Source organism: Macrosteles quadrilineatus, unplaced genomic scaffold (assembly GCF_028750875.1).
Source record: "Macrosteles quadrilineatus isolate MER2022 unplaced genomic scaffold, UCM_ALF_1.0 Scaffold_4__1_contigs__length_99947679, whole genome shotgun sequence".
NCBI lineage: Eukaryota > Metazoa > Arthropoda > Insecta > Hemiptera > Cicadellidae > Macrosteles > Macrosteles quadrilineatus.
Genome location: NW_026542597.1, coordinates 58,680,317 through 58,824,495, shown reverse-complemented (window position 1 = coordinate 58,824,495; position 144,179 = coordinate 58,680,317). Strand labels below are relative to the sequence as shown.

The window sequence follows — 144,179 nt, the reverse complement described above, 5'->3', positions numbered from 1 at the left end:
GGGGAAGCCATAGTTAAAAAGTTGAAACTGTTTAAAGAAGGAGTCCAGACTTTATCTCAGTTAAATTAATTAATAACATAAAAAAAACAGTTTATATTCAAGTTATTTTATATTACAGTCAACCTCAAGAGGACTAACTCCAACATTATATTTAAAAAATTAAGTATACACTTTTCTTTTAAACTATTTTAAATTCAGTGCATATTGGACTCATCTTTTGAACAACCTCAAAATTTAATTTTCATTGTTGTGATTTTGTAAGTTTAACACATTAATTATTTGGACACTATTTAATTTATTAATTCTTAGCATTCAAACCAGCACGACACCCTACCCTGAGATATAGCACATCTAAATTTATACTAGGCCCTATTGTAAATTTGAACCTTTATTTAAAACTTATCTTATATTTTATTTTAATTTCAGCCCACACTCCATTGTCAGTCCTTTCATTATAACGTAACGTAACTTAGCCTTTTAAATTTCATTGCATGTTTGTTCATTTGTTTCAATAAAATACCTTTTGTAATTCGTATATCTTTGTTAACTTATTAACTTTAAACATTTATAGAATAGGCCTAGCCTAAAATGAATATTGCAAGGTGAGTTTACACGTTACTTCATTATGTGGAAATCAAGCACTGAATAAATATACATATAATTAGACTACTATACTTGTTAACATAAAATATGAAAATTATTATTTCTCAACCATTTAAATATATAAAAAAACATAAACTATGTGTAAATATTCCCACATCCGACAACGCTTTCATTAACTACAAAAAATCAGACCTATTCAGTTCTGAGAGAAAACCATTAAACAGGCCTTAATGTTAATTTCCTCCATAATATCAATTTTTGTTAAATTATTAATTCCTAAACAAGTGAATCAAAAAAGAAATATTTGAGAAATGAGCAGACCTTGATAATCTTAATGTGGTTTCTGTTCCTTACAGCAGTAAGGATTGATATGAGTTAAAAAAGGGTCAATCCTTTTTACGACTATTTTAAAACTGCTGGTTTATGCAACAGTAGAATGTTAAGCAACTTAGATCGAGTATGAGATGAGATCAGTATAGTTTTGGGATTTAGAAAATCACATTAACTTTGGGATTGATTCTTCAAACTAAATTAATTAATTTGATTGTTTTACCTCAATGTAAAGAACCTCGGTATATAAGGAATATCTAGGATTTGACCATTTTATTTTTCAAGTTCCAAAGATCTCAAATATTAGGAATAAAAAAAATAAGAAAATAATATTTTTAACAAGCAGGTACCCAATAAAACATCAATAACTAATATTCCAAAACCAAACCTTCCCTTTTAACATCTTTCTATTTAACCTCCTTTGTTACTTTCATTTTTAACCTTTGACATTGAGATGAAAAATTTGAGATGTTTTCCATCAGGGCTTAAAAACTCTTTCATCATTTGGGATGACAGAACTACTGAGTTTCCTTTGGAGTCTTGATTGTTTGGCCATATTTTCCGACTGATAGTGTTTTCCAGTACATCAGACTTGAATACTAGTTTGACAAAAATGTCATGTGATGGTTTCCCTATCGGCACCAGCTTAAACGAGAACTCGACACAGTCATAGAGATTATCGACATCAGTATTACTTATCTGAACCCAAAGGTAATGTGTAAATGCTGAAATCAAGATAATACAATTGCAACAAGGATAGGTTACAATAACCATATTATCTTTTTCAGGATAGACATAGAAAAAAGGATGATCTTTGTTTTGGTGAATTCTCAGATCCATCGCAGGCCCTGTCCACTTGCAAAGTGGCCGTAGACATTGTGTAGGTCGCTGACTGCAGAAATGCTGATGGTCATCACTAGGGTTCACAAGAATCGAGCAATTATAAATACATTTTCTAGGAACTACTTCCAATATTTGTTCAAGTACTGTGATTTTTTTGACGTTAGAAAAAGGTTGTCTGCAAGAAGGGCATGTACTCATGATTTGGGGTTGCCCCTGGCAGTAGCAAGTGCCGCAGATCACATGTCCCACAACACACATGACCAGGTCTCCTTGGAAAGATTGGAGGCAAACAGCACATGTCAAGATCTTCAATAGAGATTCTATTGTGCTATTATTGTTTTTCAACTCTTGGGGTTGAAGTTCATCCTGAAAAAGTAAAAATAGAAAATCATACAAATAAAAATTAATTTTAAAAGGTACTTAATGACCACTTATTGAAATGCTTGGGTCATCACAAACCAATCACACGTGTGATTCCTCAACATTACATAGCAGCTGTGTTCTGAACTGGTTTGCTGAGCCACCAGTCAACAACAGAATGAAAAAGTTTCAAACGATTATATAGCGTTTGCTGTGTTTAAACCTTTTTAAAGATTTTTTGCGATGTAGGTATCAGAATTGTAGCATAACATAGCTGTGCAGCTTGGATGTAACATGATAACAGAGATGAGTACCCATTTACTAAATGAGTACCTCTGGCAATTAAGATACCACTTGTCAGAGCATATTTTAAGGGATTTCCACTGGGCGACAGTGGCGCCGGATTTACTGGGGGTCGGGGGTCTGGGGGCTAAACTTCCCCCCCCCCCCCGGAAATTGTTGCATAAATGAAAGTGAAAATCACACATTTCTATGTATCTTTTAATGAGTTTTCGATTATATTTGCTTGTAAGTCCATATAATCTCACTTAATTACCTATGAATTCTAGAACGTTGTAACAGGCCAAGTCTCCCTTCACAACCTCCTGGGCCAAAATCATAGCTCAATACTCTAAAATACATAATGCTATTTTTTAAATTCTGACAAATATAAAATGTGAATCATTACAAGAAATATGAATTCTAGAACGTTTTAACAGGCCAAGGCTCCCTTCACAACCTCCTGGGCCATAATCATAGCTCATCACTCTAAAATATTTACATAATGTTATTTTTAAAATTCTGATACATTTAAAATGTGAATCATTACAAAAAATATGCCGGCTCCACCCAAAGTCACTGGGCGACAAAATCTCAACACTAGGCGACACAATTGTCGCCCAGTTAACATGTTATTTTATGCCCTGCCACTTGTTGAAGCTCTACGAGTTTATTACTCGCATCCTTGGATGTTTTCGTCCAATTTGGCCCAGAGAAACATTTGATTGTAGATGCTACAATCAAATAGTTTTGGTTTGTTTAAACCTCTTGAGAGATTTTGGTGATGGATCCCAAGAGCAAGAGGTTTTTTTGCAGCCTCGCTTTGCTCGTCTTCATTGGTGACATGCTTGTGGTATAGTACAAGAATGAATTGTACTGAAGGCACGAAACAAAGAAACCACTGTCATATACTTAGCTATATACTAATTAACCGCCCATGCTCCGCCAAGGGAATATTGACACATTGACAGTAATAAAAGAAATAATAATTAACAAATACTTTTTATCTTAGTATTTTATTTAGGGGCTGCTTAGTCTTTTAACCCTTTAAGTCCCAATGATGACATTTGGCATCATGATTTGTTTTCAAGTTTCCTGATTCTGTAAAGTCCCAATGATGCCAAATGGTATCAGAATATGAGAGGTGTATTAATGGTCTGAAGGTTGGCAGAACTGGAATCTCAGCTGTGTTCACCAGAATTGTTTGTCAAGAGGAAATTTTCAGCTGTTCAGAGTTTTTGGTGCACTTGCAGTTTCCCACATTTTCATGATTTTTTTAGGTAAGTTATACAATCTTTACAACAATAAATAAAAAATTGGTACTATAAGTCATACTTTTAATAGTATATTTCGTACCTAGGGCCGAAAATGAGGTTTTGCAGGCTCGAGATAGTTTTTAAGTTCGAGACGAAGTCGAGAACTTAAATCGATCGAGAGCTGCAAAACCATTTCGGTCCGTGGTACGAACGCTATTTTTCACCACACTATACCCTATTACCACTATTCATCACTATAATAATGCACACTGATAGTCAACACAACTACAACTTTAAGGTTATGTTAAGAAATAATTTGAGGAATCAGCAAAAATAAAAATAAATAGTTGCTAGGCAACGGTGACAATAACACAATTCTATTGCAATGCTATGGATTTTGATTGTGTATTCAAAATGCATTCATGTTTTAAGTAAGTAAGCGGACAGCTGATTTTGCGGCCCCGGGCTGTAAAAACCTGCTCGGTCCCCAAATTACGATGACAGCTGGCATGGCCAGCAAAACGTAACTTTCAGCCACCAATTAACGTATGTAATACAGCCAAAAACATCATAGTGTGGTGAAAAAATCATTTTTAGCCTGTTTCCAGGACTTTATTTCTAATCCTAACCTAGTCAGGGGCAAAATAAATCATGAGTCCATATGACATCAGTGGGACTCTGTGACATGGAGTGATATGAGAATTCTCATTTATTTATCAAATCAATTAGTGATAAAATGATAAGGATTAAATGATAAAGACTGATAAACAAAACGGTTGAAAAACTTATTTTAGCCCTATGTCTGTTTTATTCATTTAGTTTTCTTCTTTTAAACATATACTATACATATTATAATAAATATAAATACTGGTGTCAGAGCATTTTTCTACGCTTTTACTATTTGATTATTATCAATTATTATTTTATGTATCCAGTACTTTTTCATTGTTTTTTTATACATAGGCCTAGTTAATAATTTTTTGAATTTATTTATTTGTAGGCCATGGACGACCAAAGAATTAGCAGATCTGAAATAGACCGCCTACTGCGAGGTGACCTATCAGACATCGAAGAGCTTGCGGATGAGGAGGGAATTTGTAGAAGAAGATGAATTCAACAGAAGAAATTTTACTTTAGAAATAATATTTTATTGTGCCAATAACAGTAATTTTGTGAAAAATTAAATTTGATGTTGTAATGAATTGAATACATTTTTTTCATGATTTCCCTATCTCGATAAGTACCGTAGAGTCCCAATGAGTCCATTTGTACTCATGTTTCTAACTTTTTTATTAAAAACTATTTTTTGTAACTATTGTTATTTTTACAATATTTGAACCTAAAAGAACCCAGAAAACCATAAAAATATTTTTTTTGGCAATTATTTCTATGCTTGGGACGGAAAGGGCATGAAATAGATCTAATGGTTGGACTATATTGCTGTTATTTTGAGCTCAAATGTCCTGGACCTGTTTCCCTCCCTTCCCGTAGCATTTAAGTATTGCAGATACATTAATCTCACTGCCACATACGGTTCCCACGACTTCACCATGACCACTTCCTACAACATGGACCTTTTTCTCTCCATTCCCATATCGTTCTTTGAACGACTCAGTAAAATAGTTATTATAGTAAAATAGAAATTGTCCAGTGGTTGAAAACTCAAACAAAAATATGTATATTTACAGACTTCTCTATTTCCCCCCCCCCCCCCCCCCACTGTATATAAAACATGTGATTGGAATTTGTTTAGATTTTCATTTTTTTGTTACTTTGTCACCAGCATAACAACCCATAAGACCCATGTTAATTTTTTTGAAAATTCAAATTCATTTTTCGTGCTTATTTTTGAGCCTATTTTAATTTATAAAGGGATTCTGCACATCTACAGGTAAATATCTTTCATTTGGTACCAACCGCCTGTAATTCGGTCCAGTAGTATGGTCAGGCTAGCTGTCATAAGTCTTGCAAATGTTTTTTTTAGTATACGAGAGCTCACCCCGTGGTCAAAAACTTGACCAAAAGTATGTATTGTGCAAACTTCTCTATTTTAACCCCACGCTGTAAATAAAACATGCGATTCAAATTTCTTCCATAACCTTCCTTTGGTACCACACGCGTGTAAATCGGTCCAGTAGTATGGTCAGGCTAGCTGTCATAAGCTCTTTAAATTTTGTCCCATGTTAAATCTCCATAAGAAAAGTCTCCATAAGTATTTTTATATAATATGTTCCTAGAGGTCACCCCGTGGTTGAAAACCCAACCAAAAATATGTAATGTACAGACTTCTCTATTTTCCCCACACACTGAAAATAAAACATGTGATTGGAATATGTTCCATTTGTTTTGATTTTCTGTTTATATTTTGTTGTTTTTTCGTCATCACCATTGCAACCCATATTGATTGAAAGTCCCGGAACGGTGTAATATATTTTGTACTATTATAGATAAAGGAAAAACTTAGTAAATCAATTATAGCCATAAATGTCTACTCTTTTAAGCTATTATTACTTTTTATCCCTTAAGGGGGACGGACGGCCCATGAGGAGTCAGACGAAATTCTTAAATGGCAGCATAGGTTGAGTTTAATATAAAATTAAAGGTCTCCGTTAGTAAAACATAATGCCACAAACTCAAACTCAAACGGACAATAGAGAAAAATATGACAGCTGTTAAAAGATTCCTTGAATTTGCAATGCTTATTATACTGTGGGGCGCCCGCTAGAAGTCAGATGAAAATCGTAAACGTGAGCATAGGTTGCTATGCATCACATTAAAGGTCTTTGTTAGTAGAATACAATTCTGCAAATTTTAGCTCAAAATAATTTTTTGGGTAAAAATTGGCAGCTGTTCAAAGATTCAAAATGGCAGATTAGAAATATTTTAACGGCTGCCATATTTGATTTGGTTGTCTGTTTGAGTTTCGGTTCGTGGCATTGTGTTTTACTAAATAAAGCCCTGTACACACCGGAGCGATACTTTATCGCTAGAGTGGCGCGATACTATTCTTAGAATTTTATCTGCGATATTTGGGCGATAATATCGCAGCGAAAACAGGTGCTTCCACACCAGAGCGGGAAAGGGACGCGCGGGAAAGCCAGTACACCTCAGAGGGTGCGGTGGTTGTGAGACTCTCTAGTTGCAAAAGTGTTGTGTTATAGTTAGTGTTTGTATACTGTACTGTGTGTAAACTTAAAACTATGACATGGTCTGATGAAGAAGAAGCTTTTCTGTTAACTAGCCGTGCAATTATAGAAGATGAGAGAGCAAGGAAAATGTGGGTATAAGACATAAATAATGAACGGCTGCGATTTGGCGAGTACCATATACGCTCATGACCCAGTTAAGAAAAGATTAAACAAGATTCTACATATTCTGGAATTAATCAGGAATGTTTTGACGAGATGCTGAGTTTGATTTCTGGCATTATCGAAAAAGTAAAGTACCCACTACCGTGAAGCGAGTGCCGAAGAACGGCTAGCAATCACTTTAAGGTTTTTTTCCCTAGGACGCTAGGCACGAGCCTGGGATTGTTTTTCACATTACTTCAGGCTAAACCTAGGGGTTGCGGCATTACCAGTTAGATAAAATCCATTGGTGACTTGGCGGGGATCCAACCCGGGACCTCAGGGACTGAAGTCCCGCGCTCTAACCACTACGCCAGCTCGCTCCCCAATCACTTTAAGGTAAGACTGGTATGTAGATATATTTTTCAATGAGTTGACGGATCAATTAGCATTCCACCCACCTCCATTACCATTACCATTACCTACCATCTCTCTAGTTCGTCTAGTCTGACTAGCAAAACCTCTACAATATGCTGTGCTATAGCTAATACAATATTGTATGAACTATTAAATAGTAATTTGAATCATCATCAAACCAGTATTAAATACGTTATTCTGTCAGCAATCACCTAACATTGGATTGACAGCGGCACTGGAAAAACTATTGATAATTCAAATCAAATGTTTAAGTGTTAAAATAATTAATAAATCCAAGATGTCTGAATGTTTGGGAATTCTATTGTAAATTCTTCAGAAAAACGTAGTTTAATAACAAATAATGAAGACGAACCCTATTTTAAATTTCTAGTTGCTAAAACGGGATATAAATCATAGTGCATCGGGTATGTATAAACAACTTCAAGTAAATGTTCGGTGATACACGACATGTTGTTGTTGTTTTTACACGTACAGAGAAAAGACAAAACTGAGTAGTTCATCGTTTGGCCACATTGGTATCGCCGCGATACAGCGCTGCAAACAGTGCATGCAGCGTTACCGCGATACTATCGCTACGGTATCGCATTCGCCTCGGTATCGCGTATCGCGGTTCGCTCTGGTGTGTGCGGCTCCATAAGGCTCCATGGTATCGCACGGACCACTGGTATCGCAAGAGAATTTCCAAGAAAAAGTATCGCGCCCGCTCCAGTATCGCACGGAGTATCGCTCTGGTGTGTGCAGGGCCTAAGACCAATATATGATACCAAACTCGACTTATGCTGCTATTTGAGAATTTTGTCTTACTCCTGGTAGCCATCCCCCTTAAGACGTAAACATGCATGTAATAATAGCTTGAAAGAATGTAATAATAACTTGAAAGAGTAGACATTTATGATTATTATTGATATACCAAGTTTTATAACTCAATATACAGGGTGTTCAAAAATGGTGGGGACATATATTACGAATATTACGATTTTTAGTTGTAAAATGGGGCAAACCCACCCAACAACAAAGGTAGTAAGGAAGGAGGTAGTAGGTAGGAAGGTAGTTTTAGCTTCTGCCTTATTCTACTCCATTTTATTTTATAACTAAAAATCGTAATATTTCAGCTATTTCTTATTCGACCTTTTTTAACTTGGTATCGTTTGATAGGGAATTAAAATGAAAAATAAAAGTGTTCTAGACGTTTTTTTCATAAAATCAGCCGTTTTTGAGTAGGCCTAATTTAAGTTTAAAAATTAAAATGGCCGCCATTTTGAAATTTTAAGTTGAATCAAGATGATTTTTTATTATCATGGGTCTCTTCTACCTTAACATACATGCCAAGTTTGATAAAGATCGGTTGAAAAAGTCCAAAGATAAAAATGTTTATGTAAAAAATACAAAATGGCGGATATATAGTTAACGTAGCGATTTTAGAAAAATTATTATACTTCATTTTCTCTTTATTTTGGCCCAAGGTCCCTAGTGATTCCTTCACCAAGGAATCACTAGGTAAAATATGTCCCCACCTTTTTGAACACCCTGTATAAAGGTAAAAAATATTACACTGTTCCAGGACTTTTCAATCACACTGAATAGTACCACAATTTTAAACTTGATTTAGCCTATTTTTTTGTCTAGCAGGCTAACATTTTAGTTTCGCTTAAGAGCTGTAAATAAATTCAGCATGTGACACAAATATGTGAATTGCCACAGTCAATGGGTCCGTCTATTCAACCGGTAACAAAATCGCCGATGTTTTTATATGACAAAAGACATGCTGTTCTTATTATGGCTTTAAACATCCACTGAACAAAAGGCTAATAAAAGATTTCCACAAATTTCACAAGAGTAACAACCTATAGTCTGTATGATTGAACCTGGCTCCTGACCCTCTGTCTGCATGGGATTGGCCCGGGGCTTAGGCCATTGGAAAGTCCCCACCCCCCAGCCCGACGGAATATCAGAAGACAGGTCCCATCCCATCACACAGAGTATAAACAAAAGAAAGATTAAACAGAATGCAGATACATCGTATAAATATTACGAATGTAATTTATAATTTTGTAATTTATATGTATGTGCATTCTTCCTTTGATACAATAAACAATTATTTTTAATTATAACCAAAAGCTACCTTTGTTTCAGTTTTCAATCAAATTAATTTGAGATAAAAACTGGGAGCATTCATTGAATGATTTCAATTTACCACAATTTTTGGGTTCACTTGACTACCTGGGATTACTGTGGACTTTTTTGTACAATTTAGATACAAAAATATTCCAATTTGTGCGTGTCTGGGGCAAAATCGTGAAGACTAAGTTAACATTTAACAGTAGTACAGATTGATGATAGCTTGGACACTAAAACAAAAAATACTAAGGCTGTAGTTACATTTTAGTATTCATGCTGAAGTACCAAAGGCTACAATTTTGTATGGAAATGAGTTCTACTTACCATTTTAAAAATGCTGTATTTGGATGATAGGTTATAAAAACACCTTTATTAAATGAACATTAGAAAAAAATTCAGACTTCTTTGCAATTTATTCTTGACGATCTGATAGTCCCTGCGATTTCTAGCTCAAGTGTTTCTCTTATCATACGACTGCCAATAATCAGTCTTACAACCTACAGTTACCATCAAATTGTCTTCTTAGCTTTGTTTATATAAATACATAATCAATATATATTCACTAATAATATAAAAGTTGAATCCTTTAGCACAAAGTGACAAAATAAATATGTGGCACAGGCACAAATTGTTAATTTGCTAAAACGTTACCTAGTCGTCAACAATTAACATTATATCTCCCATCATCATCCAATAACACAAAAATAAAATTTATATATTATGAAAATTCTTTGTAAACTTTTGAAAATAATATGATTGGGAAAGATCTTTTTTGAAAATTATGTATTATACATGAAACATTAAGAGGTTCATTAACAAACTATAATGAGAAATAATTTATATGGCAAAATAAATTTACTTTTTCGTTTTTTTATCCCCAGAGGCCAAAACCACCATGTGTGTGTGTGTGTTTTTGTACAATTTATATATAATTACAGAGAAAACTGAAGAAAAATTGTAAATTTAAGAATTCCATATTCTTATGGAGAACTAGCTGTTTCCTGCGGGCTTCGACTGTCTTAACTGTCAGGGCAGAGCCCTAGTAGAGTATTAAAATAAAAGATGCCTATGTCCTTTAAGCCTGTGGTTATAATGGCTCTACTCATGAAAAAAATCAGCTCAATTGATTTCGTAGTTTTCACGTTATTATACTCCAAGCATTCATATCTATAATGTTAGTTCCTTCAATCCAAGTCATTGACTTGATCAGTACTGCACTAATATTATTAACACGCTAATCCGTTTCCCAGAAATTTCTTTGGGGGAAAAAAACACAATATTGTTTTATAAAAGTTTTGGGTTGGAAAATAATAAAAGTCATTAAGTTGACGAATTATGCACTTAAAAATTAAATCACACAATACCACTAATTATTTACATAAACATAACTTAACAGTTCTCCATTGAGTACCTATCAGCTTGTTGCTGCTTAGTTCATTTGAATATTGCAGAAACCCCATAACCAACATTTTTTTGCAGTTGTGTGATTTCTGCACCAAATGATGTATTTCAATTTGTACATCATTAATATCTTATGTATATACTAAAAACTGTTTAGTATATATATAAATTGTTCTAATTTAAAATAGTACTTAAAAGCTACCTGTTAACCTGTGTCCATGTAGAGAAATAGACTTCCTAAATGATGTTAAATTAAAGCTAAGTTAAAACCTTTGTTCTAAGACATTTCCTTGACTGTGCCATGCATGTAAACCAGTGTAACGGCAAAAAAGCATTCTTATTCCTATTCTTATTCTTTGCAAAACTTACGACAGCTAGCCTGGCTATACTACTGGACCGAATTACACGTGGTTGATACCAAATGAAAGACATTTTCCTGTAGATGTGCAGAATCCCTTTATAAATTAAAATAGGCTCAAAAATAAGAACAAAAAATGAATTTGAAATTTAAAAAAATTAACATGGTTCTTAAGGGTTGCCATGCTGGTGACAAAATAACAACAAAATTTATATGGAAAATCCAAACAAATTCCAATCACATGTTTTATTTACGGTATGGGGTGAAAATAGAGAAGTCTGTACATTACTTATTTTTTGGTCAAGTTTTCAACCACTGGGCGACTTCTATTTTACAGAAACTATTATACAGAGTCGTTCAAAGAAGGAATTGTCTGTGGCACCCTCCCTGTAGCAGCAAACCTGCAAACCTAAATACTCTTTAAACCATAATCTTAATTAAATAGGAGATAAATTTGACATGTTTAAGAACACATTTAAGTAAAAATCCCATCTGTTGAATTAATAAAAGGCGATCTACCACGTTTACCCTGTAAGTAAAATGATAATAAAGTGATCACTTCCAAGTCAATAAAGTTTATTATAGAACGAGGGACTTACTTATCTATTTTTGTGTAAACCCTTCTGCATCATCTTTCTGTCACTCAAGACAATGAAAAACAGTTACCGGTATATTGTTTTGCAAAGCAAGAAAGATAAATTCTTCCCCTGCGTTGAAATCTATAGATTTGTATGACTTCTTTTGTCCGGTACCTAACTTTGGGCACATTTGGACCTTCTGATTGAAACAAAATTAAATATGTTGATAGAGTACAGAACAGAATTTTAGGATGATTGAACAACAATTTTGCATAATATGTTAGGTCACAAATCGGATAATGTACAACATTTTTGGGTGAGTTGTTTATGGTATTCACGGTTTTAGTTGTCTTATTGAAATCTAGAATTATCTATTGCAATAAATTACTGCAAAAACCTCCTGAATATTTTGTCATTATCATTGAGTAAGATGTCTTGTCTAGGTACCTTTATGTCTAAGACCAGCAAGCCATGACCAATGGTCAAGAACAGTTGGGTCCAGTTTTAAACCATCAAAAAGACACTGATTTTTCTCAGACCTGAACAGGTGCATCATCTCAACTCAACCTTATCTGTGAAATACACATTTATACAAATTGTATTATATCTGTTTAAACACATTTTTACAATTAAACCTAAACTTTGATTTAAGGTAATGAATCATCATTGAAAAACTAGCACTTTATTAGAAGAAGCCAACAAAATCGCTGAATATTTTACAAGTCATGAGTTGTAGGGGTCACCAAGACAGTGGTTTACTGGGACTTCTGGAAGTGTGCGTTGAGAGGACCTTCGTCTGCGTAGCCAGCGATCTCCTGCGGCACGACAGCGCTCTCCTCCACTCCCGTGCATGGGCGACACATACACTCCAGCGGGGCTTTTGTGATCACCTATTAAAACAGCTGGTTTCAACCACAGCACTATGGTATAACATTTTTTGCTTTTATCTTAGATAATGGATTAGCTTTTAGCCTAGACATTCCATCTCCATGTTAAGATTGTCCAAATTAATTGAGCCATTGGCAGAGTACGTTCATGCAAATTAATGATTTATGTAAAACACCAACTAAACCATTATTGAGGACTCTCAAATGAAGTGATTGATTTAGACTTCTCAGGTATTTCAACCATTTTAATCTTTAAAACAGTAACCTGGAAAGTCGAGACTACACAACTATTTTGAAAAGATAGTTACAAAATCCACGTGACATGAGGAAAGGACGCCAAATATGGGGTTTCACTTACCTTCCTAAATTTCCTCTCCCCTGCTTTAGCCTTGGGACAGAAAAGGGACACACTGGCCTCCCTCTCCCCGCTCTCCTGGCAGCACATGCAGGATCTCTCCATCTGCCAGATTTTCGATCCGCTCACCTTTGCAACAACAAGAGAAATGCGGATTAGAGTTGAATCCATCAGTTTTGCACCTACAAGTTCCATATAAAAACATACAAGTGATTGATGTTGCCCCTACAAGTTGTAAATTTTCCAGTGTGGTGACACTCTCCATTGTCGTAGAATAAATACGGGTCATCTATCAATATAGGTTCTTTGGAAAAGGCAAAGACTTCTTTGGTGAAGGTGGGTAGATCTTTACCTATCAACCTTTTCCCGCTCCACTAGACCAGTGAAGTTATATAATATACCTAAAAGTAACTAGTTAGAAATGAAGTGAGTTATTTTAATTACATTTTTCTACAGGGTACCGGTAGTAAAATAGTCCCGGGAGGATTAAATGTTTCAAAAAGTAACAAAAAAAAGCTTCAAAACTTGGTACACAGGGTCTGGACATTAAAATAATGTCAACCCATTATTCAGTGATACACTACCATCTCAGGGGGATGGTCAACATTGATCTTATAAGCTACAGTAAAAATCTTATTATTGTATTGTACGTTCAGCAGTGCGAGGGGCAGGAATTCTCACCCTGCGGTACCGGCACCACTGGTGGGGGGGTGGGAAATGTTGTCCTTATCCAATGCCAACAAACTTGCTTCAATGTGATCTTAGCGACACACAGGGAACGTTGTGTTTGATTGCCGCGTTTTGTGCAAGTGTTGCTTCAACTTTTGGTCCGCTTTGTTTCTGTGTCGGCCATTCTGATCATTTTCGGTGCTTCGTCTTTGTGTCAACTATATTGTGCAAGGTGTTGGCTTAGTACTATTTTGTAATATTAATGATTTGGTTATAGTTTTTATTATTTCCATACAAAATATATTTTTTTACATATTAAAAAAATTTTGAAAACATTTTTGTTACCGTATTGAAATTTTTTAACACTAAAAGACTTTACATAATGGCAGTGGGGGGTTGTAAATATATTTTGTATACAAATATTGATGTTATAAGAACTATTGAATATAAAAATCTATTTCCTGTGTGACTGTGAGCGTATGGGGCTGAAAAATAGTTAGGGGTTGGACGAGGACCGGCATCAGTACCTAAGGACAGGAATTCCCGCCCCAGAAGTGACGTCATCAATTTCAGCCAAAATCGACACTGAGACATGTAGATTTATCATTTTTGATACCCTGACATCCTTTTAAGTTAGTTATCACATTATAATATTTTTGAATTTTAGGGTCGCAATAATCGTAATTAGCACTGAACGTGTTAATGAACCATGGTAAAAAAAACTATTGTAATCTAATTAATAATTAATTGTAATTGTATCTGACACATGAATGTGCTCTAGTAATATTTCAATTAAGAATTTGTCTATTGTCTAATAAAGAAATTTTAATCTGTATATGTTTATTATATTGATCCATGCAAATTTGTCACTCGACTATGTTGAAAAGAATTGACTAGTTAGTAAAAGCTATCAAAAACAGTGTCATAATGAAAATTGAAAAATCATAAATCATTCAAAAGATTGTTTGACAAACTTCTAACATTTATTATTCAAAACCCAGTTGGTGTTATAATTTACAAGTACGTTACCTTTGACTGTTACCAATTATATTCCATAATAACAACTCATAACTGTGGTATTACTTTTTTAGTTACAATTATTATTATCGCTTAAACCTAAATAATTAATAATTAAATACTTATATCGATGCAAATAATCACATTTAAAGTTAAAATAGCGCAGTGAGGTATACTTTCATATGAGCATAAATTAACAATTTTAAATTTTACAATATAAAATGTAGGCCTATCTAAAAATTGAATAAAAAAATATTAATATTGAGTTTGCAAACCAGCTGATGCTAGGATGATGCAATAGCTGCAGCTTTTGCTTGGGCCAACCAGTGACTTCCGATCCTCAGTTGTACTCATTTCACTAAAAACATCTACTGTGTAATACCTTATTCTGTAGCATAAATGGCTTGTTACTTGTGCTCTATTAAGTGGGGATCTTTTCCCAATGGAAGTGAACACAGCAAAAATAAGCTAAAGGTAAATATTTTACTTGAGTCATTTACAATTTTAAAGATATTAATGGCATATAAAATAGTTATGCTATAGTTTGTAAGAATGAAGTTGACAATTTTTATGTACAACAAAATTGGCATTAAATTAGATAATATTTATTTTTAATTGTATCTTGGAGGCAATATTTGCACCAGTGGGGAATAATCCGGGATATAAAAAATATTTTGAAAGAAACCTAGCCGAGAATTTATAAAATACCAGTTTACCTTTGCAACATGAATTTATCTAGAATTTAAAATTAAAAACCCTGTTAAAATAGCTTAAAACATCTATTATAATAATATAGAGTTGTACAGTAGCTGCCTAAGTAATTTTTGTATTCAAATAACAAATATAAAAAACTTTTTAGTCAAACCAAATTTTTTTTAGCTCTGTTTAAAAAAATAACTGGCTCATTTCTGTACAGCTGAGCTTAGTAAAAATCGTCAATTTCTAATCTATCAAAACATATGATTATACAAACAAAATTATCCTTTGTCAAACACATTTTAAGCTCAACAGGAGCACTTCCGGTCCTATAACTTGTTTTATTACGTTACGAGCAGTACTGTTCAGACAGCGGACTTTTAAATAAACTGTCAAATTATACTACGGTACTTAAAAAATGTACTAGAGTATGGAATGACAGTTTATTATTTAGAACCAAGATGATTTGTTTTTAATTTAGACAAATGGCAATTCACTTAGTCGACAGGTTAGCGGCAGCGGGGGTATTTTAAATTCTTTCCGTAAGGGATTTGGATAGCAGGCGATTCCGATAGTTTGAGTTTGTATAAATGGTGTTCTACTGTAGCTCACCTGAAGGTAGCTGCTGCAGCGACCTGTGCAGGCGAAGGAGGGGATGGGCTTGGGCACACAGCCGGGGTACTGCAGTACATGTATCACTGGAGTCACCTGGCAGTCCTCTGACGAGACAGGGGACTGCTTGGGTGAGTCACCCGCCAACACACACACCCACAGCAGGGCTACCAACACTGCAAACAAGCACAAACCTTGCTACACTGTACTCTTAGTTGTTGAAAACCCAATGCTAAATGACATCTGAGTCCATCAATTCTGCTTGAGATTGAACTAACTTTAAGATTTGAAGGCAACACTACAACCAATTGGCTACCCAGACTTATAGTGTATATGATTACATAGCCTCTTATTTAGAAAATGCTCAAAAAGTTGGGAGTGTTTTTGTGAAGCCATAAGCAGGAAAATGAGGGTTGAAGTTGCTGAATCCATAAAAAATTATCAAGCATCCTAAAAATATTTTTAAATTGAGAGAAAAGAATTTATTTATAAAAATAAATACAACTGCCTTAAAAAATAAGGTTGCCAATGACACAGAAACAAATTTACACTTCAAATATTGAAGAATTATAACAGCTATAAGACTGATTAATTTTGATGTTTGCCATATAAATGATTTCTCATTTATTTTTGTATTTTGTGTTTGCACAATTAATTGAAATAGCAATTATAATATGAATGGTATCATTGGTATCACTGATAACTTAATTAAATTGATTTTTTCACTGATAATGTTGTTTTACTTATTATAAGGATAACATTGGCCAGGGAGACATTGGCCACCTCCATATAATATCAGTAGAGGAAAGATTTACTAATCAGCATTAATAATCTAGTTCAACAATATCAAATAAAATACTCAACATAATAATTTTAATTTTAATTTAGGTAACTTAATTAACTGGCAAATGAGATGAGTGCAGTAAACATTTATAATTAGTATATTTTAAACTATAGATTTTAATACAAAGTATATAATGGTTTCGAACAAAAAAATCACACATTTTCCTTAAGATTAGCTTTTGAACTAACCTGTGTCAGTAACTGTGTGAATTAGCCCCATTGCTGTAAATAAAACTATGTATGGAGGAAATTACTAGCAAATCATAATACTGTTTCTGGAATCAGACTTGAAAACATAAAAAACATGGTTTAAATGAAATGAAAGACAGACACGGAGTGGGGACAAATCAGGTCTGAAGTGACTTATATACTTTCAGCCTCATGGGTTTTCCACCCACATACCTCCCACTCTCTCCATTCAAAACATTCTCCACATTTAAACCCCTTTATTTCAATGTATCCTATTTACAGTAATATTTTAACAACTTAAATTTATAAAATAAATAACAATATAAAACAGATATTATTTATCTTCATCTTTTAAAGTTCCGTTCTTAGTTTTAACAAATCATGGGGTTCTCAATATAAAAAGAACACGGTATTTTTAATAAAGTTTTTTTTACTCTTTTATTAATTAAATTGGTTGGAAAACAAAAAAATATAGGTTATATTACCATTGATTCGTTTCAATTAGATAAACTACCATGGTTTTGAAGCCCTTGATCAAAGGCGTGCATAGAGGAACAAGCGAGACCGGACCCCCCCCCCCAGGGCCACAAATATTTTAATATTAAATCCCCAAGATAAAAAGATATGATATTTAGCGCTTTTAGATACCCTAAACCAGCAATATTGAACACATATTTTTCCAAATGTTCCTGGGGGGAGAACCCTCACACCCTATGCCCCCCGGAAAAGCCCTAGTCTACTGCCTGAACCCCCCCCCCCCCCCAGGGCAAAATCTTGAGCATGCCACTGCCCTTGATGGATACATGTTCAAGTTTGTATAGTCATTAAGCACAAGCAACCTTGGAAATTAATATAAATAATTACATGTAAACTTGAAATTTGCCATTGACGTCTTCAAAACCACGGTAGTTTAGCTACGGTACTTGAAACAAATCACTTGGTGATACACACGGTAATTTAACCTATTTATTTTAATAATCAGAGTGATTCAGAGGCAACGCCAAAATGTAATTGGAAAAGTAGATTTGTTAAGTTTTGGTCTTGGTAAAACGTAGTTGGTTGTGTTGGGCAGCTTCGAGTGTCCATGTGAGAAAGCTAGAAACTAAATCATTGTCGGTTTTTTGTATAAAATACCAATTTATCGAACGATTTTCAATATCTCAATCCTAAAATGCAAGGTAAATATAAAAAAGTGTGTTTTACTTATAAAAGAAAGGGGTGTTATATTTACAGTATTTGGCATTGGGGGTCATAAGAGGGAGACTCGCCCTCCCCACTTTTAGGGAGGTGTACATTAATTAATGTAATGTTTATTCATAAACCCAATAACTTCTGTGTAGTTTTTGCTCCTCTACTGCTAAAGGTCAATTGCCGCCACTGTCTATTTTATAAATGATTAATTGATAGTACAGTATTATTTTATTTTATAGACATTAGGACAAGAGTACTACGACCTTCTTATTATCTCTTTAGTTTCATACTTGTGTCTTTGACTATAACTAGTGTCCCTGTTGCTCGAATTTGAGCAATTGTTAAGAATTACAGGCGCTATTTTAAAACGAATAACAGTCATAATTTCTTATGACTAAAAGATTTGATTAAAGATTATGGAAATACTGAAGATGTACGATGTACATAACAGATCGATATGATCAATATTTCTTGTAAATACCTTATAATTTTTCATAAGCTGATCTTGTTTTTAGTGTTTTCAACAAATAGACTTATTCATAGCCGCATTAGGTTGTCCATAATAACGATTATACATTCTAAAAAAACACATTTTTTCTCTTTCTTCTCCTTGGTGGTGTTCTATGACTTTCCTATGTTTCCATAGTTTGCAAATCGGCTCTTTCAATGATTACTAAGAAATACAGCACAGTGTTAATTCAGTTTTCTTTTTAGTCTATCAATTTATCCAGGCTCTCTCGCTTTTTTCCATTGTAATATTTACGCTAAACCAAATTCAAATAGTAAATCTATAAGTATAAAAGAGGATGTTTGTATATATATTTGTTTGTTTGTTTGTTTGTTTGGCAGTGATAAACTCAGACACCGCTGAACCGATTGCCACGAAACTTGGTACATATGTGTAGAATGTCATGGAATAGGTTTATACACCATCAATTTCGTGATCCGTCCAATCGGCTCCGCCCCAGTGGCTCTGGAGTTTCCCATGTTAACCTTATGAGAAATGGAATTAATGAATCTTAACAGCTGTTTCAATTAAACAAGTTGGTTCTGTTCTATGATGTTAAATAGCATTAAAGTTACAAGGATTACCAACAGGGTGCAGCACTATTACTTCTTTTACATTTATGACAACAGCTAATTTGCAACCAAAAGGTGAGTGAGCGTAGCGAACGAACTTCAACCTGGAGGTGAGTTAGCGTAGCGAACGAGCTAACCTGAAAGCAAGTGAGCGCAGCGAACGAGCTCCAACCTAAAGGTGAGTGAGCGTAGCGAACGAGCTCCAACCTAAAGGTGAGTGAGCGTAGCGAACGAACTTCAACCAGGACGTGATTGAGCCATGCGAACGAGATCATCTTGAAAATTAAGAAGTTAAATGAGGCAAAGCCCGCGGGATTATAAATAGTCAAAGGCAAGACAACGTCTGCCGGGTTCAGCTAGTATTTCATTTAAACCAAGTCAGTAAATGTTTGTAGCAAACTGTTAAATTAGCAAACTTATTGACTGTTTACAATTAACATGTGTTATTCTCCTCACTTTTAATTTCTGACAACAGCTGGAGTTTCATAACAATTTTTGTTTCCCATGTTAATCTTATGGATAAATAAGAAACTTTAAAAGGGCCCTGGCCTCACTCTCTAAAGATTTCCCTAAAAAGAAAGTTTCCTGCACAATTTCACGTTACGCTCTTTCCAATGACACCAAAAACATGTCAATCGGTTCAGTAGTTTCGGAGGAGTAATTGTATAAAAAAACCTGCTTGCGTATTAAATAAGTATAGATAGATAAAAATCAATTGAATGAGAAAAAATGATAGTAAAATTATAAAACCAAATCACCAGTATTATTGTTAAAATGGTGTGAAGGTGACTAAAATAGTGGAATGTCTTGTTGGGGAAACGGGAAAGTAGTCGAGTAGGTCCATACCGGTATAGTTTTCTGTACTGTAGTTCAGTATTATGGTATTACAAGAATACAATGCTCATAAATGAAAACATTTATTGTGCACAAACTTGCTGCAGGACTGAGTTTGAGTTTGAAGCTTCTTATTGAGTTAAATTTTGATAAACAAGAATGTAAAGAGATCAGAGTGTGGAGCTAAGTAGTTATGTCTGTTATGTTGGCTCCCTGAAGAGAAACCTGCTGAGTTACCACAATAACACTTTCAGAGACAAAATAAGCAATGCATTGAATGATGTACACTGTAAACTAATAAAATATTGTATTTGCAGGTTTATTAGTTCTTATAATGGCTCTCAAATTGGTTGAATAATCAGATCTGCTAGTTTATAGTAATTTATACAAGACCTCTTTTATACTTATAGATTAATATTAAACATCTCAGTTTGAATATAGGTATTTGTAAAACTCTTGGTCAACGATATTTCAAAATAGATTTTAAATAAATGCTTAAAATTTACCAAATAATCACGGTTTATAAATAAATAAAATATTGTATGAATTATTTTCCAAATCAAAATACCTTGCTATGATACATTTTTATGGAACAAATATCCAACACATTATAATATTTTAAAGATGGCATATTAGTTTAATGATACCGGTACATATTTAAGGATCTTTGTCGCAGATTAGACATTTTTAAGTCTGTTTCATCCGGTACATCTAGAGAACGTTTTGTTGTTTACTACGTACAGGCCCACGGTTTGCATGTGTTGTGCTATGGGCCCGAGAGAAAATTGCACCCTCTCCACCTACATTGTGAGGAATTTTCTCTTTCTTGCGCCCATAACAAATCTAAAAACCTCTTGAGCGCCTGGTCCCAGAACAACCGGGCCCATTTATATTTGTTGCTACAGTATTTGTTTTATTTGATTTATTTACTTTATTTATTGTCGGAAAACCCCTTTTACAGATAACAAAGCAATGAAAATATGAAATTCATCAACTAGGCTATACTGAAATAAATTGACAAACAGTTGGACATAAAAAATAATAGAAAAGTGAAAAAGCCAGAACCGAATAATTCAACAACAACAACAAAATATAAATTAACAAATCAATTACCAGTAGCCAGCCACAATAATATACAGTTACATAAAAACTATGAAAAGCTGAAAGTACAATGAATAACAATAATAAAGCAGAGAAATTGTAATACTCAGACTAAACAAAAACAAAAGAAAAAAACAATAAAGCCACTGTAAAGTCCAGGGGCTTGGTATAGAAAAGCAGGTCAACATGCAGACATGATCCTCTTGTTTCATTCTCGCATTGGTAAAATATTTTAGGAATGGTTGAGCAAAGGAAGTCGCCCTCAGTGGCGGCGACAGCAGGCCTGCGGGGCCCGCGGCACAGGGGGGCCCGCGGCACAGGGGGGCCCGCGGCACAGGGGGGCCCGCAATTTAGGCGGGGCCACGAGTCTTGGCCGGAATTTTTTGGGAAATTTTACTGGGACAACGACCAAGGCCCACAACGGTGTGAGGGGCTCTGCCACAAGGGCCAATTTCCTCTAAGCCTTTTTAAAAAGCATTAAAAAAACCAATAATTTAGTATATTAAAGTGTTTTTGTACGTTTATTGGTAACAGAGAAAATTTAAAATTCCCATGTTACTCTTAAGGAGAATGTTGTAAAATGTTGTAGTTTGCTTGTTTATGGATATATTTTGATAAAACTGGTAATTTTTTTCATTTTATACTAAGCTATTAATATTTTAATAAAAAAACATACTCAAACTCCATTAGTTTCCCTGTAGCAGCAAACCTAGGTACTTGCTAAACCTAATGTTATTTAAATAGATTTAATTGGAAATCAATTCAGGCGGATGGAAATTCGCTTAGTCGGCAGTTTTGCTGCGGCGGGGGTATTTTACGATCAAATCGGCAAATAAACCTAGGAGGCTAGGACACTAGCCAATAAATAGTTCAATTCTTTCATTGATACTACTATTAGGAGACTGTGTGGGGGGAAATATGTGCACTCGAGTCTGAACAAAAAAATATCTCTGAGATGGATGAATAGATTTCGTTGAAGCAAAAGTAAAATATAAGCTAGTTTAAATTAATTTTACTTGGTAACAATAAACAAATTTCTATTTACCAGACAAATTTATATAATTGAAAAATCATTAAAGTACAGGTTTTTAAGAAACTCTTCACAAACACTCTGAAGTTTTAAATGTAATTATAAACAAACCATAAAACTAATCTTTCTGAAACTCTTATGGTTTATTCGTAGGTTTATTGTTATCATACATTTTCAAAATTTTATTGTATTCACAATAGTTTATATGCTGCTGTTAATTGTTTAAACGTATGCTAAAATCATTAATAAGACGCTACAAACTTCGTTCAAAATACCATTGTGTATGTCGTGACACAAGAAATGACAGTGATATGTCAGATTTATAATGCGGACAAAGATGTTTTTTTAAACAGATTTATATTCGTAAACAAAATTTTCTCTCTCGACTGCGGCAGGGCCTCATTTTTGTACGATATTTAATTCCCAGCCGGCCGGGAGTGTGCGCGACACTGCAAAGTTACCGATGTATATCTGATGGCTACCACGTCGACATTTCTACATTGACATTTTTCTGTTTAAAAAAAATAAAAGCTTTATGTCCTTGAGGATCACGCTCACGAGATTATAAGGTTACAATTTTGCCGTGCCGTGATCGCGGATGTGGACGAGAATATTTCTCCGCGGGTGGCGATGACGATGTCTCTGCGGCCGCAGGAAATGTTCAATGGTTCAATATTTTGCCGCTATTGCGGAAGACGATAATGATGTCCACATGACCCCAGGAAACTTTCAGGATCAGAGCGGAGCCCAGTGAACAAACCTGCTGGGCCCACGGGCTCTTATCGCCGCCACTGAATTGTGGTGGAAGTTGATTATCCTTGCACTGAATACCGGACTGTTGGACTGTTCTGGTCACATACTGTTCCGGGGTATTGTCTAGAACCCCTTTTGTATACCTAGTATGATCAGGCATCTATAATACCCCCGCCGCAGCAAACCTGCAGACTAAGCGAATTTCCATTTGACTGATTGGATTTACACTGAACTGTCTACTTAAAAATATAGCATTTATTCCCGATTTAAATAGAATTAGTTTAACAAGTACTTAGGTTTGCTGCATCAGGGAGGGTAAAACTGTTTTTTTTTTTTGTAAAATGTTAATAGTTAGTAAGAAATAAAAACATTTTCCAAATTTGATCGAAATATGTTCATAAACAAGCAAACTACAACAGTTTACTCATTCTCCATAAGAATAACATGGGAATTTTAAATTTACAATTTTTTGGAATTTTCTCCGTAACCATTAGGCGCATAATAACGCTTCAATATACTAAATTATTTGTTTTTTTAAGCTCTAAAAAATGGTTTGGAAATAAATTGCTAAATTTTGTGTTTTTTGGGTCAAAAATGAGAAAAACCTATTTTTACCCCATAAAACCCCCCGTAAACACCCGTTCCCATGGTCCGATCATGCTGGATTGCGAACTCGTTCGAATAAACGTAGGTTTACACGTTTGTACCAAATTTCATCAAAATCGGATCATTTTTGCTCGAGTTATCGTGCTGACGGACACATATATATCTATATAAATAAAATTAGAGTTTTGTCTGTACATTGCTTAGAATAATGAACTTTTTGGTTATTTTTACATTTCATAGGTCAGAGAAACCGAATCAAACCTTATCTCAATTTCTGTCTGTCTGTCTGTCTGTCTGTCTGTCTGTCTATCTGTCATTCTCTTGGTAACGCTAAAATACGCACTTTATTACAACTACTCCTCAATAACTATAGCACTGTCCCGCCTGAAACTTATTTTCCAAATACTATACATATATGAGATGGTTTTAGACGTATTTCATCGAATATGAGACAGTTAGATATTTAACAGTAAACCCTTGAAAATCAAGTTTTTGTCGATTTTTGACGTGGAATTTCTGGAAGCCCATGTTAACCTTATGAGAAATGAAATTATTGAATCTTAACAGCTGTTTCAATTAAACAAGTTGGTTCTGTTCTGTGATGTTCAATAGCATTAAAGTTACAAGGATTACCAACAGGGTGCAGCACTAGCACTATTATTTCTTTTACATTTATGACAACAGCTAATTTGCAACCTGGAGGCGAGTGAGCGTAGCGAACGAGCTAACCTGAAGGCAAGTGAGCGTAGCGAACGAGCTAACCTGAAGGAAAGTGAGCGCAGCGAACGAGCTCCAACATACAGGTGAGTGAGCGTAGCGAACGAACTTCAACCAGGACGTGATTGAGCCATGCAAACGAGATCAGATAGTAAAAATAAAAGTAAGCCTACCGTTATAGGATCGACCGGCAGACACAGAGGTAATTTAACCTTTTATTGATTGTCATACCGATCCGGAACAACAAAAAACAACATAAAATGAAGCTATGTATAATAGTTTGGCCAGCATATCTTAAAATATGCAAACCAACTGCTGTTCGTTATATAAGAAGGTTTCAACTGAATATTATAAGATCCCCGTGCGTAGAACGGGTACACAGCTAGTATATATATATATATATATATAAATATATATATATATATATATATATATATATGAATTTGAGCCGTAATAGAAACTCTAGACTCTAGAGGTGCCTCGAAGTCTCTGAACCTAACTGGACGTAATCAGCTGACGGTCCCAACGATAAATTAATTATTTTGAAACAGATCAAATGCTTTGTTCTCGTTTTTAAAACTAGGTGGCGTTCGCAGAGGCATCCACAAAATTGAGCGGAGTCATCAAGGGTTCATATTATATTGATTTTGTCATACTGAAGTAAAAACAGTAGTTTTTAATGCATGCGTTGCGGGTCTAAAGTAGCATTTCTAATATTTAGGGAGTAAAAATAGTTTTTATCCTCTATGGAGTAAAAATAAGCTGTTGTCAACTCAGTTGTAAATTTCGATTGTAAACGATTGCATGTATAGAAAATATGTATCGATTCGTGCTTCGCAATTATTTTAACATACAGTCTACAGTCACTTCCCGTAGCATTTTAGCATTGCAGATACATTAATCCATTCCCAAACTCAACACTGCTCACCTACACCCTACGTCGTTTTCCTCCCTTCCCATAGAATTTTAGGAATGCAGACACCTTAATCTAATCGTCATAAACAGTTTCCACACTCCAGACTGCTCGCCTTTACTACTTCCATCACCACTTCCTATGTCGCGGACCTGTTTTCCTCCTTTCACATAGAATATAAGGAATGCAGATACCTTAATCTAATCGTCATAAACAGTTTCCACACTCCAGACTGCTCGCCTTTACTACTTCCTTCACCACTCCCTACGTCGCGGACCTGTTTTCCTCCCTTCCCATAGAATTTAGGAATGCAGATACCTTAATCTAATTTTCATAAACAGTCTCCACACTCCAGACTGCTCATCTTAACTACTTCCTTCACCACTTGATACGTCGCGGACCTGTTTCCTTCCCTTCCAATAGCATTTTAGGATTGCAGATACCGTAATCTAATCGTCATACAAAGTTTCCACACTCCAGACTGCTTGCCTTTACTACTTCCTTCACCACTCCTACGTCGCGGACCGTGTTTCCCTCCCTTCCCATAGAATATAAGGAATGCAGATACCTTAATCTAATCGTCATAAACAGTTTCCACACTCCAGACTGCTCGCCTTTACTACTTCCTTCACCACTTCCTACGTCGCGGACCTGCTTTCCTCCCTTTCCATAGAATTTTAGGAATGCAGATACCTTAATCTAATCGTCATAAACAGTTTCCACACTCCAGACTGCTCACCTTTACTACTTCCTTAACCACTTCATACGTCACGGACCCCAAGCTAGTGTCGTCATTTGATTATATTTATGATCCATACCGTTTCTGTTCTTATATCTGTGGAATAATGCTATCAGCTATTTCTTTATCTACTGCATTCAAAAGTCCACAGCTGATCACATGTCTTTGTTTATGTGTCAAATACTGCTTCCATAAGGATTACATTGAAACTTTGAGACCCAGTGGGGCGGATTCCTGAGAGACTTTTTTAATGCCATATAGATGTTGGCACTCACCGATATGGTCTTTATCACCATGCAAAATTTGAAAACGATTGATTCAGCCGTCTAGGAGGAGTTTGCGTATTACGAAATGCATAAGAGTCGACGTATAAGAGCTTCGCTCGCTTCGCTCGCTCCGCTCAACTATGTTTAAGAAACAATAAATAAAACTATGCCATTACAAAACTATAGCTTCAAATACACAAACACTATCTGGTTTTATTGACAAAAAGTAAAGAACAAATCGTTCTTTTTTAGAAGGTGCCACGGAGTACACTACTTAAAAAGGCATTATTTGTAATTTCCAAAGAAAACTGGAGTTTGAGCCCCTATAGAGTCTGTCTCGTGGACAGAATATGAGTCGGTTGGCATGACAGGGACCACTTATGAAGTCAAACAGGTCAAAGCCCGCGGGTAATAATAAAAAAAAAAACATTAAAGACGCTTTAGATTTTACAATGCGTTGAGAGGTCTACGTGCAAAGTCAATATCTCCATAAAATACCTATACATTCGTATGGTTGCCATTTTAAAGTAAAGTATTAAATTATCAATATCATAAATCAATATATATATATATCAAAATCATATATATATGACCACTTTTCATATATAAACCACTTTTCAAAATGCTGAATGTTTTTACTGTTTTCAATCAGTTCACCTACAATTGCCTTCTGCACGTCAAAGGAAATTTGAACTCTCATGAAACAAGGGGTGACATGCACGACCATAATGTCCGAAGTGCCCATAAATTAAATACAGATCGCTACAGACTAACTATGACGAGAGACAGTTTCCCTGCCATAGCTGTCAGGATGTACAATGCTCTGCCTGGTAAAATAACAGAACTTGACACAAAAGCGTTCACAAATAAAATTAAACAATTTTTATTGGAGAACCCTTTCTACTCAACTACGGAGTTCTTCAAGTATGCTGGCGCGATGAACTATAGCTGTCCACCACCACCACACAGTTTTAAATGTATATATATATATATAAATTAGTTTTTATTTTTTTCTTTGACGCTATCCATCCAGCCTAGGCTGGTCATCGATGAAGAGGAGGTAATTCAGGTAATATATATACATCCAGCTTATATAGTATAGCTTCATTAAAACTTGTAGTGGCCGTTAGTCTGCTCAGAACACTTCATATGATGGCGATGAAGAAGACGAAGAGAGAAGAGAAGCAGAAGCGAAGCGAGAGAGAGAGACAGAGAGAGAGAGAGAGAGAGACAGGACGACAGGACGAGACGACGTAAATTCATAAAAATGTTAAAGCGCACGGCGCAAGGGCCAACGGTGTTACGGTAGTGTAAAGTAAAATGGTGTAATGGTTCCCTTCTTGAATGCATGTATAATTTTGGCTGAGAGTTGAATTGTTCAGTGACAAAAGTGCTATTATTCGATTTATCGATGTCTTAGGTGAAACAGGCGTGATCAGCATTTTATGGTTTGTAAATTGTTAGCCATGTCAAAGTCAACAGTGATTTTAAATGGTGAAAATACGAGTGAAGTGAAAGATTATACCACTGACGCGAACGTCAACATGGGCGCTGCTATCAACGATAATAATTCCTGTACCAAACATATAGAATCTTTAAATTCAAAAGACACTAAGTCAGGAGTTATACCATACCCTTGTGATTTTGACCATATTTACGCCAGTAACATGAGTGAAAATGAAAATTTTTCTGAGAAGAATTCTGAATTCGCTAATCTAAAGGAACTACTTTTGTTGCACCTGGACCTTATCCAACGACAATCTGAACAGCTACTTACCAAAGAAAAACTGATTTCTGCGTTAAAGCAAGAAAACGACACGGTAGGCTTACATTATTTAAAAAAATAGCTTTAAACATTGCGACAGTTGTTGGCTTTATAGTACCGGTAACCTAGGCCTAGTTAATCCCGTGAAATGTTTTTCTGGTAGGCCCTAGACCTAGCCTTGGTAATTTCTTCAAAGTTTGAATTTAGGCTAACTTGCTGTCACAAAAAAAGGGGGAGTTTCAAATTAGTTAATGTTTTATGCCAATTAATTAGCCAGCATATTGTACTAGGCCTATAGGGATGAGCATCAATTGTCAATGTTTTTCAAGTTAAGTTAGGCCTACATCGATGATAGGTTAGGTACCAATGTTTTTGGCCAAGTATCTTAGGCCTAACTTAAATATTTTGCCTATCGATGTTTTCCATTACTGGAGGGTATGGAAAGCAGACGAGAATTGAAAAGAAATTGAAAAACATCGATGTTTTGATCCCAAAAACATCGATGTTTTCGCCCCAATGTTATGGTAACTTAGCCTACATCGATGGTTGACGCCGGATGTTACCCTGTACCCAACCTAATCTATCTGTTTTAAGTAGGCCTACACTGGTCAATTTAAAATAGTCTTAAGTTAGGCTGCACTTTACTTGACGTCCTACACTCATTCTATTGGTTTTTTCGATTCGATATTTTCATTCGATTCTTTCATTCGATATATCGTTTTGTTACTTAGGTTAGGTTAACCTTACCTAACTAACCAAACGATATATCGAATGAAGCAATCGATATATCGATTGATATTTTCATTCGAATGAGTGTAGGACGTCAAGTAAAGTGCAGCCTTAAGTTAAGTTAAGGTATAGTTTCTTAACTGTGTTAACTTATGTAAATATCGATTGTAACTATCGATAACTTATTTTTAACTAGGCTAGGCCCAAGTTAGGCCTATAAGCTATGCTAGGCCTATCAATTAGGGCCTTTACAATTAAACTGTCATAACTTAAACGTCTGCACTTTACTTTACGTCTTACACTAGGCTAATTAGAATGAAACAACCGAATGAAGCAATAGATATTTTCATTCGTTTGTTTCATTCGAATGAGTGTGCACGTAAAGTAAAGTGCAGCCTCATACTTAACACGTTCGCTGCGGCACGTCAAATAGCGGGCGTATCCCCAGTGCGGCGCAGCCCTCAGCGTCGAGTAAACCCGATTGCTGCGTGTGATTGGCCTTTTCAATTTTGGTCTGACGAATAGCAAATAACGTGAGGGGATGTCCTGCTTTACAACGAGAGTCGATGTAGTTCGCTAAACACTCACAGATAGCAGCACTGCTTGGAACGTAGCCGGTCCCATTGGAATCGTATTGCCAAATGGAGGGAAAATGACGGGACAAAAAGAAGACTTTTGAGATTGCCAGACGGGGATTTTACGGGGAAATTTACTACCAACCTACACCACAACAAAATGAAAGTCACATACTACACGCTAACGTCGTATAGGTCCGCTTTCGGCCGACGCTAGAGCAAAAACGAAGATATACAAAAAGCATTACCGAGCGTTCCCGATGGGGTACGGACGCACCGTACGGGGGCCAAGCGCCGTACCCGATCGGGAACGGCCGCACTCTACGTGTTAAACAAACTTGCTGATAATGAAAAAATCAAATAGGTTTACTAGGCTAACTTAATCGAATCGATAATTAGTTTCAATTGATATTAGCATAAGTTAGCCCAGTTAGTTAAGAAACTGACCAGTGCAGGCCTAGAACAGATTGATCAGGTTGGGTAAGTACAGGGTAACATCGGCGTCAACCATCGATGTACTTACCAACATTGCACCAACTTACAGTGTTGCGAAAACCGATGGTTTTGGGACCAAAACACCAATGTTTTTAAATTTTTTTTAAGTCGTCTGTTTTTTGTACTCCCCAGTAATGGAAATATCGATATCTCAATAGGCCTACTTGGCCAAAAACATTTGTACCTAACCGGGTACACTTCCATAAAGTAAGTTATCTGTTGGCACAAACAACCGCATGAGTAATTTTGATTATTCGATTGTTTAATTCAATATATCGTTTGGTTCGTTAGGTTAACCTTACCTAACTAACCAAACGATATATTGATCAATATTTTCATTCGGTTGTTTGTGCCAACGGATATGGAAGTGTAGGCCTACCCACCTAACCTACCTTCGATGTATGGGTAACTTAACTTGAAAATAACCAAACATTGATAGGAAAAATCAACAGTCAATGCTCATCCCTAGTACAGTTCTATAGAGAACCTGTGGTATATTATCGGTTTTTCATCAATTTTGATTCGGTTTGATAGCCTAGGGGCCTATGTAAGTTAGGCCCTAAGGTAAGTTAAGTTATTAGGCCTACGGTACTTACTTATCGTTTCTAAACATAAACAAATGACGTTGTTGGCCCGAATCCTATACTAATAACATTGAACATATGTTTTGGCAGTTCCATTTAAGCAATGCTAAATAATGTTTATTTGCGGGCCAAAAACGTCATTTGTTGATGTTTATGATCCATACCGGTATTTTTCTAGTAGGTTTTACCTATGCTGATACTAAGTAGGCCTAGGCCTAGTTGAGTTTACCTTAAGATACAAAAGTAGGCTACAGTTAGGGGTCTCAATCCCGGTATCCCGGCTGATTTTTGATACCTAGAAATCCCGGGATTGGTGACTATTAATCCCGGGATTAACGGGATTGAAAGACCTATGTTTAAGATTATATTTATTTTTTGTGAATTTGGGGACTTTTACTTGTAACGGAAAATAAATAAAAATACGTCCAATAACACTTGAAACACATATACTCTTTATTTCTAGGAGGATAGGCCTAAGTAGGCCTAATGATCTATTTTGATTGGAAAATTAAATTATCATTAAACTTAATAGGCGAATGAATGTAAATAAGCCTATATGTTTCAGTTTTTGGACGATTTGGATTTACTTTCTGTAAATGTTAAATTACCTACATTATTTATTTAACTTAATTACAGTAGGCCTAGGCCTATAAGTTATTTTGAGTTCTACTTCTGACATTAAACATAAACAACGCAATTCGTGTAGGTTAAACCTAACTTACGAACTTAGGTTAGGATAGGTTAGTTTAGGTTAAGTTTGGTTAGGTTAGGTTAGTTTAGGTTAGCTTACTTACAATACTAACCTAACCTTACCTAACCTAACCTAAACCAACCAAACCTATTCTAACTTAAACTAACCTAACCTAAACTAACTTATCCTAACCTAACCTAACCTAAGTTCCTAAGTTATCAGTTTATTAGTTATTTTCGTTATTAGTTTATCAATAACATGAGTATTGTAAGTAAACTAACCTAACCTAACCAAACTTAACCTAACCTAACCTAACCTAAACTAACCTATCCTAACCTAACATAACCTAATCTAACATAACCAAATCTAAACCTAAGTTAGGTTATGTTAGGTTAGTTAACCTGTCCGGTGGTGTTTTACTTAAAAGTGATAATAAAAACTACATATTCTTGTTCAGCATGAAATTCCGCACAATTTGAGTACCCACAACATGGGTTTTGAGTAAAAAAAAATTCCCCGTTTTCCCGTTTTTCGGTGATATTTTACTTAATAGTGGTCCGATCGTAATAAAATTTACATATTCTTGTTCAGGAGGAAATTCCGCATAATTTGAGTACCCACACCATGGGTTTTGAACAAAAAATATTTTTCCCGTTTTTCCCATTATCCGGGAAAACGGCACGTTTCCGAAAAAACGACAATCATTTTTGAAATCAGCGTAAAATTTCGATCATTTTGAAAAAAAAAAATTTTTAATTTCGTGTGAGGTCCGGAGGTCGATATAATTACCAATATAACTATAAATACACCATTATAATTGTATTATTACTTAAGATCGCTTATATTTAGGGTATATAACTTTATCTTCGTATTCGGTTAAATTAGTGTGGTGATTACATTTCTTAATATCCTAAATTAAGTTTTTCATCACGCTACATTTAAGCAGATGGTGTATTGTTTTACAGTATCTTTATTGTTTTATTGCTGTCAGTCAAAATAACATTTTTATGCTAATACCTACTCGTGATTCTTCCCATTTTATCTTTTTATCTTAGCTATCTTTAATCAATCTATTAGTGTGACGTATAGGCTACGTGTGAGTGCGGTTGCTCGTGATTTTGAACTGTTGCACTAATAACGGTACTTTCCTGTTAAAGGGAACATTCATTATTATCGATTATTTTTTTCTCGATATATTGATATTTTTGTTTACCGATCCATTACATATTGACAACTGATATTGTTTGGGCTAAAATAGTCTATTGGATTAAGAAATGAAACTGTTCTAAGCTAACCTAACATAACAAACCAAACTTGCTGTACTATTTAAAAATTCCTTTTGATAACAGTAAAGGCAAGTTAAACATGGAATGTTACACAGCAAGTTTGGTTAGTTATGTTGGGTTATTTTTTTAGAACTGTTTCATTTCATTATTGTTTGTTGATACTGAACAATATTTATCGTAGTTGTCAGCTGATATGTTTCAATTTGTTAATATTGATATATCGAGAAAAAATAATCGATAATAATGAATGTTCCCTTTAACAGGAAAGTACCCTAATAACTTATTTAGGGGTGTTTTGTGAATAATTATCAGTTTGATTTGGTGGCATCTCATGTCATTGACCTTAAATAAATATGCCTACCTACTTTTTTTCAGTTAAAACAACGTTTGGAGCGGATGGATAGAAGAGTCACTCTTCAAAAGCACAAGGAACTATCAGAAGTGTTAACATCTTCCACTAACGGTAGTACCTCATTGCAAGAAATAGAAATGCCGGTGGGTCTGGACACTAGTGCACAAGTGAATATAGTGGAAACACCAACATGCACTACCCATGTGCAACCGAATGAGGAAGTGCTATTGCCAGTAACCAACAGTGTTCAGGAGACAAACAGTGTTGTGCGAAGACGGCGAAGGGACGATAAGATGAGTGCTAGCAGTAGTGTTTTAAGCACCAGTGGACTTAAAAGAAGAAATAGAAGTTTATCTTGGACTTCATCTGTAAATAGCACTGAAGTTATGCCTTCAGCCAAAGTGAATGGTGGGAAACTAGTAAAGCGGGAGAGGCACCACAGGAGAGAAAGGATGAGGAAGAAGCGTTCAAAAAAAGGTACTGTACCAAATAAATATATTTTTGATACAGTCGGATTGAGATTACATGTCTCTTTTATGGATTAGAAGCTGAGTGGTCATAAAGCTCGCTCCACATTTATAAAAAGTTGGTTTGGTACTGAGAGAGTTTTTTTTTTTTTTTTTTGTAATAGGTGGAGCTTGAAACTGGACCCAACCTTTCTTGATTCTAATTAATGGTTGTTGTAAACAAATTTGCTAATTTTAGTTGAATTCGTGGATTATAAGAGGCATAACATAAGTTACTTGAACTTGAACATTTTGGGTCCCTCCCAATTAATTATAGTTAAGCCCAATAGGCTATTTTCTGTTTTAAGTCAAATGTAACTTGGGCTTCTTTAATAGGCCTACTGATAAAATTCTATCCTCTAATAAATATAAAGGCTTAGAACAATTTCCGGTCGGATTGATAAGGTTAAGATTTTTCCTTCTATGTTTAAATGTTAAGTTAGTTAGGTAGGCCTACTCTTAAAATGAAAGCATAGGCCTACATTCGATATGACTATCAAAAGCAAGGTTAAGTAGTCATAAATTGATACCATCGGGGGAAAAAAACCAACAAAATAAAGATACTAGATTGAGCAACAAAGTTGAATGGACTTAGCCTATATTATAGGCTAAACACTGTTTATTCGTAGTTGCTTATTACGGACGTTTTTTCAGACTCCACTGACAAGAAAGATGACAATATTTTGACAACAGAAACACCCTACTACACTCCAGTTGGTGACGCTAACAATATATGGAACCTGGACGAAGTACCTGTCAGTGGATGTGTTCTTGAGGTTAGTTTGTATGGTAAAGTGTGTTATTGAGATATGCTATTCATCAATGTGACAGCAAAATAGCATAGGCTAGACAAATTTCAATTGCAAGTAATGATATCGGTTGTTGCTTTGATTATGGGAAATTACCATAGATGTTCTATGATCACGAGAAACTATCACAGAATTGCCGCGTTTCTGTAAATCTACCATTTCTGCGATTGCAAGTAATGATCTCAGACGTTGCTGTGATCACGGGTGTTCAATGATTACAGAAAATCATCAGTTTTTCCGTGGTAGAGAGAGGTGATCACGGATGTCTGGCATTGCAAGAAATTAACACGGGTATTGCTGTGATAGCGGAAAATCATCACGGACGGTGCCCTAATTGGAGGAAATCATTACACATTTTTCTGCGATTTGAAGATATGATCACCGATGTGGATGCTATCGCGGAAAATTATCATGGAATTCACCGTGATTCTGTGTAATGCTTGTTGATGTTGTTATTTGTAATGCATTGTCATTCTAGCGTTAAAGCTAGGACGTCTTCTCGCTAGGGTCGCAGCCACCGTCCAGTACAAGTTGCAGCCGAGCTTTTACCTTCACACATGGTGGCTGCCACCAAGTGGTGTTATCACTCAAAAAGTGCTCTGTTTTGTGTGGTAATAACTTAAACTCGCCTGAATTTAATGTGAATGTGATTTTGTTTGCAGGTTCCTAGTTGGAGAGTTAAAGTTTTTACCAGCTGTTACACTATGGAAGGGACTGAAAATCTCTCAGATGATGTTTTTGACAGGAGACATTCCAGATTAGAAATTGATGAAAGGCGGAGAAAAAGGTAATTGCAAGTGGTTGCTTTCATTAGAACGGTGGTTTGTGATTGTTTTAGTTGTATGAAAATAAAAATAATGTTATATAAATGTGTGAATGTTCTTAGGTGATAGGTTGCTTAGTAAATATTCTTAAAAATCAAAACTTGGTGTTCAAATAATGTTCAGGAAAGCAATTAATTGAAATATAGTTTAGTTTATATAAGAATAATGGTCATGAAACACATATATGTATAAAATGTATTTATTGTATTACTCAAAAACTTGCAAAACAAAAGTGTACACAGTTAACATGCACAGAGTGCTATATCAAGGTGTAAATTTACTTTTTTTGTTAATTATTTTTTGAAGAGTGAATAACGAGAATGTTTTATTGCAGATGGGACGTGCAGCGGATCCGTGAGCAAAGGCAGTTGGAGAAGCTTCGCCAACGAAGCATGAAGCGGAGAGACGGAGACAGTGATACAGAGGAGGTGGAGTCTCTCTGGCCCTTTCCGGACCAAGCGCAGTACCTTCACGTCTCAGACACTTTGCCTGTAGCCGCCTTTGGATGCCCAATCACCAAGTTTAATCCTATGTAAGTCTCCCATCATGATTACATTTATAAAAAAAGTAGACTCTATTACCATTTTGTGTCGTCATCGCTTCAGCCATTTTCTAGACACTTGACCTCAGTCTCGCTTGAACTAAAGTGCAGACATGTCCGTTGTGATTTCTTACCCTCTATTTCTACTAGTAAGGGCCTATTGTTTTTCCCAGATTATTTTATTCTTGTTTTGAGTTGTGGTTTAGCTTTGGTATTCTACAGGTGTGGCTGGGTTTATGTACTAATCTGATTTGACAATAGGAAGTTCATATAATTTGAACTTAACTGTGACTCCATTGAATCAAATACTGGATAAGGTGCGACTTTTCCAACTTTTGGTTCTAAAGTAAATTTTTAAAGATTTTCTTTGCCTAGGTATTACACTATTTCTTCTTCAATAAACGTTCCATACCTTAAGTGTCATCACCATATAAAGGAATGTTTTTAACCCATTGGGGAAGGAATTAATCCGCTACCTGCAGCACCCTCTGGCGGCAATTAATTTTACCGAATTTGTACACTTTTACTCTAACTGCTATAGAAAGAAAACCTTAGGTAATAAATTAATAATTCTTTCACCATTTTGTTCACAGTAAAATTGTCTACAGAAAAGTGTTAATTGGATAGTCAAAGTTGTAAACTAAAAAAATATATATATATAAAGATTATAAAAATAAAAATTTTAAAAACAATATTTTGAAAGTAAACTTGATATACAAATACCAAAATTAATCCAGACACCAAATAACACTACTATTATAAAGGTCGATCGATTCCCTACGTAGAAAAATCAAAAGTTGTGTACTTTTATAAGTAACAACATTTTTTAAAATTGTTTGTTTACCTTACCGCAGCTGATTTTTGGTGATATGTGGTTTCCATGGCAACACAAAATTGTTTGTTATTCGCTAAAATAAATGAGTAAATACGCAAATCAAGAAGCAAGATATTTATAAACATTATAATAGTAAGAAGAAACAAAAAGGGCGAAAAATAATAATAACTAAATAAAAAATGGCGCTGCCTAGCGGTGACACGAGCGGCTCTCGTAAGTCGGCCTCTGGGCCTGCAGCGGCCGTACGAGTAACGCTCGTAAGTCGGCGCCAATGGGTTAATGCCACAGTATAGACCAACACAACATTTTAATCTTTGCCCAGTTAGGTTATTTTAACATTAGGACATTCCTTTTCTAATAGGAAGGAGTGTAGCAACTTGTATTTGTATTGATTGCACAAAATAAAAATCTTCAAATAGGCTACAGTCATTATGGCTGGCGAGAAACTTGCTTTACATTAGTTATTACTTGTCCTAAGGAGTGAATGTGAAATTGAAATACTATATCGGTATTTTACAGTATTGTAAAGGAACAGTATGGTATCAAATTGATAGGGGTAGTCAAGCTTAATGGCTTCTTTAATAAAATATCAACTGAGTTATATTCTCATTTTGTATTTTCACTAGGCCTATAATACTGATTGCAGCAAAAGGGATTGTCACCTTATTAGGCATGGTAATCAGTTTAGTTAAGTTCGTTTCCGGTGTTGGTAGCAACATCTCATTGTTGATCCAAAACTATATTTTTTTCTCTTTTTTCAGTGACTCGGAGTTCACGTTGCCGTGGGTAAATGGCAGAGATTTTGGCCGTAGCAGGTCATCTTATGTATCACGCAAGAAGAGATGAATATTAGGTAATGATCTATGCTAACTCAAATCACCTCAAATCTCAATTCCTAATGACTTTCCTATCATCAATTTATTTTGCTTGGATTTTTCTACGAGTTTTCTTGTAAGATAAAGCTTATTACAGGGTTTAGTCGCAGGAATATTTAAAGCAATAGGTTAAGTAGACAAGCCTAAAACATCCGTTGTTTTGATTTACAGTTAGTTGGTTTGAAGTATTTGTTAAACATTTCTGTCTTTCTACTTGATTGAGAGCAAGGGTTGTCTTATGTTGAAAGTGTGTGAGTTTACTGACTTATTATCAGCTCACTAATAATGTATACGTTTTCCTCTAATTTGACAATTGTTGAGAATATCAGAACATTATTGTGTGTAGAGTCTTTTTGCTATATAGTCCTAGATTGTGGGTTGTAAAGCGCTAAGTAAAATTTAAATCATAACATTTGGTTGCATAAAACCAATTTTTGTTACTATATTTCAAAGAAAAATAATTCAGGAAGAATTGGTGCTTGGACAAAAATATAAAGAAAGCATTGAGATTTCAAATATGTGTTTACCTGTAGGGACATTAATGTCGCCAATGAAAATCTTCCATTTAAATGATGACATTTTCAGCCCTCAGAGGACAAAATTTTAAAAATGGAGGTGATTGGATCGTTAATTGGTTCTAGAGGAACATCAAAATTGTGAACTATTGGAAACAATATGATTTGGACAGATCCTTTTTAAAAATTATCATACATGAAACATTAAAACGTTCATTGACTATAATGAGGAATAATTTATATGCCAAACTTCAAAATTAATCAGTCTTGTTGTTATAATCATTTAATAAATTTTTTAGTGTATATTTTTCTGTGTAACATTATTTTTTTTAAGGCAGGCGTGTTTATTTTTATAAATAAATTCTGGACTCTATTCAATATTCCAGCTTAGCAACCTCTTGGTCAGTCAAGTATAGAAAATAAATATTTTTTTCCTTTAGGTTCATAAATGATACACTGTAAATGGTGGTATCATCTTAATTTCTACCTGGTGTTAGTAGGGCTAAGAAATGGAATTCAAGTGTAACCGTTGGATTAGTTTAGAATAAATTGTGAATAATTTTTCTTTTATGTTTCAGGGTTTGTTGATGTTATGTACAAGATGAGGACTTTCACGTTAATATTACCTTTTTTCTATGAGAGCTGTATTTTTGTTGCGCCCACACTATAGACCAGACTCAGTAAAGTAGACATTCAATGGCTTGTTAGTGCATCTTGTTCATTTTCCTACTCCTCATCGGTATTAATTGTAAATACTAAATACTATAGTATCTTTGACCTTGTGAATTTGTACTGTTAACATAGTTGCAAATTATTTATATTTTTAACTGTTGTCATTTAATAATTCATTAAAGTAGGCTGAAAAAATACATTCTTGATTTGGTCTTCCTTCCCACTTTGTTTGATGGTTTCTGTATCTGCCTCGTTTATATTAAACTTAATATTAATTATAACGGCTAGTTATACATTTTATGAATTTTATTCTAAGAACAACGATTGAATGATGTTTGAAATATTAATATAATGAATCGTTCAAACTAATAGCAAACTTAAGAAAGCACATTGATAACCGATTTCAAGGAGCCCATCATGTCACAACAAACACAAAAACTTGACAATCTACTGAAAAATCTGCATTTTCTACCATTCTTTACCATTAACAGCATTTTTGACCAAATTGGATTTTGGTACAAATACGTCTTCCATGCAAGTTAGCCTGCGACTCCATCAAAAGTCCTCAAGAACTAGGCCATATTGTGTAGTGTGTTACATCATAAAACACAAATATTTTAAAATAAATTTATTTATTTAATGGTTCAACATTTGTAAGGCTTAAATACTTAAACTTTCTAAAAAATTTTTCTAACATAATAGGCAGCAACTAAAACTATGCAAGTGTCCCTAACAAAAGTATATTGTTGCAACTCTTCTGTGTTAAGTGGTTTGATTCTCTTTTATGATTGCTTACCAAGGAAAGTAATCAAAAGAGTTGCTGAGTCCATGTCTCATTGAAATAAAGTAAAAGAGACACAAAACTGCTCAGGTGCTGCTGCTTAATGTGTAATGCAAATCAAAAGAAAAAATTGAGGCAGTGAAACGTCATGATTCCGACTCCAGCTGGTGGGGGGGGGGGGGGGGTGTATGAGAGTATGTTGGAAACTACCGTTTAAGAGTCTAGGCAAGAGGAAATTTTGGTGTCCATAGAGCGTTGCATGAGTGGACAATGTGCCTTTGCTGTACAGACAAAAAACGTGTGTATTATGCGTTTTGCATATTACAAAAAAGTAGATGTGGTTTGTGCCCAGCACGCTTACCGAGTTCAGTCTACGGGCTTGGGCTCCCCTTCCTTCAAGAAAAGCTAACCTCCTTTGTGCATTAGCAAATAACTTTAAAGCCACTTAATAAAGTACTATAGTTAAGGTAAACATTAATTTCCACTTGAAGATTTATGTTATAAAAATTATCTCTTTTTTTTATTCCCAGTCAGTGAATAAGAAGGGCTTTTAAGAATTGGATAAATGCTCTCCACATACCTGACTTTTGCAAAAGCTGTAATGGTAATAAGATCAATAAGAATTTGGCTACAGGTTGTGGCCTCTGCCTCTCAGAAGCTGAGTTCAAACAATACTTAAAAATGGTCGGAGCCGATATTCCTCTTAGAAGTCTTCATGGGAGGTCCAGGGACGGGAACCAGTGCAGGCAATGTCCTGTATCTGAGAAATTTATTCTTGAAACTCTTGCCCATGTCCTTAGAAAGTGCCCATTTACCCTAGTGGTCCCAAAGGAAGTCCATGAAGAAAAAGTAAATATTTATAAGAAAACTATCCCCTATTATTCGGAAAAATATAAAATATCAAAATTTGAAGTATATGGACTACTCATTGGATCAAGAGGAACCATTCCTAAGCAAGTCGAGAAATTTTGGAAGAAATTCAATTTGGAAAATCAAGTGCTATATTTAATATTTTTAACAGCCTTAAAATTTTCTATTAACATTATAAGAAACCATCTATATAACAATAATCATAATTAGGTTTAAACAAACTTGTAAAATTTCATGTCATGCAGAACAAACTTGTTCTACAGCAGACTACAATGTCTACCCTAGTAAGATTTCAATAGAAAAAAAAAATTGAATTTACATATTGTGAGAATAGTGATTATGGATACATATTTTCTTTTTAAAATAGTTTTATTCTGGAAAGAATAAAACTTAAAATATAATTTTAACTTAAAATATAACTTAATGACACAGTTCCCATATCATTAAGTTTTTAAATGGAAATGTGAGCTGGTCAAGTATAAAACTCTCAATGTCAGAATCAATTGTTTCACTATGGCCTGCGGTTCTGGTGTTCAGACTTGGTTATTAGCTGCTTAAAAAAAAATGATGCAATTTTAAGAGAACGTCTGGGAGGGGGAGTGTTCTTTATTTTGAAAGTTTGAGAACATTGAAGGGAGGAGCAAGGATATAGTGAAACAGTACCTTAATATGCTTTTGGAAACTCTGAAAGGCTCCAACCCTCTTGTATAAGGATCCAGGCTGGCTATATTGCACCTATATCTTTTAACCTTAAATAGATGTTATACGACTCAGGAGCGTCCATCCAAGGGGGGAAGCCACCCCCATCTTCTTTGAACAGTGTAAAAGTTTGGGATTTGAAGGTATGATTTGGGAAGTTTAAACTATCGACTTGAAGGTTTATATTCAAACCAAGCAGACATCTACCCTACCCTTATTTATATACTAATAATTAAAGTAAGAAAGTGTTAGAAATTTCATATTTTTTTAATAACTATGGTACAGCACTAGTCTTTCACGCTATGGTAGTATGTGTAGTACACACAGTAATTCAAGGATTTTAAAGAAATTTCTTTCTGAGCTACACGTAGAGAGCCTCAACTTCTGAGTGTTTATTAATAAAATTGATTTTAAGAGGCTGTAAACTTATGTATTACTAGCTGTAACCGCGGGCTTCGCCCCGTTTAACTTCATAAGTATTTGCATGGCTCATTCACGTCCTGGTTGAGGTTCGTTCGCTACGCTCACTCACCTTTAGGTTGGAGCTCGTTCGCTGCGCTCACTTGCCTTCAGGTTAGCTCGTTCGCTACGCTAACTCGCCTCCAGGTTGAAGTTCGTTCGCTACCCTAACTCGCCTCCAGGTTGAAGTTCGTTCGCTACGCTAACTCGCCTCCAGGTTGAAGTTCGTTCGCTACGCTCACTCACCTTTTGGTTGGAAATTAGCTGTTGTCATGAATTAAAAAATAATAATAGTGCTGCACCCTGTTGGTAATCCTTGTAACTTTTATGCTATTGAACATCATAGAACAGAACCAACTTGTTTAATTGAAACAGCTGTTAAGATTAATTAATTCCTTTTAAATATGAAAAATCATAAGATTAACATGGGGAACTACAGCGCCACTGGGGCGGAGCCCGAAAGGGTTTTTGAGATAAGAATATGCTAAGAATATGATAAGAATATGCATCATGCCAAATTTCAGCCCAATCCGTCCAGTAGTTTATGCGTGATTGAGCAACAAACACACACACAAACATACACACAAACTCACAAACTTTCAGATTTATAATATTAGTAAGATTGATAAGTAGGCCTCTACAGTGTAAACAAAACACTAAACATTTTTGTTGATACACTTCAGAAACAAAAAATAGGATTGGCTAATGTGAGATAAATCTTATTAATTTCTTGTTATTAGTGTATGTCAGCCATCAAGAGATTTTAATGGTCAAATAGCCTTCTTACTGTTAGTAAGTAGTTGGTAATTAGAGTAAAATTAATAGGTGGGAAAATCAAGCAATATAGTTGGGAAATCCAATCCATGTAATACACTTAGCAAATTTGTGTGATAAGCCGACAGCTGCAATGGTGGTAATACTTAAATAATTTTGATACTATTATTCTGTTTTGGCATCAAGTTGTTAAATTGTTTTTCTGGTTGTTGGAGAGGATACTGGTATTTGAATATAGATTAATAAATTACTGTGTTATCATAACTAGCTGTTATATGACTAATTAATATTTCCCCTTAAATTGTTCAACTAATACAATTTTCTGAAACAAGTTAAAGAATTTTAACTAAAAAGAATATATTTGCATTATTATTATTATTATTATAAGCAGGTGTATTATTATTATAAAAAGTTGAACATTTTGAGTTAGATAATTATTCTGCTCCACGGGGAATTCCTACAGATCTCCAAAGGATGTGCTATGGATATGATCAGAAAACTTATTAATTTTTATAAATCATTGGTAATGTTATTTTTAATTCAAAATTATATTGAAATCCTTTTTAATTACGTTTCTCAAGCACTTGTCAATTGAAAAAATTCATAAAAAATGCTATAAAATATGTTTTAATGTGGCCTACCAAGAATATCCATAGGAAGTCTGAAGGGAATCCCCAAAAAAAATGCATTTGTTTGTGGGATATATGTGCAATATCCTAGAGAGATCCTAGGGACATTCTCATCCTGGAATATGTGGGAACTGGTCAGGATCTGGGAATATCCTGTGCTGTGGGATGTTAAATTTGTCACCAGTTTTTAAAATCAAAATAATCGTAGTTGATGTGAGCCACCGACAGATTGTATTGATCTAAATTGGCGATTTCTGTTGAATATACAATATTTTTTACCAATAATTAAAATTAATAGAATTACTTATTGGAAGCTATATCAACTGTTATGACCCATCAACTTGGCCAGTTTGACGGCCCAAAATATTCCCAGACCAATTATTATCCATATTCCATGTCAGCTGGGGAGGTTTTAGCGAATTTCCCTATAGGGAAGTAGCTATTACCGTAGGTCTCATGGTAAGACCTAGGCCCATCAGGACCGATTTACTTTTCCATTTTGATGTCCCCAAAGGCCAAAAAAACCATTCGTTTAAATTTTTATATATGTATTTATATATCTATAAATATATATATATGTGTGTGTCCATCCGCACGATAACTTGAGTAATTTTTGTCCGATTTTGATAAAATTTGGGATGAAGGTGTAAGGCGGGATAAACTTGAATGAGTTCGCGAACCAGCATGACCGGACTATGGGAACGGGGTTTTATGGGGTAAAAATAGGTTTTTCCCATTTTTGACCTAAAAAACATAAACTTTAGCAATTTCTTTCCAAACCATTTTGTAGAGCTTAAAAAAACAAATAATTTAGTATATTGAAGTGTTATTATGCGCCTAATGGTTATACAAAGAAAATTCAAAAAAAATTTAAATTTTAAATTCCCATGTTATTCTTATGGAGAACAAGTAAACTGTTGTAGTTTGCTTGTTTATGAACACATTTTGATCAAATTTGGAAAATGTTTTTATTTCTTACTAACCATTAACATTTTACAAAAAAAAAAACCAGTTTTACCCTCCCTGATGCAGCAAACCTAAGTACTTGTTAAACTAATTCTATTTAAATTGGAAATATGTTATATTTTTAAGTAGACATTTTATTGTAAATCCAATCAGGCAAATGGAAATTCGCTTAGTCTGCAGGTTTGCTGCTGCGGGGGTATTTGCTATACCCTCAGGAAATCCTGTCTTTAGGCCTCAAGTAGTTGAATTGTTTTTCTGGTACTTGGATAGGATATTAGTATTTGAATATAGATTATTTAATTACCGTTAGATTAGTACTGTTATGATTGATTCTTATATAACTAATTAAATTTTCCCCTATAACTATTAAAAATTTTCTCAAAGTTAAAGAATATTGTTAAAAAAATGGAATTATTATAATTATTATGTTAAGCTGGTGTTCCCCACTGTATCTAGTAACACAACATCTTCTGACTACATATTTATTATAGATCCAAATTTTTACAACATTTGTCTTATATTCTGCTGCCATAACATTGTACTTTTAAACTAGGTGTACAATGCAGTTGTCTGCTTGCAATATTGAGCGGAGCCAGCATATTCAATATCAATGATTTTTTTGCATTTTAAATAGAATGCCTATTTGCAGAGGTATCCAAAGTCAATCAAAAGTCAGGATTAAGTGAATGAATCGTCTACTTGCAGGAACCGTATTCTATGTTTCATCTGGTTCTCATAAATTAAATGTCTACTTGCAGTATCCAATGCCAATGATATATTTGGTTCGCATAAATGGAATGCCTATTTACAGATTCTAAAGTCAATAGTACGTATGGTTCACGTAGACGGATTGTTTACTTGTAGTATCCAAACCCAATGGTACATGTAAATGAATAGTCTACTTGCAGTATCCTCAATAAATCAATGGTCCATTTATTTTGTTCACATAAATAAAATGCCTAATTGCAGTATCCGAAGTCAATGGTAGGCTTAGGCCTACTTCTGCTTCACTTATATGGGATGTCTATGTGCAGTATTCAAAGTCAATGATACGTCGGGTTCAAGTCAACGAATTGTGTTATATTTGGTTCACATTAGTGGAATTCCTATTTGTAGACTGCAAATAGGAATTGAACATGTTCCAATCAGATAGATATTCAAAGTCTACATTAATTGCACGTCTTGCTCACATAAAATGCTGTAAGTTATTTACAGATTCCAAACGCAATATGGTGCATCAGCCTAATTCCGGCAACCCTTATTATTGGTTTAAGTCCTGTGGTCCGAATATTACCATTTCAGATTTATACCTTCCCATATGGTTGGTTACATGACTGTGCCAAATTTCCTGCAGATCGCTTAAGCCTGTCAGGTGGAGCCTGACCTGTATTTGTAAAACAAAGGCAGTGAGTGTAGTATAAGAGCTTCGCTTCACTCCGCTCAATAATTTCGATACTGCAAATGAATCATGGTAGGCCTAAGCAATACCTGTATTATTAAAAGGCAATAACGATTATTATTATATTATTATTACCCATTGTATGTAGAATTTGCTTTTCTTTATTTTTTTCAATGTCTTCTTTCTTCATTATTAAAAAAAGAATCATTTATTTGTACAGAAGACTTATTTGCATTGAACATTCATAAAACTCACCAATTCAATTACCTCAATAACTGTTTACCAGTATTATTGTTGTGAGGGATTGGGGTTAGCCTCACTTAGTATAGGCCTATAACTTAGGTCTAGTTTTATTTTAGCAGTTAAAAGTAAGAAATTGTCGTCAACCACTTTCAAAATTTCCCTATTGTGCAATAAAATTTATCAATACAACTATTTTATTGTCTAAGTTACACCATTTAGTCTTAAACCTTACCTGTAAACCACGTGGTTGTGATTTCATTTCGTAAAACGATTTTGTATTTTTAGCTACAAGAACATTTTTTACAAAGTTTCTTGCAAATCAAGGGCTGTGTGATTTTTGTTGGTATAATTATGTTGTAGTGTTTTTTTAATGACCTCGTTTTATCTTCTCCTTCTCCAAGCAACATAAACTTAGGCCTAATTAGTTGACTATTCATTGTTGTTAAAAAGAACAGAACCATTTTACAATTAAATATAAACGGCATGGAGTTTAATCACTCAATATAGAACTGATTGTTAATCATTTCGTATTACATACAATATACTATAATATGCTCTTTAGTATTATCCAATTTTTTCTTTTGTACTGTATTTATCATGTGGTAGATTTGTTGACTAATGTTGAGGCTCTTGTTTACTTTTTAGTGTTTACTCGCAAATAATGACATGGCGACCAATTAACCCAAAAGGCCCATGTTAAATTTCCAAAAGTTTGCATTCATGTAGGGAAAAGTCCTATGGTCCGATTTGTACCGTTTCAGATTTATACCTTCCCATGGTTGGTTACTATGACTGTGTTAAATTTCATGCAGATCGCTTCAGCCGTTCAGGAGGAGTATTTGTAATAAAAAAGCAGGAGTGTAGTATAAGAGCTTCGCTCGCTTCGCTCGCTTCGCTCGCTCCGCTCAATTAATCAATTTGTTAAAATGCGTTGTAGAATGTTTTATACTTAAACCCAACGAAGGCCCAACGATTCTTTCCTTTGTAGGGCCAACGAATACAAGTTTCCGTTGGGCCAACGTTGGCAAATCGTAAATATTTCTGCCAACCATTTCCCAACGTTGTGTGCTACTTGGGGGACGTATACTTCAGTATCCAATAGGCATTGGTTATTGAAGCAAGGACACTGGCACTACACGAAATCTTTGCACGACGAAATTTACCATAACTCCCAGGTCGTACTTATCGTAATATTATTGATAATTAAACGTTTATGGAAATGCCCGTTCTTGGAGACTAATCGTTTTAGTATTTAAGGAACCGGTTAGAGAATTTAGACACCCCACTTAACTCGGTTGGGAATGGGAGTGCCTTGATGGATAACCTCTCAAATTTTGTCAATGATACTCCTAAAGCAAAGACATGCACCAGGCAAATTTCAATCATTAAAGCACTCAACCAAAATCAGGACTCTAACATGTCAATTGTCAAGTCTTGTTCGAGTTCGATACGTGGTCGCCATTTCAATTAAAAGTATTAAAGTTTTAAAAGTATCACCATTGACTATATATACCTACATATTACCCACAAACATCCCTTCAATGACATACTTTGCAACTGCCAAGTTATCATTAGTTTTTAACGCAGAACACGTTCCCGGACAACATCCTGTCCCCGGAGGCACTTTCCCATGGTGGCTAAAATAAAAGAGGGCTTCAAGTCTTGGATATAAAGTTGATAGATATAGTGCAATCAAAAGTAAATAGTTCATTTATTCATACATGATAACATATCTAATACACATATATATGTATAGAGTCAACGCGCTTGATATTATTATCCCCAATACTGTTTTTTGTAGCATTTACTGATACTCTTTTGGCGGGTAGCAGACGGAAATGATGTTACGTGTCGGTTGCTTGGTTGCTTCTGCCCTGCTTGTTTACATAACAACATGGAAATTGGAAAACGTGGGATAACCTCAAACGGCATTGACCCGGTTAATTCGGGTAACAAAAACGATAAAACAAAGAAATTAGTCGGGTAAATATAGGATATGACCTTAAAAAAATTGCAAGAAAACGTTTTATGGTTTTATTTTGTAGAGTTGGGTTTGCAGAATGACATACTAAAAGTTGCCAAAAATCGGTGCACGAGAAAACCACTAAAATCACAATTTAAAATGGCGGCTTTTTTCAACATTGGACAAATTAAAAAAACATATTTCACATGCATTTGCTATGCACATTTTTCGAGATATTGACTTGGGACCACCGCCTGTATTTATTGAGTGGTTAGTACTTCATTTTGATAGGGAACATGTTTTTGGCCGCCATCTTGGATCCGCCATATTGGACATAGATAATTTTTTTTCAATGTAATGATAGTGTTGTGACACATCATTACCAACTACATTTTTACACTGATTTCAATGCCGAAATCCGTTTTTAAATATCTTTATTCATTTAGAAGATATATACAAAAGAAAACTCTGCACCATACATTTCTTATGGACGTTTCGTAGTTTGATATTTTTTTAAAATTATTTTTCTTATATCTCCAGTTCTTATTAACGCTTGTAGTTCGTTCTAGGCTTAAAATATTCAGTAATGTAAGGGCTTTCATTTGAGCTCTTGATCATTAAAATCAGACGAGTTAAAGACCTGCTACAAACCTCAGAACAATATTAAATTTAACTTTTTAGAAATATATTTTTATTAAAAGATTTATAACTCGGGTTGTTAATACGTCACCAAGTTCTTTCTGGTCTCAAATTGCTCAGTAAATGTTTGGCTTTAATTTTATTGATCATTAAACAAAATCTGACAATTTTAAAATGAGCCATGGACCATAATTTAACATTTGAATGTATTTATATTGAAATTTGTCTTTAGTTAAAGACGTATATTCCTAATTCTAAATAACTCCCAAAACTCTTTATAGTCTTAAATAATTCGCCAAAATATTGACTTTTATTTTAGCTATGGATTACTTTCCAGGAGTTATTAGGGTTTGGGATATATGTCCTTAACTAAAGACAAATTTCAAAATAAATACATTTTAATGTTAAATTATGGTCCATGGCTCATTTTAAAATTGTCAGATTTTGTTTAGTGATTAATAAAATCAAAGCTAAACATTCACTGAGTAATTTGAGACAAGAAAGAACTTGGTGACGTATTAACAACCCGAGTTATAAATATTTTAATAAAAATATATTTCTAAAAAGTTAAATTTAATATTGTTCTGAGGTTTGTAGCAGGTCTTTAACTCGTCTGATTTTAATGATCAAGAGCTCAAATGAAAGCCCTTACATTACTGAATATTTTAAGCCTAGAACGAACTACAAGCGTTAATAAGAACTGGAGATATAAGAAAAATAATTTAAAAAAAATATCAAACTACGAAACGTCCATAAGAAATGTATGGTGCAGAGTTTTCTTTTGTATATATCTTCTAAATGAATAAAGATATTTAAAAACGGATTTCGGCATTGAAATCAGTGTAAAAATGTAGTTGGTAATGATGTGTCACAACACTATCATTACATTGAAAAAAAATTATCTATGTCCAATATGGCGGATCCAAGATGGCGGCCAAAAACATGTTCCCTATCAAAATGAAGTACTAACCACTCAATAAATACAGGTGGTGGTCCCAAGTCAATATCTCGAAAAATGTGCATAGCAAATGCATGTGAAATATGTTTTTTTAATTTGTCCAATGTTGAAAAAAGCCGCCATTTTAAATTGTGATTTTAGTGGTTTTCTCGTGCACCGATTTTTGGCAACTTTTAGTATGTCATTCTGCAAACCCAACTCTACAAAATAAAACCATAAAACGTTTTCTTGCAATTTTTTTAACGGTCCCTATGTAAGTTTGTTTAGTTTGCCTGGACTAAATTCAAACGCACGCATATTACTTATCAATTGTTTGTTTGATGTATGAACACATCAAGCTGTTTTTCAATGTCTATACGCAGAGAAGTGAAGAAAATTGGCCAAAGGGTTGTTCTTCAAAGAAATATTATAATGAAGCTCCACAACAAACCAGTTGGAAGAAACCCAGGTTATAAGGTAACATTTAACTAAGTTATGTCAATGAGATGATAAGATTGCTGTGTACTTGAGTATTACTTATAAAAATTTAATTAAAACCCCGTTTTTTTTTTAAATATGCAAACATAGTTTGCAATAGGCCTACAGTAAATTTAATATGTCCAGTAGGTCTGCTGTACTTTTGAAGAAATTTATTCAACACAATGTGTGTTACATAATGTGGAGTTAATAAATAACTAAAACACTCAAGATGAAATAATTGATTTTCGTCCTACCTCATTATTAGCCTACGGTACCTATATTGGTGTTGTGGTGATATTGTTTACCCTTACTTACATGTTGAAAACTTATTAGGCCTACTAAGTTAAATAGTAATGCAAGTACAAATCAATAGAGCTAAGGTTGGTTTCCACTAGGCCTATGACTTTCTAATAATTCACTTTACACAGTCAAAGAAAGAGTTTAGCCTACCAATAGTTATCAGCTATGAATATGTCTGGTGGTATTTGGGATTTTGGGAAGAGTCACTCAATAACCACCATTTAGTTACACTATCTGTAAATAATAAACACTAATATTGCCTAATTTAAGCCTACGTTATTTATCATACATTATTAATTTACAGAGCAGGCCTGGCTAGTATAAAAGTAAATATAGGTGTATCAGATTAGTATAGACAAATTATTGAGTCTGCAGGAGCATTTAGCCTTTAGAGGGTTTAACCATCAGTACAACTAAAAACTAACATGAACAAGGGCACACTATAATAAACAGTTTTTATCAATGGAAACAAAACAGTTCAAACATTCATTTGGTATGAATACTAACTTAAATACTTGATTCCTTCATCTTTGACCAACAAAAGCTGGATAGTTAGCATAAAAAAACCTATAACTTAAAAACACCATAAACATAAAAGTTAGCCTATATACAATTTAAGCTGAACTGATGGATGTGACTTGGATTTTTTTTGGAAAGGCGAGGGGCTCGTCAATCAGTTCTTTGGTCAAGTACATTGGCTTACTGACTAGGCTCTGGTGAAGTGCAAATTTGAATTGTTTTGGTTCTAGGGTCTCGATGCTTGTCGGTAGCGTGTAGAATAATTTTATCGCTAGCGATGGGTATAAATTCAGCGTGTGGCTAAGTCGACAGCGGGGTGCATCCAGGTCATAAGCTCTGCGGGTCCCATAGTTGTGCTGTATATTTCTGGTTAAAAAGCCGTAAGTTTATGTTTTCTCTCAGAAGGACTAGGGTGTTCAATGTACAGTGAATGTTAACTGTTTAAATGCCAAGTTCTTTGAAAATAGTCCGACAGTGGTCGGTAGGGCCGAAGGATGTTATCAGTCTTGGTGCCTTCTTCTGCAGCAACAGCACACTCTGGGTCGTGTGGCTATATAATTTATACATGAAGAAATTAGACATCACCACATAGGGTTGGATTCAACAATGTATTCTATAACTTGTTAGGCTATTACACAGTATCTTGATGTAGGTATTTATTAGCCTACCTACTGTAGCTAAGAGAAGAGAGGTATTATTTTATTTGTTCTAATTGAGTCGTGGCTGGATATTTTCTAAATCATTCACAAGTTTATGCATAGAGTATGGAAGAATTGCATTTTTAAAAACTGAAATTGTTCGACCACTACAAAAACTCAACAATATTAGATTAAAGAGAAAGAAAAAGCATATATAGGTGAAAAGGGTGTGTGGGAATCATAAAGTAATTAACTTAGTTAAGACAGAGAAGTTTTCTTATTTCTGGCCAATCACGACAAGTTAAAATCGGGCCAGTTAAAAGGATGTCAATTTCTTTACAAACATAACTAGGTAGTTAAAAAGAAGAATAACAGTTCAAGTACGAGGCAGCCTTAGGTTACCATCATTCTATCAATATCAAACACCCCCGCCGCAGCAAAGCTGCCGACTAAACGAATTTCCATTTGTCTGAATTGATTTTCAACTAAACCTATTTAAATAACATGAGGTTTAATGAGTACCTAGGTTTGCTGCTACAAGGAAACTAATACAGTGTATTTTTTTAGTAAAATATTAATAGCTTAGTATAAAATAAATAAATCTGCCAAGTTTGATAAAAATATATCCATAAAGCAAACTACAAAACTTTACAATAATTCTCCATAAGAATACCATAGGAATTTTAAATTTACAAATTTTAGATTTTTATCTTTTACCAATAACCGTACAAAAACACTTTGATATACTAAATTATTTGTTTTTTTAAGCTCTTTAAAAAGGTCTAAGTAGAGAAAAATGCTTTGTTTTGAGGGTTAAAATGAGAAAAACCAATTTTATACTCCATAAACCCCTGCGTAAAACCCCTTTACCATGGTCCGATCATGCTGGTTCATGAACTCATTCAAGTTTATACTGCCTTACACCTTTAGACCAACTTTCATCAAAATCGGACAAAAATTACCTAAGTTATCGCGTTTACGGACGTATATATACAGGGTGACAAAAAAACGGGTGTGGAAACGGCTTAATATCTTTTTAACTAAATCCGTTACAAAATTCAAACCATTCACATTAAATTATATGTATGAAAACTACTTTTTGCAAGCATTACCATTTTTTACCTTCACTAGGGGACGGTACATGTGGAGTAGGTGGCCTACATAATCTTTTATGTAAGCATATGTTGATATGCACATCATTTTAAAGGGCTGATCAAATGGAGTTCATTGCTGGAAACCGCGTCTCAAAAGGTTCATCTGAACTTCAAACAAACAAACAAACAAACACACAAACTTTCACATTTATAATATTAAAAAGAAGATTTTATTTTGCAAGTTTTTCTTTTTGTGACACAGATAAGTTCTATGAAGGGCAGGGCATAGCCTAATAATATTGGTTCACATAAAACAATAGATTAACAGAATGTAACTTGTTTGATTTTGGTTTTTGTTTGGCTTTTAGACGTCGTTACGTAACAAAAGTCTGGTTTAATTGTCATTGTACTATCTTTTAGTAGCTCGTATGAAATAAAAAAAGAAGAAAGGGGCACTGTAGGCCTAGCAATAGGGGATAATAGGGGTAACTCCAACAACCATTGCAGTTTTTTTTTCAAATTAAATTACAGGACACATTAAAAAATTCTTATCACAAAGTAACAAATTGTAGGCAATTTAATTTGTATGTTTTGTTTAATTATCTAAGATTGTTGTGTCAAATTAAGATACTGCATCAACCATAAATCTAATTTTTAAAAGGAAGTAGTTATTACGTTGCTATCAGAAATAGTTTATCTTCTAAATTGAGATTCTTTGCTTTATCACTGATTGGAAACATAAGTTTGTCCAATCTTGGTTGAGAAAGATTTCAATACTTGACAGCCCACTCTTTGATTTAGTTTGATTGGCTTGTGTTAGTAGCTATCCTTGAACCACTTTTTGTTGACTGCAAAAGTGACGTGATTCAAGTTAAAGGAACATAGTTTTATTATATTGCGAGCTTTTCTGAGTAAATATACTTAAGTTTTTTGGAGTTTTAATACTTGGAACACAATGTCATCTGGAATTCAGGTATGCAAGTTACAACTCTTATAGTAAAATAATGTCATGCTATGTTACATAATGATATACCATGCTAACTCGTAGTGTAATAACTGATATTTACCAAAACATTGGCATTTTTAAATTTAAGAGACCGGTCAAATCGCTGATCGTTTTACTTACTATCTATTCCAACCCAGCCTTTTGTTACATAACTTCATTAATTGACTGCCAAATCCCAAATGACAAAATGAGATTTGGGTCGAGACCAACTCAAACTTTTAGTAGTAACTTGCTCTTATGTAAATTAGTATAACACTTTTATAAACCTGTCTTGTTGTTATAATTCAAATATAATTGTGGCCTACAATTCAAGGAAATTCAATCACTACTATACCCCTGGATAAATAATTCATTCCCTCTATCTTTGTAAACCTTACTTAATTTAGAAATTACTAGAAATGAATCTAAGAGATCTTTCTATATATCAATATGTTAGAAGTATTAACTGGAAGTGTTTCTCTATACAATAAGGTTAAGTAACAAACACTGTAGTCTACCAACACTTTTCAAATACGTTACATGATTGTAAAACCCTAATACAGGTACTGCACACACTTTCATATGTGTTGACTTTTCTAAAATGTTGGTAACAAAATGTCACACTACAACCAGGGGTTCTGCAAGGCCAGTTTTAAAGTAAGGGTCTTTTTTGATTATCAGCAGTTCGCTTGTATGCCACAAAGAGGCTCCTTGCCACTTACTGGCATCATTTGTAAACAGAATGACACATTTTGCAGCTAGCTGACACGTACGCTTTGTTGTGTGTTTAAACAAAATTGTAAACCATCCAATCTCCCACTGTGCGTGAGATAAGGTCAGTGATACGTTTTTTGATTACGAGAATCATAACCGACAAACCGATGCAGCTATTTATCGCCAGATGACTGAAGGCTATAGCCCTAGTGAGGGTAAAGTGCGGAAATGGGTTACAAAGTGTAAAAATGGCCGTGAAATCCTTTTCCCTTTGTGGTCATCTGTGAGAAGTCTACCCACCAAAAACACAACTCGTTCCAAGATGAACATTTTCATAGCCATTTTAACTCCCAAGTCTATTTCTGCACTTTCCTCGCTATCATTGCATCAGGGTCATACACTTCTGTCATGTGTGGGTGAATGCCAGCATCGGATATGCTTCTTGTGATAAATATTTATCATTATCACTGACCTTATCTCGCAAGCGGCCTGAGATTGGGTGGTTTAAACTATTTTAAAAACACACAGCGAAGCGTACATCATGTCAGCTGCAGAGATTCAAATAGTGTCATTCTGTTCACAAATGATGTCAGTAAGTGGCAAGGAGCCTCATTGCGGCATACAAGCGAACTACCAATTCATATGTAAAACTGGTCCTTACTTAAAAAACCGCCCTCAGTTTTAAAAATCTTGTATTTTAATAACAAGGAAGTAATAGTTAAGGAATAGTTATCAAATTACGGTTGGATGTCATTTTAACAAAATGTTTACTCCAAATTTTTGTTTCAGGAGGCTGTAGAAGCTTTGAATTCGTTACAAACAAATGCTCAACTTTTACAAAAATTACGAGCCAACAAGGCACTTGGACAGGAAAATAATGTTATCAGAACAAAAAAATATCTTGAAAGGTAACTAGTAAACAAATTTTCACAGTAATCATGCGTAATTTTTTTAATGCATGTCTATTTTCAAATATATTATTACTAGCTGTAACCTGCGGGCTTTGCCCCGTTTAACTTCTTAATTTTCAAGATTATCTCGTTCGCATGGCTCAATCACGTCCTGATTGAAGTTTGTTCGCTACGCTCACTCACCTTTAGGTTGGAGCTCGTTCGCTGCGCTCACTTGCCTTCAGGTTAGCTCGTTCGCTACGCTAACTCGCCTCCAGGTTGAAGTTCGTTTGCTACGCTCACTCACCTTTTGGTTGCAAATTAGCTGTTGTCATAAATGTAAAAGAAATAATAGTGCTGCACCCTGTTGGTAATCCTTCTAACTTTAATGCTATTGAACATCATAGAACAGAACCAACTTGTTTAATTGAAACAGCTGTTAAGATTCAATAATTCCATTTCTCATAAGGTTAACATGGGAAACTCCAGAGCCACTGGGGCGGAGCCCGAAAGGATTTTTGAAATAAGAATATGCCTATATGTTAATCGGGAATGTGAGCTATCATCATGCCAAATTTCAGCCCAATCCGACCAGTATTTTTCGCGTTCACTTGTCACAAACATACATCCATACATCCATACATCCATACATCCACACATCCAAACTTTCTCATTTATAATATTAGTAGGATCAACAACTCCCCTTTTGGAATACCTGAAAGAATTCATGGACATAAATTTGTGCATATCATATTTATAGATATACCTTTATACAATTTTAACAATTTATTCATTCCACTGTTGACTCTTAAATTAAAAAAAAATCACCTCAGTACTAACTGAACCAATATAATTTATTATGGCGATCTAAGTGCAACCTTGTCCTAACATTATGAATTTGTTTTAACAAACACACTAAAAGTGACCAAAAGATTGCTTGGCCTGTATTTTATTCCTAAAATATGCATGGTTTTTTATGTACTAAAACGTAACAATAATCGGATAAAACTTTTGTTAAAAGAATAACATTATTGTAACCGATCATGTCTGACTAGACTGATCAGGTGTAATATGGAACGTTAATCTCACACTTTTACTTTCAGTTCAACTGGCAAGTAATCATTATTCATAACATAACATAGTCAAGTAGTGTACACGTATTCTCAGTTACCAACCACTCTAAGGATTGCTGAACTTGAGTGAAAACTGCAACCGCAAGGATTTGATACTCCTGTAACAACATAGATGAAATTCCAAAACCGCAGCTATCGAGTTTGAAACTTGTTTAGGGCAGTTAGTTATTAAGTGTACTGGATCGTCAATTGTCTAAGTATTGATTGCAAACAGTAGTAGTTAGATTACAATAAACAATATTTTAAGCTCCGGAAACACTTAAAACTAAATATCTACCGCTAATTACCTTTTTCTCAGATCAGGGGTAAGTTTGGACAGGCTGGACCGTGAGCTGTCCGTGATCCATGTATCTGGCACCAAGGGGAAGGGATCCACCTGTGTTATGTGTGAAGCCATCCTCCGTCAGATGGGCTACAAGACAGGCTTCTTCTCCTCTCCGCACTTGGTGGCCGTCCGCGAGCGCATCCGCATCAACCAGGCACCGCTGTCTGAGACGGAGTTCACCAAACACTTCTGGACAGTGTATAACAAGCTTGCTGCCGCTAAGGTACGGTGAAACTGAAGTGGTGTGTTGTGAGATTAGATTCATACGATGCCAATACACCAGGATAACTTATGTATAATAAGGTGAAAATGAATCAAGATTTATTGCAAATTTGTTACTAATTACAGCTAAACCCCTTTAAACTAAACTCCATTTGACTGAAACTGGAAAAAATTAATCTATTAGTCTAAAAAAAAATTGTAGACAATCGGAATGGTTGGCCGTGGCGTAGATAGTTGGCTCAGCTTTGACTGAGTCATTCTCAGAAAAAATATATTTAGTGTATACAGTTGTAGATTTTAAGATCTCAGTAATTAAAATAACGTTAAAAATTGATGTTTGTCCTTTGAATTAAAATAGCAAAATAAATAGATTATCTAAAACGGTCTGGCTGCCTTTATTATTTTTGGCTCAGGTTTTATGTACAAACTATAATCATTACTAAAATGTTTGTATTTTAAATTTTTTCTCAAGCTATCATGGGTCTATCATCCCCTTCCCCTGGAGCCACCACTACTTTGGAAAATGAAATCAGTCAACAATAATTTGTGACATATAAATTATTGTTGACTTGTTTGGTTTATATTAAAAATAATTGTCACTAGAGGTCAATTCAAGATGGAGGCTAAAAATGCCTCTACAGTACAAGCTCCCAACACTCTAAAACTCATTTGTTTCCAATGATTGTGTGCTTTTTGTGCTCACAACATATCAGAGCTTGCAATGGATGGGGATAAATTTATGTTTAACTATTATATAGAAGCTAAAATTGCATGTGAAAAAGACTAATCTACAGATTTTCAAAATTATTCTGTAAATACTTAAATAAACAATTACAAAGTTTCAGTTCATCCAGGGCATAGTTTGAATGGGTCCGCGGAATTGGCTAACTCTGGAACTCGCTAACCCCATGTTAAACGCCCTATCTTCAAATTTGGTCGATGAGAGGAACTCGCTAACTTGTTCGGTTTCGGAATTGGCTAACTCCGGAACCCGCTAACCCGCTCTAGAGCCGGGTTAGCGAATTCCGTCCTCGTACGGAAGTCGCTAACTCGGTCCCTCGGCGGAACTCGCTAACTCCCAATCAGAAGCCTCGCGGGCCGTCCAATGGGAGCCAGGCACGAATATTTTTGGCCAGTGTTGCCAAAAGTGTAGTACCTATATCGTATCGGTACCATAATGTCGTATCCTACGATTAATTAGGAGTAAGAGCAACGTAGTCGATAAAATAAATATATTTAGAAGTATGTTTAACATTATTCTTATGATTATTAGGGTGGAAAATGCATTATAGTCTTACCATAGACTAACCAACACAAGTAAACTTTACATCCCATTGTAAACTTTGAAGCTCGTTTTTCGTGTCTAGTTCATGTCCGGTGACACTGATCGCTAGTGTCGACAAAATTGTGTTTATTTTATTTTATAGTCAACTTCATGATTTGTTCTTTGCTGTTTGGTTATATAACTTGGGGACGTGTTATTAGTTATGATTAGAACGTTTTATTTGGTTAAACGAGGTTTTAAATTACTGAAAACAAGAAACAATTGTAAACAAAACACGTCCTCTAAAGACAGTGCACCGGACAGAACTAACAATAATACTGTCTTCAGCTGATCCATAAGGATGAGAAATGTACTAATATAAGGGAGTATGTTTTATATGTGGGTTTCTTACTTAAATAGTAGCTTATTGGTATGCAAAAAGATAAAAAAAACGTTTTAAAAAGGAACATTTAATTTGGATCTATTACATGTTATGAAATATCTATTTTCGTAGTCCGCCATTTGTTTCTTTTATTCGAATCCATTTTGTGAACTTCTGCAAATAAAATTATTGAGTTCGTATTTTATATACTGGGCTTGTAACCTTGAATCATAAATCATAATAAAATTTACACGCTAAACGTCATAACAGAATTACATTGTAGTGGTGATGTATTTTTAAATAGAGCTATTGAATTTAAATAAAATTTATCAATACATTATAAAGTGGTAGGCCTAATATATTCATGGATTGCATTAAAAATTAGTCTATGCATAAATACAACTTGTAAATTTCTTTTATCGTAGGCTATTAGTGTAGAACCCGGGTCATCCTCTTAATTTTGCTGAATTAGGCTAATATTAATTTTACGTCTTTCAGTAGGCCTACTTTTTAAAAGTCTGGAGTTTGTCTCCAGGCTGGTTCTAAATGGACCCAGGCGTTCTTGTTTGTTACAATTCTTATGAATGGTGGCCATAGCTAAAATTACTTGATCTTATCCAAAAACAAAGCTATTGTCTATTGAGTAGCTCAGTACCGGGGAACGGTGAACCGAGTAATGGCTTGGTATAGTTTATATCGATTGTGAAAGCAATATAAAGGAAACCCAACACTCAAATCAGGAAAATCCGTCAATTCGTTTATTAAGAATCGTGAATTAAAATAACCCTGTCACGTTTCATTATATGAATATTATATCTTCTCCTATTTTTTACTAGTGGTGCTTTGGTGTACAATCTAAAAACGGTTTTAAAACATGTAACATTATTGCTAAAAAATTAAACACATTTTACAATTAGGCAACTATTTACTAGTAGGCCTACAATGCTTTGGTTCAAACTATTACTTAGGCTATATTAGTCTATGTCATCATATTTGTACACGTAAGTTGGACGGTTCAACGACGAACATTTAATTTTAAATCTATGAATTAGTTATGAAAGTTACGATGGTTGATGACTGTATTAATTAATGGTTTTGGTTTATTACGACATTACGATTAAATCTGTTTTCCGTGTTTGAGAACTTTCGTGTATTTTAGCTTAATTTCGTAGAGGTTTAATTATTTAGTACCAATTAAACTGAATTTTCAATATTTTTCATATTCTATTATTTTCTTTTATACTGATGGAATTTATATTTAAGATCGAAATCATAAGCATTTAACTGGCCATTGTACAGTTAAATAAAAAAAACACTTTTTCATGATTTTTTAATTGTCTTTGAATTACTTTGGTCTAGTTATCTGTTAAAAGTGGAATTGATAACAAAAAACAATAACATTTACTGTATCTTCATTGTCACTGACATTTTGAAATAGGTAATGCATTGTACGATTATTTTGTCGTACAAGGTTGGCAACGCTCCGTGCAGTGGGCGCGGCCGGGTTAGCGACTTCCAGAGTTAGCGAATTCCGCCGCGAGACAAAATCGAGTTAGCGGGTTCCGGAGTTAGCCAATTCCTGACTGAGACGGTTAGCCAGTTCCAGAGTTAGCCAGTTCCGACACACGACCGAGTTAGCGAGTTCCTGAGTTAGCCAATTCCTACGTCTCGTTTGAATCTTTGTGAATATTTTACAGTTTATTTCAATTCGATAAACACTTTAATAATGCCACGAGGTTCTTTTTTGTAAGACCATGTTTACGTGGTAACCAGCCGTGGGGGGGCCTCTTAATTCAAAACATGATAGGCTAACTAATTATTTTTGCAAATATTTTAGGATGATGAACATGATATGCCATCCTATTTCAAGTTCCTCACAGTAATGGCTTTTAACGTTTTTCTCACGGAGAAAGTCGATGTGGCTATCATCGAAGTTGGAATTGGCGGAGAATATGACTGTACCAATGTTTTCAAGTGAGTTTGATTTGTTAAAATTACAATTATTTTATTTTACTGCATTAATTACATAATCAGTTTGACACACAAAAGCAGTATGTATTAGTTTTATTGCAAATCTATAAAGCAAAGATAGAATAATTTAAGGTGTGTATTGTAAATTTGTCTAAAATTAAATAAGTTTAGGTAAATCTATATAATTAATACGCTACATGAAACTTTGTCGGTTGAACTCCTCCGCCATTTCTAAACCGTTTTTATCCATTGATGTCTCTTTGAAAAGAGCGTGTCACGTAGATTTGCAAACTGGCCTTACATTTTTGATAAAGGCCCTTGGGCTCTGCCCCAGTGGCTTTGAAAGTTCCCATGTTATCCTTATGAAGAACATAATTGTTTACATTTTGATCAGCTGTATAATTTAATTGCTGTTATTTATTTTTCAATTCAATGAAATGTGTTGAGCACGTTCATTTTAAAACAATGCTATTTGAGTTTGTGTAAACATAACCCTCAAGACAAGTGTTAGTATGGTTGTATCTTAAATTTGTGTATTTATCGTTGTTTTGTGTCGCTATGACGGATCGTGTTAGCATGATTATAACTTAAATTTGTGCATTTATTGTTGTTTTGTGTAGCTATGATTTGTTTATTTGTTGTTTTTTCTTTTAAATGCCTCCGAAGCGACGACAACGAAACATAGACAGGAGGCGTAATCGTGATAACGACCGCAGCTACAGAACAGTGGCGCGTGTAATAGGCTTAACTCATTACAGTCAGCACCTGACCCTGGACAATCTCAACTATTAGGTTACAAATGCGCTCTAACACTACCCCAAAACGACTTTTCGTTCTCAATTGGCCCTCTATCAATGACCTGTGTTGCCTGTACAGCGAGGCATTTTGAGAAGGAGAAAACCGGCCGGAATGCTTTAGGGTTATCAATAACAAGGATAAACATGGTCTGAGTTGCACACCGGTAATCTTTGAGTTGACTCTGTTAAACTCATTGTAAATATGACTGTTATTAGTTTTGAATACTTTGCAAACTCACTCCTGTAATACTTTGCAATTGCTCGAATTCGAGCAACATGTACACTTACTAGTTATTATTATTTTTACTCAAATATAATGGACACATTAGATTCAGTTGCATAAAATCCAGATAGACGTACCATGAACTGAAGCTGTATGGTGCGGTAGGTAGTCTGTGGTTAATGAGGTGCACACCTTTTTCTGGTCGAAAGTAAAGTTGGATTTTTCACCTAAGTATTGCTGACTAGGTAGCTTTTCCAGATTAAATAATCAGCCTTTTACTGTCTATTCTATGGTGCATATTACATTAATGTAACTCTGCTATGCAAACATGTCCATAGTGTTTATACAGTACCTGTTGTAATGAGGTTAGTTTTTTGGAACAAAACCCACTGGCTTAGAAATAGGCCTACATTCAAACAACTTAATACTTTACTTTGAAATGGCTGCAATACGAATGTAGGTATTTTAAGCCAAGTATGAATGGAGAAGAGTGTAGGATACCTAAGAAAAGAGTTCCAAGTAGTTAAAAGTAGACAAAAAGTTCACAACACAATAAACTTGATATTTCACCCCTACAAGGGACTTCTTCATCCATTCCTTCTTCCTTTATTGTATTTAAGTTGTAGTGGTACTATTGCTAGAATAGGGTAATCTGGCAGTTAGCCTGCCAGGAGTGAACTGAGAAATTATTCAATTTAGAGCAACACAGAGCCATCAGACCTAATTTATTGCAAGATTACTCTATAAAGACTATAGTGATGTTAAATACTGTGGTTACATTAATCACTAGGAGACCAGCAGTGGTGGGGATATCTTCACTTGGACTAGACCATACTAGCCTTCTGGGCTCTACCATAGAAGATATTGCTTGGCAGAAAGGAGGAATCATGAAGCCGGGCACTCTGGCATTCACCAGTCCGCAGCCCCCTTCCGCTGCAACCGTGCTGCACCAGCGAGCTGTCGAGAGGAAGGTCTGTAAATCCTCAAGCATTTCATGTAATGTGGCTGTAATTTCACAAACTGCTTTGGTAACAAAAGGTTCAATGTGTTAAAATGTGTTTTTATAGGCATACTACTTCATTTCTTAAGGAATCCACCTAACATGAATTTCAGGACAAGTAAGGATGTAACATAGAGCACAAAGGCTTAAGTTTTGAGGATTTTCACTTATCTGGCTTACCTGGATGGGAAAGGGCCCACTTACTCAAGAAGCAGTAAACACACACAAACAGAATTTTTCACTGTCACTGAAATTTAAAACACAGAATGTTTGCGTTGGAAAGAGATACTCAAATTAACTTTCTTTTTTAATAGGTACAGTAGACTCTTGCTTATCCAGATCAACCTTGTCCGGAATCCCGCTAGTCTGGATCGGCAATCATGATTTTTTTTTAGTGGCACAGTACAGTAGAAGTCTGATTATCTGAGCTAAACTGGACCGAAACTACCTCGGATGATAAAAAAATCGGATAACACGGCGGTAAAAATTATTACCGGTGGAACTGCATTTGCCCGGCTATCAATACTGTGTACCTGGAACAAAATTGAAAAAAAAACTGCTATATAGGCCTACAGTACTGTATTTGCTCGACTCTCGATGGTTCGGATATTTTCGTAATCCGGACCGGACGTCCGCCACATTAGTCCGGATGAGCAAGAGTCTACACTGATGCTCGAGACCCTTACCACTAGCTCTATTCACCAACCCTGTGATTCGAGCAAAAGTTTTTAGCAAGAATTCCAGACAGCAAAAACTTATCTTTTCCTAAATACAAACTGTGTTGATGTGTCGATACAGTGTCCACTGTGGGAGGTGCCACCACTCAGCACCTATGACTGGCAAGGACAGGAGATGAGTGTGGGACTGAGAGGGCGAGTTCAACAGATCAATGCATCACTGGCTCTATAGCTATCATGTAACTGTGTTGATGTGTCTATACAGTGTCCACTGTGGGAGGTGCCACCACTCAGCACCGATGACTGGCAAGGACAGGAGATGAGTGTGGGACTGAGAGGGCGAGTTCAACAGATCAATGCATCACTGGCTCTATAGCTATCATGTAACTGTGTTGATGTGTCTATACAGTGTCCACTGTGGGAGGTGCCACCACTCAGCACCTATGACTGGCAAGGACAGGAGATGAGTGTGGGACTGAGAGGGCGAGTTCAACAGATCAATGCATCACTGGCTCTATAGCTATCATGTAACTGTGTTGATGTGTCTATACAGTGTCCACTGTGGGAGGTGCCACCACTCAGCACCTATGACTGGCAAGGACAGGAGATGAGTGTGGGACTGAGAGGGCGAGTTCAACAGATCAATGCATCACTGGCTCTATAGCTATCATGTAACTGTGTTGATGTGTCTATACAGTGTCCACTGTGGGAGGTGCCACCACTCAGCACCTATGACTGGCAAGGCCAGGAGATGAGTGTGGGACTGAGAGGGCGAGTTCAACAGATCAATGCATCACTGGCTCTATAGCTATCATGTAACTGTGTTGATGTGTCTATACAGTGTCCACTGTGGGAGGTGCCACCACTCAGCACCTATGACTGGCAAGGACAGGAGATGAGTGTGGGACTGAGAGGGCGAGTTCAACAGATCAATGCATCACTGGCTCTATAGCTATCATGTAACTGTGTTGATGTGTCTATACAGTGTCCACTGTGGGAGGTGCCACCACTCAGCACCTACGACTGGCAAGGACAGGAGATGAGTGTGGGACTGAGAGGGCGAGTTCAACAGATCAATGCATCACTGGCTCTATAGCTATCATGTAACTGTGTTGATGTGTCTATACAGTGTCCACTGTGGGAGGTGCCACCACTCAGCACCTATGACTGGCAAGGACAGGAGATGAGTGTGGGACTGAGAGGGCGAGTTCAACAGATCAATGCATCACTGGCTCTGCAGCTAGCTAATGCTTGGCAGAACAGAAACATGTTTGGTAAGCTTTAGTCGCTGTATATTGCATTTCAAAATGCTCATAAACATTAAGTTTGAACAAAGGTTTATTGCGGACATTTTCCATCACGAATGTAAAAAACAATACACAACGTTTCGGGATCTGGAATCTGATCCCGTCTTCAGGTGGAAAAAAAACTTAACTAACACATTACAACTAACAATACACAAACGCCAAACCTAAGTTGGAATACACTACCGAGGGTAGTAGTCAAAAAATATATGCACTGTATAGCAGTCAAGTCATGATACAACATGCAATTAATAACAAATCACTAAACACTATAATCTATAAAAGGTTTAACGTAAAAAACTCACACAATGGAACACTAATAGCACCGTACGCAATGACTCCACCAATGAGATTGAAACAACATGGCTGACCAATCGGAAACACGGAGACAACAGAAATGGCTTCCGGTCCCTGGAAAAGTAAAACCAACAAAATGGCGGAGCGATGTACGATGCCGCTAGTGCCCGGTAGTGCTCGGACGCTCGGTTGGTGGGATGCTCGGTAGTGTATTCCAACTTAGGTTGGGCGTTTGTGTATTGTTAGTTGTAATGTGTTAGTTAAGTTTTTTTCACCTGAAGACGGGATCAGATTCCAGATCCCGAAACGTTGTGTATTGTTTTTTACATTCGTGATGGAAAATGTCCGCAATAAACCTTTGAACAACATTAACTCACCATCACCAACAATGAACTTCAAACAAAGAATTAAGTTTGAAGTTATAAATAATTTAGTGCATCAGTTTATATATAAGTTTTTTAGGCAGAGGGAAGAGGAAGTCTTTTTTAGTTTTTTTTTTCTGTTTTGTAGCATAAGAATTTGTATTCAATGTTCTTAACCTGAAAAGTGAAAATACACTGATTAAATTTCTTATCCACTAAACCAAATGCAGCAGTGTTCCATTGCAAAAACTTAACCTTAAATCTCCTAATGTATACGCTGTAGGTCCTAATTTGAACAAATATCACAACATTTCAAAAGGCTCAAGATCTAAAATGTGTGCTCTTTTCTTGGTTTAATCATAGACTAACCAACACAAGTAGACTTCTCATCCCATTGTAAATTTTGAAGCACGTTTTTCGTGTCTAGTTCATGTACGTGACACTGGGCGCTAGTGTCGACAAAACTTTGTTTCTATTATTTTTTTAGGGTTAATTTCTTGATTTTTGCTTTACTGTTTGGTTATATAAATAACTAGGGGACATGTTATTGTTTATGATTTGATCGTATTATTTGCCTAAACGAGGTTTTAAATGGCTGTAATAACGGGAAACAAATTGTAAACAAAACACGACCTCTACATAAACCGTACAGAACTAACAATAAAATTGTCTTCAGCTATTCCATACGCAGAGGATACGCGTCCGGTAACCGGACGTGGATTAGGCGTCCGGCAGTTACTGTCATAACCTAACCTAACCAACCAAACTTGCTGATAGTGAAAAAAATCAAATGAAGGTTCAATTCTCTTCATAACATAAAATTATAAATGCCAAAAATTCTAACAAAAGATGTACAGTTAAGAAGAAATTACATTCAAAGCAAAATCTGTGACAAAAAGTTAAAGTTACCGATGGGTTTCGAACCGGGGACCTCTCGCATATCAGCCGAGCACTCTATCCACTATACCACGAACACTGATGGCTGAACATCGTATCATTGTGGTAATGGCGTTCCGGGACCTCCTACCGGACGCCTAATCCACGTCTGGTTACCGGACGCCTAATCCACGTCTGGTTACCGGACGCCTAATCCACGTCTGGTTACCGGACGCCTAATCCACGTCTGGTTACCGGACGCGTATCCTCTGTGTATTCCATAAGGATGAGAAATCTACTAAGGGAGTATGTTTTATCTATGGTTTAATATTTGGTGTTATTTTTTCTTCCCTGAGACAAAATCGTTGGTGAACGAATGAAAGTGTTTTGTCTATTTGGACATGGTTGTTACTTGTGTAGTGAGCTGACAGATCTATCAGCTGACAGATGTTTTAAATAGTTTTATTGAATTTTGGTTGCTAAGAGGAGAAAAATAAACAAAGAGAATGTCTCTTTTAGGCTTTTCCAACAAAAGTGGTTCATTTTTATTTGGTCTAAACAATTAATTGTTATTGTTAGTTACTTTTAAAAGTAGGTATGATAAATTAAACAATAATATTTAGTGGAAACCTCTAGACTCTTATTTAAGGTATTTCTCCTATTCAAACGAGGTTCTTTTCACTAAACTTGAATAATCTATATACTGTACTATTCTTATCTTTCTTTAATTTCTTTTTTGTACTTCTTAATTCCTGAAAATTCACTCTCTCATTTTAAGCGAATTGCTCATCAACTTAGTTATTTAATTTAATTAATCCTAATTGTGTGTCAGACAAAAGTAAAGCCGGCTATGTGGGTGTGGCCAAGGCATTCCCAGTCAGCCATCCAGTGGCAGAGGGGCTGAAACACTGTTCATGGCCGGGCCGATACCAGATACTGACGAGGAAGTCTATCCACGGCACTTGCACTTACTACCTGGATGGGGCTCACACCATGGAGAGTATAGAACTGTGTGCTCAGTGGTTTCATCAAGCAACCAATAATATTGTTTCTAGGCGAGTAAATACTTGTAATGTGTCTTGCAGTGTTAGCTGAACAGGACTCAAGGAAGCGAGCTGGTGTAGTGGTTAGAGCGCGGGACTTTGTTCCCGGGTTCAAATCCCGCCATTCACCAATGGATTTTATCTAAGTGATACTGCCGCAACCCCTAGGTCTAGCCTGAAGTAATGTGAAAAACAATCCCAGGCTCGTGCCTAGCGTCCTAGGAAAACAAAACTGAACAGGACTAACAAAATCGTCATATTGATTTCCCTCAACTTTCAGTTGCACAACAGTGCAGTAGTAATAGTTAAAGTGCATTAAAAGACCTAGTTTGTTACTTATCGTTATTCTAACCCAAATAAGGCTGTAAGAGTAATTAATAAGTTTGGGTATTCAATAATCTTTTTTTATAATGTCTATTACGGTACCGATAAGTGTGAATGCTCAATAAAGGAGTACTCAGCAAGACCTCGTTAGTTAATTTTAATTTTTCTTAGTTTATAGGTTAAATTTAGTATTATTTTTGGTTACTAGGCACTCAGCAGTCGCATTATCGTTTAGAGAGTTGACTCTATAACATGCGTTACGTTCCAGTATTTTAACTATGTTTGGTTTTCAGGGGTGAGTGCCGCCACACCCTCATCTACAATGTAACGGGTGACAGAGATGCCTCGGAGCTGTTGTCTCCTCTTGTCTCTTGTCACTTTGACAGTGCCTTGTTCTGTCCCAATGTTCTCTCCTGTGATACCAAGGCTGCAGGTAACAGTTAAACATTAACATTACCTATCATTTATAACTGGGACGGGTGGCGTCGTCCTGTAATCCAGCTACTAGGAGGTTACAAATTGTGGATATTTTTAGGCATGCACTGTGGATGCGATTCTCCCTGGTGTGGATTAACGTCCGCACGATTGAGTACTACGACTATCCGCAGAACTATCCTGAAAATTAGACCAATTTGTATATTTTGCCTTTTCAAGGCAAAAATGTGGTCCGGATTCCACTATAAACTGTAGGTCCCTTACTTGCCATTAGCTGTATGGGCAATTAATTAACAGGTGTGTCTAAGGAATTAGTCGGCCTTAGTCACTAACAAGACTACAAGATCGCACCACTCATCCTACACTCATCTCCATTCACACTTGGCTTAAAATACCTACTTTGTATGGTCACCATTTCATTGAAAAGTATTCAAGTATTTTGAATATTTAAAGATTACAACACTGAGAGTGAGCAATATAATTTAGAAGTACTGTAGACTATACTAAATTCAATATATAATGTTAATTTGTGACTTTTAGTTGCAAACTGAGAAGATGTCTGGATGACTTTGAGATATAAATTTGAACTCATTATTGCTGCTTTTTTCTAGTATAAACTGATTGTCTACCCACCTAAAGCACAGTTTAGCTGCTTCCCAGTGTTTATTAATCAAATATAACTTTGATGTATTGGTTTGGTTTTCAGATTTGACCAATCACATGGTTACGTCAAGACAGCAGCTGGACCGATGTGAGGAGAACAAGAAAACTTGGCTGGGTCTTGAGAGACAAACCAATGTCTTTGCTAATGAGGTAAGAAAACATGTTAGAGGAGTTTATGCCACTACAAACTTTAATTGGTTTTCTGTTTTCCAACCTGCAGAATTTTGACAAAATATATGAAAAAATAAAGTTAAATGTACATGTTTAAGTCTTTTATTATTAGGTTTATACTTTATTGTCTCAAACTAGTTCTTGTTATGGCTAAAAAATGAGTACGACTATCCGCAGTACCTACTATCCTGATAATTAGACCAATTCGTATATACCAATGGCAAAAATGTGGTTCGGATTCCACTATAAACTGTAGGTCCTTTAGTTGCCATTAGCTGTATGGGCTATTAATTAAATGAAATGAAATGAAATGAAAAATCCTTTATTTTTTCAGGCAAAGTTAGGGCCACATGGCCCTTTCTTACACTTAACCTGACATTAAAAATATAACATAAATAATGTGACATAGGGATGACTTAATCTAACTAAACATAAAATATTTAACAATTCAAGTACCTACATATCTAAAAAAAAACATAAAAATTTAACAAATAGAAAAACACATTCACACACTCTCGCATACACGCATCAGCAAACGCGCTAGGTAACAGTAGCCCTAGGACACGCCAGCCGAGACCATCTTCTCAAAATAGAGCTTTTTCAGTGCCGCCACAAACTGGGAACGTTTTTCAAGGGCCTTAATGTGTAGGGGGGTAGGCCGTTCCACAGACGACAAGCGGTAACAACAAAAGCCCTGCCATAAGCTGTGGTCACATGATGAGGTATACGCAATGTGATCGAAGAATAACGAGACATTCGTGAACTACCCTGAGACACAAATTTAAAATCGGATTTGAAATATTTTGGGGAGCCTGTTTTCAAAATTGAAAACACCAATGACAAAATTTTAACATTAATTAACAGCTGTGTCTAAGGAATATTTCGGCCTTAGTCACTAACAAGGCTACAAGATCCCGCCACTCATCTCCATTCATACTTGGCTTAAAATACCTACTTTGTATGGTCGCCATTTCATTGAAAAGTATAAGTATAAGTAAGTATAAACAAGCTTGCACTGTGTTCTTGGAGTTTCCTGAAGACCTTAAATGTAAATGCATAATTTAAATAAAGTAATGATCGGGAATATAGCATAGTTTCACTTGTTCTACACTTTAGTGAAGAAGGTGCTGGCTCTATTTTGCCTTTTTTACTTATTTTTTAAGAGAGTGGGAGTTTTTCTGAGTCTAGTGTAGTAGTCTAGTCTAGAGTAGAAAACAAGATGTAAGAACCGGGAGTAACCTAACCTCTAGGGGCTAACCTTGCTGTCTCTACACACCACAAGCCTCACCACGTTCCCATTAACCGACCCTGAGATACTTTTTAGACTTTTCAATTTAAAACAGTGTGTTTTATCCATTCAATAATATTTTAGAATAATCTGTTCACATTAATTTAGTTATTGTAGTTCTATTGTTCGAATTGTATTTAAAAGCAAGCTATTGTAATTTTGTAACCAAGAAGCCTATACTTTGTTATCGTTATCATCAAAATTAGTAATTTAAGAATTTGTTAAGTGAGCAGTTATTATTATTTGATACCCTAAAAGGCAACACGACATTGTGTTGCACTTACGCTTTATATTTGCTGCTAGCAGTTAGGCAAAAGGTATCGTATTTTATTTTATCTCACCCGAGAAGGTGTCATAAGTACTCCCATTTTTTTGTTCTGTCCCACCTTTTTTTATCTTATGATGCTAGTTTTAGCCCTGAACTGTTTTACACATTACTTCAGGTTAGGCCTAGAAGGTTGCGGCATTATCACATCATAGATCCATTGGTGATTGGCAGGTATAAACCCGGGACCTCGGGCACCGAAGCCCCACACTCTACCACTAGACTAGCTCGCTCCCCACTCCCATGAAAGTAAGCTATGCTTGTACCATAAACACCTTCTTCCCGGCCTTGTAGCGTAATATACTGTTACTTCTCAAGTTTCAATAATGTTAAAGGTAAAGACTTTTGGATCAGTGGCAGCCACACTGAAGCACATCGAGAGTCAGCCGGGAGACCATCAAGTGTTGGTGACGGGCTCACTGCACCTCATAGGAACGGTTCTGAGTGCTCTAGACCCAGACTTGAACAGCTTCTCTGCACAACCCATCAGATAACGGGTCTATCTCAACATAGGAACAAGCATGTTTGCTTATCAAAACTTTGGTGAGGAATTATCTTTTCCTACCACTGCATGGAAATGATCACATTGCCACAGCTGTAAACAGTACGCAAAATAGCCCATTTACGCTCTAGAGCGGGAATGGATAATTCCTGCTCGCTAAATCAGCTGAATTTTACAGTTAGTGTTTCTACACCAACCACAGCCGTGGGTCTGGTGACCGGTACATAACAACCGGTAAGCAAATAAGATAACCTAGTGACATTTTATATACAGCTAAAAAGGTAATCTGCATGTTTTGATAAGTTAATTTGGTGGTAGGAAAAATCTTGTGTGTATTACGAGCACAAATAGTCATTGCCACTCTCGAAATGTATGGCCGCACTCAGCTAAGGCTTCAAGCGGCCATAATGTACTTTGTGCTCTTAATACACAAACAGCTATTTCGTTCAGTTACCTAACAAAGCGGATATTTTTGCACTGTCACAAAAAAAAAAATGGTTTCTATACACGTTCACTTTTGCCACATACCAGATTTTCAACCTAAAAATAAAATTGTAAGCCTTTCATAGCCAGGTGAGTTTGTGTATGCGTGAAAAAAAGTCGATAAACAAATACCCACAAATTGTAAATGCTGAAAAAGGGTCGCCAGAATTGTACACTTCCTCAAAAATAGTAGGCTGAATCAGTCCAAAATAGTTTGTTAGGCCTAGCCAATGAATCCAAACATGAATATTAGAACAAGTATCAACTGTTGCTCGTGGGTGCACAAAGTTAAAAAACACTCTTAAAAATGTATATTAGGTATTTTTTTATGGTAAACTGTAGTAAAATTTTGTTTTGTGTAATCCATGCTTGCCCCTTGCTACACTCAGGAAATTATTCCATGTGATTAAGGCAAGTAAATGTTTCTCTTGATTAGATAAGTGTCACTTTGCTCACCAGTGTTAGACAAGTTACTATTTAGGTTGTTGTTGTCTTGTACCACTCTGTCTTTGAATGTTTTGCTCTTTACCGATCCTATAAGATAGTTCATTTTACACTTTACTTTGGGAGTGATTGTAATCATTATGTTCATTTGAGGTCCATCACCACCATATGTTGTTTTCTAACATACGTTACAGGAGGAATATTGTGCCAGAGATTAATTAATTAATGTATCAACAGCAACGTGTATTGTTAGTTGCTATCCGGATGATATGATAGGATCTGTATTTGCTGCCACTTTGTTAAGTATTTGTAGAAAAATTGTGTTTTGTGTTCAAATGTAAATGTACCTTATTTTGTCTAGGGGTACACATTAAGCCATATATGTGTAAATCTTTATACCGGTGTAATGTAATTACCAAAATCATGTTATATTTAATTTTAGCTAGCATTTATCGAGATGAATGTATTTTAGTTACTTTTTGGAGAAAGTCATACTTTTTAACCTGCTTATCTGAGAAAATGGTGTATATGAAAAAAATTGCTCATGATGACTGATTTTTTGTCTTAATGAACATGAACATTATCGGAAAGTGGATTCATGCACAAGTGTTCTGTTGTGCATAGGTCTGCGGTTTGCACATGCCGTGCTATGGGCCCGGGAGATTGTTGCACCCCCTTTTTTGTGGGGGAATTTTTTCTTCCTGGTGCCCCTAACAAACCTAAAACCCCTCTCAGGTGCCTGGGCTGATTTAGTAAAGCAGGCAGGTTTGTATAGCTAAAAGTCCTGGACTTAACTGTCACAGGCAAGCTTTCTTAACTCTACTTTCCTCAATAACCTCCTTGAAACTACTAAAAAATCTGTCTTCAGAAATATTGTCTATGTAGTTTATGTTTGTGTACTATTGCTGTTTCTCATTAAGGACCAATGGTATCCATACCAATAAAAAACATTATTTTGGCTGTGAATTTATTATATGTTTATAAAATATTATTTTGTGATTAACCTTTTGGCGCCTCATGCAATACTTAATCTGTCCAAACAAAAATTTTGTAGTTTTTTAAATAAAAATTTGTTAAGTGTTAAATATTCTTTTATTTTCCTGTTGTTAACATCTGCTTGTTGAAAATGTGAACTGTTTCCTAGCCTGCTATGATGTGCTAGCCTTTTATGAACCCATTTCCGTTAATATTGACAATCTACCATTGTTAAATTCAGATCCAGGTTGTGTACTTGGCTGATTAAAGTCCCTAGATTAGAACCAACTTTTATTTTCAACTATTTGTGAACTTATATTTTCCATGGGTAAGAATATTGGATAGTGGTTTTGACATGTGAGTGTATCTTTTTGACATTTTACCTAACCCGCCATGTTAAACTTCCCTATCCCAAGCGTGATGTATACAACTTCCTTACTTCTCGAGTGATGTAAAGTTGAAAAAAACTCACTCGGTGATGTAATGAAACCCATTTAAATAACATTGAGTGCTTAACTTAAAAAATATACCTCTATGGAGGCATCGACGTTCAACGCTAGAAATCAGCTGTGCGCTTGAATGTTATTGTTATGCTTTAAAGCATTTTCTTAACCTAGCTTTTGTTTATAAAAGAACGTTACTGTTAGGCGATGAGTGAAATGGATAATGAAAAATATTGTAAGTAAACCCATGTATATTGTCGGGTCAGGTAAAATCTTGTACGTTACACGTTACGCAAGAGCGTGTTTACATCTCTTAGGTGAATTATGCAACTCGCTTCCGCTCGTTGCACAACATTCACCTGCGTGATGTAAAAACGCTCTTACTACACTTGTAATGTAAATAGCTATTAAATGATTTATTTTAAAGAGGTTTCAATTTCAATACATTTTATTGCTTCACTTTTCAGCATTGAATGTTTCATTTTTTGCCTTGGTTTTTATTTTATTCAAAAAGTTGTCCTTTGTCAACTGATTTTAGGTAGTTTTTCCCTACAATATTTACTGCTTGCCTCAAATTATTTTGATCCATTTCACCATCCAAACCAAATAACTAGAAGGGAGAGGAGAAAAAAGCTAGCAATTAAAAGCAATAACAAAGATTTAATGCCATGAAGCAATCTTAAGTTATTAGTAACCCATAAACTTAGCTTAACTGAACCTTAAAAAATAATTTTATTGCTCCCTGTGAAACAAGCACTTACTGGTCAAAAAGTCACAAGTAACAGTAAAACTAGGGATGGTCAAGTCTCGAAATTTCGGGAAATTTTCAATCTCGTTACACGAGACGAGATTACTTTTTGGCCGAGATTTTTATCGAGACGAGAATAAAAAAAAAAAAAATAAAAAAAAAAAATTCAAAACGCCTGCAGAAAGTCAATGCAATACCCGCAATACAGGAGCGTGTTGTAGTTGCGTTTCCTTTTCGAAGGCGTTCTTATTTAATTAATTCTTTTAATGTAAATATTACTTTAATTCTTTTAATGTAAATATTACTTTCATTATTTTAATAATATTACTTTAATAACATTTGAGAAGTTTTGTTAAGTGTAAGCAGTGTGAGGAATGTTTTATTACTATAAAAAAAGTCAAAACAAGTAACTATTTTATAAAAATTAATATTGCTTTTATTTTATGATTTATTTTATTTTAGGATAAGTTGAACTCTATCCTAACTGATATCACCATGTTTCCTAATCGTAGGAATTTTTAATAAGTTAGGCGTGATTAATAAAAAAATGTTATGCTGATGTTATTTAATGAAAGATTGTAAATATTCTTGCCTATTCTCATTATTTTAGTATTTAAACAGTCATCTAACAATGTTACAAAATCAGGTAAAAATTTTGAACGTGCATTTCCCGTTGTGTATGAGAAGAGAAATCTCGTCTCGATCTCGTCTCGAAATTTTATGAGTAATAAAAAATCTCGTCTCGTCTCGTCTCGAACTAAAAATCCAATCTCGTCCATCCCTAAGTAAAACATTACAATTTTAAAACTTAAAAACAAGTGAAAAAGCTCCTTGTGTGATGATAAAATCTATCGATGATTTCTTAATCTAATAAGTGACAAGTAAAAAATATAACCATTGCGTGAAATAGCGATAATAAATTACTAAATGAATGATTGTTCTCTAGCGTTAGTAAAACAACAATTACTTTGGCTTTCCTCAATTTTGTGTAACATTTATACACTAGGATTCAATAAATAAACATATAAACCTCTAGAAAACAAATAGAAACCATTTCACATTTTGATGTCATAGATATTTTGTTATAATTCTCTGAACAAATATATACTACGCTTAATATAACCTACACATGTATGATATAAATAATACTCTGAAAATTCAATATATATATAGTCAAAAAGGCAGAAGCGAAGCTTAGTTCTGGAAGAGAGTTCGAGTGAACTCGATGTAGTCGAGTGCTCCTGTGATTGGTCTCTCTGTCTTGGGGTCGACGAAGGGCTTCATCCTTGCGACACAGTAGTCCGCCATCTCCTTGGTGAGGTTCTGAATGGTAAACACACAATTGTCAGTACAGGTACATATTACAGTAAATTATGTTGGTAAAACAATGACTCGGGAATTTGATGAGTTTAACCTTAATTTTAACAATGCACTAAAAATAGAGAATCCTTAAGTAGAGTATAGTTTTTTTTAGGTGAAGTAAACATTTTCCTGTATTAAAATACCTAATACCAGGGTCAAAAGAGAAATTTTTGTAAAGATTTTAAGTTGTGGGTTCAATACTGACTCGAGACACTTTTTTAACACTAGAGGTTAGTGAATGTTGTTTACCGCATAGAGTTCCTCCTTGGTGACGTAAGGTCGGTCGCCAGCTGTGATGGCGCGGAAGGCGTTCTCAATCTCCTCGGAGCTCTGCACATTCTCCGTCTCCTTGCTGATCATGAAGGCCATGTACTCCTGCAGTGACACGTAGCCGTCTCGGTTGGGGTCAACAACATCTGAAAATGAAATTAAAATTACAATAATGGGCGTGACAGTTTTATGTACATATTCCACTTCCAAAGGAAAAGCTATTACTTTTAATTGTGGAATAAAAAAATCTTACAATATTGGGTTTCCCAATTTTTGCAGTTACATATATCTTCTATATTTTATATTCTACTTGCAAATTGATTGAAACACTCACAAAATTCATTCAAAGATACTCCAAATTGTACAAATAGAATATAGTTGAATGAAAACTCTAAGCTCTGAGCTTTGTGGCAGAGTTCTTTTACAATGACACCAAGAAACCTCCATGAGTCACGTGCTTTTCTTTATGCCCCACTGTTTACACCATACCTAATTTTCAGATAATCTTTCTAAATCCTATTCTTTCGCCCAGAAAACTGCTAGGATTAATTCTTTTTTACAAACATCTATTAACTGCAAACTGAACGTGAACAATTTACCAAGGATAGCCTCGAACTCGGGGTCGGGTTGTCCCTCCTCCACCATGGGCAGGTCGTAGCCGAGCGCGCGCAGGCAGGACTTGAACTCGTGGTGGTTGAGTCGGCCGCTCTTGTCCTTGTCAAAGTGTTTGAACATCATGGAGAACTCCTTGAGAGCGTCCTCACTGACTCCTGATTGGTTGCGGGCTTGTATCTGCTGTTCCAGGTTATGTTGCATCCTCATGCCCAGCTGATCCAACTGTCATCAAACACTACGGTTAGTCATATACTCTTATTGTTCTTTTAATGAAATATAGTATTAAAATACAAGCCTGTAGTCCAAATGCAAACTTATACTTTCTTATTAAATGGCGACCATACAAAGTAGGTATTTTAAGCCAAGTATGAATGGAGATGAGTGTAGGATGAGTGGCGCGATCTTGTACATGGTGTCTACTAAACCTGGTTTGAAAAATTCAAGGAGTTTTCCAGGAGAATTCAAGACAAATTCCTGCATTTTAAGGAGCTACTATCGGAACCCGTTCTAATCGCAACCCGCTAATAAATGAAAATGATTATTATTAGGCTATTATTATTATTAATAGGCCTAATGATTATTATTATTTGAAACAAAACATTTCCAAAGAATAATATTTTATACAACATAATAAAATAGTATAACTGGTAGGTAAGGCGACACCAGTTATCATCTCCCGTGATTGTGGGAATATCAGTGAGCATATCTTGCAGTATCTTCAACACCAGCGACAAAACGTCACACCGTTAATGATCACGGCAACACCCGTATGCATATTTTGCGGTTTGGACGACACCGATAACCGTCTCTCGCGATTGCGGCAATACCCGTAAGCATATCTTGCGGTTTCGGCAGCACCGATAATCGTCTACCGCGATCGCGGCAATAGCCGTGAGGAAATCTCGCGGGTTCGGCGACACCGATAATCGTCTCCCGTGATCGCGGCAACACCCGTGGGCATATCTCGTGGTTTCGAAAACACCGATAATCGTCTCTCACGATCGCGGCAATGCCCGTGGTGAGCATATCTTGCGGTTTTGGCAACACCGATAATCGTTTCCCGCAATCGCGGCAACGCCCGTAGGCATCTCACGTGGTTTCGGCGACACCGATAATCGTCTCTCGCGATCGCGGCAATACCCGTGAGCATATCTTGCGGTTTCGGAGACACCGATAATCGTCTTCCGCGATCGCGGCAACTCCCGTAGGCATATTTTGCACTTTCGGCGACACCGATAATCGTCTCTCGCGATCGCGGCAATACTCGTGAGCATATCTTGCGGTTTTAGCAACACCGATAATCATTTCCCGCGATCGCGGCAACGCCCGTAGGTATCTCACATGGTTTCGGCGACACCGATAATCGTCTCTCGCGATCGCGGCAATACCCGTGAGCATATCTTGCGGTTTCGGCAACACCGATAATCGTCTCCCGCTATCGCGGCAATACCCGTGAGCATATCTTGCGGTTTTAGCAACACCGATAATCGTTTCCCGCGATCGCGGCAACACCCGTAGGCATCTCACGTGGTTTCGGCGACACCGATAATCGTCTCTCGCTATCGCGGCAATACTCGTGATCATATCTTGCGGTTTTAGCAACACCAATAATCGTTTCCCGCGATCACGGCAACGCCCGTAGGCATCTCACGTGGTTTCGGCGACACCGATAATCGTCTCTCGCGATCGCGGCAATACCCGTGAGCATATCTTGCGGTTTCGGCAACACCGATAATCGTCTCCCGCGATTGCGGCTATACCCGTGAGCATATCTTGCGGTTTTAGCAACACCGATAATCGTTTCCCGCGATCGCGGCAACACCCGTAGGCATATCTCGTGGTTTCAGCGACACCGATAATCGTCACTCGCGATCGCGGCAATACCCGTGAGCATATCTTGCGGTTTCGGCAACACCGATAATCGTCTCCCGCTATCGTGGCAATACCCGTGAGCATATCTTGCGGTTTTAGCAACACCGATAATCGTTTCCCGCGATCGCGGCAACACCCGTAGGCATCTCACGTGGTTTCGGCGACACCGATAATCGTCTCTCGCTATCGCGGCAATACTCGTGATCATATCTTGCGGTTTTAGCAACACCAATAATCGTTTCCCGCGATCACGGCAACGCCCGTAGGCATCTCACGTGGTTTCGGCGACACCGATAATCGTCTCTCGCGATCGCGGCAATACCCGTGAGCATATCTTGCGGTTTCGGCAACACCGATAATCGTCTCCCGCGATTGCGGCTATACCCGTGAGCATATCTTGCGGTTTTAGCAACACCGATAATCGTTTCCCGCGATCGCGGCAACACCCGTAGGCATATCTCGTGGTTTCAGCGACACCGATAATCGTCACTCGCGATCGCGGCAATACCCGTGAGCATATCTTGCGGTTTCGGCAACACCGATAATCGTCTCCCGCTATCGTGGCAATACCCGTGAGCATATCTTGCGGTTTCGGCAACACCGATAATCGTCTCCCGCTATCGCGGCAATACCCGTGAGCATATCTTGCGGTTTCGGCAACACCGATAATCGTATCCCGCTATCGCGGCTATACCCGTGAGCATATCTTGCGGTTTTAGCAACACCGATAATCGTTTCCCGCGATCGCGGCAACACCCGTAGGCATATCTCGTGGTTTCAGCGACACCGATAATCGTCACTCGCGATCTCGGCAATACCCGTGAGCATATCTTGCGGTTTCGGCCACACCGATAATCGTTTCCCGCGATCGTGGCAACAAAAGCGGTAGTGTTTCGGTTAGGCGACGATTCCGATGACTGGGCTCCGGATTCCCGGAGGTTTGGGTGGATTCCTGGAGTTTTCCAGGACATTTCAAGGTAAGATAAAATTCCCGGAGGTTTCCCGGTTTTCCCGAATTTCCCGGAGAGTAGACACCATGTTGTAGTCTTGTTAGTGACTAAGGCCGACATTCCTTAGAAACAGCTGTTAGTTAATAGCCCATACAGCTAATGGCAACTAAGGGACCTACAGTTTGTAGCGGAATCCGAACCACATTTTTGCCTTGGTATATACGAATTGGTCTAATTATCAGGATAGCACTGAGGATAGTCGTAGTACTCACTAGTGCGGACGTTAACCCACACCAGGGAGTATCGCATCCACAGTGCATGCCTATAAATATCCACAATTTGAGACCTAGTAGCTGGATTACACGACGACGCCACCCGTCCCAGTCTTCAAAATTCAGGAGAAGTACATTAGAATAGAACAATCATAAGGATGGACCAATTATGAGTACACTACAGTTTGTCTTGTTCTTGTGCAATAGTTTTGAGGTCAGTTATTCATCACAAGACAAAATTGGCAGTATAGGGCTCTAGTCTTACGTTCAGAATAATTACTTTCTGTAGCCAAGTACATCTTGTTACATTTTCAAAGAATCTAAGATTTTAACATCATTTTCATTTTTAAATGTTTTACTCTGGTACAAAAGAAATTAGCCTTACAATAAGAACAATACAAGTTGCTAACTGACCTGGTCCCATTGCTGTGCCAGTCCGACCGTGCTGTGTTCCGTATACCTGTTGTCCAAGATCAAGTGTTCCTCGAGGATCGCTCCCAGGTCTTCAATCTTCTTCAAGTCTGTCTTACGAGACCTCACTTCAGCAGCTTTCCTCTACGATAGAAAAATTATGTTAATCAATAAGATGTAATTTTCAAGATCAATTATTTCACTGTTAATAACTTCTTCATCAGCATTGTATATGTTATTTAATTACCTGAAAGCACAAAAAAATATGCTAAATAACAACTGTAAATATATTATTACCACTCACCTTTGTGGCTTCCAGTTGTTGTTCTAACGACCCCGAGCCCTCCATCATTGATGTTCTGGAAAAACATAAACATTATTAAAACAAAACCTCAATGATTTTAAAACTTTTGCAACAACAACAAATGGCAGCCCATTTCATAAAAACAACGTAACAAAATAACTCTATACATAAGTAATATACTATTTGTAAATGCTACGAAAAAATGTTTTAGTTATATAGTATAAAGCTGTTTAATAAACATTAACAATAGAGAGTTGGAAGTCAGGTAAAGAAACATACAACTATTCCAAAAGATTACAAATTGAAAGAGTAAAATTTTCAGACAATGAAAGAAACCTTCGACTAAGACTTGGACTTGAAGTGCAATTTATCCTTAGCTTTTTTAACAGCACATTAAGTAATTGAAAAATTGTATATTTACCTTATATGGTACATAATGAATTAGTGGGTCTAACGATTAACCAACAATCAATGACAATAATTAAAATAATACCTGTGCAAAGCATGGGTAAGTAGCTTAATCCATTATTTTTGTTAGGTAAATTAAAATTAAATCTATCGCTCATAACAGGACAGAACAGGACGATACCACATTCATGTTAAAAATTAGTTAGTCATTCTACAATAATTTTATTACTAATTGTCAAAACAAATTTTAAACAATAGTTTGACAGAACAAAATATATTTGTAGCATTAGATTATCTAGTAAAAACTAGCCACGTTACAAAATTAAGGTCAAATAAGCCTTTTGTTATTCGGAGTTAGTAAAAGTAGATAGTGAAATAATCACCCATCCCATCCAAGGAGCTGGAACCTGATAAAACATAGATATGTCAGAAATTAAGTTGAATAAGACCTAAAAATACCAAAAGGGAAATTTTACAGTGGTTACTGCACTTGAATATAAGTATAACTTAACTGTTTGTTGGTATAATAGTCTTCCTTAGCGTAACTAAAGTAATATAAAAATGAAGTAAATTTTTTTCATTTTTAAGAGGAATATTAGCTTTTGCAGAACAGGATTTTGATTTTGAAAAGATAATTAATGTCTAATACAGATAATAATCATACAAGGCTGAGTAGGATTAGATGTTGTGACGGGGTGGCAATAAAACATTAATTGGAGGATAAAATAAATATAAACCATATAGCAAATGGAATGATAATGAATAAACTATAAACGATATAGTACAAGAATCAACATGATCTTAATTTTCCAAAAGCTGTAAAAATGTATCTTATACAGTTGCATCGTAGAATACTTGTTCCAAGTGGACGTCTACTGCACATTCAGTAGGAGTAGGTTGCAGCCTGGTCTAAAAAAAAATTGTATTTGCTGTTCTTTTTGCTCCTAGTGACGCCGACCAAGGTTATAAATACGAACTAAATTCAGAATCTTTTTCTTAAACTACTTTGTGCCCATAGTGAATCACCACCTCGTGTTCATACTGCTTAAAACGACTTCTTTAAACTACCATAATCACCACCTCGTATTCATACTGCTTAAAACGACTTCTTTAAACTACCATATCTCTAAATTTTATAAACATTATGAAATTTTATACGTATCAACAATAAATTTGATAATTTATGTGATTTGGACCGAAACATATTATGTAAAATGAAAGTGACTGTGTGAATTGTGATTTTATTAAACTATGTCATTAAATAAAAAGAACTAACATTTTTATTTCAATATTCGAAAATATGAGAAACAGCAAAATGTTTCCAGTTTAAATGGTTTAAAATTACTCTTCCCAGCCTACATTCAGTGCTAAATGACATCATTTAGAGAACTAGCAAGTAGCAAGTACCTGGTCTCCGTCAGCCACTGGTGGAAGGCGTTGGCGTGTTTGGCAAACTCCTTCCTCAGCTTGTCGTTCTCCTCCTGTCTCTGAGCCTCCTTGGCCAACTCAATGTCTCTCTCCTGTAACAAAAATATTAATTTTAAAAAACACTTAGAAAAAAAGTTCTAAAAGTTTTGGTTCCATCATAACAAAGCCAGAAACTCTCAAGTCAGAGCTACTTCATCTGAGTTAAACGCAACTTGGTAAGGCTCATGAACCACAGTAAATTGTCACAGTTTCAGCCGTCGCAAGACCTCATTGATATTTTCCCGCTTGCACTTCCATGAATACCATGCCTACTCGCAACTGGTTATAAGTCCATTCCTTATGGGGATCTGTATGCAACCTGCCCTATGTATCGGAAATAAAGAACTTATTTCTGCTAAAACAAGGTTCTTGATGGTACTGCTGAACCTTACATGGAAAAACGTTTATTCTCTACTTTGTGTATACCACAACAAAAGGTCAAACAGTGAATCACTGATATTTCATTCTAGTACAAGACTTCTTCACAGAATATAATCTTGACAACATTTTCTCAGTTGAACTAGCCTGTTTATCTATACCTTAAAAAACTCTATTCATGCACATGGATTGTCCATGCAATAACAACAATATCTCAATGGCAAATCAAAGACAGAGGTTGTATGGCTAATAAACAGGTACACCTGACTCAAGACACATTCAAGAGGTTCTCATCTGTAATTCATGTCGGAAAACATACCTTGATGATCTTCTGCAGGTTTCTCCACGTGTCCTCGAGTGCCTCCATGGTGAACCAAGTGTAAGGGTTGGGTCCTACATTGAAGCTCTTGATCTGTCTATCCAAAGCAGCCAGGGCCTCAAAGTCAGCCTGGGCTGATGACAGCGAGGCCTGTCAACACATTGGCAAACTGTCACTAATACTGGCTAAAAAAATCATAAATAACCCTTTATCATAGGGGTATTTTTATTAAATGCACCTAGCTAAAGAAACAGCTGATCTTAGTCAGTAACAAAGCTACACATATCATCCGCTTCATTCATATTCAGCTTAAACATAAGGCTGTCTTTAAGTGGCCAATAATCTCGTTCAGTTTGGACAGTCATACACAAAAAAGCATATTTAAGGAAACTTCACCAGAAGAAGAAGAATGGGTATATTGTGACCAAATGTGAAGCCTCACCTGGAACTGTGCATGGGCGTCCCTCAGTGCACGGATCTCCTCAATGGAGTTGCACCTCACCGGGTCTGTCAAGTCTTCCTCCGCGTTCTCAAACCACGAGTTGAACGCAGATGCCTTCTTGGCAAACGTCAAATAGAGCTCTTCAATCTGGCGGAACTGGTCTTGCATCTGCAACAGCCGCTGTTTGCGAGCATCGGAGTCTCCCAGCAGCTTCTGCCATCTGCATTAACCAGTACATTGATAAGTGATATTTATAAAAATAATGGGTTGGCTGATGGCTTATCTTTAAGATTTTAGCACGATATGTTATCAGGTTAAATATCAAAATAAAATTGTTTTAAAAGCCAAAACTAATGCAGGAAATCTAAATGAATACTTAACCTAACAAGTGTATCCAAGAAGCATTTAAGTCTCTATCAATGATGCATGAAGGAAGGACTTCATAAAAGTATTCTGGTGTATTAGAGTATAGTCAGCCAATGGAAAAATATCCCTATAACATTTCTGGATCGTTCTGACTCACCTGGCAATGACATCAGCATGACGCTTGAGAATGGCCGGAGTCTGTTCATGCTTGGCCTCTACCAGTTGGTCCTTGAGTGCTGTGATGTTCTGGATACCCTCGTGCTCAAACGCATGGAGACCTGCAATGTAACATTGTATTTAGGACAAATTTATAACTTACAAAAAATATTTCTGTTCAACGTCTAGTTTCATGTTTTCTTTGAATAGGGATATTTCATTCTAAGAAAGATTAATAAAAAGTATAGTTTATATCAGGAAAGTGTCTAACAAGAAGATATCAATGAACGTTCAGGAAATGACAAGGAAAGTCAAACATTCCTGATAGTAAAGTCAAGGTTTAAGAATTGAGGTGAAATGTGAGTTTAAGTTATAAGCTAGAGTTTTCTTCAGTGTTGCCAAGTGTGGTCACCAAATAAAAAAGGTAATTTTCTGTATTTACACAAAAACTTAAAATCTTTGAAAAATCTAACTGAGGAGAATGGTTGCGGTTACAATAATAAATTGAGGTTAGGAGTTTTAGAGTTTGTAATACACTGGCAGCCTAATTCCCTGTTTTCTAGATACTTTCTAATCATGTTTCCTAGGCACTGACCGGCATCAAAAGTCTCCTGTTTTGTAAGCAGGGTCTGCACAGTGGACAGGTCCCGGCCAAACTCCTCCGACCTGACGTGGGTCTCCTTGTCGGCGATCCACGACTCAACCACGTCCGCCTTCCACATGAACTGCAGATAGGCTGAGTTGTCCATCAGTCGAGCCTTGCGTCGCGCGGCCAGACTGCACAGGTTCTCCAACTTGGTCTGCAACCGAGCGTTAAAGTATAAATATTTACCTCAGAATTACTCAACAAAATCACTACCAGTTGTCACATGACCTGAGATGGACGAGAGAGTCACCTGGTTGGGAGTGTGTTAAGCACAAACAAGATAGAATGTAGAACCACAGCACACACACTGTAAAATCTATTCCAATCAATTGCAATTAGATGAATACTGGTTACATCATGCCTCTATGTTGTTGTATATGATCTCAAAATCTAAAGTAAACAAAGATAGGCCTAGTTTAAGTTCTTAAGTTCAACTATTATGCAGGTTATGCTGTTTGTTCTTACAAAAATTACTACAGTAGAAAACTCCAACTATTAAAAATAATAGGGACACAACCACATTCAGATTTAATAAAACATTCAGATGGTTTCATTTTTACCGAATTGCGGGAAATTTGATAGAAAATAGGCTGAGAAAAGCCTAGCATTCATCGCATCTGCAAAATATTAACGTTTTTGTTGCGATTCGGGAGGACGATGAAGAAGACTACAAGCGCAAAGGATGTTTAAGATTATGCTGCTATCTCGGAAAAGGATTATGTTACCGTGGCCCGTGAGAGACAATAATGATGGCTTAACGACAGCAGGTGAAGTTCAGGATTTTTCCCCGATCATGGCTTATACCTTCATTAATAATTAACAACGATTCTTATTACTGTAGATTTTTAAATTCTTTCTGTAAGCAATTTGGATGGATGGAGTTCTACTATAGGTGATAAACTGAGTTGTATTGTTAGTTACCCACAAACTCAAACCTTTCTCAATAAAAATCCTGAAACATTCAAATTATTGTGATTAATGGAAATCTTTTGTGTTTATTGAGCCAGTATGCACTCTTGCTCATTCAGATGATCCTGATTACATAATAAATTCATTCACCTGATGCTTTATAAAAACCTATTTGACATCATAAACCTCAAGTCAAACTGGGAAAAGTTAATTTGACACCTCTAGTACTTATTTCAACAGTATGTTGTTAGCTACACTACACAGGTTGTCAAGCTGGCATACCTGCAGCTGGTGGCAGCGCTGAGCTATGCTGTCAGAGTGGTGGTTGTTAGCCTCTGTCAGTTTGGCCCCGGCACTGCAGATATCCGCACATCTGTCCCGGTGGGCAGCAAAGTCTGTCTCAAACGCGTCGTGTTTCTTCAGCAGACCCTGCACTGCGGCCATCGTGTCTCCATAGTCTTCCACAGAGAGCAGCTGCTGCTTCTCACTATCATCATATCAATCACATGTACTCAATGCAAGTCATTGCTTAAAACACTCAGTGTGCTTTAACTTCATTTGTTGAACTCTTTGGTATACATAACTATAATAACTCATTCATCCTTTACTGTGCAAATTTCATCTGAGTTAATGGGGTAATAATTGTAAGTTTTGGATTTTTAACTTGATGCCATATAATGTACACAATGTTTAGGTACTACAATTTCTTAGTTGCAATAGTGAATAATTGTAATAATTCATGAACTCCAGTTAATAAAGTTTGAAGACATATTAAACCACTTTAGTTGGATTGACGTTTTCTAAATCCTAAGAGGTTTAAATTATGGAGGAAGTCGAAGAAAACACAAATTTTTGTCATATGTATGTTTGTTTTCTTCTCAGTTACCCACTTCTTGTGTATCCTTACAAGCTAAAGTTAAATTTTTGCAGGGTGAACTAAGAGAAATATCTTTGTCTTTGCATATGGATAAAACTAGACATTCTCTTACCATGATCAAGCTGTGGCCAGATTTAGAATAAAAAAGAAAAAAATGAATATGTTTATTTACTTAGGTAACAGTAACAAAATGTTTACAAAAATATATACAAGATCTCAAGCTCAAGCTGAATTATTCCAAACTAATTTAGCCACCAACATAGTGTGCTGAATTACTGGTTTATATCAAATATATAGATAGACTTTTCAACCAAACCAAACCAAACGGACCTTTTGTAAACTATCACATCTTTTACGTTGCAGTACCTAAATTAAACTAAGAGCGAAAATAGAATGTTAAGACTGTTGCAGTACACTTTGAGTAGCTCATTCAACTATGCCTGCAGCTGGTCCATATAGGTAACATTCTTAAGAATGTCAGTAGATACTGACCTAATCCAAGCCTCTTCCTCCTCCACCTTGGCCAGGAACTGTTGGTAAGTGAGAGACTCGTCCAGCTTCTGTCCCCGAGTAGCAGCAAGCTGCTTCAGCTCAGACCAAGCTTGGTTCAGCAACTTCAGCCTCTGTAACATCACAACATTTACATTCACTAGCTTTGTTACAAGAAACATAAAATTATTCATTTTATCACTGTAACCATCATTCAAGTAGCGGTTTTTTCACTTTAATTGTCTTGCCACTTTTCTTTGGTCCCTTATTGACCTAACTTTACTTTTTGATTGAGAAAATAGCAAACATCCATTTCTATTTAAATGAAGGGTTAAAGTGTCAACCAGTATCGTCATGAAGTATCTCTAGTGTCACCTACGTGTCCATCTTTCTGTGTCATATGCTTTTACCCGTTAGTAATTAGTCAGGATTTTTTCAATGAATTGAATTTTTTTTTTAATGAATAAGTGTTTAAAAAAATGAATCATTGTCAATAATTGTGGGAAAACTTAGAATTTTTTGGGGGAAATCAACATTTTTTAAGGTAGACCAATTGGTTGGAAAAGACCTTAAATAAATATTATAAACTCAGGTGTATAATGCACCTATAATGTAGGTTTCGGAATGGTTTTAAAATTCAAGATTTCTGAATCCAAGTGTAGTAGTACTGCACAGCCTACCTCAAGGTTCTTAATCCGAACTAAACGCATGAACTATCCGTGCGTGTATGTAATACTGTGCCCAATTGATAAATCACTTATGATAAAGGCCACAAAGCAAAGAGAGGCAAGTTATTATAATCTGATAACAGCTAACACCAAACACCTCTCTACAAAATTAAATAAGCAGAGTTTTAAAGAAAAGCCTCTTTTTGGCCCGTTTTCCCAGCTGGTAGAAACCCCCACTAAAACTACACTCAACACAGGAGGCAGGAAGGATGATAACTGACCTGTTCAATCTCTGGCACGCCCAGGTTACTGACGTCCATCAGCTTCTCACCAGCCTCCTGCACGGCCTGGATTGCCGGCTCATGAGATGCAAGCTCCGCCTCCAGCCTCTTGTGTTTCTTCTTCAGATTCTGCACTCCAGTCAGGTCTCGGCCGTAGTCGTCTGAACCCACTAGCAGCTTCTTCTCCCTGAAGGATGAGATTTTAAGCATGTAAAATTTGAGGAAGGTACCATGTTAAAAAGATTTACTATCATAATAATTTGAAAAGAAAATTACATTTGAAAAGCTTCTAATGGTACTCATTAGTGGGGATTAAACCCTGAATAAACCATTTTCTGTTCATCAAAGTAACAAAAACTGATGTACAACGATAATGGAAAGATTATTTGGACTTGGAGTATCTGCCAGAAACTTTTGATGTACAAACCATTGACTTGTGAAGCATGTGTCGACCTTAAAAAATGTGATTGTTTATTGCATGTTTTAGGGAACTTTAACAACTGAACAGTCTACTAATTAGGAATGATAGAATTAAGGAAATTATTAAGGAATGAATCAGTCTTAAGACAATGCAGACCTGGAAGTTCACTCAGGTTACATCAAAGCAATGAATTATACTGCCTTAGTTAAACTTTAAAATTAAAAAAAAAAAACTGTTACAAATGAACTAACTTGATCCAAGACTCCTCATCAGCGATGTCTCGGAAGAACTGATGCAGTGTGTTGGCCTCATTGAGCCGAGCCTGTCTATGAGCCGCAAGGTTCTTGATGCGTTCGTATCGCTCGTTGATCGATTGTCTCTTTTCTTGGATGCTCGCTGTGTCAAACTGTCCGCTCTCTATCAGTGAGTCGGCTTGGGAGTTCATGTCTAAGAAAATATCCGTAATGTTAGTATAAATAAGATTGCGAATTGGGGAATATAATGAGAAACTGTTCCTACAGTTATTTTTTGAATGGCCTTAAAAGAGCAAATTTTGGGGGGGGGGTGGTTATTTGAATGAGAACTTTCTGGGAGGAAGTGTACAATTGGCATATGCACCTCTCGATACATGTTGGAGGTGGTTCTTAGTGAAAGAAAACTTTACATTTTTCAGATGAGGATTCTTAAAGAAATTGTCAAGTATGAGGTTTTGGGGAAAATACTGGTTGAACTAAAAAAAAAAATACGTGATAATGGAATGTTTGGTTCTATAGTCAAAGGATGAATTCAGAATTCCTTTAATTAACACTCTATAGTATCCTAGATTATCCAAAAACCTCTATCCATGTATTTCAAGATGATGTACAAGAATGTGTTGTGCGTACCCTTGATCCTCTCCTCGTGAGCGTGTATGTCGGCCTCCACCAGCTGGTGTTTCTTGTTGAGGTTCTGCACAGAGGCCAAGTCCTTGCCAGAGTCCTCGGAGGTGAGTAGACTCTCCACCTCACCCAGCCAGAAGTCCAGGTCCTTGACTGCAGCCACGTAAGTGCGCTGCTTGTTGGCCTCCTTCAGCTTCAGAGACTTCTCTGTCGTCTTCTGTGTCAGGAACTCCCACTGGTCGGCGATGGATGCTAGACGAGCCTGTGCACCAATCACGGTTAGAACTAACCCTTCACACCATATTAGGAGTTGTAATAAAGGTTTTGAAAGAAAGAGAAAGTTGAATTTCAACGGCGAGCTTTGCTTAACCCTTTGGGCACCAACGATTTTTATAGGTGACTTGCTAAGGGGACCGGGCACTAAAGCCATATTGTTACAGTTGTTTCTTTAAAACTGTATAACTCCTAAACTATTTGTGTTATCCAGGTGAAATTTTCACCAGTTTATATGAGATAAATTGCACTTTACAGCAATATATAATATGTATATACATATTTATATATATATTTATTTATTTATATACTTATATATGCATGTGCAAACACGGAAATTATTTTTTTGAAAATAAGATAATTTTTAGCCACTTCAAAAAATTACTAGGTATTTGAAATTACTATCATTTTATTCCCTAACTAGTTCCTTACATGTAAAAAAAAAATTATACTTCCAAAAAATATATTTATTGGTTTTTATTATTTTTGAATTTTTTTATTTTTTTTTCAAAATTGACTAAATTTTACGCATTTACAACTTTATAATTTTTTTTTTATTTTATACCTGAAAATATTTCTAAAAATAACACACAAATGCTGAATTCAACAAAATAAATGTTTTTATCATGCATGTAAAAACTTACCAAAAACATAAACAGGTAGGCCTATATACATGTCCTCCTGGTAAGCCGTGGTAGAATTAGGCCTAGGCTTGTGTTTGGAACACGCAACACTAAACACTATAAATTGAAGTAGGGCCTATAGTCTCTAAGTTCTCTTTTTTTAATTATAACGAATGAATAAGTATTTACATATTTACATACATTAGCTAGCACTGATCTTCAATCTAACATGTGTGCCTAGGATAACACAGTCCGTGAACTCCCCGGCCACATCTGGCGCAAGCAGTCCTGCTTTTTTTTCTCTTTCCTCCTTCTGCTGTACTTATTCGACTGCACACAGAACAATTTCTTCACCCTGTAAAGGGCCATCACCTCCACCACGGATATTCAGTGGTACTGCGGGTTGCGCACCAACAGTAGGCCTATTTGCAAGCCATTGCCTCGACACTTCCTCAATAACCGAAACAGTATAGTGGTATCTTGAAAGTGGCTTGTTTGTACAATTTAGCTTGTAAAGTATATAACTATTCAGAACCATACGTCCTACTATATTCCAAACCACTTTTTTCCAGTACTTGACTGTACGACGTTCATCCAAATATGAATAAAGCATCATATCTGAAGAATCGATGCCACCCATGAAGTCACAATATTGACGGATGATCATAGGCTTAGTTAGGGTTCTCATAACTCCTTCTCTAACTCTAACAACTTTGTCTACATCTTTTGCTTGAGCCTTAGAAGAAATAAGTATAACCGGACCTTTTTGACTTTTTTTAGCTTTGTGTGCCAAAAGCAGCATGTACTCTTTTCTAAAATAATTTTTTTGACCAACAGCAAACTTTTCTTTTACTTTTGCAGGCAAATATTTTCTAGATTTTCTTATTGTGCCAGTGAAATATGTTTCATTACTAAACAAATACTTTACAACCGGAACACTGGAGAAAAAATTGTCACACACTACATGATATCCTTTTCTTAGATAGTTTCCTAATTCCAGAAGCTTTTTTATGACCACATAGCCTAGCCCAAACTCTTTTACATCCCTCCTTTCTTCCCTGTCTGGGTTTTTTTCCCCCTGTAACATGTAAATCCTAAACAATAATTAGTCACGCTGTCACATAACATCCATAACTTAACCCCCCATCGGTGGTGATGTTTGTTTGGGAGGTACTGCATTAGTTGAGTATGGTTTTTGGTGCCTACAAGACTTTCATCAATCGACAAATATTCATTAGGTGTATAGTGTCGGCAAAAAACATTATTAGCATGTGTCATCATTGGGTCAAATTTAGCACAGGGGTCATAACCTGGCTCATTTACTTTGGGCAATCTATCATTATCAACAAGATGAAAAAATGAATAAATGCTTTGAAAGCGACTTCTGGCAAACATTCTGCCAAACCAAGGAGAGGCTTGGGATCCGGTCTTGCTCCAATATGCTTTTATGTTAGGTTTTTTATTGAGTCCCATGTTTATTATTACAATAAGAAAAGCCTTCATTTCTTCTACAGTCACATTTTTCCATTTTCTAAATTTATTTGTAAGCGACATGTTTAGAATGTTTTTTTCAATATATTTGTTAGCAAATCTATTTGTTTCTGTGACCAAAATGTTCAATAATGTTGCTGTAAAAAAGAGATTGAAATAACAGATTGGCGGTGAATTTGGTGCAGGACAGTGCTTTGGACCGGGCATTTCATTATAACTAAATGTTTGATTAGAATTTAGAGGCATATAATTTTGATCAAGTCCATCTTCCACTTCATCCCACGGGCTGTCTTCGTCAGCTTCAGTATTTAGGCCTATGTCCGGAGCGTCATTGTCACCAACATTACCACCTCTTGGTCTACCTCTTCCCCTGCCTACACCTCTGTTTCTTGGAGGCCTGCCACGACCCCTAGGCCTACCACGGCCCCTAGACATACTACGACCCCTAGTCCCCCCTCTTGGATTCAAAGGTAATTGGATAGGATCATCAACCTCATGGTTATTGCAGCTCCCACTAGGGCTCAGGTCTGGTAAAACATAGTAGTCACACAGCCCTAGTAGTCCTAATTCCTATTTCCAGAAGCCAGAAGCACAGTTGTCAGCTGTCGCGTCACGCGCATAGAGATATAAAGTTGTAAATATTGCTATTGCGCAATTTTTTAGGTGATATATACTATATATTATACAAGTATAATATCTTAGTAACATTTTGGTAACAAAGTTGCGATCCTATAGTAGTTTTTACTCATTTTATTTTTCAATTGTTTTGACGTCCGACAGATCGGACGTCGGTACTTTTCGGCAGTACCACGACGTCCGATAGATCGGACGTTAGTCCCCAAAGGGTTAATACACAGATAGGCAAAAAATTCAATAGGTTCAAAATAGGTATTAGGTTTAACAAAAATATTCATTATTTTATTTTACGGTCACAGAACATTTGTTCAATCGCAGAGAGGGAGGGGATATGCTGCAAAGTATCAATCATCACAAAATATTTTATATTTATACATTTTTAAATATATTATTAAGTAATTATTTTTGAATAGTTATAGAAGAATAAATTGGTTTATCATATTAGCATCATATGTTTTATGTGTTTAGAGTTCTCAAAAATGTCCAACTTTTACGACTTAAAACAATGGTACTGACAACTTATCACATGTAACACATAACAACATTCAAGTTTTATTGTACATTTATCTTGACTATAATTAGATCTGAATACCATAACATAAATTCCTCTTCTGAGGTGTTTATGGATAAATATGGGTAAACACAGTTAATTTCTAAAACAATACATAATTAGTATTGTTCTACAAGTAAGCAAAATGAAAATACCCCCGCTGCAGCAGACCTGCAGACTAAGTAAACAAATTTTATAAAAAATTTCATCAAATCGGATCATTCCTTCTCGAGTTATCGTGCTACGAATATAAATATCTATGAGTTTTAACAGATTGTGTTTTCGGCCTCTGAGAACTCCAAAACTAAAAAGTTGGTCCCAAGTAGAGATCTTACCGAGATACCTAGGCCTATGGTAATAGCTTATTCCCTAAAAGGGAAAGTCGCTAAAATTGAACATGCTCTTGTTTAGATAACAGCACCTACACCTTTACCTAGATGCTAACAGTATTCTAGCATCCTACCTGGACGGCCTCCTCTGAGCCAGCACACTGGTGTTTGTCAATGAGGTTCTGTCCCATGGCCAGCACACTCTGTATACGGTCAGCATTGGCTGCCAACTCTGCCTCAAACGCTTGGTGCTTCTGGTGCTTGGACTGAATATTGGCTGGGTCCTGTAAACATTAGTTACCCCACTGTGTCACTGCAGTCATCACATAAAGAATATATAAAAATATCTTATATTCACACAAAGCTCAAAATTGACCAAACTATAGACAGATCCCCAAAGAGCAATGTTAATGTGTTTTTGGATAGGCTTGAGAGTATTATCAACTCTTTTGTTTCCAAAAATTTGAAAAATACACATTTAATAGTTGCAGGTGATATTAATATCGATCAAATCAAATCAAATCAAATCAAATCTCTTTATTGCCATTAAGTATATACATTTATACAATAGGCCAAGTCAAAATTTGTTATAAACTTAACTAAACAGGTACAATGAGACTATAACTGAACATTAGGTGCATGCGGATTTTAACTAAAAGATTACAGTTGTATTTTTTTAAAATCAAAATACTCTTTAACATGATAAAAAGGATTTACAGTTAACCAGCTGTAAAGTCTAACTTTAAATACAGAATCTGGTAAAAGTCTTGATTCAGGGTGAAGTATATTGAACATATTTAAACTCAAATTTGGCAAAATTAGGTAGATTAAGGAATAAAATCTATAGAAAAAAACTGATTGAAGTAAAAAAACAGTTTTATGATAGCAAGATTAAGAAATCCAAAAATGTAATTAAAACTACTTGGGATATTATAAACTCAGAAACCAGGAAAAGTTCAGTTAATTGCACAAATAATATATTTTTAGTAAATGGAAACAAAAGAGTTACAGATCCTCTCGAAATTAGTAATTTATTCAATTCTTATTTTATCAATGTTGTGAAAGACAGGCCTATTAATGTGTCCCCTTCTTGTAGCCAACAGACTTCCAGAGATATCCGTGAACAACTATCTCCAACCGGCTCAACCTGTGTCAATATTCAAAATCAATTCTATTTTCGTGACACTAATAAAGATGAAATTGAAAAAATTATAAATTCTTTTAAAAACAAACTATCCTCCAGCCATGACGGGATTCCAATGTCAGTCATAAAATTTGTAAGAAAGCAGCTAAGTAAAATTCTCTCTCATTTAATCAACTCCTCTTTTGTTAGTGGCATTTTTCTAGACAATTTAAAAATTGCTAAAGTAATACCAATTCCTAAATCTAATGAGGCTACAGATATTGGTAATTACCGACCAATATCTTTGCTATCACCAATATCTAAAATTTACGAGAAAATTGTTTCTAATCAATTAACTGTGTTCTTAGAAGAAAATTCAATCCTAGAAGACATCCAACACGCATTTAGGAAAGATAAGTCCACTATTACAGCGATTGTTAGCTTTGTTGAATCAGTCATTGAGTCAATTGACAAGGGTGAGCACGTGTTGGGAGTGTTCATGGATTTATCGAAGGCGTTTGATAGCGTTAATCATGAACTATTACTTTTTAAATTAGAAAAAAAATGGAATCAGGTATAACTCTCTTAATTGGTTTAAATCATACTTATCAAATAGACAACAGTTTGTTGAAATAACTCACATCACTAAAGACAATTATAAATCAAAATACAGTTCAAATATGGGCACAATAAGATCTGGTTAACAAATTTTAAAAAGTGTCTAAATTTTGCCCCATGTACAGGTTTGTATCTTTATGCAGATGACTCTAATCTTAAAGTATCTGGGAAAACTGCAGAAGATGTTGAGTTGCTATCCACAATAGAAATAGCTTGTATTGAGGATTTTTTTAATAATCACAATTTAAAATTAAATGAAAGTAAAACCAAATGTGTCACATTCAAAACAAAACAAAACAAAAACAATTCCAATCCTAATATTGAAGTAAATAACCAACCAATTGAAATAACAGAAGCCGTAAGGTTCCTTGGCCTGACATTGGACAGCAACTTGTCTTGGGACAAACATTGTAAACTTGTTATCAATAAAATAAATTCTGGTCTTTGTGTGATTAGAAAAATGTCAAAACTATGCAGTGTTGATGTTTTAAAAATGATCTATTTTTCCCATATTCAATCCCATATATCTTATGGCATATGTGTATATGGAGCCACCTCAAATTCGAATCTAGACCAAATTTTGACAATACAGAAGCAATCAATCAGAGCTATGTTAAAAATGAACAAAGATGATTCTGCAAAAGAACACTTTAAACGTCTAAGGATCCTCACTGTTTATGGTTTGTATGTTCTTGAATGTATTATGTTTGTCAAAAACAAAAATTTTATTCCACCAATTAAAGAAAATAATCATAACTACAATACACGTAACAAAAATAATTTTGTAATTGGAAAACACAAATTAGAGCTCTTCAAAAAAAAAGACTGTCAATGCAGGACATGAATTTTTAAAATTTATTCCTTTGAAAATTAAAACATAACAAAAACCCAACATTTTTAAAAAACGTCTCAAGGAATATTTAATGGACCTGTCCTTGTACTCTTTAGACGAATTGAAAATGGCGATATCATAGTTTTAAGCATTAGTTTTAACTTATTTGACACTATTCATGTACAACTATGTATATTATGAATGAAGATTCTTGACTATGACTATGACTATGACTATAATATCCTACGTCTAATACTCACTGATGGTGCAGAGACATGGGTCCCTCACAAAGTAACAGAGAAAAAGTTGATCAGTTTTGAAAGTTAAAGTTTTAAGGAACGTGTTAAGACAAACAAGAGAAAATTTACGATTGAGTATTAAGCCAAACAGGGAATTAATAACTAAGAGATCTGTAAGAAGTGTAACCTTTATGATATAGTAGCTGAAACTAAAAGCCTGAGATTGAGGTGGATTAGACATGTGATCATAAGAACTGTTGGGGCTTTCGGAAAGCAAGTGTGGGGTGAAAACATGGACGGGAGGAAACCTTTAAGATGTCCAAAGAAGAGGTGGAACGACAAAATGAGGGATGGATGAGCAAATTCTGGGGACCGAAAGACAAGGAAATTGTCGGTGAGACCAAATACAAAACCACCTTGGGGATAAATGGCCGTTGACCAACAACAGCTAAAGCATGTAAACTCACCTTGTAGCTCTCCTCAGTGGCTAGCTGCAGTTTCTCTGCAATCCAGTTCTCCATCTCGTCAGCGTCTCGGCTGAACTGCTGCAGTGTCTGAGACTCTCCCAGGCGTGACCGCTTCTCTATCAGCGCCTCCTTGAGGTGGCGCCACCTGTCCAGCACCTGTCGTCGCTTCTCGTCTATCGGCTTGGCTGCGTAGTGCTCGGCCGCCATCAGCTGGTCAGCCAGAGTCTGCAGAGCGGCGATCTTCTCCTCCTGTAAAAGTCAATGGTTGAACAATTTCCAAAGTTCAAAATATTGTATTATTTTTGTTCATCTATATGATTTTCTTTCTCAGGAGTAATTGGAGTGTCTATCAGCACCCAAAGAAAATTTAAAAGAATGTTTACTGGTATTTTAATATTACAAACAATACGTAATCTGTGGATACAACATGAAGTTCTCGTACTAAATTATTTTGAATTTTCGGATACAATTTGTTTTGCCATCAAAATTATTACAAATGGCAAACATTTTTGTTCAGGAACTCAGAAATGTAAAACAAAACTGAACCATACATGATATTCTTGTATAGTTGTATATACTCTGGATATTCCTCGTTTTCTACATTGATAAAAACGGGTTGGACACAGATAACCATAATTAAACTAAAACACAACATTAAAATTATTACAAAAAATAAATTTTTGAAACAAGATTTAAACAATTATGGACTAAAAACCAAGAAAACCCCATTCAAAGCTAACTCTTGGGGGTGATTTTAGATACTAAAGATACACCTACATGAGCGTTGATCGCTTTGTCAAAGTCCTCGTGTTTCTTGATGAGGGCCTCGACATTGTCCCCCTTGGAGTCTACCTCCTCGGCAGCCAGGAAGGCCTCTCGCGCAGACATCCAGTTCTCAGCCTGCTCACAGTCACGGTAGAACAGCTGCAGCTCTAGGCACTGGTCTAACTGCATGCGTCGTGCAATCCATGCCCTGCAACAGGGGTGAAACTTCATAAACAGGAGAAATTATTATGTTGTTAATTAAATGCCGATACAACTCCTGGATCATTGGTACATGTTGAATGAACTTGTAATTATCTGCACAAGATAATTTTCAGACTACTCAACAACTAATTTTAGCACAAATAAGTTGCTAATTTCAGTCTGCAAATAGACTTATCATAACATTTTTGTCATCTTCTTTTAGAGACCACTGATTTTGGTGTTATACACTAAATAAACAATATCCACCCAAAGAACTTACAAATTTAAATATGTATTCTCTTAGAGCCTGAAAATGGCACCACATTTTGGTTGTAACTATTACCGCCAGATGAAATTTGACAAATAAACAAGCAGGCCTATACCAGAATCGAATTGAACATCGCCATATTTTGTTCTTGCCATCATCTCTCATAATCACGGCAACACGATGATCATTGTGACAACTCGATAATTTCCTGTGATTGCAGCATCTTAGCTTAGAGTAAAAGAGAAAAATAGTTAATACTGTATTTATTTCTTTGAATACAAAGTGTTTGTGTTGTTTATTTTTACTGCTTTAGCTAAATTCTAGCTTTGTTTTATCTTAATTGCTTTTTAGAATCAAGATGATCGAAAGACAGGTGACAAGACCTCGCCAACCTCAAAAATTTGGGAAATTAGTTGTACCAACTCACTTTTCTAACTCCTGCCGAGCCTCAGCCATGCTCTCGAGTTTCTCCTGTATTTCAACACTGGCGTAGTGGCCAGACTGCAGTAGCTGCTGTCCAAACAGGTCGAAGGCCTGGAATGTTCCAGAACGAGCGTCGATCTCCGTTCTGTGTTCCTGCAACATCAATCACCATCGTCAAACTCCCAAGTGGTAGAAATCTGTGATAACTTGTTTATAGTGGGGGGTGGTTGTAAAGGTTTGAATCAAATATCAAATCCACAAAGAAATTCCACTCAAAGAAATATTTCAAATCCAGATCTAATTGGATGACTCATGTATACACCTTGCATTTATTATTTATACATTTAAGGTGGAAAACTTCAGGAATTCTTTATTTTTCTTATCCAAACAGAGATCTTCAGACACAATCTTGATTGCAGAAATGAGTAAATGATAACGGGAGATTTTAACATATTGCCGTGATGGTTATGGTGTGAAGAGGTTTAAACATCTAGTAAATAACAGCGAAAACCAATTTTAACAGTAGATTGTATATTGTATATAAATAAAAATTTTACTTGAACTCCAAATTTAATATTTTAGTATTTGAATTCAAATTTTGAAATTGAAATCATCATCTTTAAGATAGCATTTGATACATTGAGAAGGAAGTACAGGCCAAAAGTTTCGGCCAAGCCAACAAAAACGGTACTTTTATTAAATCTTTTTTTGTGATACAGTATTTTTTAACCAGCACTCTGGAAAGGGTTTTGACAAAATATGTTTCTGTTATCTCCAACACCAGATGGCAATACACCATAAAAAGGCATGGTTGTGAAGTGAAATGTAAGTAAGCGTGTTTTCGGTCCATCGCTTTATTAGGGGTCTGTCAGACAAGACATAAATTGTCACCTTGTTTTATGTTTGCTCCAGATGAACGTTAACTTTTATGTTTTAATATTTATAAATCAACATGTGTATGTGAACATGTGACTTTAATTTGTGATACAAAAAAACTTGGTTAGTTAAACTATTTTGGCATACTATTTACTTAGAAATATAAATTGTTATTTGTTACTTATTAATTTGTCAGCAATATAGAAAGTAGAGGAGATTATTTCAACACTACAATTTATCTTTTTATTTAGCAAGCAAACATTAATTAAAGTTGGTTAAAAAGTGATGCTAATGCTAATATAGACTACTATAATAATACATTATTTCCCTAAAATAAAAATAAGAATCTACTTAAATTATACACACAAAGGAACCAATTAAATTTTGTAACTATTATTTTACAGTATTTTATAGTATGTTATAGTATTTTACTTTACATCATATTGGTTGGTTGAAAATTTAACCAACAGAATTTCTAGTTTAGATTTTAATTTAGAGAAGCCTAAATGTTATAGAGAGGATATTTAAATTGTAAGATAAGGCTCAATTTATAGCAATGTATTTTTGTGTAAAATATTATAATTTTGTTCACAGTAAAAAAACTTGACACAGTCTGTGATTTTAGGAAAAATAGATGCATCGTATTCACTCGACAATATTTAGTCCAAACAAATGATAACCTTTAAACATATCTGGCCATTGATAAGCAATAATTTGTTTTTGTTTATAATGTTTACAATAATTTTTACTCAACATGTTTAGTAAACATTTAATAATAATTATTAATTGTTTACTGACTGAGTAAATGTATTTCCTAGCTTAATGTTACTTGTTTTCACCAGCCATTTAATCATTATTTAATGTGTGTGCTCACAACAAATCGTTTAACCCTCTGTCAGTTGCACTGCATCATTTTGATACAAGCAGCAGCCTTTTCGGCCACAATTTTTTCGTGCGAGTAACAATCACTATCCTCGACTATCGAAAATGTTTAGTTTAAAGACAGTCTGAGGATGTAAGTATTACAACAACAAAAACTATCCAAATTAGAAAAGAATAAATAAGACCTTAGAGATTATGTTTTGAGCCACTTGATAGAATAAATTTCATTGGGATACAAACAAATAAAATGTTTTATGAAACCGAATCCCTAAATTAGAAGAAAAAAATCCCTTCCTCAATTTAAGTGAAGCATAGTTAGTTTTACAATTTACAAATCTTACAATTGACATTCTAAATCCACTTATAATGTCCTCTGGTTACAGACACACAACTGACGAACGACAGGTAAAGCGGTAAAAGCGTTATTCTGTTAAGACACAGCCGCATGACACTCGTCAATTACCTGGGCCAACCCATAGTGAGCGTCAATCTCAGCTCGATGGTTCTACAACACAACACCAGTCACAGGGTGTTCAGGGTGCGGACGACACGAGTCAGCTGTCCCGACGTTTGCCAACACACCACTCATTGATTGAGACATTGATGATTTGTGGGTAGCAAATTTTAAGGGGGGCAAAACTTGGGGAGAATAGCTTAAAGAGTTGGTTGGTACAAACATTATTTTTTTCTTTAAGTGTAAAGGGGTGGTGGAATGAAAAAAACAAAGGGTTATCCTTGGCAAAAGAAATAGTAGGGAAGTAAAACAAAATGGATTGTGGAAATATTGGGGTTATATTATTAAGGAACTGAATTGTAATTCATTAGGCCTACAGCCTTACAGGAAAAATAAATATTTAAATTTAGATGTGTGATAGAAGACAAAACCTAGGCCTTCATATTACTTAATATCGTAAAATTTGGTGGTTGACAGAAAATTTGAGAAAAGCTCAGTTGGTGATTTAGTCAAGATTGTATGATTCTATAGAACATAGATTGTGTGCTTTCATCCATCTTCAAACCATGATTGTGTATACAATAGGTTGTGTGTGTGAAGGTATCTAGCGGACTAGAATAAGTAAATTTTCAAAATTCAAATTTTACTTCTATAAAGTTGTCATTGTACTAGCTTCTTAATGTTGTTGTATCATTTTTTTTATGTAGCATTAGCATAAAAGAAATTTTCTCCAATTAGTTAAGGATCCTGTTTTAACGAATAAATGCTAATAAGTTGTTCATTCCAGTTTGAGTTTTAAGATTAAAACCAGTGAACAGATGTTGGCAAACCTCGAGATGAAATACAGACTCTCTGTTCAAATACCTCACCAATCCCACACAAAAACATCAGGGTTTCCAAAGTGTTTTGTTTTTGAAAATACATTATCAAAAAACCTTATTCTTCATTAGGCATTTTTCCTTAGTCTATATCAATACAAAATATGAACATAACCTTTTGGGGTATTAAAATTTACAATTATTCCATTAGGGCCCTACATTACTCACAAATTAATCAAGTATTCTTTAAAGTCTTTCACACAATGAAGTTTTGACCAGTGGAAACCCTGATAACAAGCATCAGTGATTTTTAGAAGTTATATTTAGTTATTTCAGAAGCTATTATTAAATTACAGTGTTTAGCAGTGGGTGTTGGTTCTCACAAACTGATAAAATCTTTTACGTGCCACCGTCAAAAAATTAGTCTGTGTAGCAAAAACTTTAAAAATAGGTAGGCTACAATCAATTTTTCAACACGCATATTTTTCAGTGTATGAATAACTCTTTAGGTCCAACTATGTTATTAAGTACACAAATTATTGTGTTAAGACTTATTCTAGTGAAAAATCACTTCACAGCTTTGTTATTAAATTTATTATTGGTTAAGTCACTTAAGGAACCCAAAAGATGTGTAAAACCATTTAGTCTATTTACAGGTTTGTATTGTGAAGTGGTTTTTTGAATGTGCTACTTTAAGAACCAATCAAAAGTAGCACGAGAAATTAACCTGTAAAAACTTAAATTGAATTAAAAAAGTTGAAATGTGTTTAAGTCAAGTATTTCTTCATGTTATGTAACATGAGCACTGTGGCCTGAGATTCAAATATTGTCATTGGAATAGCAGAACATAGGAAAGAGTAAATCATGGAACAAGAAACACTCAAACTAAACAATACATACACAAATTAGAATATTTCACTTTCACAAAACAGCACTTTGAACCAAAGAAGCTTTGAGTGAGAAAAAGATGCCTTCGAATCCATTGGTAACCAGGATATGTTATTGGTACAATTTAGACGAAACGCTGCCAGGAACAGTGAAATATCCTATTCATTGTGTATAATGACACAATAGAACCTCGCTAGCTCTTTGTGGACTCAGAAAATCCAATTTGAATGAAACTAGTAAATAAAAACGCCACAGACTAGTATGTACAACCATTAGTACCAATGCTGAGTTTATCAGGTAGAAAAGGAATATGGTACATAAGGTTCATCGAAGCAAGAGGATGTGTAAACAGTGACCTCCCCTCCCCCAACCACCCTGCAAACTATAGACTGACTTGTTATTCCCGTGTGAAGCCAAAATGACCCTCTTTCCGTCTTAACTCATTTGGACCGTCCTTAGAAGTTGGATTAAACATAATTTGAAACCAACAAGTCGTGTTCACTTTCTTCCAGTGACTGCAGAGTTAGTGAGGTTCTATTGTAGTGAACAATAGTGTTTTTATCCCAACAACAATATGGTGATGGTGGTGGTATTACCTGGTGTCGCTCCAGCAGCGCCTCAGCTCCGGTCACATCACTGGCCAGCTCATCACTGCTCACCAGACCCATCATGCTGTTGATCCAGCTCATCAGATCACGGTAGTCACTGAGGAAACGCTGCAAGTCGTACGAGTCTAGCAGCTTCTCCTTGCGGCTGTGCGCAAAATAAAGTGTTAACACAGTGGGTACTCACCCTACATTTCTTAAGCTTCTGAATTCCAACCATAATTCATTCAGAAAAGAGCTATTTAGGAGCTTCAAGTTTCTTTACTTTTTAAATTCAAATTTATTATATGAAGTTTAGACTCCTTGACACTATGATGTTAGTTGTCCCCAGTTTAAAATTGTAGTTTTAATGTAACTGTTTCAGCTTTCACCCAATTATCAAATACCATAATTGCAGGAAACATTACTGTCCGTTATTGCTTTGTCAATGTTTATAAATGCTAATAGCACAATACCTGTTAGCCTTGGCAGTGAGAGCGGTCCACTCCTCGTTGATCTCACGCTGTTTTGCGTACGTCTGCTCTGCAGTCTCAGGGTGGGTTTGCATCAGACGGTTGGCAGTCTCGTCCAGTTGACGAATCTGTTCATGTTCGATTAATTATTTAAATCATCTACACTGTTATGGATCTGGGTTTGTAACAGTAAAACAAGTTTAAGTTTTCTATGGCATGGAAGATCTAAACAGTAAACAAATTGCACAGCAAGATAAATTTTTATGTTTACCAGTGGTGCTAATCTTTGATAGAGAGCTGAATACCACTGGTCCAGTATTGGTTATTGCCTGTGATTATCTTATTGTCCTTCCATACAAGCCGGACTACGTGGGCCCTCCACAACAGTTAGGCCACACAATATTAAGCTTAATATGGATTGCCAATTTACAGGATTCAAACCGGCGCATGTAGAAAGGCGCTTGTCAGTGCCTTTAGCACCTTTAACACCTTTAGCCAACTGAGCTGCCATGTTATACAATTACTGATTTGTCATATATACACTTTAGAATCATGGCAAACTGAAAGGACGATTTATTGTGAAGCATATTCTATGCCACATTAATTATTAAAGTATTAGACACTGAGAGAAGAAATAGAATGCTTACATTAGCACACTCTTTTATTGGTTAAGTCAACTATATTATTTTGTATTGAAAACTTGGCTTCCTCTGGTCCATATGGATGGAAAGTCTACCTCAGTATAATAAGTCAACACCTACCTTGTCTCCAAGCGCCGCTAAGTCTCTCTCCAGCCCCTCGTGTTTGCGCTGCAGCGCCTGCACAGTGCGCAGGTCCTTGCCCAGGTCGTCGTTGTTGAGTGCCTCGTCTTTCTCCTGTATCCAGTCCTTGGTCTCGTCCACATCTCGGTGGAACCGCTGCACCTCGTGAGCCGAGCCCAGCTGTGTGGCTCGCTCCTGAGTCAGCTGTTGTAGTGACGTCCACTTCTCGTTCAGGTCCTGCATAAATACATTAGTTTTAGCATAAAGGAAGCAATCCGAAGGAAAATAACGTATAGCATTTTATATTAATTACTTATCTGATTAGAGTATCAAACATTATTACGGAATCCACCATCCACAAAAAGATCTATTATGGTGGGAGCGATTAAAAGCCGTAACGTTGGACTTGTACACATTTAAAAAAAAAAAAAAAACTAATTCAGTAGTAAAAAGTAGTAGTGGGACCACATTGTGAAAGTCCCTGAAGGCAGAAAACAGTTGGAAGACCCAAAGCTAGAGGGATATGAGAAAGTTGGGGTTCAAAAAGGAAGGATGCTTTTTGGTCCAAACCTAAAGACTATAAATTAAAGAGTTATTTAAACAAGTTTATTGATACCTATGTATTGTTTTGTGTAAATTTACTTAGTCATCAATCCAATTTCCTACAAAAAGTTGTGAGTGAGTAAGATTATGCAGCTAATGGTGCTATTTAGATGTTCCATTATACTTATACCAAAGAGTATTTTTCATACAATTCTGGTTCATAGTCTGGGTAGTAGATCAACTGACAATGCCAGTTACATGTTGTATCCCTCACCTGTAGTTGTGTCTGTATCTTGAGAGCAGCCTCCGTCTGTCCGAGACTCATCAGTTGCATCGCAATCTCGTTCATCTCAGCCAGACGAACCTCGTTGGCCTTGAGGTCTGACTGGAAGTCATCAAACTTCTTCTGCATCACTTCCACCTGCTCCAAGTCCTCACCCACATCTTGCACTTGGGCATGATTCTCCTACAACAGAATTATAAGTTACCACACATACTTGTGTATAGAGGTGGAGTTGCTATGGGACTGAGTGTGGTATTATATTTGAAAGTAAACTCATTTAAGCAAAAAGTACAAATACGTTAAGGAAAATTATTTTTGAATAAAAAACAAAAGGTATTAGGCCTAATAGATTTTTATATCAAGGACAGGTCAAATAAAGCCACTGTAGCCTTTTACAGCGAGCAAAATAGTCACTGGGATCTGTAGGGTGGGGCATGTTTCAATTCAACTGTTCTCAAAATAAAAAATGCAATGGCTTCAGAAAACACCACTTTTAGGATTTCAACTGCAATTCAACTGTTCTCAAAATAAAAAATGCAATGGCTTCAGAAAACACCACTTTTAGGATTTAAGGAGACCAAATTTCATTCAGGATCAAGTCAGATTTCAAAAGCAGATTTTTCAGCTTGGGCATTTATTTATCAGCACCCTAAGACAGTGGCAAGAAGGACCTGTTGTAGCTGAAGAGGAAAATTTGTATTACAACACATAATAACATCCTAGCTTTTCTAAAAATTGCCGTCTTAAAAAAAAAAAAAATAATAATATCAACTTGCACTATACTTTTAAGCAGCAAGAATGTTATTTATCACAATACAATCAACTTTTCAACCATACCTTGTCCTTAATCCAGGTGGACAACTCAGCGGCCTCTCTGACAAGCACGTAAGCTCGCACAGTCTCGTTGAGTTTGTTCTGTCGTTCACGAGCCAGTGACAGCAGCTGGTCGTACTGCGACTCTATCTGGTTCTGACGCGCTGCAATGGAGCTGCTATCAGCCAAGTTCTGCTGAGAAGCAGTCAAGCTGGCCTCGATCTTCTTGACGTAAGCGGCTGGGACAAAACCTTGACGGTCGTTGACCTCCACCTTCCACCAATCCTGGACAAACAAACCAAACATTAGATTTTGAACTTTAAAAATCTCTTTTCTTGTCCCTAGATAACAGGAATAGTTTTGGAACTGAAAGATTTTCCCAGGAGTTGATGAATGCAAAGAATAAAAACAAATTTCTATTGTCAGTGAGAGAGAGAGAGAAAGAGAGAGAGAAATTCTTTATTTATACACATTATTTTGCAGCAAATACATTAAGAAATAAAAATATCACATGGGTCACAATGACCTGTGCGTGATAGAGTCCTTACTGGCTGCTTCATCAAAATAAAAGTTCTTCACACTTCACTACACATAAAAAAAAGAATAAAAAAAAAAACAATTACTTGGTAAAATAAGCATACAATTTAATTTAATATACAATTATAATTATAACAACCTAATAACCATACACAATGTGCAACTCAATAACTTTTTTTTTTTCAATTCCCAATTTTACTGAGGCGTAGATTCCGTCAAGTAAAGAGTGCTGTAGAAGGTACAATAGATAGTCCAGTTATCAGTTGGTTAGGTCTAAACGAGATATTCTGGGCTGATAAGCGACTCTGTATTGTCAAGGCCTATCTCCATCAGCCAATTAGCGATAACCCTCTTATATACACTCAGTGACACTCGCAGGTCCCTAATTTCTGAAGGAATATTACGCAACAAGCAATTAGCAATGTAAAAGGAATTTGTTAAATTGATTGATTTGAGAACTCTTGGTACCCGTAATCCTATCATCACTGAGTTTCTGGTATGATAGTTATGAACTACGGGCAAGGCGATAAGGTCCAAATGAATGTATGAATAAGCTAATAAATCTTTAACATATAGCTGCCTTATTGATAAAAGCTGAGATTCTTTGAACAAATGATCAGTAGAATAACGTCTCGGTTTTCTTAACGCAGCTCTAATTATTGATTTTTGAATTACGAACAAAGGTTCAATTACCGATGAATAAGCCCCTCCCCAAGCTATTAAACCATACTGCAGATGAGATTGAACGTATGCGTAGTAAATTCTTTTAATTTCGTCATGTCGTAAAATTTGACCCAATTGATAAAAAACATAAATCATTTTTCTAAGCTTTGTTTTTAAAAAAATTATATGGCTTTCCCATTTCAATTTAGAATCCATTATAATGCCCAGGTATTTATACTGCGACACAGTTTCAATAATTTGGCAGTTGCAATCGCTGCCTGCGGTGCCACATGAGTGCAAGGTTAGTCTGAGTTCGGCGGGCGGCTCGCTAGCGGGACGAAGTGCGATAGGCAAACATTTTGTTTTACTGACATTCATTGTTAAAATATTTTCTGAGAACCATCTTTTTAAAATTTGTAATTCTGATGATGCAATATTAAAAACCTCTTCCCAAGTACGTGCCCTAAAGATTACTGCTGTGTCATCTGCAAACAAGAATATTTTTCCAGAAATATCAATTTTATATATGTTATTTATGTAAATTAAAAATAATAAGGGCCCCATTGTAGAACCTTGAATAATTCCAAAATCTACATTCATTTGATCACTAATTACGTTATTAATTGATACTACTTGAGTCCTATTGCTTAAATAACTTTTAAACCATGCCAGGGCTAAACCCCTAACTCCCAAATATTCTAACTTTTTGAAAAGAATTTTCCTATCAATAGAGTCAAACGCTTTAGCAAGATCTATGAATGCAATTAGTATTTTTTCATTTCTATTCACTGACTCGATTAATGTTTTATTGATAAGAAATAGTGCATCAGTAGTATTTTTACCTTTTCTAAACCCAAACTGTTGTTCTGATAAAATTCCATGTTCATCCAAATAATTTTGGAGTTGAATTTTGACACATTTCTCTAACACTTTAGATAATACACTTAACAATGAGATTGGTCTATAATTATTTTTGTCATTTTTTTGCCCGGACTTATAAAGAGGAATTACCTTAGCTATTTTAAATCTGTTTGGAAAAATGCCTGAAGTAATACTCAAGTTAATAAGATGTTTGAGAGGTAGTAAAATGTCTTGCAGATGATTTTTTAGTATTTTGGCTGGAAATTCATCGAACCCGGGAGCAGAACCGCCTCGCATTTCCCTCACACACTCAGCCAACTGACTGTCAGAGACAGGCTCCAGTCGCAGTTCACGCCCCTGTCCTACACTGAACAAAGCATCGTCGACCAGTGGCGGACCCACGGGCGGTGGCAACTCGCTCGCCAACCTATTACCAACACTAGAGAAAAATTCATTAAACGAGTTAGCCACCGCCCCCAAACCCCCTCCACTTGAGTCTGACGGTTGCTGGAAAAGTGAAACAGGAAAATTGCATCTCTTTATATTTGCTCCATTAAATTCATTTATATGTTTCCAAAATAATCTGGGGTTGTCAACAGAGGCTGTTATTTTTTCTCTGTAAAAGTTTTGTTTTGTAGTTTTGATTTTATTTGATAACTGGTTTCTAAAAGCTTGAAATTGAAATTTTAATTGCTCATCAAAAGGTCGGGCTTTAACCAGTTTACTCATTTTATCTCGTTTTCTAATAGCAAATATTAACTCTGTGTTTATCCATGGCTTTAATTTCTTAAATCTAGAGGTGGGTTTTATTACACGCATAGCTTTAAGTTTTAAACTAGAAAATGTGTTTAAAAATGCGTCACAACAATCATTAACATCCTGATGTGCAAGGACGTGATCCCACGACTGGACCGCCATCAAGCCACTCAGAACACCCGAGTCCAAGTACATGTTGCAGGTTTCGGGTTGAGCTGTAATGTTGTCAAGTTCAATTTTTGCTATAAGAGTGTAATGATCAGTTATGTCAGTTGTAAGTACACACGAAGTCAGCTTGTTACAGTCATAGTGTTTGACAAAAATGTGATCAATGCAAGTTTTAGAGTTGTTAACTTCTCTTGTAGGTTTATTTATTAATTCAATAAAACCCGCTGAATACATTATATTTAAGTAAACCTCTTTAAGATTGGTTTGTTTTGACTCTGGTAAAATGTCAATGTTTATATCACCCATGAAAATGTGAGTATTTGAATTGTTGGTAGTAATGCAGTAGGTTTCTAGATCATTTAAAAACAAATCAATATTCATGGATGGGCTACGGTAAACTGTAAGTATGCTGTAATGTTTGGAGTCCAATGTATAGTCAAGTCGTAATCCAGTCGCTTCACCCAGTCTTATCTGTTGCATTGTTCCGCAAAGTTCCGTTTTCAAGTACACAATAACACCGTCGTTTCTGTTCCAGTTGTTGTCTGTATTAAATAGATCATATCCGTCGATGTGATTCAGTGTATTCAAATCATGGGTCCACGCCTCAGTAAATGCAATACAATCAAATTCTAAGTTTAGACTTTGTAACAAAACCAATGCGGCATCAATGTTCCTACTGTAACTTCTAATATTTAAATGGATAAATAGTAAACCTTTCCCCTCATTGAAAAAGTTAGACACTTGTATATGGTTTACAAAATTCATGCATTGTATAGTTTTAAAGTTTTCCAAGTCAGTTTCTCTATCAAAGTGAACCATGCTACTATCCTAACCGCGTCTTCCCCAAATTGTATAAATATATAGAATAATAATAAAATCACATAAAGTATTTCCTCACCATGTACTAATTTGAGAATACTATTACATTTAAAAGTTGAATTGACTTAATAAGGGATGCTCAAAACTGCCTTTTTTATTAACAGGGAGCAAAATTACACTAAGCAATATGCATTAGATCGGCGATAAATTGAGACAAATAAAAACTCTAGTATAGTGTTCTATGGACTTTTAGTAAAATTATTATTACTATTTAGCGATCCAACACAAAATTACAGCCAAAGTATTTTCCTAAGTACAGTACCTCATTCATGCATGGTTTAATTTAGGTTATTAGTATGGAGTTAGCTCGAAACACTTAAATAATAAGTTGATTTTAGAGAGAGTTTATAAATACTTAATTATAGGCCTAATCCGTGGCAAACAAACTAAAATTGAAAGTAGTAATCATTCCAGGTTATAATTGTATAAAAAATAAAAAAAAATTAAACATTTTGAAATTGCATTAAGTTTGTAAAGAGAGCAGAATTTACTAAATAAATAATTATCCCTATGACTATCTATGCTTAATAACTTAAAATTCAAACCTTTTTAAATAATCAACTTATTGATACTTATCTAATACTAACAATTAAAGTGCATTTCAAGTTTGTTTTTGTTTGAACGCATAATACGTTTTTTATTGACCTAAGTAATAATAGTAGTAAGAAACAAAAATAAATTAATAAATAAAATAAATAATAATGTAAATAAATAGCCCTGTGTGTCATAAGCTTGTAAATGTTATATGGAATAAAATAAATAAATAGTGGGAACGGTACTTAATGTCCACAAAGTCTCTTACAGTGTTACTGTACTATTTTACAATGAACATATTGTCTGTTCACCTTGTTGTTAGAGTTGAGGAGTGTAAGTACATCTCCCTTCTTCATGGACACTTCCCGAGGTGACTTCTCAGTGTAGTCATACAAAGCCACAACACATTCCTTGCCTGTCACGTCAATCACTGGTGTCTCTTGTTGCTGCAAAACGACAGATACATATAGGTTTATCAATTAGATACCCTACAGCTTAGTGCAAAAAAAATATTTCTTTATTTGAAGACTAGAACTGCAGAAGGTTAACTAAGGTTGCATTGTTTAAAAAACAGCAACTAATACTTAAATAGTATTAAACCATTTTAAGGCACCTTTTAGACTAAATCGCCTTTAGAGGAAGTAAACAAATTAAGCCATGAAAGCCCTTATTCACTTGTAAGCCCCACAATCACTTGTAACCCAATAAAAGCTGGGAAACAAAATACCCAACCTCACCATGCTACTGATCAACTCATTATTGAGTACCGGAATGAGCTCCTCTAGACTTGAGATCATATTTGAGTTGCAACAACACATCCTACTACAATACTCACCCTGCATGCCTGGGCTGTCTCCCGTAGCGCCTGTATGGTGTTGCCGAACGCCTCCAGGTCACTGACCAGAGCCTCGTGTTTCTTCAGCAAAGCCTCACTGGAGTCCTCGTCCTTCCCGTAGTCCTGGTTCAGCACCAGCGGCTCCTTCTCTTTGATCCAGGACTCGGCCTCGTTGGCATCAGCAAAGTACTGGTGCGCCTGAAGTGAGTCTTCCAAATCTGCTTTCCTCTGCAATTGTCACGTTTTTATTAAAAAATCTGGGTAAAGAGTTTTAAAAGCAGTGGATAGTTTTAAACACAGTTTATTAGTTATAAGACTATTTTCTTACAGGGTGTCTAGTTTATTTCCATTACAAAATTCAAGACTAATTCCAGACTTTTCAAGACTAATTCCAGATTTTTCAAGACTAGTTTTTTCAACAATTAGTGGGTGATGATACCAAAATGTATCGATTCTCGATTCTTGATACCGATACCAATTTGTTTGGCTTAACCAAATTTTCTAAATAATACTACACCAACCCCTGTCTTTGTCATAAAGTAGTATTATGATAACGTCGTGTTTTCAAGTAAAGAAATAATGCAGCAATAAAAAACTAAATAGCAACTAGCAAATTTGTTTTTTTTATCATGAAATCTTCCGCGTACCGTACGTTTAGACATCATCATTGACTGCAGCGGTTACAGAAACGTGATCGTCGTCGTCCGCGATCACGGCAAAATCATGAACATTTCCCGCGGCCGTGTAGACATCATCGTCGTCTCCCGCGGTCACGGAAACGTCATCGTCATCTCCCGCGGTCACGGAAACGTCATCGTCGTTTCGCGATCGCGACAAAATCAAGAACATTTCCCGCGGCCGAGCAGATATCATCGTCGTCTCCCACGGTCACGGAAACGTCATCGTAGTCTCCCGCGGTCACGGAAACGTCATCGTTGTCTCCCGCGGTCACGGAAACGTCATCGTCATCTCCCGCGGTCACGGAAACGTCGTTGTCATCTCCCGCGGTTACGGAAAAGTCATCATCGTCTCCCACGGTCACGGAAACGTCATCGTACTCTCCCGCGGTCACGGAAACGTCATCGTCGTCTCCCGCGGTCACGGAAACGTCATCGTCATCTCCCGTGGTCACGGAAACGTCATCGTTATCTCCCGCGGTCACGGAAACGTCATCCGCGATCGCGAAAAAACCATGAACATTTCCCGCAGCCGAGCAGATATCATCGTTGTCTCCCGCGGTCACGGATACGTCATCGTCATCTCCCGCGGTCACGGAAACGTCATCGTCATCTCCCACGATCGCGACAAAATCATGAATATTTCCCGCCGCCGAGCAGATATCATCGTCGTCTCCCGCGGTCACGGAAACGTCATCGTCATCTCCCGCGGTCACGGAAACGTCATCGTCATCTCCCGCGGTCACGGAAACGTCATCGTCGTCGTCCGCGATCGCGGCAAAATCATGAACATTTCCCGCGGTTTTTTAGACATCACCGTCATCTCCCACGGTCACGGGAACGTTATCGTCGTCGTCCGCGATCACGGCAAAATCATGAACATTTCCCGCGGCCGTGTAGACATCATCGTCGTCTCCCGCGGTCACGGAAACGTCATCGTCATCTCCCGCGGTCACGGAAACGTCGTCGTCATCTCCCGCGATCGCGACAAAATCATGAATATTTCCCGCGGCCGAGCAGATATCATCGTCGTCTCCCGCGGTCACGGAAACGTCATCGTCATCTCCCGTGGTCACGGAAACGTCATCGTCGTCGTCCGCGATCGCGGCAAAATCATGAACATTTCCCGCAGTTTTTTAGACATCACCGTCATCTCCCACGGTCACGGGAACGTTATCATCGTCCGCGATCACGGCAAAATCATGAACATTTCCCGCGGCCGTGTAGACATCATCGTCGTCTCCCGCGGTCACGGAAACGTCATCGTCATCTCCCGCGGTCACGGAAACGTCGTCGTCATCTCCCGCGATCGCGACAAAATCATGAATATTTCCCGCGGCCGAGCAGATATCATCGTCGTCTCCCGCGGTCACGGAAACGTCATCGTCATCTCCCGTGGTCACGGAAACGTCATCGTCGTCGTCTGCGATCGCGGCAAAATCATGAACATTTCCCGCGGTTGTTTAGACATCACCGTCATCGCCCACGGTCACGGAAACGTTATCGTCATCTCCCGCGGTCACGGAAACGTCATCGTCGTCGTCCACGATCGCGACAAAATCATGTACATTTCCCGCGGCCGAGCAGATATTTTCATTGGCTTTCGCGGTTACGTAAACGCAAGACGACAATCGCGGCAAAATCATGAAAATTCCCGACTTTGAAATCAAATTTAAGACTAAATCCCGACTTTTCAAGACCATTTTGAAATTCAATACTAATTCCCGACTTTCCCGATTTTCCCGACTACTAGACACCCTGTTTCTAATTGATTTAAAAACTCATAAAACAAATTTTAAATTTTAAATGTTCATCAACGCTAGGTAATTGTGTTGAATTTTGTGTCAGCTCTAGATGTCCTTGATCTTGTGAATTGTGTATATAGTAATCCCTTTATTTTCTGTTTATGTAACTGCTTAAATGTCCGATACAAAGTGGCAACAAGAAAAAAATTAACTGAATTGTAGTAGGCTAGATGTAATTAAAAAAAGGCATTGAAGTTCTAAAAAAACTAAAATGACAACCCTCAAAAGGTAAAAACTCAATTTAGAACTCTTGACAGTAAAAAAGACAAAATATCTCTTTGCTCGGTTTACCTAAAAAATACAGGGTCATAGTGAGCTTAAAAAATAACAAGGTCGACCATAGTTTCCGTCTAATGTGCCTGACGTTCCACTTGGAATCGTAACTACAAGACTCAGTTTGTAAAGTATGTACCTGCAAAGCCTTCTCCTTGAGTTGAGTCCAGTGGTCGCTGAGGTTGCCGGCCCGCAGTCTGATCTCGTCAGACGCAAAGTGACCTCCGTCCACCATCTGCTGTGCCGAGTGTGACACGGCTGTGATGCGGTGCTCGTGGTTGTTGATCTCAGCCAGCACAGCTTGGTGCTTCTTCATCAGGTTCTGCACTCCAATCAGATCTCGGCCTGCATGGAAAAATCACCATTCGTTTGTCTATTCAATATTTTAATTTTGAGATCCTAAAAATGAACTGATTTAAAATTTGTAATATTGTGCATCGTGGATATCCTTCATTTGATCGAATCCTGTAAGAGCTGATATTTATTAGGTTTAGTTAAAACCACTTACTGTTTATCAACGTTTTGTATCCACATTACGAGGGTACATAAAACACTTTTCATTAAATTTTAGGCAATATGGGAAAATTGCAGTCTCTAAGTACACAATAAACAATCACATAACACAACACTAAAATTTCATACTAGAGTAGGACTTTTTTGTGTAGGAGAGTATATCAATTTTGAATGATTTCTTAACAGGATCTACTAAAAGGTGTCCTGGAACACCAGTGATATTTTATATGACCATTTACTGCCTATCCAAAAGCCCCTTAACTCTAATATTCGTAGGTTCAATAGTTAAACACTATCCAATTCCCCGAACAATCCTTAATCAGCCACTTTACTTTCAATTAGTAACAGTTTTTGTTATTTATTTTATAAGCGCATGTCATGGGACACTCATTACTGACCTCTGTTGGTGGAGGCGGCCACAGGTTCCTTCTCTCGTATCCAGGCTTCCTCATCCTCAATGTCTCTGAACAGTTGCTGCACCTGCAGTGAGTCCAGCAGACGTTGCTTCCTCAGACTCATCGGCTTCTGGAGTTGAGCGTAACGCTCACACAATGCCTCCTACACAAAGCATCATACCATTGGCCCATTAGCTCATGTAAAGGAGATTCATTAACGTTTTGTATGATACACAAAGATTAGTTTTCTTAACAAATAGCAACCAAAAATAATTCACATGACTAGAGCAGGCACGTCAATACAGTACACTTTTGTACTGTACTTGTCACATTTGTAACATATTCAGCATAATTTAAATTAAAACTTTGACATTATTTTCTATTTTAGTTCCTGTTTAAGGTATGACGCCCATGTGGTTGGGAAAATACACAAAGTTAAGAGAGGACGCTAATGTTTCCTTAGACATATTTAAATTTTAAAACAAAATGTTGATGTCCAGATCAAGGCATTCAACATTATTGGTGTGATTTTAGCTAGAAATTAATATAGGAAAACACATCACACTGACCTGTTTAGCCCTGATGTTGTCGGCGTCAAAGTGTCCGTTGTCCACAAACTGTTGAGCGTTCTGTTTGATGCCTTCGATTCTGTCCTGGTGAGATCCAACATCTGCCTCCAGCAGAGCATGCTTCTTCTGCGAGTTCTGCACACTGGTGAGGTCCTGAACAACAAAAGCCAACTGCATTGAAAGCTATCCAAAAGCCCCATGATCGGAAGCTGTTCATTATATAATGTTGGTGCTCTGTGTTCATGAAAAAACGTTTTACAAAAAAGTCTGTCCGTGTACAGCAAACGTGCACTGAATTTTAATAATTTAGTTTAATTGTAGCTTGCTCTGATGATGGATTGAGGCAATGCATCCAATACAGTCAGGTCCTGTAGCTCTCATACACTGTTCATCTGCAAGTTAATCTATGTATCAATTCCTACTAGTTTAGTTGAACAATTGAAGAGTAGGAATGTTTACCTTGCCGTAGTCCTCGCTCATCAGTTGTCCCTCCACCTCAGACAGCCACAGCTCCACGTCCTCCACTGTTCTGTTGAACGTCTGCTGTTGAGAAGCCTCCTGTAGCTTGGAGCCCTTCTTGTCTGTAGCAGCGGCCAGGGTCTCCCACAACTGTACGATCTCATCCATACGAGACTGTATGCGATCTGTCAATCACCAGTTATTAGAACCACAAACTTAATTCAAGACTAAACGTTTAACATCATGTAGTTAAAACAACCACTCAATGGAAACAATAGATGATCCAGCTTGTACACACTACCATAGACTAACCAACAAAAGTAGACTTCTCATCCCATTGTAAATTTTGAAGCACGTTTTTTGTGTCTATTTCATGTACGTGACACATGGGCGTTTGTGTCGACGAAACTTTGTTTCTATTATTTTAGGGTTTATTTCTTGATTTGTGCTTTACTGTTTGGTTATATAACTAGGGGACGAGTTATTGTTTATGATTAGATCGTATTATTTGGTTAAACGAGGTTTTAAATGGCTGTAATAACGGGAAACAAATTGTAAACAAAACACGACCTCTACATAAACCGTACAGAACTAATAATAAAATTGTCTTCAGCTGTTCCATAAGGATGAGAAATCTATTAAGGGAGTATGTTTTATCTATGACACTACATAAGGTTTGCCACCTTTGGATTGGGAAAAATCGGGACAGACCCCCTCCCCCACCTGTAATAACATGGACATAAACACGGGCACAGCTGACCGTGATAACTGCATCTCCCCTTAGAAAACTTGGATTGTATAAAAAACTCTTAATTTCTTAAGGGATTGTTTTGAAAATAAAACTACCACAAATGCATCTCTAGAAAAACAGACTACAGTTTTTTCTTCTTGTTTACTAAATACTCGACAAGTCAAATATGTAACACTTATTACTATTAAAAACTAACTCTTTTTACCTGTGGCATAGTGACGAGCTTCAATCAATTCTTGTCCGGTGGAAGTGATCTCTTCCATTCGGGACTTGTTAGCGTTTAATTCTTGTTCAAAGTTCTGGTGTTTTTGAACTTTTCCATTCAGGTTTGTAGGGTCCTGAGACAATCATAAATTTTGTAAAAATAACTACAATTGAATAAATAGTTAGCAACTTAAAAATAGGGTAAATGTTAACAGGGTTGCCACCATAGTCGGATGATAAAATTCATGCAGAATTCATTGTTTTCATTGGTAGATTCAAACAAATTCATGGTCGATGCGCTTATACAATTTCAACACAATTGAGTTTTGCTGATTTCATAAACTGACGTTAAAGAGGCAGTTTCTTTGTGTGTTACTTTTCAATAACCTTTCATACTTAATGTAGAACATACAACTTTTTTAGGGTGATTTATAAACATTCAAAACAAAGTTGAAAACAAGACAGGTCTAGCTATTCTATATGAGATATTGGAGAAGAATTGTAAAATACATTAAGTCTAGGTCCAATTCAGTCTTTCCACCGGAATAAAACAAAAATCCCACTCACACAGCCAAAAAAGTCCGGTTTTATCCCCCTACATAATTGTCATAAAATGTGCATTCTGGTTTATCTTATTCCACAACGTAATATAATATGATGGTTTTATCCAAAAAGCTAAAAAAATCAGGCGTCAGAGTCGGAAATTTGGTTCTATTGCGCTCCCCGTTTCAATTCCGTGCATGGTCTAAAACTTCTGTTTTTGTGATTTAAGTCCCCATTCCCCTTTTTCATACGCAGGGGTTGGCCTACTAATGATTTTTCGAACCATATACAGTCCTCAGGAAGTCTCAGCTGACTTCAGCATCTTTGGATGACTTGGAACGAGCTAAGCAATTGTTTCTGATCGTGGGACATGTTAAGTAATCATCTCCACACAGTATTTTCATGGTGTTTGTCTCTATGAACTGTTTTTAAATATGAAATATTTGTTATTTGGAAAATTTAATGGTACTGGTTGAATAATTCTTCCTGATTTTGAAAATTCATGGTCCATTAGAGAAATCCATGCATAATCCATGCCTTTTTTCATGGTCACAAGAATTCATGCATAATTCAAGCTTTTCAAGGTTTTCATGGCTGGTGGCAACCCTGTGTTATGAATCTTCTGGAATAGACTAATTGGAATAAATTTATACAAAATATTAGTTTGTTAGCTAATTACAAGTGTACACAACTATGCACTTATATTTTACCCTAGTAGCACTTAGACCTATAATGTGGTCGAATCATTGGTACATTCTTTTAAATCACACAACCTAATCTCTTTTGTCGTAAGTATTTTGTAAACAACAAATTGTCTTTATTTTAATTTTCAGCTAATAATAGCTCAAATTAAAACATTGATACAACATGTTAATGTTTAAGGATTTTGGTCAGACTAACCCGAATGAGAAAAAGTCCACTCTAGCACAGGAAACACAAAAATGAGAATATTTGCTGTCACTGACAGCACTTTCAAACAAGAGTGAGTTAAGTTGGTGAGAGATGAAGACTGGGATCTTTTCCATACATCATGTTATCCTTACTAAAATCTAAAACCTATGCCCTAGTGCTCTATAAACATTCAAAAGTGTTTACAACAAAAGATCATCTTATTACTGCAAGAAAGGAAATATTGACAACTTAAGGTAAACAATTTTCATTGATAGTAGCCTTACAAAATTTTAGTTAAACTACTTATCATAAAACTGCGTACCAAGTAGCTGTCATCTGTAGCAAACTTGAGTTTCTCGTTGATCCAGCCCTTGGTCTCGTCGCAGTCTCTCTCAAACTGTTGCAGTCTGTACGCGTCCTCCAGGATGGCTCGTCTCTGTGAAGACTTCTCCAGCAGAACAGAGCGTCTCTCCAGCAGCTGCCAATCACAAAGCATTCACAAGATCAATGTTGTCACTGATCAATGGTTTTGTGTTAAATTACAAAGCTACATACTCAAGAGCACAATGTGAGATCTTAAATGCTGATTGAAAAAGATACTAAAATTTGGACAAAATACATATTGCTGTAAAATGTCTTCAAAAGATAACCATGATGATAAAATCAAAAATGTTTAACACTGATTTAAAACTTATGTTTGTTTTTTTTTATCCAGTAATTGGACCTGGGAGTGTACTGATCAAACTGATGATGGCATAGCCTGTTGAAAACACAATTTGTTGTTATGAACTTAGCAACACCATAATACCGTTCACACAGTTAATATCATACTGTTCTATATGTGCATACCATATTATTCCTTTGAATAAAATACAAAGGTAAAGAGCGACAATTTTGTGAAAAATGAAAATGGTTTACAACACTACTGAGAACAAAAGTTGTATCCTTCACAATAATAAAAAACCTACATTTGAGATAGGCCAATTTTTTATCTATGAAAATGTAGGCTTAGCTCTGAAATTTGTTCAACAGGATACACAGTGATTGCAATATTTGATATTCTATTTGATAGTCTAAATTTGTTCATAAAACGACAACTATCAACTCACCATAGCTCGGCGCTGCGCCACATCGTCTGCAGCGTAATGCTGGCCCTCAATCAGTTTGGTGGCAAACTCATCCAGAGCTTTGATCTTCTCTTCCTGAGCGGCCAAAGACTTCTCAAAGTCCTCGTGTTTCTTGATCAAAGCTTCGACTGAGTCCAACGAGTCGCCCAAGTCTTCATTGGCAAGGAAAGCCTAACGAATCAAATAAATTATTTACACAAATGTTTTTTAATTAGATAGGCCAGTTATCACTACCAATTAAGGTGGGGACGAAACTGGGCACATTTTAATACATATGTTCGAAGGTGTAGAAAGGCAGCTAGGTTTGGTTTCCATATATTCAAAAGCTATTGACTTTACTTAATTATAGAATCGACAAACTTCTAATTACTAGTACCAAAAAGATGAATAACAATACTATATCAACAAATTGAGTAAAATAACCTAAAGGTGTTTTCAATAGTACTTAAAACAAAAACACCAAATGTGTGTGTACAAATAAAAGTTAAGGATATATGCTTTAAAATATTGATCTATATAAAAAATTAGATTGTGAGTTGAGGTTCTAGTTTCATAATGTAATTTTAACAGGTTTATCTGGGAACAATAAGTATCTTCATGCTAAAAACTTTAATGGCTAAAATATTTACAATACTATAGCTGATCATGAGAGGATTGCAAAAAATCCTGGGAATATTGACAACTAAAAGACTAATGTCAAAGGCTGGCTGCCACTGTTCTCTTACCCAGGGATCATGAAGACCTTAAGTTTTTCCCTTCAAGAAAAATTGTAATGAATATTGTTGCTAGCAAGTTGAGGCCTACCTCCTGCTTGGCCATCCAGGTGTCGGCTTGTTCAGTGTCCCTGTAGAAGAGCTGCAGGTCCATGCACTGCTCGTACAGAATACGCCTTTCCTCCCACATCTGCAGCAGGGATGTCTTCTCTGAAGCCAACACCACCAGCTTCTCCTTCACCTCCTCCGCAGCATAGTGCTGTCTCTCCAACAACACCTGGCCGGCCTCCGCTGTGCTGCGGAAACTGTCCTCCCTTGCGTCAATCTCACCCTGCACACCACAGATATACTTGATACAAATAGCATTTAAGATCTGGGAGTAAAATTAAAAAGCATAGCCTACTCATAAATATTCCAAGGAAATGCAAACCCTTAACTCTTTATTAATAGATCTCCCTTTGGAAGGTAGGCCAACAGCATGGCTATAAACAGAATGTAGTAATAATGTACTGTAATAAAAAGTAGCCAATACTGATACTCTAAGACCTTACTGGGTGTGGGAGGGAAGGCTTATGTATATTCAAACATTTTATGGAGATGGGGTGGGTAAGCAAGAAGGTTAGAGTGAGAGAGGGACCTCTGACCGTAGCCCAACCTAACCTTATGGGCAAGTTAGCTTCCAAGCATTCACACTACACACCAATCCAGAATTACTTTTTGAAAACTTTGGTTACGTATCCTGTGACTCATATCAGTGTCAATAACCCTATCATTGTGAAGTCCCAGGGTACTAAGAAACCCATCATAACCCCTTACCACTCCTAAGTCTCCTCCACAGCCACAACACAACCATCCTGTGTGGCCCTTATGATTCCTGCCGGACATTCTTATCATCCAACCTGATAACCCTCACCTTGTGTTCCTGGTGTCGCTCTATCAGAGCCTCAGCACCAGCCACATCCTTGGCCAGCTCGTCAGCGGAGATGATCGCCTTCATGTCATTGATCCAAGAGATAAGGTCTCTGAAGTCCGCCAGGAAGCGGTGTAGACAGTAGCTCTCGTCCAGCTTCTGTCGGCGTTCCTTGGCTTTAGCCGTCAGACGTTCCCAGTAGGCAACAATCTCGGCACGTTTTGCCTGCCAATCAAAAAATCAATCAATTAATCTTTATTCACATATATATTGAGTACAGTATTGGGTCAAGACTTAACCTCATTATTATACATGTCCTTTGAGTTACAATATGTATTTGGAATGTATATACACAGCGTATAAGGAAATCAGTGGTTCATTGTGTGTTCCTCCATTCGAGAAACTCCTGGTCAAGTATATTGTTCACATGTTCTGATATCAACATTTCAATTGATCCCAATTTACTAATTTTAATACTACATACAAGTCTGGACTATATATTTAATTATATGCTTAGTGAGAAATGTCTTGAACACTTGTTCCAAAAATAACTTATAAAGTAAGTGACACAGCAATTTAAGCAAAGTAAGTGACCTACTAAATTTAATTCTTTACTAAAAAAAGAAATCAAATAATAAATCAATACTAATAGCAATGCCATGGACTTTTACAACTAATTCAACACAAACACTGCTCTTTGATACCTACACTGTAAAGCTTTCTGTATTTAGAACTGTGCTTTTTCACTGGAATTGTAAATCTTAAATGTTTGATAAAACTCAACTATACTGTTTCAGTAAAACAAGTGTGATGACCTAATCGTTTCACACAGAGACGAGCATGTCAGGTGTAGGTGTAACATACCTGTATCTGATCAGCGTGGTCCGCATGGATGCCACACAGACGGTCAGCCTCCTGTCCCAAAGTGACTACCTTGTCCTCTAGAGCAGCCAAGTCCCTCTCCACTCCCTCGTGTTTGCGCTACAACATACAGCATACACATTACCATGTTGTATTATCGTAAACGTAGAAAATTAGAGCAAAGGAACTAACAGGTACACAATAAAAGCTCACTTAACAGTGTGAATTTTACCAATAAAAGCTATAAAATCATAAGCACAAAAATAAACAGCAAAATATTCATTGTGAAACAACTCTACTACAAAATCAAAACCACATATTGAGTTTATTTTAAAATCTGTGTAAGAACTAAACCGAACTAGTACAAAACCATAGAGAAACTCATTGACATGAGAACCACCACACAATAGTTAGCTAAATTAACTAAGAAACAACAGTAGTTCAAAGTATAGTGAAAAATTAATAAGATATGATTCAAAGGTACACTTAACATAGTAATGAACATTATTTGTTTAGTTTTATGGATCAGGGTGTCTACTAAATTCTGGATAAAAAATTCATGGACAATTCCCGTACATTTAAGGACCTTTGTCAGTGTGATTACAGAATAATATTCCTGATTTGTCAAACTGTATTAATCTTGTTCTTCACTGTAGTTGTTCCAGAGAGAAAAGTAAATAATAATAGACAAGAATGAAATTTCAAAATAGAAACTTATTGAAAGTAAACAAACATATACTTTAGGTACAGCTTTTATAGTGTAACAGAAAAACGCAATCATTGTCTCCTGCAATAGCGACAAAATCCTAAATATCTCCATCGGTCACGGAAACATCATAACATAGCTTATCCGATCCAGGCGGATTAATTTGGCATTATTCAACCTGGCACAATGTTAGGTTCTCGACTACTTAAAAAAAAAAAATCTTTAATGCATAATGAATATATTGTAACTCGGTTCTAGGTACAAAATCGGTATGGTAAGCAGCTACCAGTAAGCACAGAGTAAGATTATTGTCTTTTCATCTGCAAAGTTAATATCGACACATAGCAATCATTAGTTTACCTTAGGCTCAATTACATTTTCTTAGTATATTTTACAGCTCTTTCAAAGAATCAAAATACCCAGGCCTAGGTCTAATTATTTAGGAGGGCCTATATAAACTGAGTAACAAACAATGAGGTTATAATATCAGCAAAGTCACTACAATATCATCATTCTAGTTCATAAGATTTAGATTGCTTAAAGCATACAACGCAATAAATAAATATGGGAAATAAAAAAAATTGAAACCTGAATGCCAACAATGTACAAAGATACAGAAAATGCAATGACATAATTTGAAACCAAGTAGGCCTACGTAGTGATAAAAAATTAATGCAAACGACAATGCTTGTGGTTTTGTCAATTGAAAGATAAAATATTCATAAAAAAGGGTTTAACTTACAAAATAAGACTGTAGAATAGTTACATGTTTTATATGAAACCATAAACAGTTTTATGGCACTAGGCAATGGCCAGCAGCAAATTGAATCTTCAAGACGAAAGTACAAGTAAGAAGTGAAATTTAACAGCCATTATAAAACTATTATTTCCATCATAAAATATGTTTGGGATCTAATAATGATTACCTTAGTAATAAATAAAGAAGTTGTAAAGGAATAAAAGTGATAGGCCTACAACTTTTATGAGCTAAGCTACTACTGAGTCAACAGTTCTTGGAAGTACTTGACTTGACACTTGATTGTCGTGATAAAATATTAATGGGTTTGAGACTGCTAATGGGGTTTTTATTGCATAATTACTCTAGTAATAAATTATGAAAATGTAAACAAACATCTGATAAACCTTTTATGTGCTCCTAACCAACTAGCGATCGATAAAATTATGGTCCATTAAAGATTTAAGGACAGTCTGGCATTTAAGGACAATTCCCTTACATTTCATGGCCAGTAAAAAAATAAGTGCAATTCCCGGTTTTCCCGGATTTCCCGGTTGGTAGACACCCTGATAGATACATAATAAATTACCTAGTTTAACCATCAAACTCACCTGTAGTGTTTGCACTGTGGCAAGATCTCTGCCGTAGTCATCAGAAGAGAGAACAACGTCCTTCTCGGCGATCCAAGCAACAGTCTCGTCAGCGTCTCTGTTCAGTCGCTGGATCTCGTGTGCTCCAAACAGTTTCTCTTGTCTCATCAACGCCAGCTGCTTCAGCCGCATCCACGCTTCAATCAGCTCCTGTCAGCAGAAAATGTCATTTTAGTAATACAAAACAATAGTAAATTATTTACAACCATTGATTTGTTGACAATTAAAAAGACACACATATAGATTTTCTTGATAGATTCTTAAAAATAAAAATATTACATTCTGTGTCAATTTTGCAAGTTTTGTAACGTAATATAATTTTCTGTGCAAACTGCAAACTAAAGTTTATAAGATTTATATTTGTACATGTATGATTTAGAAGGTGATGGTACCCCCAGAAAAATATACCTGAAAACATGCTTCATAATCTATGCTTAGCTATAATTTTAGCTTTATGGTTATTTACTAGCCTTTAAATAGCAATAGCAATATTTAAAAATTTGCCTGAGTGAAATTATTTTTATAAAAATTATTCATCCAAAAAGTGACTCAAATTAAGACAAAACCAATTGATTTTCTTCATGTACGTACACACATAACACAGTACCATAGAATTCTAAGAACATCCAAATACTCTCTTAACAAGTCAAGAAGTTAATCCAGTCACAAACCTCTTTGCGCTTCAGTATGACGTCTCTCTCTGGGTGTCCATCCAGCACCAACTTATCAGCCAACTCATTGACCTCAGTAACTCGATACTCTTGAGACGCCATGTCCTTCTGGAACTCGTCGAACTTGCGCTGGAGAACCTCCACATGTTCAAGGTCGTGGCCAAACTCATCCGTGGTGACAAATGTCTCCTGTCAACCAAAAGTTATTCTGTTAATCAACTTTAAATTTGCTTTGGTTACAGCTTAACCTTGGAACAATAATTACTTACAAAGCTAGCAGCAAGTCAAACAAACAAAACTGACAAATTTGTACAAACCCTATTAAGAGTTTAAGTCATCTAATCAACTCCCATGAAATCAGCAGCTTGTCCTAACGCATTCACCTATAAATTGCAAAAATAACAGAAGTACGACAATGAGTCACTTGAGCAAGTCAGGTAATCCAATTTAAGATTATTAAAAACACACAAAAACACACATGTCATGAATATGACAAGAATTGAACTTACACTACATCACCTGCTCACAACATGACAATGGACATACCTTGTCATTGATCCAAAACATGACTTCGTCGCATTGTCGCAAGAACTGCACCAACACCAGAGCCTGCTGCAGCTTCATACCCTTCTCTGCCAGCTTAGACAACAGCAGTTCCCACAGTCTGTGCAGCTCCTCTGCAAAACACCACACAAACAGTTCAAAATTTCTATCTACAAGGGAGGTGCTATCCTCCCATTACTTGCGTCCCATGACCCACAGCGTACTACTGTAATATGCATTTATATGTACGTTATTTGTGGTAGTGGACTTCAAAATGTAAAAAGTTTGGGGTTTTGATTGAAAACTAACTTAACTTTTTATGTCTAAGCCAGCGGAATTTTCACTTGAAGAGTTACGAGAGAAAGTACTTAATTTCTTTTAGAGAAACCCATGTGTTGTGGATATGCCGGGAATTTAACTGTCCCTCCCGCACCAAAGTCTGAGATGCTAACCACTAGGCTAGCAACACACCAAACATCTCAAGTAGGATTGAAAACAGAGAAACCTACGACGGCCCTGAAGGGACATTCCAGTTTCTTTTTGTCTTTCATTCACTTCAACTTTTATCTCGAAATATTTCGACTTTATTTTCGAAGTACTTCGAAATTATTCTCGAAGTATTTCGACTTTATTCTCGAATGTGCTTATTATAGTTTGTTATAATTTTACGGCAACCACAACCCAACTAACTGTTGATGTAGGGGTGTTTCTGCTGTAGAAATATTTTTGATAAGAATTGGCAGATAGAAAGGGGTTTGAGCTTTAGGTCACATAATGGAATATGACATTAATGAACTGATTGAACAATATTTCAATCAATATTTCAATATTTTTTTAGTTTAGGCCTTCAACAGCCTGAAATGCTTGCAATTCTTTTATTGAAGCATAACATTTGCATAAGTGAGCGGACACTTAAAAGGTATACCAAGAAGCTCGGACTTCATAGAAGGAAACACTTTTCTGATATTGACTCTGTCAAGGATTTTATTAGGTCTGAGTGCGGTGCGACAGAGACGAGAGACAGTGAGACAGCAGACAGAGAAAGAATTAGAAACAGAATAGAATGAACGTATTCGTATTGAAGTTGAGTTGAAGTAAAACTAGACTAGATAGAAATGTCGAAGTACTTCGAGAAAAAAGTCGAAGTAAAATGAAAGACAAAAAGAAACTGAGTGTCCCTTCAGGGCCGTCGTAGAAACCCTATCATATTACAGTAGAACCCCTAATATCTGGACTCTGAATTTCTGGTCCTCAGTTTATCTGGTCACATCCCGGAATTGATACCAAAAATATTTCCCACAGCTGAACAAGTAGTCTCTATGATTTGGACATGGTCACGGTTTATCTGTTTCCTGTTCATATACATTTTTAGCAGGTTTTCTACTCAGTTGAGCAAGTAGATTCCAAAAAGAGACTTAAACATTACTTTTAACCAATCACAAGTTGTTAATTTAAAAATTATCGTTTTAATAATAGGTTGGTTTATCCGACCAAGTGGTCGGTCCCACACAGGCCAGATACGACGAGTTTTACAATAATGATTTTTAGCATGTTTACAATGGTTTCTTATTATTTTCGGGTTACCCAGCTTTACCACTTATCCAATCCCTCTACATCCGGTTCCGGTAAGTTAATCATTTACATTGGTCAATCTGTTTTAATTACATCAATAGACAAAAATAGAAAATAAAGAAGTACCTTTAAAAACATTCAGTTGACATAAGTTCATTATTATAAGTGAAAACTAACAATTATTGTTGACTTCCAGTATGGGGATGTTTTGAATCAAAAGAATAGACCTACTAATGATATTTCATCCAACCAACATCTGAATTGTAACTAAAACTTTTTAAACAGAAAATTAAATACTGTATGTGTGATAACATTTACCAAGCCTCTTGCGGATGATGTCGGAGGCGAAGTGGTTCTGGTTGATCATCTCTTTGCCGGTGTTGTCGAGCACTACGATAGCATTGCTGTGCGCTGCAACCTCTGCCTCAAATGCTTGGTGCTTCTGGATCTTAGCCTATAACACCCATCCCTCAGGTCAGTAAATAAATATTGTACTAAATTAATTAATATCCTTAATTAAACATATCAATATGGAACTATAAAAAAATTCTGTCTGTTATGTTAGCGCTCTAATGGATGATAGTAATTTTATTTTATTAATTAATAACAGCCATAACTATGTAATTCAATGTAAAAACTACTTAATTACATTTGCATTACTAAGAAAGCCTAAATAGTCGTTTCAGTTTTCTTTTGCTTTTTTGTTTTTTTGTTTTTGCTGAAAAGGTTTTAAGGCAGTTGCCAGTTTATTAAATCCCGTTTTTCAATAAACTTGTGTAGCCTTTCAGTATCTGCAAATATTTCCAGATTCAGATGGGAAACAGTTCTAGTTTCCATTTGTGGACAGTCACATTTTGTGTGATGATATAGTTGATCATCGATCATATCGTTTACAATAGAACCTGAGAATAAACAATTTTTAACCTTCCAGACTATGCAATTTAATGTTAATGTAATGTAATTTAAGTTCCACTGTTTAAACAAACATGCTGGTAAAGCTATTCTAATAGTTTTATTTAGAAAAACATAGCTTCTACAGATAAACTATTGAAAATAAATAAATGTTCTTGATTTGATATATCGACACTCCTTCAAGAGACAATAATGTTAATTTTCCATTTCATTGTCAATATTGCCTTTACCTGCAGATTTGTAGGATCTTTGTAGCTCTCGTCTGAAGCAGCTTGGAGCTTCTCGTAAATCCATGATTCAAGTTCGTCAGCATCTCGTTTAAAATACTGCAAGGAAAAAGATAATGTTAGGCAAAAATTCTATTTCAAAAATATATACAGTATATTGAGTAAATCACATCAGGGGACTAAATTCAATAGGAAATCAAGAATGTAAATGGTAATATAAAATTACTTTCTCACTAAATCACAATATTGAAGATTACCTTGAGTTAAGTTTTGTAGCCTGATCCGAACTCCAAATTATTTTTCACACCATTAGGCCTACCTATTGCTAGCGTTTATTTATTGATAAAATAAACGTTCTCATGATTACCTGGAATCGGCGAGAGTCTTCAAGTTTCTCGCGCTTGGCACGAGCCTCAGACTTAAAGTCACTGTATCTCGTGAGGACTTGTTCTCTTCGCTCCTGGATGTCCTCAGCAGTCTCTAGGATCCTCACCTCCTTGGGTGTGATCTGATCCATCTTGTCCTTAACACAAAGTTAAAAGCATTTTTAAATAATGAAACTTAAAAAAAGGACAAGACTAGGCTAGCCAAAGTCATAAAGTGACTGTATGGGTGTTTAAAGTATGTCAGTTATGGTTAAATTTGGGCAGACTGAATGCAGGAAAGAAATAACATACATAATCAAACTGGTAGATACTTCATGGTTAAAATGTTTATTTTTATATAGACTATTTATTTGCTTGCACATATTCGAAAAACCCTGGGAACATCAATCAATCAATTTTTAAGATGGGGACGCCACTATGTGCGTATTTTAACCCAAATATGAGTGAAGGATGAGTGTAGGATGAGTGGCGCGATCTTGTAGTCTTGTTAGCGGCTAAGACCGACGTTCCTTAGACACAGCTGTTAATTAATAGCCCATACAGCTTATGACAACTAACAGACCTACAGTTTATAGTGGATTCCGAACCAAATTTGTCCTTGTAATTAACAAATTGGTCTAATTATCAGGGTGATACTGCGGATAGTCATAGTACTCACTAGTGCGGACGTTAATCCACACCATGGGGCATCGCATCCACAGTGCATGCCTATTAATATCCACAAGGCCTACAAACAAGTAAATCAGTCCGGGACCTAGTTCTTACCATAAGATCTATGGTAATAGTTTATTCCCAATAAGATAAAATCAATAAAAGAAGTGGAAACATAATTTTAGTTTTATTTTAAGGGAAGGTAGTGCAAATTTTAAGTCTACCTACATTATGAAAAAAAAATAAATAAACCCTTCAACTGGCAGTGCGACTAAAGGCTAATAGTTGAACGTAAGTTGGTGTCTGTAGTGGCGGAGACTATAATAGTTGCGTTTGGTTAGTTTTTTCTTTACTCCAAGTAAATATGGTTGAAAACAGTTAAATTGAATTATTTGTATTGGCCTGCCAATTGAAAGACAAAATTCAAAACTTCCATTTAACTTAATAAATGAAATTGTATTACAAATGGACCAATTAAATTTAAGCTTCGCATTCAAGTGAACAAAAATGTTGAGCCAAGTCAAGTCAGATGCAACATGAACGCCACAAAACTGCCAAAATACAGTATTTTTCAAAGAAATTAGAGCAAGTGGGATATTTTTACAAAGAAACAGGTGGTATCACTGCAACCGGGGGAAATAAATAGAGCAGAGTGACTATAATAGTCACAGTCATAAAACATGTTTTTTTTTCAATAGTTGTTTAAATGGAAAAATAATGTATAAACTATTTATAGTGAGTGGGGATTTTTATTTAAATGTAGAAAATGATTTAGAAAAATAATTTGGCAAGAGTGATGCTAATCATATGTCAATTGATGGCAAGACAACACTCTAATCACAATTACTTACATGACATCACAAACCATTTACAAAATTATAATATGTAGGCTCTTGTAACTACAAAGCAATAATGTATTCCTGTAATCAATTTTAAGTTAAAAAAAAAAACATAACTGTATTGCTTACAAAAAACTCACAATTTGTCTGCTGATTTTTAAAGTCATAATTTAGATTTTTTGTGCTAGACAAAATTTAGGAATTTTAATTTTTGATGAAGTAATTAACCATGAAGTCTTAATCCACAAGAAATTCAAGTTTATAATGTAGGTATACCTTTCCCAAAAAAAAAAGAGTAAACAAAAGAATAAGCTTATTAATAAGTAGGAAATAAGTCTTCAAACAATTTTTTTTTATGAACGAACAATTTTGATACAACTAAAGATAAGATATGGGAGTTGTGTTTGAGTAAGTTACAAGGTTTTTAACTCTTAAATTATAGAGCTTTGTAGCTTTAGGTATGTTTAGTTAGAGAAAAAAAATATGTTGCATACGTTTGACATTTAATAATTAGGCTGATGGTGTAAGATTTTTTAGCCCTAGATTACTAACCATTAAGTAAATTTTATAACTATAATATTTTATACTAGAGAATCCGTGCGGATCAATGAGCCGCATAGTATGAAACATAACTCCGAGGAAAACGTTATGCTTAAATTCGAGTAATTCTAGTTACATCTTAGAGTTGTTTAAACACTTGTTAGTTAAACTAATTTTAAATATCTCTATTTGCGTTGTAAAAGGTTCACCTACATTATTTCTGCTCTCAGTTTTAACTGATAACTTCTAATGAATGCTAAACGATCTGCTTCAATTCGAGTAACATGTTACAAGTTAGCCTGTGTTAAGTAATTTAAGTTTGGGTCATTTTATTAATTTCATTTGAGGCTTCCCTCTAATCAAACAAATTTTCTCCATAGAGAATCCTGAAAAGTTGGGTGATATCAACCATTTATGTGCTCCATTTTTACCCACAAACTCTGGGTTACCAACGGGACAGCCATAATCTGCTTTGAATAGGCTAAAGCAGCAACATCATTGAAAGTTGGTTACCTAACGTATTTTAACAGGTTGTCTATCAGTAACAGTATATGCCCCGCATCAGAAAGTTCTCACGTTGTTCAGTGGATTTCCTCTTTTTATACCTCTCCCAGAGGTTTGAAAGTATGGATTCATATGTCGAATTAGGTTGGATAACTCTTGTAGCTATAAAATTTGGATATCAATTTTCATTTTCTCTTTTTGAAAAGCATATTATTTGCCTCTCCTGAATAATATAAATAAACTTGACAGTAACTACTCGATCGTTAAATACATACACACTAATTCCTTCACTTATGTTTGGTAAATATTGCCACTATTACTTTCAATAGCAAATGACCAATTTCAACGTTAAGGTGTAAAAAGATTGTGGCATTATTATAGTTTCTTCTAAATGTTTTGAAATTTCTTGATCTGTCAGTGTCAGAAGTAAACATTTCTTGCATGCATTCATTTGATTATTATTTAAATTTATTTAAATTTTTCGGCGAGTATAGGTTGCCATTCAAGCAGTCGGGAAAATGGCGCCCGGCAACCTAAACTCGCCATTTGAACGCAAATATAAACATTTTTTGTTTTTTTTTTGGCAAATTTCCCTATAGGGAAGTAGCTATTACTGTAGGTCTCATGGTAAGACTTAAGCCCGGGACCGATTTCCTTTTCGTTTTAAGGTCCCCAGAGGCCAAAAGCACTATTCGTTCAAATTTTTATATATGTATATATAAGTTATAGGCCTATTTAACTTATGTGTCCGTGAACGCGATACCTAACTTGAGTAGACTAATTTTTGTTCGATTTTGGTGAAATTTGGTTTGAAGTGTAAGGCGGGATAAACTTGAATGAGTTCGAGAACCGATCAGACGATGAGAACAGGTTTCACAGGGGGTTTTGTGGGTTAAAAATTTGTTTTTCTCATTTTTTACCATCAAAATACAAAATTTCCTAATTTCTCACTAGACAATTTTAAAGAGCTTAAAAATACAAATAATTTAGTATATTGAAGTGTTTTTGTGCAGTTATTAGTTACAGAGAAGATAAAAAAAATAAAATTGAAAATTCTTTTATTGTTATTCTTATGGAGAATATTGTAAAATGTTGTAGTTCGCTTGTTTATTGATATATTTTGTTCAAGCTTGGCAAATTTATTTATTTGATACTAAGCTATTGATATTTTACCAAAAACACACTATTTCCCTGTAGCAGCAAACCTAGGTACTCGTTAAACCTAGGCCTAATGTTATTTAAATAGATTTAATTGAAAATCAATTCAGGCAAATGGAAATTCGCTTAGACGGCAGGTTTTCTGCGGTTCCTACGTACAACTTGCAGAAGACTGTTTGGACCTATGGACACTTCGTCGTAGGCTATCTCATGTTTTGTATATGTTGATTTCCATTATGAGTTGTGATAAAAATCTTTATTTTAGGTAATAATTATTTGATTTTTATGACATAAAATATTTTGAGTTAAATAATATAATACATAATTTACATTACTAATGAAGTTCCGTTGCATATTGCTCAAATGTTGCTTCGAAAGTGTATGTGCACTGAGTATTGTTCAGTTCTTTTATCAAAAATTTGTCTTTAGCCTGTTTAGAATTTTTAAATTACTATAACAGCTGACGATTTTAAGGTAATCCATTGCATTATATAAATAAACATCATTCATTTCTGTTCTTCTTGAAAACATGACTTTTATTTTTCTCTCTTAAATTTTTCATTAATTTAAAACACTCCACAAGTACGGTATAATGTAGACGAATTTACACGTTCTTGGCATTACGTTCTAAGCAAGCCCGATTATTTCTCTTACGATTTAATCAAAAGACATTATGTAGACAGAAATTATTGAAGGGTAGGCTATATATAGCCTACCCTTCAATAATTTCAATAATTTAAAAACTTGAATTCAATAGTCAAGATTTATGAGAAAATAAAATTTCCTTAGTAGGCCTAAGTTTATACTTATATGTTTTTTTTTTTATTTTTTCTCCAATTTTATTGACTTGTATTTAAAAGTCAAAGAGCTAATAGGCCTTAATTACAATATTTTTATCATGTTAAAACTGGTATAAAAGAGCTAAAATTAGTTTCCATGCTCTTTTTATAAAACACAAACACTAAGTTAATTAGTATAAATCTTTTGTATAAAATGTATGAATAATCTATCTAATACGTGAAGCCGTTTTTTGTTAACCCAACTCCTCCCTTATTTGTGGACCATTTTCAACTTTTAAGGTGTCAAAAGATTCCTCTCAGTAGGGATGTAGCCTAGTTTTGCAATAAGGTTTTAAAATTCCTACTCTTAAGGGCGTGAGACCCTCTCAAAGGTCAGGTTTTCCCCATAAGAAATACACAGAACAAATTTTAAAACAAAAAACAGCTGTTTATAACAAGAAACTCATTAGCTTTTTGGGAGTAAATGTTATTGTTCGTGATATTCAGTAGGCTAAGACTAAGTTAATCAGTTAACACGTTCGCGGCGGCATGGGAGCGATCGCTCCCATACGGAACCGTAATGCCATCCTGGTGGGTGCGATCGCTCCCAAGCTGCAATGCAGTACGAAATGATTTATTTTTAAGCCAGGATTAGAGCTTGAAACTTGAAACCTCGCACAGCACTGCTCAATAGTATACTGTATTTTGTTGTGGTGTTGGTTGGTAGTAAATCATCCCGTAAATCCCCGTCTGGCAATCTCAAAATTCTACTTTTGTCCCGTCTTTTTCCCTCCATTTGGCAATACAATTCCAATGGGACCGGCTACGTTACAAGCAGTGCTGATATCTGTTGGTGTTTAGCGAACTACGTCGACTCTCGTTGTAAAGCAGGACATCCTCGCACGTTATTTGCTATTTGTCAGCCCGAAATTGAAAAGCCAATCACACGCGGCAATCGGGTTTGTTCGATGCTGAGGGCTGCGCCGGACCTGGGATACGCCCGCCATTTCACGTGCCGCCGCGAACGTGTTAATCAGTTTTGTTGGAAGAACAGTAAATGCCTCAAGTTCAAAGAAGATATATTGAAAACGGGAGGAGGAGACGATTAATAATAAGATATCTTATGCGTATGAGGAGAGTAGAAAAAGAGAGGCATGGTCTAACAGATACCCATCCAGATACAAATTCACTTGGTGAGATGAATAATATTTGACAATTATCGAGTTATGCTATGCAACTTACTTTGGAAGTGAAAAAATATACGAAGCACATAGTGTTTTCACGGTGGTAAAGTAAACTTGCCTAATCACAGAGGTTATACAAGTTTTATTTCGTTGTTGTAAATAATTTATATTTATATTTACAAATTGACGCAGTTTATCCAGCTAAGCTGGTCAACAACGCAGCTTTGGTAATAAGGTAATAAGGTACCCTATTTGGTTTTTGGATAGGCTAACTTATCTTAGGCTTACTTAACCCTTTGAGTGCCAACGTCCGGGGAACCGGATGTTTTTAAAACGAGCCAAAAGTGCCGACGTCCGGCCGACCGGACGTTTTTAGAACGAGCCAAAAGTGAGTTGTCATAACAACCGAATGGATACTCGGATTCTTTTAACCCATATATTAACATTGAGTCGAAAGTTACTAGATGCGATACATTGATTTTCGTTGGTCGAAATATCGAAAATTCGATTTTAACGAAATTTTATCCTAAAAATCGCCAGATTGCGCTCGGCATTTTTAGCGCGACCTTCGGGAAAAATCATCGGCATTTTTTGAGCCGTTACTTTTATTTCTCGCCTGGCACTCTAAGGGTTAAGTTAAGTAGGGCTTAACTTAGGCTACGTTTGTATGGGGTGGTAATCCCAACAAAAATAGAGGCTGCAATTTAGTTTACGTCCTACACTCATTCAAATTAAAAATATCGATTTCATTCAACTATTCGATATTTCAAATATTTCATTCCGTTAGTTTACGTTAGGTTAACCTAACTAACCAAACTTGATATATCGAATGAAATAAGTTAATCGATACAATATATATGTATTTTGATATATACAAAAATACCAAAATAGACACCTAGGCCCTAGCATCAAGCGTTTAGAATGGTAGCCTACTTTGTGTAATTTATTCAAGAATCACTAAAAAGAGGGGAAACCTAAGCTACACTCAACTACAAACTCCTAAGCTAGGTCTATTGGAAGTCTTGAAATAGCCTAATTGAAGTAGGTAAGGTTGACTAGCCTATGTAGGTACCGAAAAAAAGTAGTAAAATTAGGCTGGACATAGGCCTAGGCTAGTACTAAATTTACACCCAAATCAAAAGTTACGATTTAGTTTTTTATTTATTGTTAACATCAAACAATTGAGAATGATGGGGAACCCAAATTTGTTTGTACAAGTTAACTTATATTGTAGTAATGGACGAGTTAATTAATTGTAAATAGGGCTAGTGTGGCCACAATATAAACAAATTGTGTGTATCTTCAAGTGGCGAATTGTAATGTTTAATAATGATTTGGCTGCTAAAAATATATTTTATTATTACTAGCTAAGTGCAACAAAACTTAATGCAAGAATTTTCCTTAAATTTATCTTGTAGTCTGAATAAAAATATCTGTTAGATAGTTCACCAAGGATTTTCATCTGTCAAAATGGCTTCTGCTGCAATGGGTGTGGCAAATCCTCCTTCACAATTTACCTTTGGAAACGTATTTAACACACAAATAATAAAGCAAAGTTTATATAGATAGAACATTTCTTCATTTTACTTACCAGAAATGATATTATTTACTCATCAAATTATAAAACTGCAGTATTTCTTCGCAGGTGAATCCAAAATGTAGTGATAATAACAACGAGCCTCAGACAGACAGGACGAAAACCGACAATCAGCGAAATGCAAAGAAGAATGCCGAACCAGCCGAACAGCCAATAAGCGGACAGAGATTAACCAGCATAAATGCGCAGACGCCCCAAGGAAAGTTCGAACGTTTATGGCTGTAACTAAAGAACTGAACCAAGTAGACCGTAAACTCTCAACTAAGCCAACTGAAGTTACTTTGGTTCTACTACATAACTTGGGAAAAAATATTGAATGCTGACCAATGAAAATGTTGAATCTTAGTTCGTTTCGTGAGTTTGAGAACTAACTCCCCCTCTTTCCAAAGGTCCCGCTCCCATTCAGTCTGGTCTAATACTATTTCTACTGAGGGAAATTTAGGAATGACGTCATGATAAAACAATTCTCTAAAATTAAGCAATTATCCTATTGATCAGAGAGGGTATATTTAGTCGTTACGTCATACCATTGACTTCATCTATGGTCATAATGTTTTCAGAAATATTTCAAAGTACAATTTGAAATTGGAACATACATTTTGAGGAGGGACACAACAAACTATAGGAGACTTATTGAAATCCATCCCAAAATATTACAAAAAATTTTTTTTTTTAAATAAGCACAATATGGGTACTACCACAGACTCATACCATTATTAGTTCCATACAGTCAGTGGTACTACCATAGACCAGCTATGTTACTAAAAAGTACTGTAGACATATACAAAAAAGTATTTAATTTTTTGAACTAAGTTACCTTAAGCCTTTGTTCTTGCAGGATGAAGTTATATTTCTACAATATATTTCACCACTGTGTGTGGCATCTTCAGGGAGTCTAGAAGTTCTATTTACAGATTTATACAGTTTATACCTTTACTTTGAAATCGAACAGTTACGAACATCGTCACAGCAAAAAATAAAATACGAAATGTTTTTTTAATACAAACTGTTCTTATATGTTTGTCAAGAAAATTAATATGATTATTTTTCAAATTCCATCCACTGTACCGTACATGCAATCGTCATAGCAATTTTTCATATGTTAACAACAACGCCACTGGCATAGCACAGGCCATGGCCTTTGAAGTGGCAACATCACAAGTGGGGTTGTAGCAGCTGTTTTGTTTGAAGGTGGCTAGTAGTAATTTGTGTTTTTTTTAAGAATACAAAAGTTTGTTTACTGGGCGATGAAAATATTGACTCCAATTTAATGTACAAAAAATAGATTTTCAATTTAAACATTGTATTGGTTTTCAATTCTACATATTTTATTTTCAATCTTTTAATACATTATGTTCAGAAATTGAAATTTAAATTAATAATACGCGAATTAATGAGCTGGTGTCACCTCTCTACCACGTTATCATATGATGGGACGTCCAGCTTGGTCTAGCGCTAGACACCACTTGCAACGTTGCCAACTCTACCAGGCCATGGCCTCGCCTGTGGGCATAGTCACGGCCACCTTTAACTACAGGCCACGGCCTTGTAGAATTGGCAACGTCGCAAGTGGTGTTGTCTAGCGCCAGACGTCCCATAAGATAACATGGCAGACAGGTGACACCAGCTCATTATTTTATTTCGCGTATTATTCATTTAAATTAAAATTTATGAAAATATTTTTTTTAAAATATTGAAAATAAAACATGCAGAATTGAAATTCGAAACAATATGAATTAAAAATCTATACTGTATCCGTACATTTTAAACGGAACCAGTATTGTCATAGTCCAGTAGCCAATCTTTCGTAAATACACAAATACCATTAGCTGCTTCCAACACTTGCGACGTTGCCATTTCGAAGGCCGCGGCCTGGAGTTAAAGGCGGCCGTGGCATAGTCAAGGTTTTTTTTAAGGAAATGGTCCAAATTCTTGTCCTGCAACTATCAATTTATTTTATTTATTCCAATGGAATGGACACCTCTATGTTTGCATCTAATTTAGATATTGTCACCCATATTACAATAATATCCTGCTCCATTTGATAATCAATTATATTGATTTTTTTACCGCTTGTATATTATAGATTAATGCCTGCCTTTCTATAAACAGATTTTCTTTTCTCTGTCATTCGTTCACTTCAATTCAATCGCTTTTTCCGTTTTTGTTCTTCTTAGTTCTTCTCTTTCTGTCCTGTCTGCTGAATTTTTATTTCAGGCTTAGTGTTGCCTACAGTATTTTTTTGAGGATTCTGATTGGCTGAGGGAACATCATTACCGCAACGGTACGGATCGACGTCAACGGCCTCGGTGGTATAGTGGATAGAGTGCTGGGCAGATAATCCGAAGGACCTGGGTTCGAATCCCACCCGTAGCACTATTTTTTGCATTGGACTTTTTCATTTGGTTGGACACGTTTGGTTGGTTTGGTTAGGTTATGATGGTTTAATTTTATAATTAAAACATTATAAAATTGAATTTGACCCATTTATAGTTTTATTTTATGAACAGAAACATATTTTCGAATAAAACCTTCATTCGATTTTTCATTATCAGCAAGTCTGGTTAGTTTGGTTAGGTTATGATAGTTTAATTTTATAATTAAAAAATTATAAAATAGGATCTGAGGCATTTATAATTTTATTTTATGAACACAACTATTTTTTCGATTAATAAACCTTCATTAGATTTTTTCATTGTCAGCACGTTTGGTTGGTTTGGTTAGGTTATGACGATTTAATTTCACAATAAAAAAATATAAAATCGAATTTGAGGCATTTATAATTTTATTCTATGAACAAAACTAATTTTTCAATTAGTAAACCTTCATTATAGTCAATCAGAAGCCTCTAAATGACACTGTTGGCAAAATTAATCCTGAAAAACAAATTGTGCGTCCTGTCTATGTATCTGTTCTAGTCTGTCTAACCGAAAAAACCAATTGATTCTCTGCTTCTCTCTCTACTGAACTGAGCCAGGGTTGCTGTCATTTACAAATAATTTTACAAAAGTTAACAAACAGATTTTTTAATTATTATTACACAACATTGATTCATAACATGGAGGATTTAGGCGAGGAGGTAAGAACATAATGTGACAATTATTTTGTAAATTATCTTGCCATGGTCCTAATTTCTTGTTATGACATTTTCAGAATAGGTTATCCTAATAATATTGTCTAGGCCTAGGCCTATAAAAGTAAAAAATCTTTCAATCTAAAATTTACTAAATTGAAATGAAAAATAAAATTACCAGGTTTTCTTTGTGTTATAATTATAATGTGTAAACATATCACTACAAGGCTATTAAGTTATAGCAATGGTTTTACTACCAAATGTCAAACTTGACTTTTGCTAGGCCTAGTTCTAACTTAACTTTTAAATGATGGAAATTAAAGAACGTAACATTTTGTGAAGTATGTAGGCATAATTAGCATAGCCCAGTTAAGAAACTTAACCCTAGGCATATTACCTATTTCTCTCATTTGCTTGTAAGGTGTTGTAACAGCATACATTTAATATTTACAACAGCTGATGATACTACAATAGTATCAAGACATAATAGGGAATCATCTCGCTTAGTACACAGGTCACGATAAGGCATACTAGAAAAATTCCGGCATGGATCATAAACTTAAACAAATGACGTTTTTGGCCTGAAAATAAACATTTTAGCATTGCTTAAATGGAACTGCCAAAACATAACTTATGTTCAATGCTATTAGTATAGGATTCGGGCAAACAACGTCATTTGTTTATGTTTATAATCCATAGGCCTACCGGTATTTTTCTAATATTTTCTAGTGATTGTGGGGGTGGTAGAACCATTTGGGGGGTTAAAGTTTGTGGGGGTTACGGTATTGATTTTGAGAACACTCTTATTTATGGGATCCAAGCAAGTGAGCTGTCGTTTTCTATGTTTCTTAGGATGTAGAATCGAAGAAAGCAAAACAAAATCAATACAACAAACAGTTTATGAGAAAAAGACAAATTTATTCATGAAAAACTAAATGTGACAAATCATTAATTAAGGTAAAATAATCCAGTTAATATCAATTATTACAAAATTCATCATGAGTCTGTCATATGTTAACGTTGTGAGGAAAATTAACCAAGAAACTGGTAGTTACGCCTCTTTAACCACTACATTGTTCATCAGCTACTCATGCATTATCACCTACGATGGAATTGTCATGGTCTGTAACTCGTTCTTCTCCACGTCGTCTTGACTTGACACAATTTCACTGCCAACTGACAGCACAGGAGTTGGGTTTTTAGAATTTGTACATGCCCCTCCTTCATAAAAGCAGTTTCAAAAAGAACATATTTTAATCCCACTCTTTAAGGAGCATTGTGATGTTGAGCAGCTAACTTAACACGAACAAGATACTGATTTCAGTATTGTCACAGAAAACATACTAGTTAATATAAACCAGAATGCTAACCACACGGTAAAAAGTGTTAGGTACTCGGAGAGAGTACTTACTTACTAGCGTTACTCTCTCCGAGTACTTAACGCTTTTTACCATGCGGTTGGCATTCTGGGTTATAGTAGTATGTTTTCTGTGGTATTGTCTTTGGAGCTGGCTTAGTAGTTGTTCTGATTGGTAGAAAGTAGTCATTGTGTCTAGCCCAACCCCACTATAATGGAAGCAGCTTATTCCCTATCAAGAGTTGTATCTGATAGAAGTAGGAAGATAGAATAAAAGATAGAAGGTGCGGTAGGGGTTTTGAGCAGCACTGTCCGATGTTGGGGGTAGGGAGCCCAATCTGGCTACACTTGTCTTTAATGATTTCCTGAAACAGATTAATTAGATTTAGTGCAAGCATCCTGCCCTTGAATCTGTAGGCCTACAAGAAAAGTAATATATTACCCTGCTTGTTGACCTCAATGTGATTGGCGTCAGGTTTGTGGAAGGTGTGTACACGTGGTTCTTGGTGGTTAGCCAAACCACTTTCAGTCTCTGGCAGTTTGAGTAGTTGTTTTTTTATTTGCCAAAAAATGTGCTGGTGTTATCACAACCACTGAATAAGTGTGCTTAGAGAATGTAATTATTTTATGGTTACAGTGAACCCGATAGTGTTAAAACATGTGAGTAGCTACGCAGGTATTGACTTTCTGCTCGTCAGATAAAAATAACTTAAAATACCGCTGTGTGAACAAATCAAGAAACATTTCTTGCTAATGCTGACAACAAACATCAGTTAATAATCATGTTAACAAGGACATTTCGTGAGGCAGGAATCGAAGTAAGACAGCCTACTAGAGACGCTGATAGGATAATTGTGCAGTCAAACTTAGAAAAGACGTGTAGCTCTATTAACAACCAAGATATTGACTGCCCTTGCTTCAGTGAATCATGAAATTCTTCTTATCAGGCCAAAAAAGGGCTGTACTAGTGAGAGAGTATTTTCTTCAACCAGCCTTCAACATCAGCATCAAGATGTAAAAAATGACATGCACCTTCAGTGAAATACCGGCTTTCATTTATTAATTTAGCTCCAGTATTGTTCATGTTTTTATATTTTTTATACTCACAATAATCAATAAATTATAGGCTTCAATTTGAGCTATCGATCGTTTAAATCAGTTAAATTCAAGATACTCAATTACTCAATCAAAAATCATAACTTTGATTATATTTATTTTAACACTGCAGAGTAGCATGGGTCCTCTAATATGAACTAAACAAACAACAGGCCCCCAAGTGGTTTTTGACCTCAAAAAAGTAGGAAAAGTAGGACTTTTTCAGCAAAAAGTAGGACTTTTTACTGAAAAGTAGGACTTAATTTTACATACAAATCAAACTTTTTTGCTGATACAATCTATATAAATAAAATTAGAGTTTTGTCTGTACATTGCTTAGAATAATGAACTTTTTGGTTATTTTTACATTTCATAGGTCAGAGAAACCGAATCAAACCTTATCTCAATTTCTGTCTGTCTGTCTGTCTGTCTGTCTATCTGTCATTCTCTTGGTAACGCTAAAATACGCACTTTATTACAACTACTCCTCAATAACTATAGCACTGTCCCGCCTGAAACTTATTTTCCAAATACTATACATATATGAGATGGTTTTAGACGTATTTCATCGAATATGAGACAGTTAGATATTTAACAGTAAACCCTTGAAAATCAAGTTTTTGTCGATTTTTGACGTGGAATTTCTGGAAGCCCATGTTAACCTTATGAGAAATGAAATTATTGAATCTTAACAGCTGTTTCAATTAAACAAGTTGGTTCTGTTCTGTGATGTTCAATAGCATTAAAGTTACAAGGATTACCAACAGGGTGCAGCACTAGCACTATTATTTCTTTTACATTTATGACAACAGCTAATTTGCAACCTGGAGGCGAGTGAGCGTAGCGAACGAGCTAACCTGAAGGCAAGTGAGCGTAGCGAACGAGCTAACCTGAAGGAAAGTGAGCGCAGCGAACGAGCTCCAACATACAGGTGAGTGAGCGTAGCGAACGAACTTCAACCAGGACGTGATTGAGCCATGCAAACGAGATCAGATAGTAAAAATAAAAGTAAGCCTACCGTTATAGGATCGACCGGCAGACACAGAGGTAATTTAACCTTTTATTGATTGTCATACCGATCCGGAACAACAAAAAACAACATAAAATGAAGCTATGTATAATAGTTTGGCCAGCATATCTTAAAATATGCAAACCAACTGCTGTTCTTTATATAAGAAGGTTTCAACTGAATATTATAAGATCCCCGTGCGTAGAACGGGTACACAGCTAGTATATATTAAAAACCAAATAATACTAGCATACACAATAGTTTATCAAATAGAATAGTGTATATAAATATACAGGGTGTTTCCAAATTGTCTGGACATATTTTGTGGACTTGTTTCTGGGGCTAAGACAAACATAAAATTCCATATTAGTATGCATGGGTCTAAAATGCCTAAATTTTTGTTGGTCGGTCTGTTTGTGACATTTAAAAATTATTTTATATCTTGGGCATTTTTCAAGATAGAACTTTTAAAATGGTTATAAATGTGTATTTTAGAAGGTGAAAAGAGCTTGCAAAGTTTCGATCCAATATCTCAAGCCGTTTCAATATGGCAGCCATTTAAAATCTTTAATGCCAAATTTCATGAAAACCGTAAATATTTAGAAAATGGTTTCCAGGATCAAAAAGATAGAGAATTCAAATCCAAATCAAATGAGACCTTGTTTGTAAAATCGGATGACAAACAACCATAAATAAGTTTTTTTTTCAACATTCGGTTACACAGTTTAATAGCACTACCATACTGTATTCTTATTTGTTATTTTTCAGAGCAGTATGGGTAGTCCTATTAAATTGCGTAAACAAATTTAGAAAAAACTGATTTGGTTGTTTGTCATCAGATTTTAAAAAACAAGGTCCCATTTGATTTGTATTTGAATTCTCTATCTTTTTGATCCAGGAAACTATATTCTAAATATTTACGGTTTCAAATTAAATTTGGCATTAAATATTTTAAATGGCTGCCATATTGAAACGGCTTGAGATATTGGATCGAAACTTTGCAAGCTCTTATCACCTTCTAAAATACACATTTATATCCATTTTAAAAGTTCTATCTTGAAAAATGCCTAAGATATAAAATAACTCTTAAAAATCACAAACAGACCGACAAATTAAAATCTAGGCATTTTAGACCCATACTTATATGGAATTTTATGTTTGTCTTAAGCTGGGTTTTCCTAGGCGCGGAAGCGGAGAGCGGAGAGAGGAACGCGGAGAGCGGAAAAGAAATTAACATGGTGTTCCGCTCCGCTTCTGGGAAAACAGAAACATTAAATTACCTAAGACAAGTGGAGTCCGCTCTCCGCGTTTCTCTCTCCGCTTCCGCGCCTAGGAAAACCCGGCTTTAGCCCAAGAAAGAAGTCCACAAAATATGTCCAGACAATTTGGAAACATAACTAAAATAATTCTAGGCCTATACATAAATTTTAAAATTAATATCAATAATTAATTATTTTTATTTAAAAAATCTTCAACTAAAAGGCCGGATAAAGTTTTAGCTGAGATTGTACACCAAATATTCAGAAGTACCGGTAACGCACAAGAGAAATTAAAATGTTAAGGTGTCATTATCTACAGTCATCACGAAAAAATATTTAGAACAAGCAGCATTAAATAAAGGATAAAAATAAATATGTTTCCCTAACGTTACCAACCAGCCCTAATTTGTGTTTAAAATGGTGCTGTAAATAAGAAATTTGTTCTTTTTTTTATATTATTTAATATTTCAGAACTAAAATTAATATCAAAGTAAAATGAATTTTTTTGGGTGGAAAACAGAAGCATGAATAGTTATTTAAGTAGGCCTATAAAGTACGGAACTATATATAATATAAAATTCTAAAAATATGTTCCAAAAGTATTTTGAATTAGTTAGATTAGAGCTATCTTAAAAGTAGTAGGAATGTTTGAATTGTAATGAGTAAAAACTATTTGGGCCAGTGGGACTTGGACATTTAAACTTGAACTTAAGCCTTAATTTATTTTGAATACAGTTATGTCAAAAAATCATGTTTAGGCTAATCAGGGAAACACTGGACCGATAACTGCTAAGTTAACTACTTTTGAACTAGTATCCCAGGGCTCCCCAGGAGCATTGATTTCCCCTCAGTTTACTTCATTGGGGAATCTAAAAGACATGTCAGAATAGTAAGCACTGATAATCATCACAATTTTTATTTTCTATCACAATAGTATTGCCATGTCTTTGAAAAAAAAATGTTTTCACCCAATAACAATGTTGATAAGATTAACCATACAGATACTACCAGTACTGGAACTTATAAATTAAAATTTAAAATCATTTAACAGATTGTTTTATAAAAAATATATCTCAGTCAGTCATATTTTTTAGGAAAAAACTCTCATTGGGAAATATTGATAAGTAAACATTAATAATAAGTGTAATAAAATATCGCAAAATCGACATAATTTTTATAAAAAAGTAGGAAAGTAGGAAAAATGTGTAAAAAGTAGGACTTTTCCTACTTTCCTACTAAAAAGTAGGAAAAGTAGGACGACTTGGAGGCCTGAAACAAAGTGTACATGTAAATCCAAATATTACCAAAAGTCAACAAGGCATCTGGAAATGCTTAATTTATGGTTGATCATTGCAGACTAATCCGTTCTTGTTTAGGCATGTGAGGAAGTTAGGTCAGGTTTTATGCGGATTCGTAAATATAGGTGTTTTTAAAGTTGGCAAACCTAAAATTTACTTTTCTAATCAAATTAGGAAGGTCAAGTTTAGGTTCTGAACTGATTAATTTATGTTAACTCCAGACTTTTTTGCTCGGTTGAAATAGTGGTTGAAACGCAACATATAACAATTTAAAAATGCTTGCAATAAAAATGTAATGTTTCTTATGAGATAAGATGATGTGATCTTTGATTTCAGAGCCTTTTTGTTGTGGATGAAGTGAGTAATATAATCAAAGATGCCATTGAGGAAACAATCGGTGGAAACACATATCAGCAGAGCAAAGTAAATCAGTGGACATCCTCCGTCGTTGATGCTTGTCTTGCTGCTCTTACCAAACTACAAAAGCCATTTAAATACATTGGTAAGCCATTTACTCAGATAGGTATAGCAGCAAAGTACTAATCATTGTATTTTTTTCATAATATTCAAACTGTCATCTATTTTAAAGTCTTAGGTAAAAACTAGAATTATAATGTGATTATTAGACAACCTAGTAGTACATTTAGCAAAAGTGTTTGCATTATTACAATTGCAAATATTTATTTTCCAGTTACATGCACGATAATGCAGAAAAATGGTGCCGGCCTTCACACAGCTAGTTCATGTTACTGGGACAATACAACTGACGGAAGCTGCACCGTCCGCTGGGAGAATAAGACAATGTACTGCATTGTGTCTGTGTTCGGCCTTAGTTTATAACCACGCTGCCTAGAATTAACATCAAAAGTCCACTAAAGACCATTGAGGTCTAATGGTGGAGCCATTATCATATTTTACTATTTGTCATTAAATTTTATGTTGACCTATAACACCATCATATGAATATTCTTCACCATATAGATTGTAATATAAGTTAAATAAATTATTTATTATTTCTTAAAATGATGTACATTTTACTTTACCTGCTTAGTTGGTTTTTTTATGAGAGTAAAAATTATTCAAAGCTAGAGCACTGGTGGATGCTATGCTTACCTAATAAGAACCAACAAATATAGAAAATACCCCCGCCGCAGCAAACCTGCCGCAGACTAAGTGAATTTCCATTTACCTGGCTGGATTTCTACTAAAATATTCCCTGAAAATTCTCAGATTTATTTCCTATTTTTAATAACATTAATTTTAATGATTAGGCCTACCTAGGTTTGCTAGTACAGGGAAAGTATTGAGGTGTGTTTTTAGCAAATTTCTCATATATGGAGTAAGCTATTACCGTAGGTCTCATGGTAAGACCTGGACCTGGGACCGATTTACTTATTTGTTTTGAGGTCCCCAGAGGTATATATATATACATTTGAATGGAGGGTATTTTGGCCTCTGAAGACCTCTAAACGAAAA

General features: G+C 35.7%; 5 protein-coding genes across 8 annotated transcripts; 3 read left to right on the top strand and 2 right to left on the bottom strand.

Annotated features, from left to right (window-relative positions):
* Nucleotides 1-12,531: 12,531 nt before the first annotated feature.
* On the bottom strand, nucleotides 12,532-17,253 carry LOC128992271 (bursicon-like). Its single transcript, XM_054415761.1, has 4 exons — nucleotides 17,120-17,253; nucleotides 16,088-16,263; nucleotides 13,097-13,222; nucleotides 12,532-12,741 (listed from the first exon to the last, which is right to left on the bottom strand). Exons 1-4 carry the CDS (start codon nucleotides 17,148-17,150, stop codon nucleotides 12,607-12,609), a joined length of 468 nt encoding a protein of 155 aa, XP_054271736.1. The 5' UTR covers nucleotides 17,151-17,253; the 3' UTR covers nucleotides 12,532-12,606.
* A 10,394-nt stretch (nucleotides 17,254-27,647) lies between these two features.
* LOC128992076 (male-specific lethal 1 homolog) lies at nucleotides 27,648-38,602 on the top strand. The gene is made up of 7 exons (XM_054415474.1): nucleotides 27,648-28,169; nucleotides 32,850-33,303; nucleotides 33,987-34,108; nucleotides 34,804-34,928; nucleotides 35,300-35,497; nucleotides 37,103-37,194; nucleotides 38,310-38,602. Exons 1-6 carry the CDS (start codon nucleotides 27,795-27,797, stop codon nucleotides 37,185-37,187), a joined length of 1,359 nt encoding a protein of 452 aa, XP_054271449.1. The 5' UTR covers nucleotides 27,648-27,794; the 3' UTR covers nucleotides 37,188-37,194; nucleotides 38,310-38,602.
* A 10,495-nt stretch (nucleotides 38,603-49,097) lies between these two features.
* On the top strand, nucleotides 49,098-71,924 carry LOC128992952 (folylpolyglutamate synthase, mitochondrial-like). The gene is made up of 10 exons (XM_054416697.1): nucleotides 49,098-49,239; nucleotides 54,282-54,400; nucleotides 55,814-56,063; nucleotides 59,546-59,682; nucleotides 61,490-61,670; nucleotides 63,506-63,650; nucleotides 66,048-66,270; nucleotides 66,876-67,015; nucleotides 67,724-67,830; nucleotides 69,800-71,924. Exons 1-10 carry the CDS (start codon nucleotides 49,108-49,110, stop codon nucleotides 69,956-69,958), a joined length of 1,593 nt encoding a protein of 530 aa, XP_054272672.1. The 5' UTR covers nucleotides 49,098-49,107; the 3' UTR covers nucleotides 69,959-71,924.
* A 1,723-nt stretch (nucleotides 71,925-73,647) lies between these two features.
* On the bottom strand, nucleotides 73,648-133,725 carry LOC128992012 (spectrin alpha chain-like). 4 transcript variants are annotated; one of them, XM_054415344.1, is made up of 45 exons: nucleotides 133,607-133,725; nucleotides 126,342-126,497; nucleotides 125,978-126,073; nucleotides 125,154-125,289; nucleotides 123,267-123,397; nucleotides 122,721-122,909; nucleotides 122,011-122,199; nucleotides 119,961-120,077; nucleotides 119,100-119,321; nucleotides 118,278-118,517; nucleotides 117,456-117,644; nucleotides 116,669-116,824; nucleotides 114,914-115,046; nucleotides 113,958-114,142; nucleotides 113,499-113,651; nucleotides 112,933-113,092; nucleotides 112,161-112,366; nucleotides 109,267-109,494; nucleotides 108,743-108,877; nucleotides 104,058-104,318; nucleotides 103,212-103,403; nucleotides 102,395-102,631; nucleotides 101,637-101,761; nucleotides 101,173-101,329; nucleotides 98,880-98,921; nucleotides 96,663-96,811; nucleotides 95,779-95,974; nucleotides 95,002-95,250; nucleotides 91,857-92,006; nucleotides 87,827-88,082; nucleotides 87,194-87,389; nucleotides 86,522-86,708; nucleotides 85,576-85,706; nucleotides 84,489-84,693; nucleotides 83,247-83,451; nucleotides 82,653-82,773; nucleotides 82,130-82,349; nucleotides 81,688-81,837; nucleotides 80,931-81,043; nucleotides 79,907-79,930; nucleotides 79,116-79,170; nucleotides 78,815-78,955; nucleotides 75,291-75,528; nucleotides 74,671-74,837; nucleotides 73,648-74,382 (listed from the first exon to the last, which is right to left on the bottom strand). In XM_054415344.1, exons 2-45 carry the CDS (start codon nucleotides 126,489-126,491, stop codon nucleotides 74,254-74,256), a joined length of 7,311 nt encoding a protein of 2,436 aa, XP_054271319.1. In that variant the 5' UTR covers nucleotides 126,492-126,497; nucleotides 133,607-133,725; the 3' UTR covers nucleotides 73,648-74,253. The 4 variants fall into 4 exon arrangements, with proteins under 4 accessions (XP_054271319.1, XP_054271320.1, XP_054271322.1 ...); XM_054415345.1 differs by lacking the exon at nucleotides 79,907-79,930 and having other exon boundaries at nucleotides 73,650-74,382; XM_054415347.1 differs by lacking the exon at nucleotides 98,880-98,921 and having other exon boundaries at nucleotides 73,652-74,382.
* Nucleotides 133,726-136,573: 2,848 nt separating this feature from the next.
* LOC128992251 (dynein light chain Tctex-type 1-like) lies at nucleotides 136,574-143,726 on the top strand. Its single transcript, XM_054415731.1, has 3 exons — nucleotides 136,574-136,691; nucleotides 143,040-143,205; nucleotides 143,395-143,726. The coding sequence occupies exons 1-3, from the start codon at nucleotides 136,671-136,673 to the stop codon at nucleotides 143,541-143,543; spliced, it is 336 nt and encodes a 111-aa protein (XP_054271706.1). The 5' UTR covers nucleotides 136,574-136,670; the 3' UTR covers nucleotides 143,544-143,726.
* Nucleotides 143,727-144,179: the final 453 nt, after the last annotated feature.

Excerpts from the sequence above, each read along its gene's own strand:
- LOC128992271 (XM_054415761.1), bottom strand. The coding sequence starts at position 17,150 with ATGGGGCTAATTCACACAGTTACTGACACAG. Across the intron at positions 16,264-17,119 it reads TCACACAGTTACTGACACAG|TGTTGGTAGCCCTGCTGTGG; the intron begins GTTAGTTCAAAA and ends GCTTGTTTGCAG. Across the intron at positions 12,742-13,096 it reads GGGAGAGGAAATTTAGGAAG|GTGATCACAAAAGCCCCGCT; the intron begins GTAAGTGAAACC and ends CTGTTTTAATAG.
- LOC128992076 (XM_054415474.1), top strand. The coding sequence starts at position 27,795 with ATGGTTTGTAAATTGTTAGCCATGTCAAAGTCAACAGTGATTTTAAAT. Across the intron at positions 34,929-35,299 it reads GATGAAAGGCGGAGAAAAAG|ATGGGACGTGCAGCGGATCC; the intron begins GTAATTGCAAGT and ends GTTTTATTGCAG. Across the intron at positions 35,498-37,102 it reads ATCACCAAGTTTAATCCTAT|TGACTCGGAGTTCACGTTGC; the intron begins GTAAGTCTCCCA and ends CTCTTTTTTCAG.
- LOC128992952 (XM_054416697.1), top strand. The coding sequence starts at position 49,108 with ATGAACACATCAAGCTGTTTTTCAATGTCTATACGCAGAGAAGTGAAG. Across the intron at positions 61,671-63,505 it reads AGCGAGCTGTCGAGAGGAAG|TGTCCACTGTGGGAGGTGCC; the intron begins GTCTGTAAATCC and ends GTGTCTATACAG. Across the intron at positions 63,651-66,047 it reads GCAGAACAGAAACATGTTTG|ACAAAAGTAAAGCCGGCTAT; the intron begins GTAAGCTTTAGT and ends ATTGTGTGTCAG.
- LOC128992012 (XM_054415344.1), bottom strand. The coding sequence starts at position 126,491 with ATGGATCAGATCACACCCAAGGAGGTGAGGATCCTAGAGACTGCTGAG. Across the intron at positions 102,632-103,211 it reads AGATACAGACACAACTACAG|GACCTGAACGAGAAGTGGAC; the intron begins GTGAGGGATACA and ends GTATTTATGCAG. Across the intron at positions 92,007-95,001 it reads CCACTGAGGAGAGCTACAAG|GACCCAGCCAATATTCAGTC; the intron begins GTGAGTTTACAT and ends TAATGTTTACAG.
- LOC128992251 (XM_054415731.1), top strand. The coding sequence starts at position 136,671 with ATGGAGGATTTAGGCGAGGAG. Across the intron at positions 136,692-143,039 it reads TGGAGGATTTAGGCGAGGAG|AGCCTTTTTGTTGTGGATGA; the intron begins GTAAGAACATAA and ends CTTTGATTTCAG. Across the intron at positions 143,206-143,394 it reads AAAGCCATTTAAATACATTG|TTACATGCACGATAATGCAG; the intron begins GTAAGCCATTTA and ends TTTATTTTCCAG.